The following is a 144,179-nucleotide window of genomic DNA, read 5'->3' on the forward strand; positions in this document are numbered from 1 at the left end:
AGATATAAATTCCAAGGGTATTAAAACTTACATACAAAAAATAAAAGTAGGAAATATTTGTGGCCTTAGGATGGCAAAGAAATAAGAGTTATAAAGGAATAGATGAATTAATTTGTCCAGATCAAAATTTAAATCTCTGTGCACTAAGGATATCACAAACAAAATATAAGGACAAGCCACACACTGGAAGAAGACACTTGAAACACATATCATAAGGAAACTGAAGCAAGAAAATTTTAAAACCTCTTATATGTGATAAAAACACAACACTATAGTAAAATACGGTAAGGATTTGAACAAATACCAGAAAAGGAAACTTGAATTGTCAATTAACACAATCCTATGGAAAGCTATTCACATACATTAATATTTTCAAAATACTATTTCACACCAATCAGACTGGCAAAAAAAATTGTAACACTAAGTGTTGATGAGGATTAGGTAGCTTTGGTTCATTGCTGGTAGGGGTATAAATCATTAGGGCCAATTATGAAAGCATTTTCGAAGTACCTTGTAATATAGAAGATGCACAAAATCTTCAATCCAGCAATTCAATCCCTAGGTATATACTCTAACAAGAACATAAACAACACAACTAAAACCCTCATAAAAAGACATAACTTAGAATATTTTTGCAGCATTATTTGTAATGATGAAAACTTTGAAACAATCCCCCAAAAATAACATGTACAGAAATGGATAAATTTTGGTATAATCTTAAAAAGCAGCAAAAATGAAATACACACAGACAACTAGATCTAATGAAAGAACAATAAGTAGATCAATATGAATAGATCTCAAAATATAATGTTTATTTACTTTTTAAAAGCAAGTTATGGAACAGTATGTATAGGATGATAGCATTACATAATTTTTCAAACACATGGGAAGAAAATATATCTTGTTTATGGATAGTTACATATGTAGTAAAAGTATAAAAAATGCACATAAAATTTGTGAATGTGATTACCTTTGAGGACAACAAAGGGGAAAACTATAATGTTTTATTTCTTTAAAAAATAGCCTGAAGCAAATATGACAAAATGTTATTTATTAATTCCAGGGGTAGGGGCGTTGTTGTCAGACATGGAAATTAAAGCTGCAAAGAAAGGGTATGAAATATTTCTGCTTCTTACGCACTCAAGGAGTTAATGTCAGATCTCATTTCTCACAAGCTTTACCTCCCTGAACTTGAGTTATGGTTATTCTTCACATTAATACTTGAATAAATTTTACTTTAAACAACTTAAAATATCTACCATTTCAGAAGCAACTGACTCCTGAGCTTACACAGACATAAAAACTGGTGTGGAAGATTTAGGTATCCAGGAAGCACTAGCTTTTTTTTTTTTTTTTTTTCTGTGATACGCGGGCCTCTCACTGTTGTGGCCTCTCCCATTGCGGAGCACAGGCTCCAGATGCGCAGGCTCAGCGTCCATGGCTCACGGGCCTAGCTGCTCCGCGGCATGTGGGATCTTCCCGGACCGGGGCACGAACCCGTGTCCCCTGCATTGGCAGGTGGACTCCCAACCACTGTGCCACCAGGGAAGCCCAGCACTAGCATTTTTATTAGAACCCCAGGCAGAAATAAGGAAAAGCCCTCCCTCTGAAGTATCCTCTCGTACTAGTCAGTCTTAGAGCTCTGATGTTCTACCAACAGTTATTTCCTTGGATAATAGTATTGTTACATCTGATCACCCTTGTCTTCTTTCCTACCTACTGTCACTCACTACCTTCTTTCTAACCATCAGTAGCAATTAATATTTTCACATACATGGAATTTTTTAACCCCTTTCTAATCTAATGAAACAGCAAGCTAAGATGAAGAAACTTTTGATAGGAAGAATAAGAGTAGGAAATAACCTGTGTCAGAGCATTTATCAATTAGGTTGGGCTGGGACTGGCTTAGTAGAGAACAACTCCAAAACAACTCCAAAACTCTAATTGGTTTAACATAAAAATGTTTCTTTCTTTGTCATGTTATACGTGCAAAGCAGATTGGTGGAGAGCTCTTTTTCACCAAGGAACTCAGGTGATAGAGTTACTTAAATGCACTTGTGCTAACATTAGTGAAAAAAAATAACTAAATAAAATAAATTGATACCAGGGGAAATGTCAAGCACACTGCACATCTCATAACTTTACCATCTCATAACTTTGGTATCTGGAAGATGTAACCTTCTCAATACTATTTGTGGTTCAAGAGCAAGGGGGAAAGGCACACAAGCTCTTCACCACCACATACTCTTTTGGCCAGAAAAAGTTACAGGGTCCACTCACCGCAGAAATTGGCCTTCCATGTGCCTGAAAGGGAGGAATATGGAATGTTGGTGGCTGCTAGTAACATCTACCAAAATGCAGGCCTGGGTTGGAGGCGGGTAGCTAGAGAGGACATCAGGAGAGGAGAGTCAGTGAAAGGTTGAAAAGAAGGCTAAGAAGGTACACAAGGAGCAGACCTCCCAACCCCTGCCTAAATATAACCCTCAGATTCAAATATTTGATTGACATACAGAAATTGGGGGAAAATAGTTTTAGTCCGCTGCTTTTAACATAGAACTTCAATGTAATGGTTACAAGATCTTCTGAATCAGAAACACAGGACAGGCATTTTCAAGAATTTTTTTTCAGACAGTTCAAGCCAGATCTCTTTTATTTTGCTGAGCACTACAATTGGAAAATAGGTGCTAGGTCTTCCATAATTTAATGTGTTTATGGGAAAACACAAAAATCAAAGAAGCGTCATTCATTCTCATTCTTTCACTTCTGTTTATGAGATCCAGTACAAGAAAATGAAAATTTGTTAAAGTCCCAGAAACACTTTGTGCAGATTGTTTAAAAAATCTTTTAAGGGGATTATATATCTTCATTGATGTTAAGGTTTGTGCAATTATGCCTAAAATTAATCTCATTTGGATGAGTCACTTTACCAAATTCGTTTATTATACGATAGCTTCTGCAATATATTTGATTCTCTTCCGGCTGTAGCTAAATTGTAATCATCTGTGCTGGCAAGTCTCTAGGTGAAGTTGCATACTAGGTATTTTTACATCCAAGGCAATTTAATGCTAAAATGTATCCGTGTTCTGTAACAAGAGATTCTAAACAAATCTAACAGAGTTTGTATGCTTCCTTTATCTTTTGTAAAAACTATTGGTAGTTGCAAAAATAACATAATCTGTTCTCAAGCATAGTATTTAATTATTGGCTCATAATTTTATTAGATTCAGTGCAGCAACTGTAATGAGTTTGTGTTCAATTCTGCCTTCAGAATCAAGATCTAGGGATTAAGTAATCTTCTTATATTCCTATTCATAACTAAACTCCAAAAGCATTATATCAATTTGATAAGATGTAAAACCTCAAGGAAATTGCTGTGGTCAGCTAGATCTGTAGTCTTAATTTTGATAGCAGAGATAATATGATAACTTCCTCAGGAATTTATTTTCTTACAGTTCTTTTAAACCTACTGCATTTCCTTGCAGGCGTGTCTCTGACAGCAAACCGAGAAGATTTTTTCCCCTTCATTTTTCATTTTTTGACAAAGAAAGAAAACAAAGTCAGGGAGTAATCCTTTTCCTAGAATAAGAGCAGCAGAGCCTTTTAAAGGACCTTCATTATTTTATGTGGTAAATGTTCACAGCTCTCATGTTTATTGGCATAGCTGTCAACATGTATATTCAGTTTGATAATAATGTTCCAGCTTAACGAGGCCTCTTGGAATTATTTATTATTAAATTTCATTACTTTCTGCAAATGTTCATGCTGATTAAGCCCACCCTTTCAGGCTCTACCACACTTAGACCAGTCACAGTGTGACGTGACAAGATGGTGAAATTTAAGCTAACGTACTTTCCACCGGAACTGTCTTGTCAAACCTTTAAATATAATTTAATGAAATGTCTGTTGACGTAACTATGGAAAGTGGAAAAACTCATTTATAAAATCAACCAACCATACCTGAAGAACATTTGCACTTTCTGACATGACAAGAATTACTTAAACATTTTGGACTGCCTTTGTGTGGGAAGAATTGCCACATGTGGCATTTGCCAAATATTCTGCCCATTATACTCTGCTATAAATATGGTACATCTTTCCTGACGAGCATTACTCCCAAGGCTCAGACCTCCATAAAAATGCCTTGAAAAGTATGAAGTGATATAGAAATATAACATGCTATTATCTTTACAGATGTTGACAGTCAGGAAAGATCTTGTCTAAATTCTTGATGATTCTGTAATGTAATAAAAGAATAGGAATATATTATATATTATCACTATTGCCATAAGAGGAAATCTAGAGAGTAATTTCATGCATAGCATGGAGAAGGCCTGTGAATGGGATAGATAGATAAATAGATTATAGATAGATAGATAGAATTTCCAACATGGAATATGAAAGTGTTAAGGTTTTATGGAGTCAATTCAATAGGAAAAAGCACTGTGGTAATAAGAGAAAGGGTATGGGCCCACTAAATCAAAATCATCATGGGCAAGCTGTGGGATAAGAATATCCCAAGAATATGCCCAAAGAATGGCAGCCAAAAGCAGCTTAAACTTGTCCATTTCGGGTGCCCGCATTATACTTCAGAGTTCTAGCACTGCACCAACCATATTTTTATACTGGGTTTGTCCTCAGTTTTCATGAGTTCTTTGAGGCCAGGGACCTTGTTTTATTGTTTGTTTTGTTTTCTTTTATGTTTCATTTCTTTAGCACCTAGAACAGTATCTAAGACATAGGAGGTGATCAATAAATGTTAAATAGATTAATTGGAAGTAGAGAAAATAATCATAACCAAAAACCAACTTGGAAAATTTCCTTACATGCAAATGGGCTTAAAATTATTTTCATATTCCTCAAAAGGAGAAACAAAATGAGGTACTGGTGAAGGTGGAGGCAGAAAAAAGTAGCCAAAATTTTTTCTAAAATTCTGAGGAAGGATTATTTTCTACCCTTTCTTTCTGATGTGGTCTGGTTGGAAATGTATCTGTTATTCAAATCAGCAAATATTTGGGTGCCTCCTTTTGAATGCCTAGGCAGCATCGAGAAGATAGACTAATATATGCAGTGCATTTCCTACTCATGAGGACCATATGGTCTGTTTCAAACACATGCTGATTTTACAAAGCCCACATCAACACACCCTCAGAAATGTAAAATTTTGAGAGAACAGCATGCTGTGTTAATCTACTATTTTTCTCTTGGAAGATCTCATCAAAAGGTACATGTCAAGTTGTGCTTTGGAGTACAGCAAGATTGTGAATAAGTGTAGGAGGCCTTGAGTGAGAAAAAAAAGCCGACTTTTAGGGAAGTAGATATGAAAAGAGGGCATGAGAACCTACCAAAAACAAAAGGAGTGGTGAGCAAAAGTAGAACCCAGAAAGATTTTGGAGACAACAGGCTCACATCTAAAACAATTTGGAAGGTAGGGATTGAAAGATTATGATAAAGAATGGAAATAATCAATGGGCTTAAAAGTTATGCATACAGTAGCAGTCATTTATCCTCTTAACCAAAATTTGTTGAATAATTATTATGTTCTCATAGAAAAAGGAGAAAGGAAAGGATTTTTAAGATAGCATTTATTGAGTTATTTTGTGCCAAGCCTGAGGCCTCCTGTTTTACCTACAGTATCTCAATCCTTGTGGTGATTCCTTTTGTAAAAGGAAAGTGAAGTACAGAGAAGTTATTTGTGCCAAAGTCACAGAGCTGTTAAGTGGACTTGAACCCCCGTCTTTCTATAACAAAAACACATGTTTTGTTTTGTTTTTTCCCTGTCCCTTGCCCACCATGTACATACTGCCTCCCGAAGTTGCCTCCAACCAACACATCCAGTGACGGGTCCTCTACACAAAGACCTTTTAAATAACAAAAGAGATATATATAACATCTTACAGAAAAACCCAATACATAGCTACATAGCTAGATAGTGATAGAGATTTGACCATTAAATAGCAATTGAAAAGCACCACGCAAAAGCAACTGTAAAATAGTTTTATCAAAATTTTGGACAAACAAACAAACCCAGAAGTATGAAGAAATCGAAAACAAATTATACCATCAGCATCCTTAAACGTACATACACGCTCCTACAAATCCAGAACCTTCGTTTCTTAATCACTGAACCTATTTTAAATCATTTTACAATTGCTATTTTATTCACCCATAATGTTTGCCCACAGATATATTTGTATCATGCTGAGTTTGGGATAATGTTAGAGCACGTAGTTCATAATAACCTAGTGAGAACTGGAGTTACAAAAGTAATCTTCAGAAAAATATCTCCATACTCAGCCTCAGACAGGTGGTGTCCAGGGTCCAACGTGAGAAGACCTGGCCAATCCCAGAGTTCAATCCAGACTCTTGAGATGGCCTTGAGGCTACTGTTTGTATTCACCATGGTTTTTCCATCTGTAAATTAAGATTGAAAATCTCTTCTTCAGTTTCCTGCCTTTTACAGTAAGGCACCAAACTTAAACAGTAAATTAGTGTTCTACAATGGCTCTGACTACATAGTCTCCAAGGAGTAAGTAACTAGATTCAATCCTATGGAAGGGCACAGACAGAGCCCCCTTCAAAGGACACTGGAAGAGGGTTGGCAGACCTTTCTGTCCAGGAGTATTGTACTTTGACATCATTGGCACTCACACTGCCAGCCCCTTAGTCAACCCATGGAACATATTCAGTGCCATGGCTGGACAATACTGGGGCCTTAGGAAACATAACAACAGCATTATCTACTGAAAAGATCTTTTGAAAAAGATCTTAGGTCTTTGAGTCAGGCACTCATGATTTGAAAACAAACTCGAATACTTTACTTTTCTGTTTTCTCTTCTGTGACACCTGGATAGCACAACTTCCCATCTGGGTTTTTTTCAATGGTTAAAGGAGGTAAACCATGTAAAGAGCCTATGATAGTGTCTGAAACTTAGCAGAGCTCCAAAATAATAGTTACTCCTGGTATTGTTTGATTGGCCCTATAACACAGCTAAGAAAACAGAAGTATAAAGAGTTTAAATGTCTTTTCTTCTATCACACAAGGGAAAGACCTGGACTGACTCCAAATTTGTGTTCATAGCAGAGAAGAATCTGTGATCTGGAGAAAAAAGCATTTTAAAAACATATTTGGAGGTCAGAGTTGCTAGGGCAATTTCATAATTTTATAATTAACTAAAAATAGCTTTATTGTAAGCCAAGGGATCTCAACAGCAGTCCCAGTTTGATCTGGACATCTACACTTCACTGCTTATACTTCACAACAAACCTTCAAACTGGAAAATGCACTGGAGTAATTAAGATTTTTAATTGGAAGAAAAAGTATACAATTTGCAAAATGTATTTAATTAGCCCTCAGACCACTCACTGATCCAATACATAATTTCCAAAGCAGTTGTACAATTCAGTACATAGTCTTTGCTAAAAAGGAAACCATATTATTAAAAAAAAACCCAGCTAGATCTGACTTAGAGGGTAAATGTGTCCAGATCAAATTATATTCTTACTTCTTGACGTTTAGCCCAATCCCCTTTAATGTCTCACTTCTTTTTTAATGCTTTCAAGCTTGTTTTTTTATTAATTATACAAATCATTAGTATTAAAAGGCAATATAATTGTTTCAAGAAGTGGCTTCACAGACTATCTGCATATTTAATCAACTGCCTCTAAATTTTTAATCATTTGAGTCCAGGTTCTTGTCTTGAAGCTTAACGTGATAACAAACCTACCAACCGGTAGAACTAATTGGTACAAAATTAGTCAATAATTTATAAGGTAAGGAAAAAAAATATTGGCTGTTACGAAGGTATAAGACCACCAGCCATAGTTATTTCTGAGAGGTAGCAGCAAAAACAGTACTTGGTTCTACAAATCTATGGCACACTGCTGACATCCACTGGCAGTTCCTTGGCATTGTTCAGATTCTTTGAATTTTTAGTGTAAGACTTGTAAAAAAAAAAAATCATTGGGTCTTACATATTTATGCCTTTCTTTAATGATAACATTAGTTGGATTAACCTGTACATCCATTACATTGAGTGAATCATGTGTCCAATTTTTAAAAGCTTGAAATTCAATAATAGATGGGAATCATTCTGTGTATTCTGAGTTAGAGTGATTCCAGTGAAGCTCCTGACCACTGTAAGTTTGAGAGAAGACAAACGGAAACATAGTGAGAAGAGAAAACATCTTCACTTCAGTAGTGAAAATCAGTATTGTAGTGTTATACTAATGAGAATTTGGTGAAATGCCTTGCCACTGTCATTTTGAAAACAGTGAAGCTTTTGACAAGGACTAGCACTGGGTAGCAATGGTCAAGTGCACTAAGGTAGTGGCTCTCAAAGTTTAGTAAACATTAGAACCATGTGGATTGCTTATTACAGTTGCAGATTTGGGGGCTTCATTGCAGAGCTACATCAGAATCTTTGAGAAAATTTTCTAATTCATTTGGCTCACAAGCCACGCTTTGAGGAATACTGACCTAAGAATAAAATTTCTTATCCTCAGTGCTCCAAACATGGAATTACATGCAGAATGCAGAACATATACTATTTTGGATGCCCTACTGGGGGCAACATGGGGGAGAGGTTCAACTTTACCAGTGGAACAACTTATTTAAATGTTTTCTTTTTGTATTATATCTATCACTTTTGTATTCTATCACTTCCAGTAATTTGATCATCATATCATTCAAAAATTATTTTAAAAATTTTTTTCAAATCTTCCAGGCAGTGCATATAAGACAGAAATAATTTATGATTGTTTATAAATAGAAATCAGATCCCCAGAAAGAAAATGAAATTAAATAGGTCAAGAGTAATGAGTGTGAAACACTCAAAGGCAATATGTAATTTATACTCACTACATATCAATGTACATATCATATACTCACTACATATCAATGTCTTAGCAGTATTGTGTTATCTGTGGGTGGTAAAATCATGGGTGAATTTTTTTTGCTACTTTTGTCTGATTTTGTTGCAATGAAGATGTGCTATTTATGTTATTTTTTAAAGTTTAGCTAAACATATCCTACAGGTTCTGGGGAAACCATGGATGCAGGGAGGACTCAATAGTACATTCAGCAGTCTTGATAATATTTAACCAGTCATCCTCATCATTATTATCATCATTCCCACATCATTCTAAATCCCACAACTGAGCCTTCAATCAACCAGAAGATTCATGGGTGCCTTTAAGAACTGAATCACTACACAGAGAGTTTGGGTATTTACTTGGAAACTACAATTTAATAACTTTAAATTAATAATTGTGACTTGGAGTGAAGAACAATTTTGAGAAGAACCAACAAGGTAGAGGACATAAGGGGAAGAAAGCACAAAGGCTAAGCTATTTTCTATGATAAACCAAGGAAAAGGTGTTCTAGAGATGGGGTTATAAAATGGTAAAGGCAGGAGGGACAGCATCTAGAACTTAGAGGGGGAAAAACTATGTTCAATATTTTGGAGGGACTAAAAATTAAGTAGGTAGATTGCAAGTCCAAGTAGGTTATTTCTTTTTACTGTAATAAAATGTCACAGTATTACAAAGTACAGTAATAAAAAAGCAATGCCCTTTCAGAGAACATGCTCACGCCACCTCCAGGCTCCCAAGAGCCTGTGTAGGGTTTGTGTGTGTCTGGGATAATGTTGCTGGAAGAGGACTGAGGAGTTTGGTGGTGAAGCAACTATTTTTTTTTAATTTTTTTATACAGCAGGTTCTTATTAGTTATCTGTTTTATACATATTATTGTATATATGTCAATCTCAATCTCCCAATTCATCCCACCACCACCAACCCCCCTGCCACTTTGAAGTCACATTGTAATCTTTACTAGTCTATCACTATAAAAGCTGGAAGCTCCCTAGCCTCAGAAAATAAAAACAGGTCTCTTAATGAAAATTCTCTAGTTCCTTTGAGTTACAAAACCACAGCCTGGGGAGAGAGCCTAAATTTAGACTTTTCTTCTTTCCTTAAGGAATTGTCAAGCAGCTGCCAAGATGTCTGTTCATTGTCCATTGAGAATTAATGGGAAATAAGGAATCCACGTGTTTTGGCAGAAGAGTAACATGCTCAGATGGAAACACTAGTTTGGATGGACAAGACACCCAATAATCCACATGGATATTTTACTAGACAAGAATGCCAGTTCACGTTAAGAAATGACAAACAATTGAGATAGGCAAACAGAAAAGTAGAGAGTATAAAATCACTTAAATACTTTTCTCCATTGTTGATTAGTCTTTTTTTTCTCTAAAATGAAAAGAGATTGATTTTTCAGATTATACAAAATATACCCATTCATCAAAAGCAATAAAGAAAAAAATATAAAGCCAAATATAAAGTCAGCCAAAGAATAGCACTAATTTTATATCATAGGCAGAGCCTAGGCAGAGCTAATTCTACTCTCATTTTTGTAAACATCCTTCTACCATGTGCACTCACACATACAATTTTTCTCAAAAATTGTGATTTTTTTCCCATCAATGAATTTAGATATATGAGCATCCATTATGATGATTATGACCAATCCCCTAGGTATTTTCTGGTTTTTACAATTGTAAATGATGCTGCAGTAAACATCTACTCTTGCCCACTTCCAATTCATTATCCACAAAGTTTCAAGAGTGATCTTGTCCAAATATAAATCCTATTTTATCATTTTTCATTTGTTTGTTTAAAAGCCATCAATGGCTTTCCATTACCCTTAATGGATAGAAAGCCCAGAGATAAACCCGTGCACGTATGGTAACCTAATTTATGACAAAGGAGGCAAGAACATACAATGGAAAAAAGATAGCCTCTTCAATAAGTGGTACTGAGAAAACTGGACAGCTACATGTAAAAGAATGAAATTAGAACACTACCTAACACCATATATAGAAATAAACTACAAACGGATTAAAGACCTAAATGTTAAGACCAGACACTATAAAACTCTTAGAGGAAGACATAGGAGAAACACTCTTTGACATAAACCTCAGCAAGATCTCTTTTGACCCACCTCCTAGAGTAATGAAAACAAAAATAAATAAATAAACAAACAGGACCTAATTAAACTTAAAAGCTTTTTGCACAGCAAAGGAAACCATAAACAAGATGAAAAGACAGCCCTCAGAATGAGAGAAAATATTTGCAAATGAAGCAACGGACAGAGGGTTAATCTCCAAAATATACAAACAGCACAAGGAGCTGAATATCGAAAAAACAAACAACCCAATCAAAAAATGGGCAGAAGACCTAAATAGACATTTCACCAAAGAAGACATAAAGATCACAAAGAGGCACATGAAAACCTGCTCAACATCACTAGTTATTAGAGAAATGCAAATCAAAACTACAATGAGGTATCACCTCACACCGGTTAGAAGGGCCATCATCCAAAAATCTACAAACAACAAATGCTGGAGAGGGTGTGGAGAAAAGGGAACCGTCTTGCACCATTGGTGGGAATGTCAATTGATACGGTCACTATGGAGAATAGTATGGAGGTTCCTTAAAAAACTAAAAATAGAATTACCATATGACCCAGCAATCCCACTACTGGGCATATACCCAGAGAAAACCATAATTCAAAAAGACACATGCACCCCAATGTTCATTGCAACACTATTTACAGTAGCCATGTCATGGAAGCAACCTAAATGCTCATCTACAGATGAATGGATAAAGAAGATGTGGTACATATGTATAATGGAACATTACTCAGCCATAAAAAGGAGCGAAACTGCATTGTTTGTAGAGACGCGGATGGACCTAGAGACTGTCATACAGAGTGAAGTAAGTCAGAGAGAGAAAAGCATATCGTATATGAACACGTATATTTGGAATCTAGAAAAATTGTACAGATAAACTGGTTTGCAAGGCAGAAATAGAGACACAGATGTAGAGAACAAACGTATGGACACCAATGGGGGATGTGCCAGGGTGTGGTGGGATGAACTGGGGGACTGGGATTGATATATATACGCTAATATTTATAAAATAGATAACTAGTAAGAACCTGCTGTATAAAAAAATAAATTAAAAAGAAAAACTAAACTAAAAATAGAACTACCATATGACCCAGCAATCCCACTACTGGGCATATACCCTGAGAAAACCATAAATCAAAAGGACACATGTACCCCAGTGTTCATTGCAGCACTATTTACAGTAGCCATGACATGGAAACAATGTAAATGTCCAACAATAGATGAATGGATAAAGAAGATGTGGTACATATATACAATGGAATATTACTCAGCCATAAAAAGGAACGCAGCTGGGTCATTTGTAGAGATATGGATGGACCTAGAGTCTGTCATACAGAGTGAAGTAAGCCAGAAAGAGAAAAACAAATATCATATATTAGCGCATATATGTGGAATCTAGAAAAATGGTACAGATCAGCCTATTTGTCGGGTAGGAATAGAGACAGACATAGGAAACAGACATGTGGACACCGGTGGAAGGGGAGGGTGGGATGAATTGGGAGATTAGGTTTGACATAAATACACTACCATGTGTAAAATAGATAGCTAGTGGGAACCTGCTGTATAGCACATGGAGCTCAGCTCGGTGCTCCGTGACAACCTAGATAGGTGGGAGGAAGGTTCAAGAAGGAGGGGATATAGGTATACATATAGCTGATTCACTTCATTGTACAGCAGAAACTAACACAACATTGTAAAGCAGTTTCACTCCAATTAAAAGAAAAAGCCATCAAAGGCTTGCCATTCCCCTTAGAATAGAATCCAGATTCCTTTCCATGGCCTAAAAGGGCCTGTGTGATCTGAATGTTACCTGTCTTTACTATCATCTGTGCTACTCACTCCTTCCACACCATGCCCAACCGTTCTGTTCCTCAAGTACGTAATGTTTTGTTTTACCTTGGGCTTTTGCATGTGTTCTTGTCACTGCTTGGAAAACTCTTCAACCATAGAACAAAATATATAAACATTGTTTATATATTGTAAATATATTTAATTATTTGTCTCCCCTTAAATGACACTTCCCCAAAGAGGTCTTCTCTGGCCATCTTATCGAATGTACATTACCCATTATTCTCTTATTCTTGTTAGTAGTTCCTTACACGTCATTTGAATCTATTTTTAATTTGTTTTCTCTGTTTTGTCTGTATCTTTAACCAGAAAATAAGCTCCACAAGATCAGTGATTGTGTCTTTTATATACATCAGTTGTTCATAGTCGAGCATACAGTGGGCACCAACAAAATATCTGTTGTGTGAATGAATAAGTAAACAGACGAATTGATGAGTACATTTAGATGCACTATTTGACCAATTTTCTCCTTAGAATAAATTTCTAGAAATAGCGTTTCTCGATAAAGTGGAATTCACGTTTTCTATTTTATGTATATATTGCCAAATATTATTCAGCCACAGAATAAGGAAATCCTGCCATTTTCAACAATATGGATGGTCCTTGAGGACATTATACTAAGCAAAGTCAGTCAGACAGAAAAAGACAAATACTGAATGATGGAATCTAAAAAAAACTGAATTCATAGATACAGAGAACAGATTAGTGGTTGCCAGAGGTGTGGGGTGGTTGGGTGAAAGAGGTGAAGGTGTTCAAAAGGCATAAACTTTCATAGTATGGTGACTATAGTTAACAATACTGTATTATATATTTAAAAGTTGGTAAGAGAGTAGATCTTAAACGTTTTCTTCACGAGAAAAAAATTGTAACTCTGGGTAGTGATGGATGAGTTTATTTTGGTAATCATTTCACAATATATACATATAACAAATTGTGTATCTGAGTAAAACTAATAAAATGTTATATGTCAGTTATATCTCAGTTTTTTAAATCGCAAACACAATATTGCCTAACTATTCTACCAAAAGTATGGAGCACTTGAAATTCCCACCAATAACATGGTGGGGATGTTTAATTTTTCCCTCCACATCCTTGACAATACTTGATGCCAGTCTATTTGAAAAAGAAATAACTGATCAAAATTTAAATTTTAGTTTCTGAATGCTAATAAGGCTGAACTTCTTTTTATATGTAAATTGGCAATCTATTTTTTTTAATTGGCTGTTAGTTATTTCTTTGCCTTTTTTCTCTTAGAATGCATGTCTTGTTTATTGATATGTAAAGGCATTTTGCACAATAGCAATGTTAATCTTATTTTTTGTTAATAATGTTATGAATATTTTATCAAATTTTTCTTTTGTTATTAAGCCTTATTTATGGTGGTGGTATTCGTTTTTTGTATAGACTTTAACTTTGTATGTTTCAGTGCTTCTTTTATTTCTGGCTTTAATGATCAAATACAACCACAGTTTTACAGAAATATTCCTCTATAATTTTTCCAGTTCTTTATGACTTCGTATTTTATGGTTAGGTTTTTGAACTATCTGAAATTTATTATGGCATAAAGAGTAAAGTATGGAGTTGTGAAATATTAGTTGTCCCATCAAACCTAAAAAACTCAACTGTTTCCTCATTGATTCTAATTCCATGCATATTCTTTATTCTTTCTTTGGCTTCTCTTTTCCATTTTAAAGAAATGTGAATTTGCTCAATGACACTTGAGTGAAGCAAACTTTACCTTTATAGAAATCCAAGGCACTGTCCCAGGCACCAAAGGCTGTGCCTTGATCTTCCTCTTTGGCAATTAGCACCATTTGATCCTTTTGCTAAAATATGTTGCTGTCACATGGATCTTCTGCCATCAGGTTACCCTTGGCGCTCTGAGCAGTCTCCTGTCTCCAGGTTCTGCCACAGAAGCCCTTGTCTCTGCTCTCTGAGAAAAAATACTTAGAGTCTCATCTCCCAGGCATTCTCCAATCATCTGCCCATCCACAGAGCTGTGGATAAGAGGGACACAGATTTCTGCTACTCAAAAGTAAAACCCAAACCACCATCTGCTTCTCAATTTCAGCTAGACTATATCTCCCCTTTGGTTAGGCCGTTTCCACTTCTTGCAACATATAAATAAATATCTTTTCTCCTCTTTGGATAATCTAGCTTTTAGTACTCTTCAATACTTCTAAAGGACAAGGTTTTATCACCTCTTTTCAGGTGTGAGGGTAGCTCAGATGTTTACAATCACAATGTTAGTCTCTGCTTTCTGAAATAAGGATAGGAAAAATAGTAGCTTTCTTCTCTTGTGAGTCCTCAGCAACAACAGCCAAAAACAGGTTGCTCAGTTTCAGTTACACAATAATCACATTAGTTGATTTATAAATTATTTTAATCACTCTTACTTTATGTATGTTTTAATATGTTATGGAACCCCCCCCCCCATTTTCTGAGTACTGTTGGCTATTCTTATATGTTTATTTTTCTGGACAAAGTTAGAATCATTACTACACCATGGGAAAAAATCCAGTAGGATCTTGATGAGGGTTGTATTGAATTTATAGGTATGCTGAGTACTGAGACTCCAGCAGTTTGGTTTTTTTTGTTTGTTTGTTTGTTTGTTTGTTTTGCGGTACATGGGCCTCTCACTGTCGTGGTCGCTCCCGTTGCGGAGCACAGGCTCCGGACGCGCAGGCTCAGCGGCCATGGCTCACGGGCCCAGCCGCTCCGCGGCATGTGGGATCTTCCCGGACCAGGGCAGGAACCCGTGTCCCTTGCATCGGCAGGCGGACTCTCAACCACTGCGCCACCAGGGAAGCCCTCCAGCAGTTTTTAAAAGCAGAATAGGAGAGATACCATGCCACCAGCCCAGAAAAACACGATGGGAATTCTGGATGTTTTCAACTGGATTCAATGTGAAAGCAATTTTTAATGAGTATAAATTTTCAATGAAGAAGAATAAGGATGGAGGGAAACTGAAATATCATTATCATGATTAGGTAAATGATCACAGGGTATACCTGAATTCTGACTTTTATCTTATAATATCTGAAATCATTTCCTCATGGATGTTCCATAGGGACTCCAGATTTAGGAGTTGAAAAACTGATCTTATATTCTGTTCTTCCTCATCATTGTATTGATTCATTCAACAAATCTCTATTGAGCACTTAATATCTGCCTTAGATACTCTGCTGAATTCTGAGGCTACCACCATGAACAAACTCCTTTCTTGCCAGGAACTTAGACTTAATAGAGAAAACAAAAATTAATGACTAATTCAATAGAGTGTGACGAGCATTGTAACAAAAAAGTGGGAGGAACATACTGTTGGGTAACCTAACCTAATCTATAGTCAAGAAAATTTTCCTGAAGAAATGGTATGTTACGTAAGCCCCAGAAGGGGGAAAGGGTTACCTGGGTTGGAGAGAACAGTAAAGAAATGTGTTCAAGATAAAGGGACCAGTATGTGCAAGGGCCAAAGCCAAAGAAAACATGTCAGAATAGAGTCTATTCCAGGGAATTGGCTAGCTGGAAAATAGAATGCAAGGATGAGTGGCTAAAGATAATGCTGGAAATACAAAGGCCAAATCATGAAAGCCTCATAGCCCTTTTAAAAAGGCTTTATCCAAAGGCAATAGGAAGCCATTGAAGTTTTTAAGTAGGGGAGTGAGTAGTATGATCAAGTATTTTTGAGAGATCACTCTGTATAGAATGAACTTGAGGAGGGAGGGTGGGTATAGAGAAAGATCAGAAAAAGAAAGACCATCTAAGAATCTCCTATAGTAGTCTAGGAAAGAAAGTGGCCCAGATTTGTGCAATGGCAATGGAAGTGGAGAGAAATACACATATATAATTGACATTTTACAGCACTTGATACTCTCTAGGTTGCTGTTTGGAAAGCTGGTGGTAGCACGGTTACTGAGCTATGAAGCTCTGGAGGAGATCAGGTCTTGAGGGAAGATAAAGAGATCCATAGAAATGTAGAGTTTGATGTAACTATAAGATATACAAATGGAGAGGTTGAACAAGTAGCCGAATAAATGGATCTAAAGTTCAGAAAGGAGGCACAAGTTTTAAAGCCACTTAAGACGGTATGTGAAGCCATGAGAATAAAGGAAAGAGTCTACAGGGTTGGAGTAAAATAAGGAGGGAGGGAAATTAATCCTAGGACATAGCTGAGCATAGCAAGATTTAAGGGATGAGCAAAAAGGGCAACAAGTTTGTAAAGAAGACCAAGAAGAGGCATCCAGCAGGATAGGAAGAATGTAAGGATTTTGTTGACATGGAAAACAAAAGAAGGGAATGGTTCAAGGAGAGAGTGGTTAGCAGCACCAAAGCTGCTGAAAGAGCATGTAAGAAAGGTCTGAATTTTTTCCTTTTATGTGGCCACACAGTTTCAGGGAGGTGGGGGGAATGTCAGTGATTGAGTCACAGCAAGTGAAGAAACGGTGATGCGCAAGAAGGTACATTATAAAGGGGGAGGGCAGGGAATGAGTTAGGGTTGCTGCTAAGGCAAACAAAGGGTGATTTTATTTTTTTTAACGATTACAGAACGTGAAAATTATATCTTAGCTGAGGGCAGACTGCTTTTTGGTTTTTGTAAAACAATCTACATCTACTTGGAAGGCCGAAGCCCAACTCAAAATTTCTGACATTTGTTCCTGTTGTTTGAATTTCCTATTTCTGCTGAAATTTTATTTGCTTGCGTTCCACCTAAACCTTGATGTGGAGCATGGTCCTTTCTCTGGACTTTCTACCACAACTCTCTTCCAAGTCATTTGTATGTGTGGAGACTTCATATCAGGTTTGGGAAAATGAAAGGTTGTTAAATTGTAGAACCACACAGCAAACATTCCAAGAAATATGTCCTCAATATCCATGTTCTTAGGAGTCTTTTTTACCGCCTGGTCTCAGGACTTTGCCAACGGCCATCTTTCTCCTCAGCTTCCAGCCTCCCACCATCTCATTAGGCCCCTTGATTCATTCTGTTGCTGCCTCCCAGTCTACTTCCATGCCCAAATTATCTTCCAACGCAAAATGAAGTTCTCTGTACTTACCTATTTTTTTTAGCATCAAGCCTTCAGGCTCACCTTCCTATATAAAGAGGTTCTAAATAAAGAGAATTCTTTTTCAAAGAATTCCAGTGACATCTGTTAAAATTGGACCTTTGTTACCATCATAATTATCACAATCTTCCTAGTTTCCTTGACCCTAAACCTACTAATAATTTTCAACTCCTCCCTTTGCTTCTCCAATGTCTGATGATAACACTGATGATTCCTGCCTCCATAAAATCATTTTCTCATGCCTATGGGTCTAGAGCAGGCTCTCCTGACTTTTGCCCAGATTATTGCAATGGCTTCTTGATGAGCTCTTTGGTTTAAAAGAGATAAAAAGACTAAGAAAGCCCATTCCTGATTTCAACCAGGTAAAAATGAAATGGGGCGCCTGGCTGTGGCTTTCCTTAACTAAAATGTAAACCACTTTGCCAAGCTTGCCTTTCCAGTCCTGTTAGCCATGGCCTTCCCCTCTGTCACATGCCCTGTATACTTCAGTTACAGTGAAGCTGTCATTTGCTGAAAAACTCTTAAATTCAATCTGTGCACTTTCCATGCTGCCTCCACTCCCCCTTTGACGACACTGTCGGCTCTTTCTCCAAGGTTTTGTAAATGTAAATCCTACAGGCCTTCCAGGACCCATCTCATTCTTCCCATCATTCAGCAAGTGTAACCAATGTCTCTCTCCATTGTATTTATAACACTTATCCAGTTTGGCTTCTAGGACACATATTTGTGTATCCAATACTCTAATATTCAATTCTGCATCTCTAAAAGTGCCTTTCACATAATAGGCACTCAGTACATGCTGAAGTAAACTTAACAAGCACACAAGGTGACAGCATTGTTTTCAGCTCCTAATCAGATTGCCAACATTACAAGAGCTTCTGAGGGGAACAGAATCCACTCTAAGTGTACAACCAGGGACACATTTATTCAGTGAAAGTTTACTAATTTCCCAGAGATGTACCATCACCTAGGAGTCCTTTATTCTTCCTCCACTCAGCCATGTGTTAGCTCAATTCCTGTGTTGTCTAGGTGGGGGTCTCTGGAGCAGGTTTTCAATCTTCTATACTTCCCATCCTATCAATGTTATTTGGGGGGAGGGAGATGGAAAGTATGAGAATCTCGAATCTCACTTTATATTTATTAATCAGCAAGTGGAAGGAAGCCCGGGAGTCTGTAGGATCCGGTGCAGTTAGGGACAGCTGTCCACAGAGTCCCTACTGATGGTCTGGGTACCCCCCACTGTACTATAACTGTGGCTACTTCCACAAAAGCAGTCTTATACAAAGGACTGAAACCAGGGCAGAGGCACGATGTATGACGTATATTATGTCGTTCTTGGCAGGAAGGGCAAACAAGTGGTGGCATAGCAAAGATTCTCAGTGGTGGAATGGGCAGTGTCCCAGGGAGGTGGAGTACCTAAATGTACAATCACTAATATAATAAAAGATACATCAATTAAGATTCTGCACCATGTGCTAAGCACTTTACATCAATGATTTCATTTCACACACACACCCCCGCCTCCCCCACTGAAGAAGTGGTGGTGATGGTGATTGTAATACCCTCTACAGAAAAGAAGAAGCTGTGATTTGACCAAGGCTACATAGCTACTATGTAATGGCCTGGAATCCAAATCCGCAAAGTCTAACCTCAGAGCTAATATCTTAATTCTAGCTTCTAATGCCTTGTGTATCACGTGGGGTCGAATTAGGAACTGGTGAATTTTTTATAATTACAAAGCGAACCAGCATGGTAAAGGACTAGTCACCTGATACCCCACTGTAGAAACAAGTATTTATGCTGGTTAAAAATTCACTCAGATCCCTTTCTCAAATTGGGGGATCTCTGCAATGACGTTTTGGGTCAGTATAGTTATGTGCTCAGTCCAAAGGCTTGCCTTTCTCTTGTTCACGTCTATAATTTGTGGTCTGAGATACATGCAGTTAGAGACATTACAAGCAGTGCCCTGGTTATGAGCATGCCTAAGTGTCACAGATGGTAAAAGTGTAGGAGCCAGCACTGGCAGGAGGTGATAATCCCACAAAAGGCAGGTATGAAGGTTTGGTTGAGTGTTCAGTAAGTGTTACAAGAACCCTGCATCTCAAGCAAACTACTCTGTGCCCCACTGGTGTGGGTTAACACTGACTGAGAATCAGCTCCTGTATTCCCTACAGAACGTGAGACAGAAAACTAGAGGCTTTATATGGGCAACAGTCAACACAGCCAGGAGACACAGCAGGCCACGCTACAGCAGTGTTTCCACCCGGGGTCCACCTACATATACAATTGTACAGTTATGTTTCTGTAATTACTGTGCTTTGAAATTCTATTTATTTTCTGCATTTAAAGACATTCTGTGAAGAGGGTCCATAAATTTCACGAGGCTACTAGATGGATCCAAGGCACAGAAAAGCTTAAGAATGCCTGGCAATAGAGGGAAGAGCTTTCTAAATATGGAGCCAGCTTGAAACACCAAATTGTACCCATAACCAATGATAATCTTTCCTCTTCAGAGAAATCATAATCCAGGTGATAGTCTGGTATCCGTAACACGACTACCATATGTAGAGTTGGCACTGTTGGTGATCAGAAGCTAGAGACCCCATGGGCCTCTGATTAACTGATGCTGACCACCACCCTAAAATAGAGCTAAGATAAAAATTTCCAACTAATATACTCACATCAGTCAGGTCTTTGCACCATTATACATGTGAAACAAGTAATTATTCTGAATTGAAACACTCATAGTTTTTATCTTGTTTGACCTAGTTTTCCTGAATGTTTCAAAATAAATAATTCTTCCATTTAAAAAAACGAAAAAGAACAATGTGGACCAGATCTGCTGGGTTTTTTTTTCTTTCTAGGAGAATAAAGTATACTAACTCCAACATATGAAAAGAATAAAGGAAGAAAACATAGAGCTAATCTGACCTAATCCCACTCTAAAATGGTGCAAGATAGCAAAACTTGGCTAAACCAAAATGAAACATAATCCAAAGGTAATTCACATTTTTCTTGGAAATCCATTTTAATACTGTACTAACTCTTGATGTGTCTGCCACGCTCAGATTTAATTTCATATAAGATTTACATACATACACACGTGTTCAAAACCCTTTATCAGAAGGAATCAGGAAGGGTAATGCCAGCCCTTCCTCAATAATTTTTCTTGGCTCCTGCTTTAAGACCAAAATGAGCAATTACGTACAAAATCTGGGCTCCGCAATAATAAATTTAGATTGTGAGTGAAGTTAGAGGCACAAATAACAAAGACAAGCACAAACTGGCCAATTTATGAGAGTCTAGCATTTAAAATATTACATTTTCTGATACTGTGAATTTGACCCAATTTGTGCAAAATAAGAAAATGCATATCAGTTCAAAACACAAAATATTTTTATAAATCAGAAATGAGTCAGAAATAATCAGAGATACTCTACAAGGTTGAAAGGGTCAAGTGTGTTTACCTCTTGCTCCTCTATTTAGGGTCCTATGTGTCATTCAAGCCTTTGTAGACACCAGATCGATATTGTATAGCATCAGATTTATGTTCTAAGTTTCAGTGTTTTAACAATTAGGTTTGCTTTGGCTAAAAGCAAATTGAGTATTTTTAAAATTCTGCCAGTAATTCTTTTTCAGTAATAATTGATTTTATTAGCATTGTATGAATGTTTTCAGATGCTCTATTACCAAAAATGAATAGCTTTTATTTAAAACTACAGTATGCATTTTTGAAATATTGTTCTTAAAAAATCTTCTTAACTTTCCCAAAATGTTGTTACGAGGATCAAAGGGGATGAGCAATATTTTGTATGATTTTAACATTTAATGTTTTATTTCTCATCTTTTTTTAGAACAATGAATACCCTTCTCACAAAAAGTAGGAAAAACAGAGTTATAAATCTCAACAAAAACTTTCTAGATGGTCTCAGTGAGGTGATAAGGGAGGTGGGTGCCTCATGTTTCCAAAACCTTTTCCATACCAACATTGCCAAGGTAAGATGATGAAAAGGGAGTAGGCAAAGAGAATAGCATGGATTTACCTATTCGGACCTGAATAGATTTTGCATCTTTGATTTTAACATTTTGATCAGGTTAATCATCTAGTTGTATAAGGATCTAAAGAAACTTCTGAAAGTTACAGCATGGGGCAAATGTGAAATATTAATGTGAAAAATGTTACACTGTGACAGATTACATGCCATGAGAAAGCATGTGCAAATTATATAAATCCCCTCTATATTTTAATCATTTCCTTAAAAACAAGTAGATAGTTCCAGTCAATCCTTAAGTGAATGAAAAAAATGCAGTGAATAACGTGTCACTAATAGGTACAGTATCAGTGTAAATATTATAGTATAATTAATAATTTAATATGTAATAAAAGTCATCCTGAAAAAAATCAATATATCAATACTTCAAAATAATTTTAAGCTGCTATTTCAAAATATGATTTGATTTTAAGGTTATAATAAACTCAGAAAATATACAATTCAAAATAGTTTTTAGTTTTATTAACAGGTTGTGAGTAGCTTCTTTTAATTGTTAACTCAGGTTTTTATCATACTTCTTAAGTTACAAAAACAGTAGTTAATTGAAATTCAGTCCACAAATAATTCATTCTGAGCCCCAACTTTTTTTCATACTTTGTGGTTGAGAATTCTAATGTTGCTATAGTAAATAAGGACAGAAAGATGTTTAAAATGTGCATAATTGAAGAAAATATTATAGTAATGGAAAATCACACAAGAACACACCAGATTTTTTTTTTTGGAGGTTTAATTTTAACTAATATTTAAATGATGAAGGTAATGTCAATCCAAATCTTTACTTATTTGTAATGCACAAACTATTTTTTGTAACTTGTAAGAGAAATAGATTCTTTTCACCATGGCAATGCTTTCACCCTTATTTATGGTCTTCCTTTTTCTTGAGTCCTTTTTCTTCAGCAGTTTAACAAGTCACTTCTTGTTTGGCTAAAGTGCAATCCTAGCACAATAATGTTTCAGCTTGCAAGGAAGAACGCCCTTATTGAGTTGATAGAACTCCACCAGCTGGATTAGATCCGTAAATCTTGTGTGCCCATCATCCAGGGTGTGGAACATTTCACCATCATCTTCCACCTGCAACAGGAAAAACAACAAACTGGTAAGAAGGGCAAAATACCCAGAAAGACAATCATATTCTATTGCATACTGCATCTTTAAATGCCAAAATTGATGTGTTTATAATACTAAAGGACAGTGAAAAGAATGTTATGGCATGTCCACTTCTTCTTTGTAACTTCACTTGCATTTAAAAGAAATACCATCTGATCCTAAGGTAAGCAGTGTGGCTCTACTTTCTCTGTCTCTAAATTCTCTTAACGTTCAGTAGTTAGAATAGTAGGATTATTCTGAATCAATACAGTGCACAGTGAGAAACCGGCACTATTCAGTGTAAAAGTAAACAAAAAATTTTAATACTCCCACCTACAGAAATTAATTTCCATTTCTAGTTGTTGTCTACCTAAAGCCTTACTTAATATATTAAAAATGAATATTCACCATAATTTGTATCAGTAAACTGATTCTGGAGCAATCAAATACTGTGTTAGTGGAATGACAGCGTTTTGGGGTTTTTCTGTTTTTGTTTTCTACAGTGAGATCTCAGGCATTAAGCAATTCATACGTGCCAGGGACAGCGCTCACATAATCAATGAAGTAGGGAAGATACTTCACGTGGACTTTGGATAGTTCCAAAAAGAAGTCATTCAAAAAAAAGAAAACACTAGCAACTTAGCAATCTGATGTAATACCTTCTTGAAAGTAGACTGAATCTCTGTTCCACACTATCTGGTTCCAATACACAGACCACGTGCATACATACATGCGCGCGCACACACACACGCGCGCGCGCGCACACACACACACACACACACACACACACACACAAAAGCAGCAGAAGCAACAAAAAAATCCCAAAGCAAGTTGTGCCACATCAAAGCAGAATTACAGAAAATTTTTAAATGTGCTCAGAATAGTTTAAATAATGATCTCCAGTTCCACAGCACCTGTGTACCTATCCATAATGATTAAAAACAAACAAAACTACAAAAAACACCAAAAAAGCATTGTGGGGACAAGAGAGGAGAAGGGGCTTGAAAATAACGATTTTTAAAGAACCACTAGAGGAATTCAGGAGAAGGAATTTTCAGTAACCTTTTAACAGTAGGTGGCATGGGGTCTATACAATATTACCAAATCGTATTTCATGGGAAAAGGGAAATTTAATTTTTGCAATTCCTGTATTTCTTATATTAATTCAGGCTCACAAAACCATTTCTGCCAAACTTAACTCTAGTCAAAGCACAAGTTCCCAAATTATATTTAATAAAAGAACCAAAAAAAAACTAAAGTTTCCAAAAGCTTATGCATTAAGATCATCTCTAATATACGAATATGAAATCACAAATTACTTACTGGTATAATTTGAAAGTGCTTTATTTTTTGTCCATGACTCATTGACAGTACGAAAGTTTTGGGGTTGCTCTGACTATCCCGTACCAAGAAAACTCTAAAGAGAGAGAAGGATTTCAATATTTTTCTACATTTACTCATGGATTTCATAGAAATATAGCCTGTACCAAATCCAGGAAGTATATTCATCAATGTAGCCAGAATTTTCCTTTACTATGTATTCAATGATGGGATTATCCAACATGGTAAACAATATGGTATAACATAAACCTTATACTATAAAACTATCATCAGAGCTAATTTAATTTTAATAGGATAAATACACAGCCGTTTGTCAGAATGCTTACTCACAATAACCAATATAATGCTATGCTGGCATCAATAATTAGTGCTACGTCCTTTTTCCACTGGGAAAGCTGGGTATTCACATGTAACTCTTTGGTACAGGGAATAAGGCATTAGCAATATTGTTATTCTAACTTCTGGGTCATGTTAGGCCCTAAAAAAAGAAAATTATTTAGAGTGAAATAATTTTTAACCCCCTCTTCTACACTGGATCCTTTCTTTTGATTCTGGTTCCTACTATTACATACACAACACAAAGTGAGAAATTAATATATTCTAAAAAATCAATCCTGAAATCATTTATTAAATGTTGGAGCAAAATATTTTAAGTAAAAGAAACACTCAAACAACATATACTTTAACCTTGAAGAATGCGGTAGAAAAGCCTCTATAACAGGCTAGAAAAACAAGACATGGCCTAATGGCCTGAGAAAAATGCTGCCAGGCGTGGATTCTTATTAACTGGCAATTCAGTGCATAACCAGCTTTATATTAATTGTTGGCAAACAGACTGGGCAAACAGTCCCCACTGGTGACTCCAATACTAATCTCACTGTGCCTGGGCGAAGAGACAGCCAAATCTGAGCCATCACAGATGTCTGATGAGATTATCCATTTCATCTGTGCTGTGTGAGATTCCGACATTACATCTCTAGGAGATGGGACAAAAGGGAGTTTCACTGGTCAATCAAGCTTAATTCTCTCCCCATTCCTGAGTAGATCACCACTACCACCTAGTGGATTGCCTGGCATCATCACATCTTTCCAAAAGAATACCCCAAATAACCCATTTTTTAATTAAAAATTTTAAAAAATAAAGATACTGTCATTCTTTATGCAATTATTTCATTCAATTTACAAAAAATGGGCTCAGAAATAAGGGAAATTATAATCCTCCAAAACATTTTGACAATTCTTTGTGATTTATTTCTTTTCCTGGTCTTAGATGGTAATTCTGCTGATTGCTCAGATTTATATCTGAAAAGACCGTGTTCCATGCAGAGAAGTATATTGAAATCTTTTCTTATTTAGATTCTACTGAAATGCCGACTTGCTATTAATAATCTTCCATGTGAAGGTGCATTTTTATCCAAATGTCAGTATTAAATCACCTTGAAATCTTGCCATCATCTTAAGCCAACCCATGAAGATATAAGATCCCATTACCACTTGTTTAAATTGATGCTGGTTTTATTTCTCATCCAAACCTCAATACAAGCTCCTTAACTTGTATTGCATTTGGGAAGAGAATTCAGCTAGTATTATAGGAAGTACTGATATCTGAAATACTGAGTAATCTGAGAAAAAGAAAATTCTTTAGATCATAAACCTTGCATAATAAATTTTCTGTTTCTCCTGTCTCTTCTGTGGTATCCCACTAAAAGATAACATGAGAAGAGTCAGAAAGTACTGGTTTCATAGGTTTATATTCCTTTAAACTGTTAAAATTTAGAGAAAAGAAAATAGGGATTTAAACAGAAAGAAAAAAATAAGATAGTCTAAATATGTAAGAAACAGCTTTTTACTTTAACACACCCTGCATCAAACCTAAAAAAATGTATAATGCGTAAGATAGTGTCATGACACAAACCATACTTTGCAAACATATTACTCGTTCAAATCAAAATGTTGACACGCCAAAACAAGTTCAGTTCCCCCCACCATCAATTAATACCTGAGATGCACAGAATGGGTAATATTAGTGATCACTGGTTAAGAGCAGAGCATCCTGTTCAGCTATCTTCTCCTTATGCGCAAATACTAAGCACACACTATGTAACAGGAACTGTATAGGTATTGCTAGGATTCAATGACAACCATCCTTATAGAATAAAGTCACTTCTGTTTTAATAAGCTGAAGTCAAAACTCTCTGTGTGTGCTGAATAAGTCATTACTGATTATAGGAGAAATCAAAATCAGTGCTACTCAAAATCAAACTTACCCATCCACTAGACCTTGCTGAATGATCAGTCGCTGAGCTTCCTCTCTAGAAATTTTGTGGTGAAACCATGGTTGGGACCGGTGGATAGCTGAAGAAATAAAGTGGAGGAATACAAAGATTTGTTTGAAATGATCACAATTTAATTATGTGTACTTTCTACCCTAACCCCTCAATGACTACATCTAAATGCACATCTTGCCACCCAGTTAGTCACACTGAATATGCAGAGACATACCCATGTTTGTGGCACAGCTCTGTGAAGACGCAGTGGGGCTACCATGAGTGCCCAGGCGTAAACATCCTTTTTTCTGTGCAAGGAAGTGGGAAACAAATTTTAACTTTCGGGGAGAAACAAATTCAAATCATAAATATTTTGAAGAACAGGAAGCTAATTTGTACCCTCCAAGCTAGTCCTTCTTCAACTGCAACTGAAAGGGCTTCAGTGGGATTTTCTATAACTCTGCTTTTCTGGCCTGAGAAGTCCATTGCTACCAGGGAATTCTCTGATATACTTCTCTGGAAAAAAAAGCACATTTTTTACCTTGAAAACATCTTTGAAGTTACCTTTCAGTGCTTTGCTGGCAGTACGTTTCCATTTTAGGATGTGGTTCCAAAGGTGGCTAGCAGGAAATTAAAAAGTTAACAATACATATTCAACAGAAAATGGTGCTATAAAATATTTTGGTTAAATAAGTTATACAGTTATTTGTTAAGGTCATTGAATTAAGTGTTGAATAAAGAGATTAAAAGCTTTCAAGGTAAGCATGTCTTTCTTCTAAAGCAACCCTATCTCTTCATATTTAGAAAAGAATAACCTTTCCTGTGGCTAAGAAGATCCATCACTTCGAAACTCACCTCTCTATTATGCTTTGAGATTCATCAATGATCATTTAACTGTCAAATCTATCTACTTATTAAGATTCAAGATACACTAAAGCTGTAACAGACTGACTTACATCACTTCTTTAGAAACAAATAGTACCCATATTTTATAACCAACAATATGTATTTTAAAAGTTTATCACATCAACTTTTCTCTAACTTAGAAAATGAAATTTAGTGAAATAATTCAGGTAACTCCATAATACTAAAATTTCTATGACTTAATACGTGAATGTTTTTTCATCTTGTGAGCATGAACATGGCAAAATGAGAACTTCAAAAATAAGTCTGAATGACAAAAGAAGAACTGATATAAAAGGAAGACATACTCTGTAAACAAACATGATTTTAAACAAGTAATAAAGTCATCTTTTTTGCGAATTACTTTTTGTATTCATAGTCTCTGAAGGTGAAAATAAAACATCCAAAACCTGGACCTTATTTTTATTTTTTTCTTTGTTTAGGGCTCTACTTTGTAACCATCTTTTAAAATGTGTGCCAACCCAAGTCATGCATCCTAAAAAAAAAACAGTTGTCAGAATCTTCAGTTATGAGTGTCACTCAGCATGGGGAGGGGAAAGGGTAAGCTGGGACGAAGTGAGAGAGTGGAATGGACATATATACACTACCAAATGTAAAATAGATAGCTAGTGGGAAGCAGCCGCATAGCATAGGGAGATCAGCTCGGTGCTTTGTGACCACCTAGAGGGGTGGGATAGGGAGGGAGGGAGATGCAAGAGGGAGGGGATATGGGGATACATGTAAATGTATAGCCGATTCACTTTGTTATAAAGCAGAAACACACCATTGTAAAGCTATTATACTCCAATAAAGATTTTTTTTTTAAAAAAGTGTCACTCAATTTATAAGAATTAAAACTCTTAAAAGACAAAACATCCAAAACCAGCATGAACAATATTTAATAGTTTTTCCCCACTCGTCATTAATAGAAGAGCAACACAAAAACCGGAGTTCTCATTGTAAAGGATCAGCCAAGATACACCTGGAGTCTCCTGGCTTAAGACCATTTTCTCTCTCTCCACATGGATTCAGCCATACCCTGCTTGGTCTAACAGACTCTAGTCAAATGTCTGCTTGAGGGGCTTCCCTGGTGGCGCAGTGGTTGAGAGTCCGCCTGCCGATGCAGGGGACACGGGTTCGTGCCCCGGTCCGGGAGGATACCACATGCCGCGGAGCAGCTAGGCCTGTGAGCCATGGCTGCTGAGCCTGCGCTGTCCGGAGCCTGTGCTCCACGACGGGAGAGGCCACAACAGTGAGAGGCCCGCGTACCGCAAACAAACAAACAAACAAAAGTCTGCTTGAAACAAAACCTGGTTCATACAAAAATGGGAGGGGGGATAATTTATCACTGCATTACACATCCCACTTTATTAGCATTTATTATTTCCTCTTGAAACCTTGCTGTAGTGGTCCACAATCTTATTACGGTTCATCTTTATTTCTGGAGATTCGGCGTGCAATCTTTCATTTGTTATAGGAGGCTTCATAACTGACAGCTGCTCTTTCCAAACAGATGCTGTCTCTGTAATCTCTATTTGCTGTCACACCTTACTTTGCCCTTCTCACCCCGTGATCTTCTGTGCTGGGCTGTGGACCAGATGGATATACTTTTGCTTTGCTGACATTAATGAAAAGCTTCCACCTGCCCAAGCCAGAGAGTAACTAATCTCAATCATAATGATAGCTTTATCCTTATAATATCTCTGCCTTCACATGCCAAGATGGGCTCTGTAATCACAAGGTTCTGATAACATAAAAATACCGTTAGGAAACAAAAACATAACCAGTTCTTATTCTTTTTTTCATTTTTCTCCTATAATATGACAGGCTGAAATGTAAAATAAGATCCCATGTTACATAATTACTTGACCTAAGTAGGGAGTCTACGATACAAATAAGTATTTTCATTTGCTACATTACACTAGGGGAAAACACAGGAATATAGAAAATGTTTTCTACTGAATGGCAGGTGGTGGATGAAAAATTAATAGTTTACCTTTGGTGGACAAAGAAATGGAAGTGAAGCAAAATCTGACTTGAACCAAAAGGTCATTTTCAGCTCAATTTCTTTCACATAGAAAAGTGATGTTGATAACATTCAGAATCAGTGTATTTCTCAAATATTTGTCCCTTTTTCTACTTCTTCCTTCTGGTGGGATAAATAGGGCAAGCCCTAAAAGAGGGTCCATGATTTTAATGGCATGCCTCTCTTTTTAAGAAAGAAGAGGCTTGGGTATATCCTGGATTATCCAGACCACACCTCAAGATCAGATCCAAACACTTTTAGTGAGGTTGGAACATGAAATGTTTTTCAGGCAGCTTAGCTAAGCAGCAACTCGTAGTCACTCACTCCCTGTCACCCCATTTGAAAGAGCTACATAAACGTGTAGCACAGGCCTTAGTAAGAGGGCGCAGAATTTCCTCAGACACTGTTCTCTCATCAGTGTCATACACAGCCACAGGACATCAGAGGTGTAATCGATTCTAGAGATCACGCAACTGTCCCCCTTATTTTATACTGTAGGACGGCAGTGACTCAATCAAGGTCACGCTTACGGTAAAGATAGTAACAGGCCCTATCTAAGGTACTTTTATGTACCACAGAATGGGAGGTACAGGGAAGAAAGTGCAGTTTGGGATGTCTAGCTCAGAGTCAAATGTGAAAAATAATAAGAACTTCAGTTGACTTGTTTTTCCCATCCCCTTGTTCTGGCCAGGACCATATTAACAGATGTTCCTTTAAATGAATCCCTTTTATTATCCTAAAAAGGACCAAATACATTTGGCTTCTTGAAATATCTGCTGATGATTCTCATTTCAAAGGCTGATGGGATGGCTATTATGTGCTATATATAGTTATGATGTTCATTATGGTATGATAATTTTTTTCTCATTTCCCTTCTCAAAATGAATCCCTGGAAAAGAAGACAATATTGTTCCTTTAAAACTATAACTAAGTATGTGAACTTTTCCCTGTTGTTCCTTGAACATGGGGCCTCAATGAAAACCAGCAGAGGCAGGTGAGAGACACTGGCATCCAGGATATAGGTCACTGATTCTTTCATGATAATGTAGAAATTATCCTGGGATTCTGTATAGACACCAAAATAAACGCAAATACCTCCCCAACCTTCTTAGTTTCCTTCATGAAAATTAAGAAGAGTAGAGATAGAATTCTTGATGCTATTCTCTCTGATCATGTCAACTGCCATACAGGACAGGTCATCTTCCTCACCACACAGAGACTTAAACCTCTTGTCCTTCTATCCCTATTTACAGCCAATTCAGTCAAGGAATGTCTTCTCTCATACAAGGTGCTGAACAAGTAAAGCTACATTAACCAAAATGCCATAGACGTACTGATCAACAGTAGGATCACTTGCAACGGAAAGAAGCAAGAATAATACCATACTTGTACACTAATGACAGTGATGAGACTAGAAAGTACTTACTTTATAACATTTTTTTTCTATGATTAAGAGGACACCAAATAATAACTGCCTCCAAATCATGGCTGCTGTTAACATGCTCATCCTAATGACTTTAAAAGAAATTTAGAAGGATTTAGGAAAGGATTGAGATAATAAAATTCATTATTCATATATACATATATGAATTAAAAGATTACAGTATGCTGACAAATTGTAAAAATTCTCACCTTAAAGCTATTGCTTTTATAAAAACTCATTACATTACTTAGTTTCTTATTTTAGGGCTAAAAAGCAATGTGATACAAAGATGAAAAGTTACTCTTCCATAACGTAAAGCAACGTAACTACAGCATTGGAGTTCTTTTTCCATATTAGTCTATCAGACTTCATAATCAACATTATTTCATGCTTCATTCCTAGAGCTGAGCATTTATATGCTACGTTACATGTAGGGAAATGCACCTTCTTTGGTCACAGCCATGAAACGCATGTTTTAACCTAAGTGGAAATGTAGCACGTTAGCTGACTGTAACATGGGCTCATACTTCTGAATTCCTAATACACTCAATATTAAGGAGCACAAGCAAAAATAGCAGAACATAAACTTGGAGTTCAGAAATAAATTTCTTGTGTTAATGCACAGGAAATTAAAATTAGGTCCCAAAGAGGGGAAAAAATGTATCTGCCTGTAAATATCCAAGTGGCATTTAGTATAAATCTGTGAAGCGGTGCTAGTCTTAACGCAATGCACGACCTGTATTTTGGCTTGCATCTTTTGGGTTTCCTGGAGAGCAGTATGCTTTTCAAGGACCTGGAACTTCAAAAATTTAATTGTTAGAAAGTCAGAATGCAAAAGAGCTCACAGGCGATGATAATCCCAGAATGAATATTTAAATAAATAAATAAACCCACCATCAAATCAATAATTAAGAAAGATCTACAATCTCAAGGACAATGTTCTATAAATTATCTTATTAAAATCTAATCCTCAAATGTAATGACAAAGAATCACTCGCATAATTCTTTCAAATATTTAAAGTTTCTCTTTAACATAAAACATGATTGTAACTGAATACTTCATGTGTGCTCGATTATTGTGATTTTATCACATAGGCTGCAATCATATAAAATCCAAAAAAAAAAATAGTTCAATATAACATGATAGTAGGATGGTGCCAAAAAGTTACTTTACTTGACCAAAAGGAAAGAATGGAAATGTACATTTATAATGTAATGTGACTGCAAATTAATGTAAATATAAAATAAAATGTAGGTTCAAAAACTTGGTGCTTACCATGGGTGATATACTCTGAGAACTGCAGCCACTTCTACCTTGATATGGGTGCATGTAATTCTGGTACAGCTGCATGCCATACTGCAGAATAATAAAAACACATTCCCGCCACTTTTACTATACAGAGTTTTACTACAACTTTTGAATATCAACACTTTCATTAATTATACATCATCAATATAAAAACTGAAAATTATAAGCTTTCCTTAAAACAAGTAAAGCAGCCATACTTTTGAATGGTAAACTTTTAGTGTCCTAAATAGTACAGTTTAAAAGACAGTGTCTTTTATTTGGACCCACACGTAAGTTCCAGCTCACAATATAAAGATCTGGAACTGACACTCCTACTCATTATTCTTAGTGTCAATAGCACCAAAACCATTTGGAGCTTAGCACTAAGAAAGCTCACTTGGGAAGGGTGCCCGACTTTATGGTACAAAGACTCTGAGGATCTGACACACATCCTAAGCAAAACTGGGTAAAATTTACCATAATTCTTCAATGACTGATTGATGAATTACATTGTCTTCTGTAATCCATAAACTTGATCCTATTTTGAAGATTCTTGGCACTGTATCACCCTCTGGTAACAGTACTCTTAGGGCATTGTTTAATTTTTGGCTTTAAATTCAGGGAAGTCAAAATGGTGGGGAATCAGGCTAATTTCAGACAAAGAGTCATGGCATACAGTGTAAAGAGCAGTAGATAAGAACTACAGAGGCTTTACTTTCAAGAGGTAGCATCATAAGAACTGGACTGCTAGGCTACAATTGGAAAGTGGGTCTAGAGTATAATTGGATTGTTAGTTTGAGAAACATTAAGAACGCCAACTGCCATGGCCCTCTATAATTCTCTCCATTTCATGGAGCCATTATGAACTTAAAAGTAGGTCTGATATAGAAGAGATTGAAGAGACACCATGGAAACCAATCTTACCCTTAGGACGAATTCCATTTAAACATTCTAACAGAGCTGTTTCTCTACTAAAAACTATTTTCTTAAAAGCAATTGCAGCAAAGTGGATATATTTGGTAATTAGGCAGAAAATCAGAGGGAGGTGAGGGGAGTCACTGTTTTCAAGATTTTGCTTTTAACATGAATACAGTCATTTAAAATTCTCTGTGTTGACTTCTTTATCCAATTATTTCCCAACTTATAAAACTTATTTTTTAATTTAAGGTTTGATTGACATTAATAGGACCTAATGAAATTTATTTTAAATCAACTCTAAGCCTACAGTAACTTTAAAAAGAAGACAGAGGAGCTTAATTCCTAGTCAGGTTCATTTGGAGAATATACAATAGCCTGCAACCACACTTTCACAAGGACATGCTGCTTGGACACCTTTTATTTACCTGCAGTGAAAAGCCTGCTACCTACTAATCAGACTGTTTCCTTCAAAGATGTATTGTCCCTGGTACCTGTGGTGTTAGGAAGTTGCTTCTGTGCTGTTGAAAGTTAACTCTGGCTAAGGGGTAGGGCATGGGTCACCTTAACATTTCCCTGTCCTATGGAGGGGCAGATAAGGGACCAAAATGTGTTAGAGGGAAACTAGCAGCGTTCTAACTGAAGGGAAGGGGAAAAGACAACATGTAACTAGGACACTGTACATCAGCAAATCTCCCCTTTTCTAAGTCTTCTGATTTTTCTGATTCTATATGTAACTGGAATTTCTCCAAAGAGAATGGGAATATCTCTATCTGATGCTACATGAAGAGTTTACATGTGTATATGAAAAAGAAAGGAAAATAAAACAAGGGGCCAAATTCTTGGGGGAGGCTATATCCAATAAATAACACATAATGAAAAGAAGAAGGACACTTCTGGTCCAGCCAACATAACATAGACTAGTCTTTCCCTGCTCCTCGATACTAGGTACAATGATAAACTCTGGAAATAACACGATAGACAACCAAAGGAGATGAGCAAAAGCTACCTCTAACACTAGGTGAGCCCAGCTGCACCAGCCAGGGGTATCAAACCAGTGCCCCACTGACAACAAGCTGCCAGTCCCCTATTAGAGAGCCTCAAATGTGTCTGTGCTGGCAGGCCAAGGCTTCCTGTAACTGATTATTTTAAAGTGTAAAACAGATCATATCACTTTCCTATTTGAAACCGTGGTGGTTTCTCATCGGCTCCATGATAAAGGACCTCACTGATGCTGGCCTCTATTTCCAGCCTCATCTGGAAACACTTTGCCATAACTGAAATAAACAGGGAACACGGATGTGGTAGCAGAATAATGGTCCCCATATATGTCCACACCCTAATCCCTAGAACCTGTGAATATATTAGGCTACCTGGCAAAGGGGAAATAAGGTTGCAGATACAATTAAGGGTGATAATCAGCTGACTTTTTTTTTTTACATTTATTTTCATTTATTTATTTTCTGGCCGCACCGCGTGGCATGAGGGATCTTAGTTCCCCCACCATGGATCAAACCTGTGCCCCCTGCAGTGGAAGTGCATTCTTAGCCACCGGACCACCAGGGAAGTCCCTAATCAGCTGACTTTGAAATGACGTGATTATCTTGGATTATCCTGGTAGATCCAATGTAATCACAAGGGTCCTTATCCAGAACCAGAAGAGAGAACCAGAAAAATGGCAGCATGGAAAGGACTCAGCTGGATATTGCTGGCTTTAAGGGTGGAGGAAGTTGCCATGAGCAGCCTCTAAAGGCTGGAAAGGGCAAGAAAATGGATTTCCCCCTAGAGACTGCAAAAGAGAACGGAGCCCTGTTGACACCTTGCTTTTAGGCCAATAAGACCCATTTCAGACTTCTGAATGACAGAGGTATAGGATAATAAATTTGCGTTTTAAGCCACTAGGTTGGTGGTAATGTGTTACAGCGGCTATAGAAAACTAATACAACAGAGCATCTTTAAGCTGGGCATCTGTGACTTGAAAGAGGCTTTGAGAAGAGTCAAACTAGAGGAAAAAAAAGGTAAGAAGGAGACAGTCTTCCAGAAACTGAGCATTCTGGATATAGAAAGAACAAAGAAAGCTTTTAGTACATTTCTTCATTTCTTAGACACACATTTGTTTTCAAACTAACAATCTGTATTATAATCTATGGCATCTCATATTCACTGTGGATGAAGTGACTTGCCATTGCCTGAAACTGATATGGGATTAAGAAGTCATTAGCATGAAAACCTTGCAGAAGGAATGCCAGTAGCTAGAAAGACAACCCCATGGACCATGGCAGAGCACTCATCTGAGAGGTGATGCCTCCCCAAAGCTCTTGAACCACAGAGCTGGTTAATCTGTGGAAAATATGAGTATCCATGACTCTGAGATGAAAATGATTCAGAAAAGCCAGATTGAGAATATGAAGAAGTTTTAAGAATACCTCAACTAACTTATTTCATATATATGTATATATATATATATACACATACATATATATCTGTGTGTATACACAAAATTGATAACATCAACAAAAATGATGAAAATCAGGACTATAGGCCTAAATAAACCTAAATATTCAAATGAAAATAAAAATTATAAGTGATATGAAATATCATATCACAATTTTATTGGCATAATTCTCATCTAATTACACAAAAAATAATAGAACATCCTAGTAAAATCAATGGCATGTCAGAGTCACTGAAATACTGATTAAAGGAGGTGGGTTTACCACCTGCTTCTGTGTTGGGTGTTTGAATTTGAGGCCCTTAGAAGGGAGAAAGACTTGGCTAACAAGGTTGGAAAGTATCTCTTCCACCAGCATAGCTGGACTTACAGGGTTCCGATGGAAGGGGAGAGAAAACCTGAGACCTCAAGATATTTTCTCTACCATAACTGTGATGGAGTAAAGTCTACCAAAGAGTGCCAGCTTCTTTATCTATAAAAGGGCAGCGCTGGATGAACTCAGCGTTTCTTAATCAGGCCGACACCTGGAGCTCAAGTCACTAACTCGGGATCCCCCAGGATGGGGCTGGGCACATGGAGCTTCAGAAAGCACCTCAGGTGATTCCAATGCATATCCCTAGTTACCTAGTTACTACTGCTTTGACTGGTTGGTTTCCAAGACCCTCTAAAGTACTCTTCTCTTCTTCATTTTGTTTGTTTGTTTTACATTTTACGACAATGAGAGCAAACAAGTGACTACTTAACATGAGGGTTTCAAAGGATCAAGATTTCTAAGATTTGCTGAAACCAAAATCATGACAGCCATTTTGACAGCAGACTATTTGAGAAACAAACAAATCTCTAATAAAAAGGTAACCATAGTGACTTTCTACCATAACAGCAAAAGGAAGAAAATCTCACAGTTAATCCAAAAGCTTCCTTTAAATTACTTTTAAAAACTTTCTTCCTACCACTTCACACCCACTAGGATGAGTATTTTTTTAAAAAGTGGAAAATAACAAGTGTTGGTGAGGATATGGAGAAACTGGAATTCTTATACATTGCTGGTGGGAATGTAAAATGGTTTAGCCTCTGTGGAAAACATTCTGGCAATTCATCAAAAAGTTCAACATAGAATTACCACATGACCAGCAATTCCATTTTTAGGTATATATCAAAAAAACTGAAAGCTGTTACTCAGACAAATACGTGTATAGACATATTCATAGCAGCACTATTCACAATAGTAAAAAGGTAGAAACAATCCAGATACCCATCAGTGGATAAACAAAATTATTTATTTAACATATATATATGTTAAACAACACACATACAATGGAATATTGTTCAGCCATAAAAAGGAATGAAGTACTGATACATGCTGCTACAACATGGATGAACCACAAATCATTATGCTAAGTGAAGAAGCCAGACCCAAAATGTCACATATTGTATGATTCCATTTCTATGAAATATCCAAATTGGTAAATCCATAGAGACAGAACATGGATTAGTGGTTGCCAGGGGCTGGGAGTAACTGCTTAATGGGTATGGAGTCTCCTTTTGAGGTGAAAAAAATGTTTTGGAACTAGACAGAGGTGGCAATTGCACAACATTTTGAATGTACTCAATGCCTCTGAATTGTTCACATTAAAAATAGTTAATTTGGGGCTTCCCTGGTGGCGCAGTGGTTGAGAGTCCGCCTGCCGATGCAGGGGACACGGGTTCGTGTCCCGGTTCAGGAAGATCCCACATGCTGCGGAGCGGCTAGGCCCGTGAGCCATGGCTGCTGAGCCTGCGCGTCCGGAGCCTGTGCTCCACAACGGGAGAGGCCACAACAGTGAGAGGCCCGCGTACCAAAAAAAAAAAAAAAAAAAAGTTAATTTGGTTAATTTTATGTTATGTGAATTTCACCTCAATTAAAAAAAAAGTAAAAGAAAATAAAACTTTCTTGCAAACCCGGTATGACAATGAGTAATTCTGATTCTGATTATTCTGCCCTTCTTAAAAGGAAATGGTCGATAAGTTTTATAATTATAAATTTAAAGTTGTGCTAAATTTGCTAGCATACAAGTTTTAAAAATAAATGTGTTTTCTATACATCCTGGAAGAAATCAGTTCTGTGTCTCTCTCCCCCTACCTACTTTTAGAACATTCTTACTCCTTGTCAAGATGCTTACCAATAAATTTTGCTTATGGAAGCGGTAATTTTTACTTAGCACAAAGGTAAATGTTTGAATAATACAGCTATAGTAAAATTTATAAAATAATTTGCATTAAACTAGAAAGCAATTCACACAACACTTAAATAAAACATAAAACAACTGCACTAAACATATCCAGGTGGGCACATTTTAAAATATACTTCACATCGGATTGATGGCAATGTTTTTAAAATGCAGACTAAGTCATGGACAGGAGAAATTTCAATCAGTTATACTTGCTATATATGTAATATTCTTACAAAAAATTAAAAAGAAGAACATTTTTAAAAATGGAATACTCCACACACACAAGATAAATGTATTAGGTTATTGCACTCTACTCTGGAAATGTTTATCTTTCAGATAAAAAATAAAATACACGCATTTGGTGGTAGTTATTTTTCTTCTTCCTCACATACCCACATGCATTCATAGTGAGTCTTCTGAATTTTGAAATACAGGTATTTTCAAACTTTGATGGTCCTCCCAGTGTTTAATAGAAATTCACACCTGCAGTGAGATTACCTTAAACAATCTAATCGCGGTCACCCAGCACGTCCTACTCTGCTCTTCTTCTGCACAGAGCATTTTCAGGTCTCGAGGCCCTCCTGCTTTGTTAGGCTAGAAGGCCACAGCACATTGTTTATCGTTAATGCATATCTTGAAGGTAACACCTGTTGAAATAAAAGCCACTAAAATTCTCCTATATATAAGAGAAAGCTGTCTCTTTTTAAAAGAAATTAAAAGAAACTCAAGCTTACCTAAAAGGCTGAGGCTTGCTTTATTCATCTAGCAAAATATTAAGCCTGTACCTTAAAGCAGAATCCATAGTTAGTCGGTGCTCCATGTTTTTTTTTGCCTGCCAGTGACACATAAATATCACTATTGCCAAATTCGCTGCAAAACTGCAAATGCCGTGGTTCCTTAAAAAAATATATATGTATGTTGAAATGGATACATATTTTTACACTACCTTTTGTATTTCTATTATGTTACATAACTTATACCTTGGCAAAAATTATTCCAAATAATGTCACAGATACAAAAGGAAAGGAAAACTAAGTCACTATATCCTTAAATAACCAGGAGCTGGATATGAGATTATTTAATTTGAGAAGTAGTGACTTGTTTATAATTTAACTTCCAATATACAAAAAAATATATCTTCCTATTTTAAAATTACTTGCTTTAACCACCACTTCAAGGAATCTGAGGGAGAGAAGAGAGCAAAGCATGGCTTTTGAAAATGTTTTCTGATTTGGGTTTTAAATAATGGTAGTTCCACAAAGGGAAGAAGGTTGGTTTGAGCTTCTATAGCAGCTAAAGGAAAAAAAAAAAAAACAGATGATGATTCCTGCTTCATTGAGAAATGATCGTCCCTCATGCTTGTGTACTGCCTCACGTACCACAGCAAGCAATGAAACAGGCGGCATGACCACCTTCCTTTACAAAAGGAAGGAAGCCTGTACAGATAAAGTCAGGGAAATTACCTGGCAATGGAATGTGTCTGATATTCAAGGCAAAGTGGAATCATGAAGGGCTATTTCTTCTCTGGGAAATCCATAAGATTTAGAGCTGGTCATGGGAAATCACTGGGTCATATTATTCTGTGATAGGTTAATAACTTGGAGAAATGCTTAATTCTGGGGTTGAATGTGTAATCAAAACTGACCACAACGCATTGGTTCTTTAAAACCTTGCTACTAGTCGTGTGGTCCCAGACCAGCAGTATCAGCATCACCTGGGAGCTTATTAGAAATGCAAAATCTCAGGGCCCACCCCAGATCTGCTGATTCAAAATCAAAATCTGCATTTTAGCAAGAACCCAGGTTATGCACATGCACTGAAATTTGAGAAGCAGTGCTCTTAAAACAAAAAGATAAAGCAGAACATTCAGCAATTTGAGCAACCCATTCAAATCCAAATCCAAAAAAATTTCAGTCATTGGCCAGTAGGCTGTCTATTCCATCAGTGATGATTAGCAGAGCAAGAGCTTCTGTGTATGCAACTGTTTCTCTGTGTGTCACTGTTCTTTAGGCATTTTGATCTAATGGATGACTAAAGCTCCCAACTCCATGGGAGAATGAGGCAGAAAAGAAAATTGTTAAGAGACCCAGGGCTTCCCTGGTGGCACAGTGGTTGAGATCCCGCCTGCCAATGCAGGGGACACTGGTTCGTGCCCCAGTCTGGGAGGATCCCACGTGCCGCAGAGCGGCTGGGCCTGTGAGCCATGGCCGTTGGGCCTGCGCGTCCGGAGTCAGCCGCAACAGAGAGAGGCCCGCATACCGCAAAAAAAAAAAAAAAGAGAGACCCAGACTAGGGCCCTTGGAACAAGGGAGGAGAAGGGAGAAAAGTACTCTTGTTGGCAAGGCCTTTAAAACTTTATTCCTTGATAGAAACTGATTTGCTAGTAAAAATGTCTGATTTCTATGAAGATGGAATAAAACCATCCCTGCCCACTGATACTGTAGAAGTCAGTGTAGCTGAGTCATTTGGACGTGAGAAAAAGGCAGCTTAAGAAATACTGGAAGGACATAAGAGACATGATGAGTTTCTTCTCTTGACTAATTTTTGTTCCATTACTGCAGACACGTCAAAGCTTATGACAGTACAAGACTAAGGCTGAGCTGGCATGGTTAGCGAAAGGTAAGCATGCAAACGTGTATATAAGGGGGAAGTTGGAGAGCAGGGTACTTAGATGTTTCTCTGTAAGTCATAGCCACACCTCCAAGGCTTGCGTAAGTGTTTATCTAACTCCCATGCAGCCTACATCTTTAGAAAGTAAAATAAATCAAGACCCTTCTCATAGAAAAAGGGCAGGAAATGGTCACTTTGCCAGGTAGAAATGTCATATTAGACATTAGATAACCTATATATTTTTATAGAGGTCATAATCCTTGAGTTTATCTAATATCTTGAATTTCGTTTTTAAGGGGAAACGTATAATCATTTTCATATATATAGACTATGGAACGCATGCTCATTCAGCACAGGCTAGAGAGAACACTATTATGTACGATGCACAGCAAAGTTAGACACCATGTTGAGGAGAGCTGAGGTATGACCTGAGAACAGAGGTTTGATGCCTATAATGTTGCCCAGCCAAGGGGGGACTACTGCAAGGATAAGAGTATCGCTTCAGTAGATGGAATAGGAGCTGTCTTGTTATGTAATAGGTGGGAAAGGAAAGGAGGTGGAGGGTGAAGTAAAAAGACAATGGGCTGTGGATTTTCATGCGAAACCTGTTAAAGAATTAGGAAATCAGGAATTAAGGAGATATTGTCATATCTTCCAGTGAAGAATCACTGGGAAGACAGTCAAAGAAATGTGATTACTGGATTTAGAAGCCACTTTTCTCTGATGCTAAAAGTATAAAGATGATCCAGCACACATTTGTTTAAAACCACCTTCGTATATTACTTCATACATGAGGAAAACTGGGAAAAGAGAAACTTCATTACAAAGGTTAAGAAAAAGTCTAAAACCTTAATTACAAAAATGGGTAATTATTCATCCTAACATTATCTGTAATATAACAATTTGAAAACTAGGTTTAAATCCTCAAGAAAAATTAAATGCTTCTATATGATAGAACACTAGTAGTCAAACTATATATACTTAAAAATAAAAGATTTCTGTAAAGGAATGGATTACTAAGTAAGTAGAGGCCTTTTCCATGAAGTATTCTACCACTTAAACCTAAAACACACATACACACACACTTGCACATGTGTGTGCACACACGTGTGAATAGCAGCAAAGGAAAACTGTATATCAGGGAAGGGAGGAAACTATGTAAGAACAGTTGGGGAAAATATGGGAAGTATCACTCCTTTGCAACTCCATATCTCCATACCACTGCCCAAATATCTAGTCTCTATCATTAGCTGTGTTCTGGGCATTTCCATTTGGATACTTCACCATCAACACAATATATCTAGAACTAAGATCAGTATCTTTCTTCTAAGATTTGATTTCTTCAAATCTCCTATTCCTGTTTATTCTTTTTTTTTTTTTTTGGCGGTACACGGGCCTCTCACTGTTGTGGCCTCTCCCGTTGCGGAGCACAGGCTCCGGACACGCAGGCTCAGCGGCCATGGCTCATGGGCCCAGCCGCTCCGCGGCATGTGGGATCTTCCCAGACCGGGGCACGAACCCGTGTCCCCTGCATTGACAGGAGGACTCTCAACCACTGTGCCACCAGGGAAGCCCTATTCTATCATTTTCTATTTCTTTATTTTCCTTAAGTCTTTCTCTAAGAACATTAAGTGCTTCCTCTTCTTTCATATCAACCAGTCAACAAAATCTGACCATTTGTCATTTAATCTTACATCCATCCCCTTCTCTCTCCACTGCTCATACTAGGTTAGATCCCATTGCCTCCACCCTTGCTTACTGAAATGATCATCTAGTTAGCACTAATTAGCATCTGTGCCTCAACTCAATCAATCTCTCTCCCTTCCTGCCCACTTATCCCTTCCCTCCTGCCTCCCCTGCTCCCTTCCCCTCTCCGTTTCTCTGTCTCTCTAGTTGGTTTTTTAAGCTCCCTGTGGCCATGTTCATCTTACAACATGATCATTTCACTCTCTCACTCAAAATTAAAAGATCTGTCCATGTCCTAACCTGAAGAAACTGTGAATGTGATCTGTTTTGCAAAGGGGCCTTTGCAGATGTAATTAAGCTAAGGATCTAGAGATGACATCTTCCTAGATTATCTGGGTGGGCTCTAAATCCATGACAAGTGTCCTTATCAGAGACACACAGAGAAAGGAGAAGGCTGTGTGAAGACACAGGCAGAGACTGGAGTTAGGCAGCCACAAGCAAAGGGACACCTAGGGCCATGACTAGCCAAGACAGAAAATCCTACTAAAAATTTAAAGGATCAAATATTGAGAATGAGAGATAAATAATGAACATTTTCAGCATAAAAGAAAAATATGAATTTGAAGATTGAATGTGTATGTTAAGAATCAAGCAAGGTATGTATAGCAGAATATATTTGAACATACCTAGAAATATGGCAGGAAAATGACTAAATACCAATGATGATAGTAAAATTTGAAAAAGAGCCAAAGAAAAATGACAGATTACCCATAAAGAAGCAACAGTGTTGTCACTGACAGAACAGATGCATGAACATAGAATTAAACTCTCATGAACACTCTCAAAAGTAGTTTTACTTGAAGGGAATCAATGCACTGCATAAAATGTCACGACATAAAACACAGGCATATGGCATAGCAGGCAACAACTAGACTACATAGAAACAGATTACATCGTGCTAGTGCTAAGGGAATCACATTCATAAGTGATTATGTATGTGTGTATGAACATCTGCACAGGAATGTCTATGTAACTGTATACATAGGTATACATAAGCAAGCACACACATACATCCACCACTGATCATAACATGATAACTTCCTCTAGGAATTCATCATCTAGGTGAGGAGACAAAACTAACACACACAAAGGAATTAATAAGCAGTTACAGACTCAGCTGAGTGTTACTAACTGCATCAACAGAAGTTCAGAGGTGGGCAAGGTCAGTAGTATGACCTGGGTAAAAAGAAAAGATGTGAACTCTGTTGCGCTTCAAAATCCCAGTCTTGATAAGGAGAATGGGGGTAGATTCAGAGTGGGGGAGAAATGGGCAAGGAATGTGGTACTGAAACAAGAGCATCCAGATGGTATCAAAGGATGTATATTGAAACTAGTGGGAAACAAAGCTGAATAATTAGTTTTTAAATGGATTATGGCAAATGTTTGGAATCTAAAAAAAATTACCAACTATTGACATCATGCAATAAGATAATGAATAAAACAAAGTAAAACCCATTTTAACTTACAACTTCCATATAATTCATAGCACATCACGGATATTCCAATTTACCTTTGATGTCCCTTTAGTAGAAAAATATAAACCGGATCTTCTTAAAAGGAAGTAAATCTTTTTCCAGGACTTCTTTCCCTGTTCTTTTGCATGTAAGAAGCCATGGATTTCAGGATATGTGCTTGAACTCAGAAACATCTGGAAGAAAAATCAGACACTCTCATACAGTTTCTGAATCAATGATATTGTAGTTTTATATTTCAAATAGAAACGTGCAAAATCAAACAGCATTGATACCACTTATACACCATTACAGAAATAGCGATATATATAACAGAAAATAAATCAGTCTTGTGAAAACCTGAGGCAAGTTCCAAATGAAAATATGCTCACGAAATATATATTCTAAGTGATCAGTACTTAGTCAAACACCAAAATTACAAGCTATTTGAATGTCCATTTGAAAAGCTGAACTTGGTCTACAGAGTTAAGTCCTGATACTTTTCATCCCTGTCTATGATTTTCCTTGAGATTATAGATTGACCTATCAACTTCAACTTCATTATGGTATATGGAAGACCATGATCTGGACTTCCATTATTCAATTATTAAAGAAATTGAGCCAAGTTCACCTCCTTGATGAAGGTAAAGTAAACAATGTCTTTGTCCTCTATGGTTCTCAGTTGTGGGTGGGTATGGGCAGGTTGTGTTTTCCAAAGAGAACTGCAACAATTATCTTTCATTCCACATGCTCTTCTGCAAATGTGATCCTGCCACTGAACCAAGAGGTGAAGTTTCTCCAGCCCTTTGAATCTGGGCAAGGCTTGTGACTGCTCTGACCAATAGGATATGGCGGGAGGAACAGGCTGCCGTTCTAACTGTAGTCCCTTAACTAGCCTGATGGCTTCCACTCCTTAACTCTTAGAAGCTAACTTTCATATAAGAAACGTGACTACCCTGAGATGGCTATGTGGTAAGAAGCACAACGCAACTGGAAAAGCCTTGGAAAATGACACACCATGTGGAGAGAGAAAGAGAGGGGCCAAGGAGTACCAGACACATGTAGTGAAAAGCTATCTCAGAAGAAGCGGATCCACAATCCCTTTGGGAGTCAATCTGCCTCAGAGACCCATCCAGCTAAACCCTTCCCAAATACCAACCTACAAAACTGTTGACAAAATATGAGTGGGTACTTAAGCCATTAAGATTTCGAATAGTTTGTTACCCAGTGATAATTAACTGAGACAGCAGGCATGTGTTGGTCAGGAAATTGAGAATGAAAAGGAATAGCTCTGAGTGGCTGTGCTCAGCATCCTTAATAAGACAGTGGAAACGCATTAGTGTCTCACTAAAAGAAGGAAATGGAAAGCCCTATGAATAAACGAATGCAAAATGTTAAAACTGAAACTAAGAGAAAATATTAGCTAAAACAGCGTAACATAGTTTTAAAAGGCTATTCGGGGAAATGCTGAGAGTAGATAATGTTTTTTAAGTAAATTAATAAAAAAACTTTTAATTTAATGAGCCACAGATATTAATTAATTGACATGCAAAGCAGGCAAATAGGTTTTTTAGTTTGAGTGCTTTCCAAGTTATTAAACCAAACCAATTAAATTTTAAAAAGGGAGTCATAGAGGTCACACTAGAAAAAGAAGGAACGTTTTAAAAAGTGGAAACATTGCCTCAGTGGAGAGAAGAGGTCAGGGGCACGTGCAGGACTATCTGATTCCAAAGCTATGACTTTTCTTGTTTTTATAATTTAACATTAAAGTAATATAACTAAATTATAGGAGAATTTGGGAAAGGAGGCAGAAGAAAAACTCCAATCCACCGCCCTGTCATAATCCAAAGGCAAAGTATAAACAGGCGTGAGAGCTAGGGGTGCTAGGGCACTGCCGCTGCTGCCATTCACCCTAACATTCTACAGGGTATCTGTGACAGCCTAGTAGCATATAAGTAGCTTTTAGAGAAATCCTGAGGCTAATCATAGTTCTAAAATATTCTGAAGCAAAAACTGAAATATAACCTATTACAAATAAAAAGCCCATAGAAAACAAATTTGTGATACCCAATATATTTACCAGTATATTCAAATACCAACATATTTAAAGTAATATCTATACTGGAACTATTAAAAGTTTTCTTCATTAAAGATCAGAGACTATTGAGTGGGTTCGGGGAGGCCTGGGGTTTAGATCAAACAGCAACCATTATAAAGACATTGCTCACCATTAACCTGTTAACAAGTATAGTATCAAAAATAAAATAACTGAAAATTTTTATTGTAATGAAAATGTCTTAAGAAAATTACAGCCTACAGCCATTGCCAGTTTGTAAGAAATGAGCTCAACAGATGCAAAACTAAGGAAGTTTTAAATTAAATAACTAGTTTTTTTTGCGGTACGCGGGCCTCTCACTGTTGTGGCCTCTTCCGTTGCAGAGCACAGGCTCCGGACGCGCAGGCTCAGCGGCCATGGCTCACGCGCCCAGCCGCTCCGTGGCATGTGGGATCCTCCCAGACCGGGGCATGAACCCGTGTCCCCTGCATCGGTAGGCGGACTCCCAACCACTGCACCACCAGGGAAGCCCATAACTAGTATTCTTAATTCAGCTATTTCATGTTTCAATCAAGTGTTTCCATCATAGATAATATTTCATTTAATTGCTAAATATTTTATCATAAATAGGATTGAGAGCATTTATTATAAAAGTTAACACTAAATATATGTTGGTAAAATGTCTATAATTTACTGGAAATTTTGATTTTTTCGAAGACTAACAATCTTTAAATACATCACAGAGCAAAATTCTGCCAGTTTCCTTTCATGATACACATTTTTTAAACGCTTAAAATCCTTTGACAGTTGTTCAAAACTGGGAAGAATAATATAGTTAGGGGTCTTTATTGATTTACAGAATTCTTTATCTAGATTGTGCTCTTTTCTTTTCTTTCCTCTTCTTCTCTTTTCCAACCTTATCTCCAGCAAAAATTAACCACTCAAGGCATACCATCCAAAATCTGGACATGTATAAATATGGACCTCACTAAATAGACATTTCTCCAAAGAAGACATACAGATGGCACATGAAAAGATGCTCAATCAACATCACTAATTATTAGAGAAATGAAAATCAAAGCTACAATGAGGTATCACCTCACACTGGTTAGAATGGCCATCATCAAAAAGTCTACAAATAATAAATGCTGGAGAGGGTGCGGAGAAAAAGGAACCCTCCTACACTGTTGGTGGGAATGTAAATTGGTGCAGCCACTATAGAGAACAGTATGGAGGTTCCTCAGAAAACTAAAAACAGAGCTACCATATGATCCTGCAATCCCATTCCTGGGCATATATCCGCAGAAAAACATAACTGGAAAAGACACATGCACCCCAGTGTTCATTGAGGCACTATTTACAATAGCCAAGACATGGAAGCAACCTAAATGTCCATTGACAGATGAATGGATAAAGAAGATGTAGTATATTTATACAATGGAATATTATTTAGCCATAAAAAATGAATGAAATAATGCCATTTTCAGCAACATGGATGGACCTAGAGATTATCCTACTAAGTGAAGTAAGCCAGACAGAGAAAGACAAATATCATATGATATCGCTTATATTAGAATCTAAGGAAAAAAATACAAATGAACTTATATACAAAACAGAAATAGACCCACAGACATAGAAAACAAACTTATAGTTACCAAAGGGGAAGGGGGAGGATAAATTAAGAGTTTGGGATTAATATATACATACTACTGTATATAAAATAGATAACCAACAAGGACCTACTGTATAGCTAAGAGAACTATACTCAATATTTTGTAATAACCTATACGGGAGAAGAATCTGAAAAAAAAATAACTCTATATGTGTGTATAACTTTATCACTTTGCAGTACACCTGAAACTAACACAACATTGTAAATCAACTATACTTCAATTTAAAAAAAGAATATTGTCAACTCTCATGAAGTTAAAAAAAAAAGGCATGGAAATGCAAGATAAGTGAGTATATCTACTTATAAAATTAGAAAAATAAATAAATAAGTAAATAAGGACCTTACAGTTTCCCTTCATTATTTAGTACTTACATATTTTAATGAAAATATATATTTTACCTGCAAAATCTGTGTGGGGGATATTTCACCATTGGTTTCAGTTGCAAAAGACACCATATGCTCTGGAAAAAAATACTGACGAAAAGATACATGTTATATTATCCCAAAGCCATGCCAGAAAAGATTGAACTATGACCAACACAGTCATCTAAAGCAAAAGCTCTTTAAATCAGTGTGTTGAAAATTCACCCAAAGCACTTTTAAAAATGCCAGTCCCTGACTCTACCCGCAGGTATCTTAATGACAAGGTAGGAGCAGGGCCCAAAGACTAGCCAAACACCCTCAGATGGTGCTGATACACAGAGATCCATGTACCTCCAGTTACAAGCACTGCCCTCAGGCTGACAGTGTGCTAGCTCCCATACGTCTTCCCTGAGTCCTGCAACCACTCTAGCAGGTACTGAAGGACTTATCAGCTCCATTTTATAAAGTCAAGGCTCATAGAAGTAAAGGATATATATATACCCAAGGTCACAGCCCATAGAGTAGAGGAACAAGGAGTTAAACTAGAGGGCCAGGGAGCTAAAATGACAGTCTTTTCCACCCACTATCTTTCCAAACCTGTTTAATCATAAAATTCACCCAGGAAAGCTGTTTAAAAATAGGAATTCCGAGGCCTCTTTCCTGGAGTGTCTGATTCAGTAGGTCAGGGTAGGACCTGGATCCTGTATTTTTAACAACCACTATCCCCTTCCCCAGGGAGTTTTTATGATCAGGCAAGTTTAGGAAAACATATGCCACTATACTTCCTTTAGGACAGGGTTTTTGAAGCGTAGTTCTATTAATGTTGGTCTAATAATGCTGTGTTGGGGGGACTGTCCTGTGCATTGCAGGACGTTTAGAGCATTCCTGGCCTCCACCCACTAGCAGCACCCCCATCCCCCCAGTATGACAACCAAAAATGTCTCCAGACATTACCACATCACCCCCCATTTGAGAACCACTACTCTAAGTCTACAAAATGAATCTACAGCCTTGTATAAATTTAAAAAAAAAACAACTAAAAATGAGCACTAAACCCTATGTCTTTAACTATGACTTTTAAATTCTTGCTTTTAATAAAGATTCATAATAAGAAAACAGTTTCCTTTCTAATTCTAATTCTATTTAATTTTTATTAGGACTCGTATTTTCTTTGTCAAAGATCATCCCACTATGTTTCTATTAATAAGTTCAAATAAAAGAGAGCATAAGAGGTCTTTCAGGGTTTGAAAATATTCTATTATGGTGTGTATCAGATATTTTTCATAAAGTATCATTTCAATCCAATTATCCAAAACTTAGTGTAAAAATATGCTACAGCTGCAGAGTCAAAAACAATTTAAAATAATGAGCCCAGAGGCTATTCTGACTTCTCTAGATCACTAGTCTTCATTAGAATGTGACATACATTTACTTTCTTTTAAAAAGAACTATAATGAAAGTAGTATTTACTAGTTACTAGATAATGCACTGGTCTTTATCTCATTTCTACTTAGCTCAATTATTGCACTGAAAACAAAATAGTTTGGAACAGCAAGATGCCTGTCAATCTAAACTTCTGGCTAAGTTTCAACACTCCCAACAAACATCAATCTGTTTTTCCTTTAGAATTTTTCTTATTTAGTTTCCTAAATTCTGTGAAAAGAGTTAAACCATAATATTTTGGAACCTGCTTGGAGATATCTAATAATTCCCCAAATCAAATGTAGTTTTTTTTTCTTAAAAAGCAAGAAAAGAAGCAGTAGTTCCCCAAAACCATGTATATGAACTTCTGTGATGATGTTGGCTAATCATTGTTAGAGTAAGAAGAAGTGTGACTATAATTTTAAAGGGCCAGAATTCTTACCTACAGTTTACCAAATAGGGACTTGTATTTTATTCATAGTGATATTTTTCTTCACATAAAATAAAATAAAATTTAACTAAACTCATTCATTTTCTATAACTATTAATAGGGATTTCACTTACCATTGGGTTTTTAAAGAATTCATATTTGGCATAATTTTTTCTAAAGTATAGCTTATTTTCTTCTTCCATTCCCCAGTTAGATAGCACTTCAATCACCAGCTCGTGGTCTTCTATTGTTCTTTCTGTAAAGAATGTTCCAGTGAGCATGTCAACAGATAGATGGATGGATGGATGGATAGAAAGATAGACAGGTAGGTAGACAAATAAACATAGGGACGTATATATCCATACAAATATATAAAATATATTATGTACATATCTTTATTAAACATAGAAAATTTCAACTCAATTCTGGAATAATCAGATTGATAAAATTTTCATTAATTTTGAATTAGTAATGTTGATTTTTATACCAAAGCAGATTGTAACCCAAAAAGAAAAATGACATAAAATATCACAATGCACTTTTTACTAATTCTCAATCTCCTTTTATTGCTATGTAAATTATAAGTTTGATAACAAAACTGCATTAAGAATATGGGAACGATTCTTTTTCTCCGACTCATCATGGTGCCAAAATTAAAATATTTGCCTCAAGGTTGAACAATATCCCATTAAGAGCTGAAAAAATCTGACAGGTTCACTATGCGTTTAAGACACATAATCTGGATAGTTGAGAAAAACTGAAATAAATGCTTTAAAAAGAAAATTTTAATGCAAGGACATACAATTTTTTAAGAAACCTGATTTCTTGTGGCACTTTTTTACTTTCAAAACTAGCGTTCAGGCAAATGTAGTTTGTATTACCAATGAAGATAATTAGGCAGGGTGGGAAGGCACTTAGGAGGAAAGGCACTTAAATGAAAAAAGCAATGGCAACTTTAAAGAGGTGAACATACCATGCAGATTTCCTATTTTAATAAGAAACTGTGATGTTCATAGCAGTACTATTCATAAGAGCCCCAAACTGGAAACTACCCAAATGCCTATCAACGTGAGAATGAATATATAAACTGTGTAAAGGACACAATGGAATATATACTACAGTAAAACACAACTTCATGGATGAATTCCACAAACATAATACTAAATGAAAGAAGTCAGACACAAAGAGTACATACTACATGATTCCACTTATATAAGTTCAACACAGATACAATAAATCTATGGTGTTAGAAATCAAGATAATAAGGATAGTGGGTGAGTGAGCAGGGGCATGAGGGAACCACTGGGGGTGAGAAATATTCTGTTTTTTAATCTGGGTGTTGGATACTCAGGTAGAAACAATATCTGAGAATTCACCAAGTTGTCCACCTTTGTTCACTTATGTTCAGGTATGTCATACTTCAATAAAAGGTTAAAGAAAAGTGACTGTGAAATTATTAATGCAAAATAAGAAACGGAGAGCAGCCAAACAAGAAATATAGAAATCCCCTGCTTTTTTAGGTGCTTCTAGGACCTTTTTGAAAAGTACCTATGTCTCAGAAATTCAACACTCAGGAGTAATCTGTGACCTGCAGCACCCAAACCCTTGAAAGTAATGTCACACTTAAATAGAAGCTTATTCATCTGAAAGGGAGTTTTTGTAAGAGTGCTGAATGAATATATGAATAAGAATGAGTTGGAGCTAAGTGTGTATCAGCACTCCCGGGTTCTGTTCCTAATTCAGATTGCTCTTTTTCAGTCTCATTGACTAGCTCTGGTAGCTCCTTCTCCCACCTAAGATGCAGTCCTTGGCTGGACTCTTTTTTTTTCTCTTCTCTCAACTAATTAACTCTCCCCTACTCAGCCATTATGTCTGTCAAGTTCCCTGAAGTGAAATCTCCAGCTACAGTTGCTTTCACTAGCACTCCAATCCTAACTGCTAGACTTTCCACCACTTCAAACATAATCTGTCTAAAACCAAAGTTCAGTATGGTGGTCCCTCCAAATATTAAACAATTCCAGCAATTCCACTTCTGAGTTCATAACCAAAAGAAGTGAAAGCAGGGACTGGAACAGATACTTGTACATCAATGTCCATTGTAGCATCACTCACAATAGCCAGAAAGTAAAAACATCCTAATGTCCATCAGCAAATGAATGGATAAACAAAATGTAGTAAAGACATTCAGTGGAATATTTAGCCTTAAAAAGGAATGAAATTCTGACACATGTTACAACATGGATGAACCTTAAAGATATTACACTATGTAAAATAAGACAGACACAAAAGAAAAAACATTATATGATTCCATTTACATGAGGTACCTAGAGCAGACAAATTCATAGAGACACAAAGTAGAATGGTGGTTGTCAAGGACCAGGGTGTGGGAAGAATGAGGAGTTATTGTTTAATGGGTTCAGGGTTTCAGTATGAGAAGATAAAAATGTTCTAGAGGTGGATGGGGGTGATGGTTGTACAACAATATAAATATAAATAAATATACATAATGCCAGTGAGCTTTACCCTTAAAATGAATGAAATGGTAAATTTTATGTTACATGCATTCTACCAAAATTTGTAAAAAATGTAAAAAAATGAAACAAAGTATCTTCCTTTTTCTCTCTCAAACTGCTTTTTCCTAAATTTTCCAATGTCCATTACAACTTTCTCTATGTCCACTCCAATATCCTCCAGTTGTTACCCTAGATATCAGACTCTTTGTCTGAGTGTCTCTCACACACCCAACAACCCCCAACCCATTCCCACTATCACCATTCCCATTTAGACCTTCACTTTTTCCTAACTAATCTCCAAACCTCTGTTTTTCTCATTCTTCCAATCCAACCTGGATCCTGATATCACAGGAAACCTCATAAAACATTTGTATCAATGTGACCCCCACTCAAAAACTTGTCCACTTCCTACTTGTTATGAGATAAATCCATACAGTCTGGCAGTTTTAACTTATTCATTCATCTGTCCATTCGACAAATATTTATTGAAGGCCTACCATGTGTCAGACAGTCATTGTGGGGCTTGGAATTTTGTAGTGAACAAGACAGAAGTCATTGCCTCATGGAGCTTCAATTCTAATGGGAAGACAGGGACAATAAATCATGTAAATCTTAAAAGGTGGCAATAAACACTACAGAGAAAAATGGATCAGGGAGGAGGGAAAAAGGAGGGCACAAGGGAAAGGAATCCATTTTGAACATAAGACTACTATGAGCTGACTTACGTTTTCATTGGATCACACTGGATACTGAGTGGATAACTGATTTCAAAAGGCTTAAGGGTAGAAACAGGAAGACCATCTAGCAGAATATTGCAATTAACAAGGGGAGATGATGTGGCCTGGATGAGAGTGGCAGCATGTAAGAAGTAGACAGAATCTGTGTGTATGTATTCTGAAGGCAGAGCCAACAGGATTTGTTGACAAATTGGATGTGGAGTGAAAGAGAGGGGGCAGTGAAGGAAGACACCAAGATTCTTGGCTTAAGCATTTGGAAGGACTACTGCCATTAATGAGCTAAGAAGACTGTAAGAGAAGCAGTTTGCAGGGAGATCCAGCAGTCACCGAGATATCGAGTGGGAAGTTGCATCCCTAACAATCTTTATTATCCTTACTTTTGTTTACTTCTCACACAACCCCAACTGATATTTTCAACCTTATGAAGCATAGGTTCACATTATTAAATACACTATGTGCTACGCACTGTATCTGTATTTATTGCAACCACAGTGGGAGAAAATTGCAAGGTATTAAGCAATATGTCTGCTTATTTGTTTTACCAACCTGTGTTTCACCGTACCCATCACCTATCTCTACCACTAAGGAAGCAGCACATGTTCTGCCCTGAAGATAAACTATACAGAGAGGAAAAAATGACAGAGATGCACTTTCTTTACTTTTGAGCTTCAAATTAGACTTTATCAATCTTTGACAAATATGATCACTTGGGGAGAATAATGGCCAGCCAATCCTCCACTGACTCATACAGGGATGCACCCTCTGTCCTCTGGGAAAGGATCTGGAATTAAGGGGTTAGTGGAGGAAAGGGTGGAGTGGAGCCTGAGAGGAGGCTAGATAGTAACTGGATGGCTTAGGTCACAGTGACCCTATATCCTGCCCCTTCTGGAACTAGGACCCTTTCAGGATGAGCAGTTGTTGCTAATAAAATCCCAGGTAAGTTTAATGGTGGCGTGTGGTTCACACCAAAGAGTAGCCTTAGGAGGCTTCTACCCTCAAGTAGAAGCCCTGCATCTAACATGGCGGAAAAGCAATAGCTAAGTGCAATGCTGAGGAAGATGAGTCCGTAGCATCCAAGTATGAGGAAAGAGCACTGCAGAACCAAGTTCTCCAGAAGAAGTGTGGAAGGGCTAAAATAAGACCATGAATTTAGGGGGCTTTATGATACAGGCAATAAGCTTGAGAGAAATAAGAGTTTCTAGAACACGAAGAGAAGAGTTGGATAGAAGTTAGACAATACCCTTCCTGGGACTTAAATGCCCCACCAGAGTGTTGGAAGAGTGAAACTAGGTCTTAACCTTCAACTGAGTGTATCTTAAACCTGTATGTAACTCATTTATATAACCTGAATTGATTATTTACCCCAACAAGACTATAACGATCCATAAAGCAAACCAGTAACAGAAGATTAAACTGTCTGCCATTAAAAGGTCAAGGAGACTCAGAGTTAGAAATGAATTCAAGTTATAAAAATAAAGGAAGTTACATCTCTGCATATCTCAATCTGAGACCTTTTTCATTACTGTATTTAATTCTTATAGTATCTGAAGTAAGCTGAATATGGCCCCAAAGACATCAGGTCCTAATCTCTGGAATCTAAATGTTACCTTATATGGCAAAGCATTTGCAGATGTCATTAACTGAAAGATATTAAGATGAGGAGATTATCCAGGATTACAAAGGTTGGCCCTAAATCCAAACACAAGTATGCTTTTAGGAGACAGAAGGAGATCTGACAGAGAAATAAGAGGAAAGGGCAATGTGACCACAGAGGCAGAGACTCAAGTGATGTGACCACAAGCGAAGGAATAATGGCAGCCACCAGAAGCTGAAAGAGGAAAGGAACAGCCTCCCCATAAAGCCCCTGGAAGGAGTGTGGCCCTGCCAACACCTTGATTTCAGCCCAGTGAAATTAATTTTGTACTTCTCACCTCCAGAACTGTTAAAAGACGACATTTCTATTGGTTTAAGCTAGCAGTAATTTGTTACAGCAGCCTTAGGAAACTAAGAGGATAACCTAAAGAGCAAATTCTATTTCCATTTTACAGATAGCAAACGTCTCAGGGTTTGAATGCCTGCCACATGTCTGACCCCAAGTCTCTGCTCCTTCCTCTGCACAGCACTGCCTCTGCCTTCACTACAGTTCCCACTGGAAGGGGAACTTCCAGTGAAGTATATCCTACTCATTCTTTCTGTATCAGCTCAAATCTCTTTCACATTCCTCAGTTCTCAAAATTTGATTCCCTCAAATTCTTTTATCTTGAAATGTGTTCGATAACTATTTGCTAATTAATTGAAAACAAACCACCACATTTTGAGTGTAAGGGGAAAGAATTTAACAGGCAATATTTCAAATTATTATCAATCTTAACCTCACATGAAAGTAACATAAATCATTTGAATTTGGATTACATCAAAAAAGAAAATAAAACAAAGAATGGAAAAACCAAGCTGCATTTGCACAGCTATGACAAATGTGTCACAAAAAAACTAGTGTAATATGTGTAGTCACAAAAAAAGCAGCAGTCTAGTTGGGGTTTTGTTGGCTACACACAAATAAAGCCCAGCATACCAATCTACAATGAAAAAATAAGGGATACAATATTTGCAGAAAATTTCATAGAACTATAACACCAAATATTTCAATAATGCAATTACTAGCATCAGGAAAATAGCCTGGTAATCTTAAGCAGAAAAATGTCTTCAAATAAAGCTGGCTAAAACTAGAGTAAGTGGGAAAGCAAAAGACATATTTCCCATTCCTTCAAAGAAGATTTCTGGCACTATTCTATTGAAAATTCAGAAAACATGTAAAAATCAAAATCCAGAGGATCAAATGCAGCTACAGGTTTTCACCTCTTATACTCATCTCGTAATGGAGATACAACTTACTTATTATAGAATCTGGCTTTTGAAAATATTAAATAATTTTTTTACATTTATATATCACCATCCCCATTTAGATGTTCTGTCATAAATACCATCCCCCAACCAAGTCTCATTATGTTAAAGGATTAATGCTACAATAACCCAAAGAGAGACTGGTTCAAGATGGCAGAGTACAAGGATGTGCTCTCACTCCCTCTTGAGAGAGCACCGGAATCACAACTAACTGCTGAACAATCATCAACAGGAAGACACTGGAACTCACCAAAAAAGATACCCCCCATCCAAAGACAAAGGAGAAGCCACAATAAGATGGGAGGAGGGGCGCAATCACAATAAAATAAAAATCCCATAACTGCTGGTGGTGACTCACAAACTGGAGAGCACTTATACCACAGAAGTCCACCCACTGGAGTGAAAGTTCTGAGCCCCATGTCAGGCTTCCCAACCTGGGGATCCGGCAACAGGAGGAGGAATTCCTAGAGAATCAGACTCTGAAGGCTAGCGGGATTTGATTGCAGAACTTCGACAGGACTGGGGGAAACAGAGACTGCACTCTTGGAGGGCACACACAAAGTAGTGTGCACATCGGGACCCAGGGGAAAGAGTAGTGACCCAACAGGAGAGTGAACCAGACCTACCTGCTAGTGTTGGAGGGTCTCCTGTAGAAGTGGGGGTGGCTGTGTCTCACCGTGGGGACAAGGACACTCGCAGCAGAAGTTCTGGGAAGTACTCCTTGGCGTGAGTCCTCCTGGAGTCCGCCATTAGCCCCACCAAAGATCCCAGGTAGGATCCAGTGTTGGGTCGCCTCAGGCCAAACAAACCAAAGGGAGGGAACCCAGCCCCACCCATCAGCAGACAAGCGGATTAAAATTTTAGTGAGCTCTGCCCACCACAGCAACAGCCAGCTCTACCCACCACCATCAGGAAACCGGCACAAGCCCCTTACATATAGCCTCATCCACCAGAGGGCAGACAGCAGAAGGAAGAAGAACTACAATCCTGCAGCCTGTGGAACAAAAACCACATTCACAGAAAGATAGACAAGATGAAAAGGCAGAGGGCTATGTACCAGATGAAGGAACAAGATACAACACCAGAAAAACAACTAAATGAAGTGGAGATAGGCAACTTTCCAGAAAAAGAATTAAGAATAATGATAGTGAAGATGATCCAGGACCTCAGAAAAAGAATGGAGGCAAAGATCAAGAAGATGCAACATATGTTTAACAAAGACCTAGAAGAACTAAAGAACAAACAAACAGAGATGAACAATACAATAACTGAAATGAAAAATACAGTAGAAGGAATCAACGCAGAATAACTGAGGCAGAAGAATGGATAAGTGACCTGGAAGACAGAATGGTGGAATTCACTGCTGCGGAACAGAATAAAGAAAAAAGAATGAAAAGAAATGAAGACAGCCTAAGAGACCTCTGGGGCAACATTAAACACACCAATATTCGTATAACAGGGGTCCCAGAAGGAGAAGAGAGAGAGAAAGGACCAGAGAAAATATTTGAAGAGATTATAGTCGAAAACTTCCCTAACATGGGAAAGGAAATAGCCACCCAAGTCCAGGAAGCGCAGAGAGTCCCATACAGGATAAACCCAAGGAGAAACATGCCAAGACACATAGTAATCAAATTGCCAAAAATTAAAGACAAAGAAAAATTATCAAAAGCAGCAAGGAAAAAATGACAAATAACATACAAGGGAACTCCCATAAGATTACCAGCTGATTTCTCAGCAGAAACTCTGCAACCCAGAAGGGAGTGGCATGACATATTTAAAGTGATGAAAGGGAAGAACCTACAACCAAGATTACTCTACCCAGCAATGATCTCATTCAGACTCGATGGAGAAATCAAAAGCTTTACAGACAAGCAAAAGCTAAGAGAATTCAGCACCACCAAACCAGCTCTACAACAAATGCTACAGGAACTTCTCTATGTGGGAAACACAAGAGAAAAAAAGGACCTACAAAAACAAACCCCAAACAATTAAGAGAATGGTCATAGGAACATACATATTGATAATTACCTTAAACATGAATGAATTAAATGCTCCAACCAAAAGACACAGGCTTGCTGAATGGATACAAAAACAAGACCCATATATATGCTGTCTACAAGAAACCCACTTCAGATCGAGGGACACATACAGACTGAAAGTGAGGGGATGGAAAAAGATATTCTATGCAAATGGAAATCAAAAGAAAGCTGGAGTAGTAATACTCATATCAGATAAAATAGACTTTTAATGTTACAAGAGACAAGGAAGGACACTACATAATGATCAAGGGAGCCATCCAAGAAGAAGATGTAATAATTATAAATATATATGCACCCAACATAGGAGCACCTCAATATATAAGGCAACTGCTAACAGCTATAAAAGAGGAAATCGACAGTAACACAATAATAGTGGAGGATTTTAACACCTCATTTACACCAATGGACAGATCATCCAAACAGAAAATTATTAAGGAAACACAAGTTTTAAATGACACAATAGACCAGATAGATTTAATTGATATTTTTAGGACATTCCATGCAAAAACTGCAGATTACACTTTCTTCTCAACTGTGCATGGAACATTCTCCAGTATAGATCACATCTTGGGTCACAAATCAAGCTCAGTAAATTTAAGAAAACTGAAATCATATCAAGCATCTTTTCTGACCACAACGCTATGAGATTAGAAATCAATTACAGAGAAAAAACGTAAAAAACACAAACACACAGAGGCTAAACAGTACTTTACTAAATAACCAAGAGATCACTGAACAAATCAAAGAGGAAATCAAAAAATACCTAGAGACAAATGACAATGAAAACACGATGATCCAAAACCTATGTGGTGCAACAAAAGCAGTTCTAAGAGGAAAGTTTATGGCAATACAAGCCTACCTCAAGAAACAAGAAAAAATCTCAAACGATCTAACCTTACACCTAAAGGAACTAGAGAAAGAAGAACAAACAAAACCCAAAGGTAGTAGAAGGAAAGAAATCATAAAGATCAGAGAGGAAATAAATGAAATAGAAACAAAGAAAACAATAGCAAAGATCAATAAAACTAAAAGCTGGTTCTTTGAGAAGATAATCAAAATCGATAAACCATTAGGCAGACTCATCAAGAAAAAGAGGGAGAGGACTCAAATCAATAAAATTAGAAATGAAAAAGAAGTTAAAACAGACACAGCAAAAATACAAAGCATTCTAAGAGACTACTACAAGAAAGTCTATGCCAATAAAATGGACAACCTGGAAGAAATAGACAAATTCTTAGAAAGGTATAACCTTCCAAGACTGAACCAGGAATAGAAAATATGAACAGACCAATCACGTTTAATGAAACTGAAACTGTGATTAAAGATCTTCCAACAAACAAAAGTCCAGGACAGATGACTTCACAGGTGAATTCTATGAAACATTTAGAGAAGAACAAACACCCATCCTTCTCAAACTCTTCCAAAATATTGCAGAGGAAGGACATTCCCAAACTCATTCTATAGGCCACCATCACCCTGATACCAAAACCAGACAAAGATACAACAAAAAAATAAAATAACAGACCAATATCACTGATGAATATAGATGCAAAAATCCTCAACAAAATACTAGCAAACAGAATCCAACAACGCATTAAAAGGATCATTGGGCTTCCCTGGTGGCGCAGTGGTTGAGAGTCCGCCTGCCAATGAAGTGGACACAGGTTCGTGCCCTGGTCCGGGAAGATCCCACATGCTGCGGAGCGGCTGGGCCCGTGAGCCATGGCTGCTGAGCCTGCGCGTCCAGAGCCTGTGCTCCGCAATGGGAGAGGCCACAACAGTGAGAGGCCCGTGTACCGAAAAAAAAAAAAAAAAGTCATCCACCATGATCAAGTGGGATTTATCCCAGGGACACAAGGATTCTTCAGTATATGCAAATCAATCAATGTGATACACCATATTAACAAACTGAAGAATAAAAACCGTATGATCGTCTCAATAGATGCAGAAAAAGCTTTTGACAAAATTCAACACCCATTTATGATAAAAACTCTCCAGAAAGTGGGCATAGAGGGAGCCTACCTCAACATAATAAAGGCCATATATGACAAATCCACAGCAAACAGCATTCTCAATGGTGAAAAACTGAAAGCATTTCCTCTAAGATCAGGAACGAGACAAGGATGTCCACTCTCACCACTATTATTCAACATAGTTTTGGAAGTCCTAGCCATGGCAATCAGAGAATAAAAAGAAATAAAAGGAATACAAATGGAAAAGAAGAAGTAAAACTGTCACTGTTTGCAGATGACATGATACTATACATAGAGAATCCTAAAGATGCCACCAGAAAACTTACTAGAACTAATCAATGAATTTGGTAAAGTTGCAGGCTACAAAATTAATGCACAGAAATCTCTTTCATTCCTACACACTAGTGATGAAAAACCTGAAAGAGAAATTAAGGAAACACGCCCATTTACCACTGCAACAAAAAGAAAAAAATACCTAGGAATAAACCTACCTAAGGAGACAAAAGACATGTATGCAGAAAACTATAAGACACTGTTGAAAGAGGTTAAAGATGATACAATAGATGGAGAGATATACCATGTTCTTGGATTGAAAGAATCAATATTGTGAAAATGACTATACTACCCAAAGCAATCTACAGATTCAATGCAATCCCTATCAAATTACCAATGGCATTTTTTACAGAACTAGAACAAAAAATTTTTAAATTTGTATGGAGACACAAAAGACCCCAAATAGCCAAAGCAGTCTTGAGGAAAAAAAATGGAGCTGGAGGAATCAGACTCCCTGACTTCAGACTATACTACAAAGCTACAGTAATCAAGACACTATGGTACTGGCACAAAAACAGAAATATAGATCAAAGGAACAGGATAGAAAGGCCAGAGATAAACCCACGCACCTATGGTCAACTAATCTATGACAAAGGAGGCAAGGATATACAATGGACAAAAGACAGTCTCTTCAATAAGTGGTGCTGGGAAAACTGGACAGCTACATGTAAAAGAATGAAATTAGAACACTCCCTAACACCATACACAAAAATAAACTCAAAATGGATTAGAGACCTAAATGTAAGACCAGACACTATAAACCTCTGAGAGGAAAACATAGGAAGAACACTCTTTGACATAAATCACAGCAAGATCTGTTTTGATCCACCTCCTAGAGTAACGGAAATAAAAACAAAAATAAACAAATGGGACCTAATGAAACTTCAAAGCTTTTGCAAAGCAAAGGAAACTACAAACAAGATGAAAAGACAACTCTCAGAATGGGAGAAAATATTTGCAAGTGAATCGACTGACAAAGGATTAATCTCCAAAATACATAAACAGCTCATGCAGCTCAATATCAAAAAAACAAACAACCCAATCCAAAAATAGGCAGAAGACCTAAATAGACATTTCTCCAAAAAAGACATACAGGTGGCCAAGAAGCACATGAAAAGCTGCACAACATCACTAGTTATTAGAGAAATGCAAATCAAAACTGCAATGAGGTATCAGCTCACACCAGTTAGAGTGGGCATCATCAGAAAATCTACAAACAAAAAATGCTGGAGAGGGTGGGGAGAAAAGGGAACCCTCTTGCACTGTTGATGGGAATGTAAATTGATACAGCCACTACAGAGAACAGTATGGAGGTTCCTTAAAAAACTAAAAACAGAATTACCATATGACCCAACAATCCCACTAATGGGCATATACCCAGAGAAAACCATAATTCAAAAAGACACATGCACCCCAATGTTCACTGCAGCACTATTTACAACAGCCAGGTTGTGGAAGCAACCTAAATGCCTATCGACAGATGAATGGATAAAGGAGATGTGGTACATATATACAATGGAATATTACTCAGCCATAAAAAGGAACAAAATTGGGTGATTTGTAGAGACGTGGATGAATCTAGAGACTGTCATACAGAGTGAAGTAAGTCAGAAAGAGAAAAACAAATATCGTATATTAACGCATATATGTGGAACCTAGAAAAATGGTACAGATGAATTGGTTTGCAGGGCAGAAATTGAGACACAGATGTAGAAAACAAATATATGGACACCAAGGTGGGGAAAGTGGCAGGGGGTGGTGGTGGTTTGATGAATTGGGAGATTGGGATTGACATGTATACTCTAATATGTATAAAATGGATAACTAATAAGAACCTGCTGTATAAAAAGATAAATAAAATAAAATTTAAAAATAAATAAATAACCGAAAGAACCCTAAGAGGCCTGATTATCAGCTATTCACATCTTACAGAAAATTTGTGGTTTTTTAAAATTTAGCTTATTTATTTATTTATTTTTGGCGGCATTGGGTCTTCGTTGCTGCACACAGGCTTTCTCTAGTTGCAGTGAGTGGGGGCTACTCCTCATTGCGGTGCGTGGGCTCCTCATTGTGGTGGCTTCTCTTTGTTGCGGAGCACGGGCTCTAGGCGCACGGGCTTCAGTAGTTGTGGCTCACGGGCTCTAGAGCACAGGCTCTGTAGTTGTGGCGCATGGGCTTAGTTGTTCCGTGGCATGTGGGATCTTCCCAGACTAGGGCTCGAACCCGTGTCCCCTGCATTGGCAGGCAGATTCCTAACCACTGCGCCACCAGGGAAGTCCCAAAATTTGTGTTTTTTTAAAGTGCAGATATTGAACTAAATACAGACCTTAACAGGGAGAAAGTTCAGCAAGAGGATATAAGATGCCTCGATGGATTACTTTGAGAGGAAAAGAAAAATGCTTAAAAGGGAGGTGAACAGGGGCTGAAGACCAGCTTTGTTTTGCCAAGGACTAAGCGTAGTATAAGACATCATCACCAACACCCAAGAAAGGAAAACCAAAACAAAACCCTTGTCTAGATGGCCTCCCATAACTTTCTCTTGACTCTTCCTCTATAGCCCCATTCCACAACCAAGCAGACTTTAACCAACTCAGTAATTCTACTAAGTAACATATTTTTTAATTATCAAAAAAATTATTAATTCTATATTTAGGGGCTTTTTGCTGTAATGTTTGAAAAAACAATATTAGGAGCTGTCACCCAGAATGAACTCAGAGCCTTTTTGAGCTACCATTTGAGAAATGACCCCTGGTAAAATTGAAATAAATTCAACGTGATTTTTCTTTAAAAAACCTTACTTTTAAAACTTCATAAATTCATCTAAAATACTACATTAAGATGTATTATTAAAATTTAACCGATACAAGTCTATTTAAAAAGCTTTCTGAAGAATTTTTCAGGGATTGTAAAGTGAATTATTACAATGATCAAACATCACTCTTCCGTAGGTAGAAAAGTAGGAGAGAAGCTGTCTTAAGTCACTTCAAGACAGCAACCAAAACGGAGGAAAAAAAGAAAAAAAGCCTTCAAAAAGAGTGGAAAAAAAGCTTTCTTAAAACAACAACAAAAGCTTCATATCACTTTAAGTTTTATTTTTGTTTCTGATAGATCAGTGAAGTCTTACATTAATAGAATGAAATACTACCGAACAGTGATAACTACACATAATTCTGTTTTCTATTTAATTTTCACAAAACTTTTTCTTTTAAAAAAAAAAAATAGAAGAGAGAAGTTTCTTCTGAAACTGTTGATTTAACTTCAAAGTCTTTTAAAAAACCTCAATCCTCCCAGAATGGAAAGTGTTCACCTGTGACCTTCTACCTGGATTTCTTCACTGAATCTACTGAAAGTACAGCATGAGGATCAAATAGAAACTGGAGTCCCTACTCTTCCCATCACTTGATAAGAGAAGAAACAAAAGTGGCTTTTAGCTCTAATTCACCCAGAAAACAATTCTTTGTATACCTTTGTTACAGGAAACTCCAGGAGACAAATGGTCCTTGTACTTCTCTGTGCTAGGTAGAAACTACATACATTTTGTCAATCTTATTTTCAGATAAAAATGAACAGCTTCTGACCAAGCAAAACAAAAACTGGAGAAGCAAAGAATAAAGCAAGGCTCAATTTCTAAAAGTTTCCTTAACCTAAGAAAACTACTTAATACCAGCAAGATTCCCTGGAAAATTGCCACTGCCAGATTCAGCTTCCCAAGTGCAATAATAGGAAAATCTTGACATGAAAGCTGATGGGTATAAAGGCCTTGTGGATCATTCTTCAACAGAGTGAAACAGTCCTCATGTTAACTCAGACTCAATGATCACAACTTGTATTCATAGAAAGCCTTATTTTTCCACAAAATGTTTGCATATATATTATCTCAAGCTGACTGTTAATACCTGAAGAGCTTAGAAACAGCTTCCATGAATTCTAAGTTATCCAATGAACCCTTTAAGGACTCAGAGTAAATTTCCATCTGGGCATGGCATGTGATTTCTTTGGCTTCTTTTTCAAGTCTCTTCCTTCTATGTACTTTGTAATCCATCCTTTGAACTACTTGATATAACAACTTACAGTTTAGTATACCTTAGTTCAAAAGCCATTTATTTGTCCTAGACCCTGGGTTACAAAGATGTACATATACAGAGAGTTCCACTGCTTATGGAATTATGGACTAGTTTTAATAATATGATCACTATTAAGACAGTTGCAGAAAATGTTATAGCAGTGTAGAAGATGGGTACTTGATCCAACTTGGGGCTTCAAGAAGTTGTCTGAACTAAGTCTTTAAAAATCTCTTAATAAGTTTTAAAAATTGTGTTTATTTCTTTTTTTCCCTGATTACTAAAATAATACATTTCCATTACAGAAAATTTGAAAAACACAGCCGACAATCGCAATCCATCTTTAAAACTGTCAGTCAGGAATAAGCACTTAACATTACATTATTGTCTTTTTCTTTGGGACTATGTGAGTTTATGTGTATATATTTTTCACAGCATTTAGAAAACACTGTACACATATAAACATATATACAATGTTTCCTAAATGCTGTGAAAAATATATACTTTATTCAATCACTGTTACAATCTTACATTTGTCCACATCAGTTTTCAAAGGAAAAGCTCCAAAAACATGATTCAAAGCAGCATAACTTACATCCTATTAATATACTGTAATTTACAACATTCCCCTATTATAATAGCATTAGGTTTTATTTTTCTCATTAATTGATACTGTAAATAATCCTGCTTGAACAGCCTTAAATCTGCTTCTTATCCACATTTGCTTGTTCTCCACACCCACCTATAGTGTGTACTTGTGGGAACATCACCTCCCAGGACACAATTTACCTCTATCACTCCTGGTGCTTCCTGCACCACTCTTTTTTTGGGGGAGGGGTGTTGGGGGGAGGTTGTAATTTCCTAATGGATGTATGAGAAAAGGTAGTGCCAGCAAGTATGCCAATTGTCTCAAAAAACAAGTAGCTTCCGAGCAGCCAAAGTCTGTACCCAGGCATATGAGAGGGGCAGGTGTGTCTCCCTACCTGCTCTCAAATGGAAAGGGTGACTCTACTTCATAAGACTGAGCGTGGGATGCCTCCAACTGCTCTTCTGTCTCTCCTCTCCCCAGACCGTGGCACTAGGTTAGCTGTCAGTCAGCTTGGACAGCTGAGGGGTTCCATCTTTGTTTTCATAGGAATTTTTAGGGAATGGCTAGCAGTTATTATACAGTTATACTTTATTGCTATTTTTAACTAACATTCCAAGTAAGCCTTGGAAGATGCATAGCAGTTAGCCAGGTAAAGATGGGTGAGAAAGGGCTTCCTGAGAATCTTAACAGCATGAGCAAGGAAACCAAGGAGTAGAAATGCAGGCGACTACAGGCAGTTCTCTAATGTATAAACTTAGAGGAGGGAGGTGTAAGACACAAGGCTTGAGGTAGGAAGGGTAGTCAGGTCACAGGTACTACAAGGCCTGCAAAGGACCTTGGACCCTAAGGCAAGGTGAATCAAGGTCTGCACTCAGATGAATAACTTTGGTATGACCAGAGGCAAGAGGAAGGACCAACTGTAAGGCTAAAGGAATTCCTGAGAAGAGAGATGATGAGAGGTGAACTCAGGCTATGAGAATACTGAAAAGGAAAAATCAGCTGGACCACAAGGCAGATTTAGTTATGAGCACTCTTTGCTGGCTTCACATTTCCCATCTCCAGCCTTAGTGTGCTACCAGAGCACATGTCACCTTAACCCTCAGATCACGGCTACATAAGTCTCGATAGAGAAGGAAGCACACATGTCCTAAGGGTTTCACAATTATTTCCACTGGTGATGAGGGTGGTCACAACTCTGATGGCTGGTAGGTTCCAAATAGCACAGAAAGTACAACTACATATCAGTATCAGTGCCAGACAACAGAAAAAACACTTCTGTTTCTTTTGCAAAGAAGAAAAAAGTGAAGGAGCAGCTTCAAAGCAGGAGGCTGTGAAGTGTTCCCTCACCGCTGCTGTGCATTGCTTCAGTCTTAAAGAGATCATGTGGGTATAGCTGCACATATAAAAATGGTTTCATTAAAAGCCTGCAGTCATTCATTTTGCTTATTAAAGCCACTCCACAATGATACTCACAATAGAAATCTCAGCGGTCCCTAGCAATGACACTAAAATACAATTAATTCCACTTCCCGAGGAATCTATAGGTATGCGCTTGAGGTATTGTGTTAATTGCCGCTGCTTCATACCATGGCTTCAATTAGGAATCAAAATGGGAGCAAAGCAAACATGGATCCCATTAAGTTCCAGAAGACTTAAAACTGAAGTTCCCCCCCACCCACCCACCATCCTCTTACAATTAATTGTAAAGGCAGGGGACTCCATCTGGGGAACTATAGTGACATCCAGTGGCTGTGAAGGAAAACACACCAGTTACAAAACGGGTTGTTATATCATCAGAGAAGGGGAAATATTTGGTGATATACTGGTATTTTAAATCCAATGTCTATAAAGCTGTATGTAGTACTAGAAACTCATAATAACACGACCCAAAATCAGGCAAATCAGCAATTTGTAACAAAATCAGGATATTTAGCTGCCTTCCATGATTTACTCTACCTATGAAAATTCTTGGTAGCGTATATTAATAACTATGGACAGAGGATATGAAATATTGATATCATATTCAAAGCTCCAACTGTCCTATTACCATTCACAATGTATATAAATTCAACAACAGCCCATTTCCAAAGTGATCCTCTTCTCCGCCAAGATAAATAGCTGGCTCTGCTCTAAAGTGGACCAGGCTGGCTCAGTTTGATTCCAATAATTTCAGTACTACCTAGGTTTGTCTGAAAATGTTCTTGAGGTTTCAGAATTTAAATTTGTATTTATAGCCTGCATGAGAGATGCAGACGGAAAGTGAGACAGACAAACCGACCACAGAATCCCGAAAACACTGGCCTGACCTAGGGAAGTGAGGAAATAACAAACTTGCTTCCACAGAAAATGCATACACTTGAGAATCTGACAGGTACCTAGATTTGTGCAAGGTTGACTCTGGGCCAGGTACTTTTTATCACCGATTCTTTGTATTCTTATGTGTAAAATGGAAATGAAATAAATGTACATTGCGGGGTTGCTATGAGGCTAAATATTAAGAGTGTCTATCAAGATGAATGTGAAACCTCTAAGTAGGGGCCCTGCACACGTAAGATGCACGTTAATAGTAGCTATCACACATATGCATTCATATTAAAAATACCAATAAAATTGGAGGGTTTTTTGCCACACAAAGTGTCATCCTGAAAACAGACTTTGAATTCCATAACCATATTTTGAATGTCATGTGCTCCCCCTTCTGACTTTAGTAATTTGTGGTGTGTTTTAGTGGTTCACACACAACAGTAGCACATCTATTAACCACGTAACATGTCTCTGAAACTTTCCTAAGCTTATCTGGGATATTAAAGTGAACTAGAGGCAGAAAACTCCCCACTCTCATCTATCTCCTAAGTCACAATATTCTTGCCTACAAGGCTTCAGGATCTCACAAACACTAAGCCTTGTACATGTGCAGACCGTGACATGAAGATGGTACAATGTGGCATGCGCGACTGGCAGAAATGAGAGATGGGCAAGGATCAATTCGGAAGCCACAGACAGTTTGATGTAAAAGCAAAACGAAGTTGCTTAGCCTCCAAATGGTCAAAACTTGCGTTCGGGTCTTCTTAGTAGTAGACTTTAAAACTAAGTCAGACCATACTGCTCTCTGACGAAGAGACCTACAGTTACTTTTTCCCTCACTCAGTGTAAAAGTCCAGTCCCCTCCATGGCCTGGGAGACCCTGCATGAGCTGGCTCTGCGGTAGCTCTGTGCAGTCCCTTTCCATTACTTTCCACCTTACTGACTCCTTAAGTCCTGTTTCCTGAACACAAGCACATTGCCATGTCCAGGCCTTCCTGCTTGCTGTTCCCTCCTTCTAGAACAATCTTCCATTTAAGTGCAAGACCTGCTCCTGTCTGCTTCAGACCTCTACTCAAACATCACACTGTCAGGGACACCTTCCCTGATCTACTTAAAGTGCATCTCCCAACCAGCCCTGGACTCCCTATCCCTTTCCCGGCCTTCCTTTTCTCCCCAGTGCTAATCACCACCTAAAAGATTGCACATTTTAGTCATGTATCTCTTGTCTTTCTCTTCCCACTAGAATGCAAACTCATGAGGGCATTGCTTTTTGTCTATTGTGTTCATACTGTACCCCCGGGATCCACACACAAAACAGGCTTGGTGCAAAACAGTCAACAGATATTTGTTAAACTATTGGAGGAAAGCAACAGGGAAAGGCAGGGGGAGTTAGTTCCTAGCTTTTGTGGAATCTGTAAGGTGGAAAGGGAAAAAAAAACAAAACTAAAAACAATCAGTATTTTTTAAAGATGCACACATATATAAAAGTAGGTAATCTACACAAGTGAACTCATAGGCTAGAGATTATGTTAAAATAGAGAAACTAAAGAAAGTTATCTCAGCATTGTGAAATAATGGATAGTATTGTTTAATTCCTGACATCTTTATTTCTGTTATTTACAGTGAGCTGAATTATTTTTGTATTAAAAATATTTTTTTAAAATAATAGACCACCTCTTCACTTTTAGAATTCTATTCATTGAAAACTAATCATTTTAATCAAAGAGAGGTCAAGAATGTCTCCTGAACAACATGCAGAGCTCACTAGCTGGTCACCAAAGTTTTGGCAAATGAGTTGTCCTTTGGTTCTTTACGTCATCACCACTAAAAGGAGATTTGTAGTTGAATATGTCAGTGCTGCATTCTGTCGACAAAGGGCTTCGGCAGCTGCACAGCATATTTAAGGGGCAGAAACACCCCACTCTAGTTCTTTTAGTTCATTTTAATATACAAATAGCAAAAACGTTCCTGAATACTACTCTTAGGTTGAATAGCTCCTACAAGAGTATTTATAAGCTACACACACACAAATAAAATTCAGAGACACACTGGTTTTACATTTGATGCTGAGGAAGACCACAGCAACTTAAGAGTTGTTATTCTCTTGTTATATTGTTAAAGAAGCAGGAGAAAGAAAAAGAATAAAAACTGTTTCTCAAGAGTTTAGTTGGATATTCATTAACTCTTATCATCTAACATCTCAGTGTATCCTTACAGAAATAAAGCAGCAGATTTTTTTAAAAAAGGAATGGAAGGTGGCAAATCTAATATACATTAGTATTTGGGTAGCATTAGTGTCTGCAATTTTTCTACTGTGTAAAGTTTTTATCTGAGTAAAAACAAAGAGAAAAAAAAGAACACACAAAAAGCTCTGGAACTAAATTTCTTTCTCATAAGCTTTGGTCTAATGCATGGTTAATGAAGCCATGAGACAATATTCTCACATCTTTGATTTTATTTCAGCAGTTTCCAGAAAATACAGTAATGGAGAAATATATTTCTATTCAATGCCTAAAAGTTTAAATTTAGCATGTAGCTCAAATTAATTCTCAATGTTCCATTTTAAGCTTCTACATTAAAAGACATGCACAAATCTTTTTATTCCTCACATGACTTGCCGCGGTCTCTTGTGAAAACTGCTTCTTGATTTATAAAGTAGATTTTATTACTGAACTTCAAGCTCTTTGTTAGGGATAAATTGTAGTGACTATAACTGCAAAAGATGTTTAATGACTTTTAAAGTCTCTCTAAAAGAAAAATTTAAGAGTATAGAATACTGTAATTATATATTATACTAATTGAGAGCTATATTTCTAGAAGCATAAGCAAACAAAATAGTTTGGAATTACGGCAGGTATCTGTTGAGAGTTAACACCATATTTCTGAGAGTAATGATCATGAATAGAAGTTAAATTAGTCACAAATGGCAATGAAGAAAATATATGTTGAACTTTCTCTGCCCTACGAGGGTGAGACAGCAAGTCACACGGACCAGTATAGCATACCTTCAGAATTCAAGTTTTCTTGGAAGGTACATGCTCAGCTGTGGAGATCAGCTGACATGTTGTCGCTCATCAACTATCAAACAGGGGGTGGGAGGGTGGGTTAAGGTTCAGAATCCCTGTGGAGACTGTCGAACTATCCAAACTTCTTTTCCACAGGCTTCCCTCTGTCCTCTTCCTCAGGTCCTGACATATTCTTGGACAGCAGTCTTCAAATTGGAAGTACTATAGACACTTCCTGAATGGTTCAGGGAATGCAAGGGACTTTAAATGAACCATTTTCCAGAATCTTTTAAAAACGGATCCTCCTAAGAACATACCTTTTCTGCCAACATCATCTTTATTGCATTTCATAAGACAAAGGCAAACTTCTCATCCGAACTGAACCTTACTTTGGTACGCTGCTCTGAGGTGTAAACCCTCTATGTATCAAACGAAGGAAAATTTTTATATATTGGTAGCTAGCTATGCAAGAAAGTGAATGACTCATGCCTAGGTATAAAATTCTCAATTCTTTAAACAAATTGAAGGGACAAATTGTCCTGTCATTGACAACTTATTTAAAATAATTTTGAATAAGTTGTTTATTACTAAAAGTTGTTTGACTTACAATGCAAAGGAGTTGATTGTAGGCTAAATAATAGCCCCCTAAAGATAGCTACGTCTTAATCCCTGAAACCTGTGACTGTTACCTTACATGGTAAAAAAATAAAAACAAAACAAAACTTTGCAGGTGTCATTGATTTAGGGATCTTGAAATGAAGTGATTATCCTGGATTATTCTGGATAAAACCTAAATGCTACTATCTTATAAGAGAGAGGTAGAGGGAGACTGCACACAGACAGAAGAGAACACAGTGTGACCATGGAGGCAGAGATTAGAGTGATGTAGCCATAGCCACGGCATGCCAGCAGCCACAAGAAGCTAGAAGAGGCAGGAAATGGATTCTCTCCTTGAACCTCCAGAGGAAGCTCATCCCTGAAGATACCTTGATTTTAATCCATTGATACTGATTTCAGACTTCTGGCCTCCAGAAATGTAACGGAATAAACTTTGGTTGGTTTAAGCCACTGAGATTATGCTAATTTGTTACAGCAGCCAAGGGAAACTAATACAAAATTCAAAGAATCAAATGGCACTGCCATAACAAACTCCTTCCTTTCTCATCTACCTATTATGGGGACATGTTTTTTAACAGCAGTATTTGTAAAAATAAGAAAGGGGAGACAAAATTTTCGCCCAATTCTGTCCCACACTAGCAGAAGAATGAAAATTCTGTATAACTTATTAAAAGATATGAGGGGAAAAGCCTCTACAGTTCACAATACAGAGATATATTTCCAACTGCAAATAAATACGATTATTTTTTATGTTTATGACTTTAAAATGTGAAGGATTACTCATTCTTCAAGAAAAATTTAGAGTATACAGTCCCATAAAGAGACTACCACTGTGGATATTTCCCATGTCTGCACTACAGTCAATTCAAAAAGTAGTCCAGGGCTTCCCTGGTGGCGCAGTGGTTGAAAATCTGCCTGCCGATGCAGGGGACACGGGTTCGAGCCCTGGTCCGGGAAGATTCCACATGCCGCAGAGCGGCTAGGCCCATGAGCTACAATTACTGAGCCTGCGCGCCTGGAGTCTGTGCTCCGCAACGAGAGACGCCGCGACAGTGAGAGGCCCGCGCACCGCGATGAAGAGTGGCCCCCACTTGCCACAACTAGAGAAAGCCCTCGCACAGAAACGAAGACCCAACACAGCCAAATATAAATAAATAAATAAGTTTATAAAAAAAAAAAAGTAGTCCAAATAACAGCATATTTTACTGACCTCTCAAAAAATGTTAATTGTGCTACTAAAGTTTATTATGAGATGTATCTTTCCATCACTTTAGACTCTATGGTTTAGCTCCCAAATTTCCACACATCATTATTTAAACCATGAAGGGTGGTAAATTTTTAATATTTCTATTCTTATTTCCATTTTGTGCTACTTTATTTTTCTCTCAACTACCAACCCAAAAATAAAAAACAAAGAAAAGGACTATTCATAATTGTCCTCTATTTTTCTACAAGTGAAGAAAATCTTTGCCATATGATCAAACTATAAGGGACAGAAAAGCAATGATATGACTATGATTTTGTATCCTTACCTAGACCTATGTGAGGCAGGTGCTCAAAAAGGGTCCAGCTGTGGTCATCAATGTAATGATTCTTCAGGATCAACAGCTGGCAAACATCTCGGGCAGTTATGTCACTGGGTACCTCTAAAGCCCTGCTGGTTTCATCTTCACTGTATACTTTAATTACCTGTGTAGGTAGAAATTAAAAAATGAGCTAAAATAGTCTATTAAAAATATCATTCTAGTAAGTCATCAAACTTATCAGTTGAGCTAATTACAAATTCCTTATACAGTTTGTTTTACATCTAATTTTCTTATACATGGAGTAAATGTTGCCCATCCAAGACTTGTTTATAATATGTGTCAAAGTCACTCTGTCTGACAACTTCCAATCTCTTCTCTTCAGTGTCTAAACTGGAGGCCATTCAATGACCATTCAATGTCATTTCCCACCACTCTGATCTACTAAAAAGCTACATATCTCTTATCAATATTTTAAATTTTCCACTCCATATTTAAATCTTTAAACAATCCAAGTAACATGGGTGATTTATTCCCAGATATACATGTTGTAACAGCAGTAAATAGAATATAAAGATTTCTCTATTTCAGGTTATAGAAATTTTGGCAAAGACTGGCTAGATGTTCACCAAATCCTTTTTCTTTTCTCCCTTGCAATTAGTTGTGTCCATGGGATTGAGTTTTAGTCAATGAGATGTAAGCACATGCAGTGTTGCACCTCCAGACCTAATCCATAAAAATTTCCCATATACTGTCATCCATTCTCTTACGCCAGCCTCTCACTGAATGGAAATGATGACAAAGACCTAAAGAGGAGAGCAGAGCCATGGGACAGAAGGAGGCTTTGTCTCTGAATGACCACATGGAAGGTGCCCAACTAGGAATGCCCACATGTAACTTTGACATGAGCAAGAAATAAACTTTTAGTCTGTTAACTCACTGTGATTCTTTATCTATTACAGCAGCTAATGTCACCCCAAATCATACAGAAGTAGAGAGTTTCATATACAACACTCCCCTCAACATTTACCAAGTTATGCTATGTGCTAGAATTTCCACTACTAACTGTGATATGTCATATATAAATTAAATTAATTATAATAAGTTAAATACCTATGAAAATAGTATAGTAAGATCAACACACCCAGAAGTAGGAAATTGTAAGAAAATTCAATATAAGAAATATACCTTATAAAAATATAGACATTTAAACATTTTCAGTAATTCAAACAAATGAAAATTAAAATGATGTGTCAATTCTCTATCGATTATTTTTCTAATTATGTGTAATGACAGTGGAATAAAATAGTTGCTCTCTTACAATGACAGGAGTGATATAAATTGGTAAAACTATTTTGTACACCTGTTAGAAAGTATTTATCGAAAGCATTAAAAGGTCCATTCCTTTGACTCAGTAATTTCCCTTAGGCAAACTATCTCAATAAATCTGTCATAAATGTGGAAAATAGCTTTAGGTGTAGACTTATCCAGCAAAGCATTATGTATAATTCTATCAACCTAAATATACAACAACAAAAGAATGGTAAACTATAGTACTTTCACAAAATGGAATATTATAAGGTACTTAAAAATGTTACTCAAGGAAATAATATAAGAACTTTTAAAAAAATTCCTAAGTAAAATGAGATCACGACACCAAAGTATAAGTTACGCAGGAGAGTGCAGGCTTATTTGTTGGACTGGCAACCAGGCACCTATCCCTCTTCTAAGAGCATTGTGATTGTCTTTTAGAGACCCACTCCCTCCCTCACCATTAGTCTTTGTGATTCTGGCAGCTCTACTTTCAGCTCAGTGATGGTATAGTGGAGCTGCTGGAACTGGCTTGCAAGAGGTGATTGTTAAACATTCAGGAACTCTGCAAGCCAGGCATCTTGAAATCAGCCATGGTGGGAGTACACCAAAGAAACTGGCAAATGTTACAAATAAGGCCTTTTTAAAAATATATATATTTTTATAGCCAGTTTACCAGTGCATGACTGCCTCAGCTTCACATAGTTGTTATCCAGATTGATCAATCAACACTCAGAATCCCTTTGGCGACAGTGACTATTTCAGAGATGGGCACATGACCTAATCAGAGTCAGTCAGGGCCAATCTAGACATCTGTTCACATAACCATAAAGTGAGCCCTGTTTTCCACTGGGCAGGTGTAGGGTGAGGCTGCTACTGTTCATGAAGAGAAAGACTGTGGGAAAATGGGGCCCACATGGAGTAAACCATGCCAAGAGATGGAAAGGGTGCTGAGAATATCATTGGGCCCCTGGACCAGGGAATACCTGAATTGTGTTTTTTAATCATATGTGTGCCATGAAGCTGTAAGTTTCTAGTGGTAATATCCACCTACTTATATCTCTTGTTCTAGCCAAAGACCTTCTCCAACTCTTTCTTCACACTGCTAGGGGAATAAACTTTCTAATAGCCAATCACATCAGGTCATTCTTCTAAAATTCTTCAATGGCTCCTTGTTGTCCTAACTCAAGCAGCTCATTGTGTTTATTAAGACCCCATGCAAAGCATACATCCTTTGCTAAGTGTTTTAGTATAACGCTGTCACTGGGCTTCCCTGGCAGCACGGTGGTTAAGAACCCGCCTGCCAATGCAGGGGACACGGGTTCGAGCCCTAGTCTGGGAAGATCCCACATGCCGTGGAGCAACTAAGCCTGTGCGCCACAACTACAGAGCCTATGCTCTAGAGCCCGCGAGCCACAACTACTGAGCCCGCGTGCCGCAACTACTGAAGCCCGCGTGCCTAGAGCCCCTGCTCTGCAACAAGAGAAGCCGCCACAATGAGAAGCCCGCGCACCGCAACGAAGAGTGGCCCCCACTCGCCTCAACTAAAGAAAGCCCGCTCGCAGCAACGAAGACCCAATGCAGCCAAAAATAAATAAATAATAAATAAAAATAAAGTTCCCTTTTAAAAAAAAAAAACATATATATATATATATAAGGCTGTCATAGAGTTGGCTGTTGCCCTCAGAGAGCTAAAGCATAGTGGGGAAAGCAGTATTAAAAACAACCGTCACAAAGTAGGACATAAAAATTCAGTATGTTACTAAATCATATAATGGGGGTTAGGAGATACCTGAAAGATATCCATGAAAAAGTGATATTCAGGCCAAGACCTGAAGAAGGAGTGGGCAGTAGCTAGGCAAAGAGAGGGTAAGAGCATTTCAAGCTAAGGGAACCGAAGCCATGCAAAGTCCGTGGGGCAAGAAGAAACTTGGTAGATTCTAAGGATTAAGAGGAGTCAGGGGGCTTCCCTGGTGGCGCAGTGGTTGAGAGTCTGCCTGCCGATGCAGGGAACATGGGTTCGTGCCCCATGCCAGGAGGATCCCACATGCCACGGAGCAGCTGGGCCCGTGAGCCATGGCCGCTGAGCATGAGCGTCCAGAGCCTGTGCTCTGCTAAGGGAGAGGCCACAACAGTGACAGGCCCGCTTACTGCAAAAAAAACAAAACAAAACAAAACAAAAAAAGGCGTCAGGAACGGCAAGTGCAGCAAGCAGGAAGCATGGCCCTGAGGGAGATGAGGTGGTAAGCATGACCGTAGTAACAGGGATGCAAGATCCTCAGCTCAGAATTGACTTAAGAATCATTGAGCTTATAGGTGGTAAACTTGTGGATATGGATATATCTGACAAGGGATAAAAGGAAGAAGCATGAGAAAAAAAAGAATCTAGGGCTGAACCCTGAGAAATTGCAATATTTAATGGTGAGTTAGAGGCAAGAAAGTCTGAAAGATAAAGAGAGATAGAGAACCAGGGAAGTGGGACCCCATGGAATAAAGTCCAAACTCTTCAGCACGCACACAGCATGCACACTCCCCAGCAAATCAGCCTATGGAACAGGTCACTCTGACCTTAGCCAAATACGATAAACATTTGCAACCTCTTCTTTCTATTTGCTCATGAGGTATCCTCTACCTGAAATCTTTGCCCCAGCCACCAACAATATGCTTTATTTGGGAAATTCCTACTTATCATTTGGCCCCAGTTCCCACAGCACTTCCTCTAGAAAGTCTCCCCTGACTGCCCATGGCTTTATAATGTGCCCCTCTTAGAGCTCTTACTTTGTAATTTTCTACTTGAATATCTTTCTCCTCAACTGCACTAGCACACTCCTTTAAGGAAAATCTACATTTACTCACCATTTGACATGATATCCCAGGGACCTAGTCCAAGCCAATGTATGGCTTAATAAAGATCTTTGGAACAAATGAACTTTGTACCCCTGCAAAGCCTACCAAAATGTTTTGCACATAACAGGTACTCAATACATATTTGTAAATTTTAATTTAAAAATCTTTTCTGTCACGAAGTATATGATTGAGTAAATTTTAATCCTCAGGAAATTAAAATTCTTCTCAAAGAGCAACAGATATACAATTTTTCTTATAAATAACCCTAGGTAAGAACTGGCTTAATATTGCCATTAGCAGGCAGTTCTGAGTTTTGAAGTCATTGAGGCAGCTGTGAAGTCATATGAAAAAGGCTATGAAAATACACTGCCAAAATCAGGTGCAAGTGTCTGAGCTCTCACTTCAATTCCTCCATTTTTCGGTTAACACATGTGGTTCATGAAGATCCCAAGATCTCTTTGGAATCTCAGTGTTTCCCATGATTGCATCTGGGTAGGCTATTGTTTTTAAGTTTGTGCCTTCAGACAAATCTCAGTGCCAGACAATTGCTGAGATGCTAAGAAATGCCGTCCACCAGGCGGCTGTGGTTAACACTGACTGGGTCAAACACTGGTGGGTGCTCTTGCCAAAAGCAACATGAAGACAACCAGTCCTGAGAGGAAAAGAAGATCCGACCCTGGGGCTGCTCCTTCATGTGGAGCAATGATGAGCGGCCATTTCAGTGCCCTCAGAGGCCACTGCTCATTCCACGCCAGGAAACGGGGTTGGGAATGACCTGGTGGCCACGGGACAGGTTCCTGAGACTTCCCGACTACCCCATGCTTTCTTACAATAAATGCCCATCCCCTGGGGTAACAGAAGCATGCCTCTTATTTTTCATGCTCTAGTTTTTATATCAGAGGAATTAACAAATGAAAATCTGGAGACATTCTGAAGTCTAAGCCAAATTCAAGAAGAGGGCAAGAATAGAGTAAGAGGTAAAGTTGGGGAAAATGAAAAAGATACCTAACCAATTAGAAATGCCATTAATCTCTTCAGTTGATTTTGCTGCAAATTGGAAAGAAATAAGTTGCCAAGAACTGAGACACATAAATTCAGAAGGACGAGGCAAACTTAAATTTCTGGAATAAGTGCATGTACTCATTTTTTAAATTAATAACACCTGTTAGGAAAACACAATACTTTTGTTTGAGCTCCATTTCTAACTCTTCTTCTTAAAAAAATAATCCCATTTAATGCTGACATTTGTCCAAAATACACATTCATCTACGAACGATAAAAATTTATTTTGGTTGATCTTCCACAGCAGTAAGTCCCTGTCATCTCTCAGATTTATTCAGTACTTATGAAAAATTCCTTACACTACTGATGGGGAGCCTTTGTTAAAAAATCTCATTTTTATTTCTATTTATTTCTCCTTGAAATATAGGAAAAAGGGAAAGATAATCTAAGCCTTAACTCTCTAGTAGAGTTGAATATGCCAAAAATATTAGTATACTAAACCTTCCTGTTTAAGAAAAAAAGTCAAGTCAGAAGTAAAGATATTGATATAAGACTAGTACGGATTAAAACTAAGGTACAAACTTTTTTTTTTTTTTTTTTTTTGCGGTACGCAGGCCCTCTCACTGTTGTGGCCTCTCCCGTTGTGGAGCACAGGCTCCGGACGCGCAGGCTCAGCAGCCCTGGCTCACGGGCCCAGCCGCTCCGCGGCATGTGGGATCTTCCCAGACCGGGGCACGAACCCGTGTCCCCTGCATCGGCAGGCGGACTCTCAACCACTGCGCCACCAGGGAAGCTCAGGTACAAACTTTTGTGATCATGTAAAAACCAAATGGCAGGGCTGCTCTTAAGAATCATTGGAGTAAAATAGTGGTATCCTGTTTCCTCTACATACTGAAAGGTAAAAAGACATCTGAAGGCCATATAATCATGCTATTTAATAAAGGGATATTATACATTCCCAGTTCAGTGGCCCAAATCCCCACCTTGCTATATAAAATAAAAAATAGGGTAAGAAGAATTCATAACAATTGATCCACGAGATCATTTGCAATTGCATGCCAGCAGGAAGAAATCCTGCCTGGACCCTAAAGAAGAACAGGAACTTTCTTTGTCTCATCAATGAGCAGACACCCTTGATTAGCAAGAAAAACATGCATTGATAAGATCTGTCTATAACATCCCACCAGCAGGAACAGAGAGAGCTCCCAAGGACAGCCAACAGTGTACACACAGGCTGTGTTGAGGAAGCCCTCAGTGTCACTGTAATCCTGACAATCAGAGCAACCTTGGCCTTCAGAGTGGTTTACAGCTTCAAAAACTGTGCCGGGAGCATATGGCATCTAGCAATGAAAATGTAATATAAAGACACAGTAGCCCCTGCAGAGAATATGCTGGAATGTGGGTGGAGCAGATCTCTGTTTTGGCTGACATCCTTATCAAGGCAGTTTATATACTTTATACCTCAAGTCCCCTAGGCTGCCCTCCATGAAAAGTAAGTGTAGGCGAGAGATTAAAAAATTAACGTAACTCATTTTGAAAGCAGTAGACACAACAATGTTGAAATACACAGAGCAAGAAATGGTTAACTTTTCAGAAAAGAAGTTTGAGGCCCCTAAAGCCAAGGGACTAAAAGAGATGAACTATTTAAAATATAAGACAAAGGCAATTTCTGAAAACACAGAGCTTGAATTTGAAAATCAATTCAATATGTATTGCTTTCTCCCCAAAGCACACATAGTATTCATCTGCTATAATCCCCGGAAATTCTGATTCTCAGAACAGATTATGTGGAAAGCTTCAGGAAAGCACTGGGCAGAGGCTAAGCGGTCAGCCTTTCTCCTCCTTCCTGCAGACCCAAGAAAGTGATGGAATGGGATGCCTCATTCCTTTCCAAACTGGATTCATCCTAGAATATGTGTAAAAAAACTCAGGGTTCTCATCTGGTCATTTGGCAATGCCACAGAGCAGAAAGGGGCATTGGACCCATCGGTAAGTAACTAGCTACTTAATCGCTTATCCTTTGTTTCTTCAGAGAAGAAAGGAGGCAAAATGGGATAATTATTCAGCAGGTAAAAAACGAGCACAGATTAAACATAACTATATGAGCAAGAATCCACAGGATGAAGTGAGAGACTTTTTTTTAGAAAAAGAAGAAAGAGCAAAAGGGAAGGAAAAAGACGGTTGGGCATGGTTATCTTGGGTGTCAAAGTTTCTATTTGGGGAGAATTTAAATTTGATTTTTAGATTAACTACATTTAAATACCACATTTAATATTTAATTAAATATTAATTCTTATTAATTAATATTTAATTTAAAATAATTTAAACACCATTATTTAAATACCAAGATCTTACCACAATGAAAAGTATACAACTTTTCAACAGAAAAATAAATGCATTTATTGTATCTCTTAATTATATATATTGTTTATATATAATTAATAGAAAATAAGAAACAAGGCCCATAGAAATTTGATTTCAACTAGGTCCCAAAGTAAAGCTTATTTCTCCCACTCTTTAAAATTTTATCATCCAAGTACAGTAAGATTATAAAGCTATCTTTTAATGGTTTAGATTTTTTTCTCCATTATTTTTAACAGATAGGCAATGTACCTAAATCAGTGAAATATTTTTATATAGAGGTCAGAGCAGCCCTGGATTTTTATGTTCTTCTAAATAAGGAATGTAGTGTCCTAAGATAAGAGGAGACAGTCTTAGATGTTTTGAATTAAGCAACTCAATATGTTCCCCTGAAGGGAAACGGCAAATAATACATTCATTATTACTTATTCGAAACCTCTAACAAAATGTTATATTTAAAAACAAAGACTGTTCCCAAAGATCCCAACAGCTCAAGAAAAGCTGTCGCTTCCATATTGCTATCCTTCATTATTTTGCTAGCTGTCAAATATTTATTAAGAGCAAAACAGTACATAGCTTAGAGAAATCAGGTCATAGGGAATCAAATTATCTCCATTGAAAGAGATATTCAACTACATATTTGAGCATGAGCAGTACATGTTCATTAACTCAAAATAGATATTGTCACCAATATCAGAATTACAGGAATTGATTGACATAAACAGGTCCATTTCATATCCATGTGGCCCCTTTCAACTTTATTCCCTATAATCCTTTCCTTATTCTCTAACTCTGACCATATATTTTCTCAGTTTCTTGGAATAGCTATGCTCCTTCCTGACACACGGCCTTTGCACCTACTACTGCTGCCTAGAATACTGTCCACCCACCTCCTGTTTCTCATCCTTCAGATAAACCATCCATTCTGTGGGGAAGTTTTCAATGCTACTCCCAGTTTAGGTCCAGGCCCTTTGTTTCACGTATGCATATGTGCAACTACATAATTATTATCCATAAGCTTCTACTACTCAGCACGCTGCATGACACCAGGAATAATGTCAATATGTGCTTCCCATTGTGTCCCCAGCAGTCAGCATGGGGCCTGGCACAGTGTAAATATCCCTTTAGGGACGACTGACACCGTCATGAATGGCCTTATAGGAGACAATATTAGGGATTCCAAAACAGTAGCTTGGAAACCTCACAGAGTTTAAAAACCTCTAGGGAAGAAAGGACACACATGGGACCAAAGAGAAAACATAGGCAAGTTTTCAAGAAATCTGCGGACTGAACAAAGGTAGATAAGGTGACTTCTCTGGCCCATTTTAAGTCTGGAACTCTGAGAATTTAAAAAAAAAAAAAAAAAAAAAAAGAACATCTGTGTGGAACAAGTATCATGAGCAAAGATACCAAGGACTGAAGAGGCAAAAACTACACATGGAACAGCACACAGACCACTGTCCTGAGATCAGAGGGACTGAGTTATGAGGAAGAGGTGAGGAAGCACAGGTGCACAGGTGCTGGAAGGTCTGTGGAGAAGCATCTTTGCCCAGCACTGCTAGACACTGGTTTCTATCAGTGCAAACTAGCAAGGAGGCCACCTCAAGAGGGGATCCTTTTTAAGATACACAAATGATAAAGTAGCTTTTTTCAATGGTTGGAAATAAAGAATTCAATTTTAAAAAGACAGTTTTACCAGAATAAGATTACAAAGTGATAAGAAAATAATGATAAGTAACTACATGGTGAGCTAATCATTTAGGAACAAATTCGGCTCTAAGTAATAGAAAAATCTACCCAACAATGGCTTCTTAATCAAATTAAAGGTTTGGTTTTTTTTTCTCACATTTGAAACCAGAGGAGGATAGCTCAGGGTCTGGTGAGGCAAGTTCCATCAAATGACCACGGATCCAGGCTCTTTCCACAATCCTCAAGGTCACAAGAATGAATCATCCCCACACCACCTCTGTAAAAACTCTGGACTTGTACACATTTGTAGGTCATTACATTTCAGCAGTAACATTAGAGGGCATGCGGGGATAAAGAGATTAACTAATTCAGAGTTAAAGGACCTGTGTGGCTGGGGATCCATATAGAGCTTCTGCAAGTTCTGTATGAATTCAAAATGCAAAGGTGAAGCTTTATGCTGTATGAATTCACTTCCCATCCAGCATCAGGCCCACGAGGCCCAGTGTGGCCTTGCTACTGGAAATGCCCCAAACCTGGCACGGCAGGGGATTTAGCACTGTCCCACCTGACTGTCTAGATCAATGACACTGCCAAATCATGCCACGTCTAGGCTTCCAACCAAGAAAAGAAAGCCGGTGTGCAGGCAAAGGGGGGCCCAGAAAGTCTCCTTGAAGCCCCTGTGCTCTACTCTGTTCTTGACCCTCTCTGCTCTCCGTCTCAGGCCAAGAGCCAGGCAGCCTGCGCCTTCCTTGGGCTTTCTTTCTCCCTAGAGGATAGCAAGAAAGACCCTAACTCAAGCGGGTGTTCAATTTTATAAAGCAAGAAATCAGAAGCCCTTTCAGTGTGCTCTTACATGGTAAAAAAAAAAAAAAGGCAAAAGAAACAGCTCTAACTTCATTATAAAAGAAAGCAAACGTTAAAAACTAAGCCTAAAAATATCCCAAACCATGGACGCACACATATACATATGTATATATTCATGTTATTTTAGGACCTAAATCCAATACGAATAATAAAGAGGGTCAGATCACAAATCCCACTCTAACATTTCCAGTGACTTCATCAAAGGAGCGTTCTCTGAAGCCTCAGTGTTTTTAAAACTCATGTAATTCCTGTGAAGATGCCAGTGCTGACTAATTCACCTTTGAAGTTTAAAAAACCCTTCACAAGTGCTAATGCTTATTCATATTCAAAGCAGAAAACCACTGGTCATGCTTATGTTGGACACAATGTTATTCCAGTATCTCATTTCAGTTTTTCAGCAGTCGTTTGTTCCCAGAATAACCATAAGACATGCCTAAGTGAAAAAGTTAATAACTGTTTCACACAGTGAGAAAGAAGGACAAGTTGGGGAGGGGTGAAGGGAGAAGTGTTTAGAAGAGAGGGGAAAACACGAGGAGAGGAAAGAGAATATTTATCAGAGTCCGGGACACATCAGACTTTTTATTGTTAATTCTTGAGCTGTCTGGCATCAACTGAAGCACTTTTAGGAACTACCTTGTTTCACTGATTTTTAAAAGCACACCTTCTCACATTTAACTTCTCTGTAACTTAGATGTAACTTACCATCAATGGTATGTCATAATTTAATTGGAAGCATATAAGATAATGATGCTTCTTGTAATTTAAGGTGCCGTAGAATCAATGAAATATGCTATATTCAGTCTTTCTGGTACATCTGGGGGGTATTATTTTATGAACTTACCATGCAAACTATCACTTTCTAGATCTAACATTCCCATACTGTGACAGCACTAGGAATAACTGATTTATATCCATTTTTGTCATTTTACCTTTCCCTCACGTTTCTAAATATTTATTTTATATCAGTGCAAAGCATGTGCATCAGTGTAAAACATGTATATTCCTGTAAAAAAAATGGAATCAATACTGTTCGAATCATAAAATCCTAAAGGTTAGGACTCTTAGAAAACATCTCCTGAAACCTTCTCATTCTACAAGTGAAGAAGCTGAGACTGAAGAGGATCTGACTTGCCGGGGGATCTCCAGCTGGTCCCTGGCAGAACCAGCCTGGGAACCCCAATCTCTGGGCTCCCACTTCATCCTGTTCTTTCCACTCTGCTTACCTAATTTTCATGCAGCTTTAAGCTGCTGCTTCGACACAACATCTTGCATAAAAGCATTAGATAACTAAAAACCCAAATATAAAGTTGCATGTATGTCCCAAAGCACCCAGCTTTTTGAATGTCAAAAAAGGTTATTCTTTGTGTTTCACTTTTTTTAGCACTTGCCAGAAAAATTGCATATATAGAAATAGCCAGCAGAGGGAGTCTTTATTTCTTGGTGCAAATAGAGAAAGAAAACAATGGTTTGAAAATGACAACTTTAACGTACATAGAGGTACTGCTTAAAATAGTTGCAAGCGTCTAAAAAAATTAAATATATTTTTAAACATTCTTAACTATTTGAATTTTTAAGATAAATTATGTCTACATCTTTAATAAGAAGGGTTGGGGATGGGTTGGAGTGGCATATATGTAGTCACTTCAGGTGGTATATAATATAAAGTCCCCTTTCCTGCAACTCAAGCTGGAGAGCCTCCTTGGCATTTAGAATGGTGATGTCAAAATCTTCTTCAAATCCTGACAGAACCACCCAAACTCATTTGACTTCTGAAACTATAAAATAATATTCCTGGTATTTCACAAATACAACTGAATGTATACGCCCAAATACGCAGGCTCAATTAGGAGGCTGTCAAGAATATAGGACAATGCTGTTTAGCCAAAATGGTTTTTTAATTGCTCTTTTGAAACTGTCTTAAGAGAAAGCATTTGTAATATCATACAGGGGTAGAAAATCTTTATCTTTCAGAGGGCTTAATACCCGAAATATCTGAAATAACCAAAAGACTTACTTCTTTTTTCTGCCAAAAGAGATTCTTATTCTCTAGATTTGGCTTCGGGCGCTGGGGTACCGCCAAGGCGAGCCAGCCCTAAGACTGCTCCCCCCAAGCAAGAGTCTTAGACTGTTAATCAGCCCAGCTATTTTTAATCTGCCTTCATTGCCAAACGTGGACCAGACACTGTAGTTTGCAAACTAATACGAGACGTGGCCCTCATTCTCATGGAGGTTCAGTCCAGGTGCTTGTGGCGATGGTGCACTCCGGAATCTGCTCTGGGATCAGATCCTACACCATGAGTGTACCAATGATGAGTCTCAGATTCCTCATCCTGTAAAATGGGCAAAATGCTGGCAAACTGATAGCACTCAATTCATAATAGTGACTATTATTATAAATCTTTTAAAGCAAAATTACTAAGTCCCAAGAGATTCCTATTGAGCTCCAAGGAGCTCTGACGTATGGTTTACTCACTATATCTTTGAGGTGAGGTAAGACTGGAGTGTACAACGAGGAAAACATAGCTAGGAGGGCAACAGACAGACAGGTAAAAAAAAAAAAGGTGAGATTCGTCTGATGAGTAGACTATAGGTGAAAGGCAAGGGCACTGCAGCCGCGCAATGGAGCGCAGCTCTGCATCACATGTGTGCCCATCAATTCTGACAGGCAGTCCCTGTGCGGGGCGGGGCCCACCTGGGCTCAGTCCTGACTTGTCATTCATTAGCACTGTGCTTTGGGTAAGACACTTAACTTCTCCAGGGCTCACTTTTCTCATCCCAGCCTGGATTTGTCCACCAATCTTGTAGGGTTCTTATGAGGATTAAAGAGAGTGTAATCAGCGCTGAACATAGTATAGCTGTTTTTATTTCTACTGGTGTGGAGGGCAGGGAGTGCTCAAAATTACTCACAGGAACGAGCTGGGAGGGAGGGAGGGGGTGGAGACAGAGCTCATGAAAAAGCAAGGTGGACCAGCTGAGGGGGGCCCTGAGTGCACAGCTTCTTACCACAAGGTATGCAATCCAGGAAAAAGGAAATGAACGCCACAGAGACACAAATGCAGAGATGGAAATGCCAATGACAGGTCGGTATCAAAAAAGCCCAATTTTGTTTTTTCAAAAATTGTGTTTATTCAATGAATAGTAATTATATCCCAACTTTATACATTCCCTGTGCTGGGCACTTGAGTCTAATGATGATCAAAGATGACACAGCCCCTACCATCATATAGCTCACATTCCAGTAATGTCACCTCTGTCTACTGAAACAATGTCTTAACACTAGGTACAACTGTACCTCTTGCAAATATGTAAGCCAGAAGTCCCTGCCTGATATTCCCTAGGAGAGTGAAAGAAGTAATCTAACCACCTATCTTATTCTATTTAAATCTACATTCCCAAATTTTTTAAAAAAATATTTATCAGCATATAGTAGTTGGATTAATTTTTTTTTAATTCAAATTAGAGTCTGTATACAGAAAGTAAGCAGAGGGAACAAGAATTTGAGAGGCATACTGTCTTTCGTTCCCTGGCTGCATTGTATCAAGGACAACTACTTTTTGTTTGATTCATTTGCTAAAAGAAAACTTTTGAATAGCTATCAATACTTAATAGGATAGAGCCCCCACCCCCCCAAAAAATTTAAATCACAGTAATAGGGAGATTTTAAACCATTTATGAAACTAGTAACACACGCCATTCCCCAGATGAGGGGGAAAAAAAGAAATTCACATTTGTTGAGCTTCTACTACGTGTCAAGTCTTCTAAACATTTATCCTATTTAATCCTCGCAACTGTTCTGTGAGGAAGCATCATTATCCGCAAAACAGAGAAACTGAATTTTTGAAAGGTTTAAAAGAAGACACCTAAAGTCACAACACTGATCAGTGACAGAGCTGAGCTCAAACTCAGGGTTTCCTGGCTAAAACACACAAACAATCTCCACTATAGCACACTTCGTAAAAACTCACTTTTAGGGAAAGGAAACATTTTGTGAAAACACAAAATCCATTCATCTATGTGGTACCCTTCCTGGGTGAATATGCAACTATGTTACCCTGTATAAAAATTGAAAGGGCAGAAGAAAGATCAAGGTTTAGGGAGAATGAGAGCTCCAGGTAAACAGCAATAATAGTACTCACTCCCACTTCACAACCACTTTCCAAGCAAGCCAGCCATCTAAACTCAGGTCACCATCTATGCATTCCATTACCCTCCCCTACACAGGAAATCTGCTCTCTCCCCACTTACTACACCTTCTACTATCTCCAATCAAGCGATAGAATACATTTGTTCAAAAAGCATAACTATATTCTATACCTGGCAAGACAATAATAAAAATCCAAGGGACAAATATTTTCTGCATGCCTAATACACAGGAGTCACTGGCAGTGGAGACAGCTAGTTCCCCACCAAAAGCCATCGTCCCCATTTCCTAATTCTGGTGAGAAGGGCAGTGCGTGCAGGTCAAGGCCTACATTTCCTGGCTTCCCTTGGATCCAGACCACGTGACACAATCCTAGCCAGTAAGATATGATCAGAAGCTCCCAGTTATTCCCCAGTGGCACGTTAATAACTGGCAGAACTAGCCTGTATGCCCTTGGTTCTTCCCATTTTGTATGCCAGGAATGTGAGCCGGATGGCTAGCGATCTGCATTTATCTTTCCATAAAAGGAAAAGGGACCCACACTAAGGAAGATACAATAGAAAGCAGGAAGGAGCTTGGTTGCCTGAGGACATTGCTGGACGGCTACATTAGCCTGGGACCAATTCTTCTTGTAAAGTGAAAGAAAAATAAATCTCTCCCCTGTTTAATATGCTGTCATTTGAGTTTTCCGGTTACATGAAATTAAATTCAGCCTGTAACTGACAAAGCACTTTATTTAAAGGGTCTTTCCCTTAAAAATGTAAAAACAAATTTTGAAAACCAAAAAATGCAAGATATATAAAACATACACAACGTCCATAGAAAAAACTAAAAGTCAAATATGAAAAGCCAGAAAGCTTAAGATACACACCTAAGGAGAGCTAGTAAGACTTAAATATCATAAAAGGTAATAACAAAATTGATGTCACATGGCAGTAGTTACTGCATTGAGAAATGAGTCATAAAGGTGGATCCATGGACACTCGAGTCAAGACACCATTAAGACAGATGTAGTAAGAAACAGTCTTAGAAGGTTTCAGGATGGTACCACAGCCTGAGCTGGGACACAGACAATAACAGGATCCTGGAGTTGTCTACAGGTCATGGAGCACAAAACTGGGTGCAGAAGTACAGTGGGACAAACACCAAACCCTGTTTGGAGCACAAGGAGAAAAACGATGTGCTGGAGTGGAGGCTTCATATGAAGCTGAGGAAACCCCCATGCATCCAGGCCGCAAAGCACAGTGAATGCTACATTCGCTTGGACTGATTTTGTATGTATTTAAAAGCTTCTGGGCAAAATAGTGATATAATGATGATCTATATTCTTTCATTCTTTACAAAATTGTTTTTAGAAATTCACAGCAATAATTCTAATTGTATGAGGAGGGAAATGAATATAACAAACTATTCTCTTGTATAGATGGGGAATTGGATCTTTTGATAAATGGCATTGCTCCATATTATACTCATGAATTTTGGATTTTCAAATGATTTGAATCTTATAAAAAATATATTCTAAAAAGTATTCCTTTTTTCTCTGAGATTCTGGAAGACACGTTAGAATTCTGTGTGCCTATGAAAGTCTCTCATAATTGTAGTATGGCTAAAGAATGTAGAAATGCTTGGAAACAATTTGCAGAACAATTTTAATCTGACAGAGGTAGAAATCTTCCTACCCACAGAATCAGAATATGGGCACCTGGCCTTCAGACCTTCCAACCTTTATATAAAAAGAATGTGAATTTTATATTGCACTTAGTATAAGCCTTACAATGCTTGAGTTTTTGTTAACTCTCTGGGACCTTAAAATTGTTTCTTGATGTAATGAACGCTGGGTAAAACTGTCTTTCCACCTCTCTCTCTCTCATACTCTCTCTCTCTCTCATACTCTCTCTCTCTCTCATACTCTCTCTCTCTCTCTCTCTCTCTCTCTCACACACACACACACACACACACACACACACACACACACTTTGTTGCTTACAATTGCTGTCTGAATAAAATGTTTTCTACACTAGAGCATATGGGAGTTGGTGGAGGTGCAGAGGAAGATGAAAAGATTTGCCTAAGCTAATTCCAGACTAGAAGTTGAATGGCAGTTATACACACCATAAGGCAATTTCATTAACATATTAATTTCAGGAGGTAACACATATCTAATAAGAGAAACACAGTGGAAGTCACAAGACCTAGATTCTATTTCTAGCTTTGCCATTGACCTTCTGGGTGATCTTGCATAAGTCACTCAACATCCAAGAGACTCAGTCTTCTCATTTGAAAAAAAAAAGGCATAACCTAGTTATCTGAGAAAAATGCTATGAGGTGAAGAGCTCATTCAGAACACTTGATGAGGATGCGATCATTTCTGAGAGAGATGATGAAACTTTATTCACTGGAACCTTGATTAACTAGAATCAAGGAAATCGGATCCTGATAGAATTAGAAAAAGTCAAAAATTTATTTCCAATTTACTTGACAGAGAGTCCACTGAACTAGTCTGTTCCTCAAAGATCAAAGTATATTTGATGTGCTACGAAAAAGACCCATACCATGTTAAGAGCCGTGTTTAAAGTTCAAGTTCCCAACCAATCTCAGGAGATCTTATGCCCACTTAGATCAGATATGCTTGCTGATAAGAAAATTACTCCCTAAAACTATTAAGCATTTTCAGAAATACCCTCAGCCTTTCAAATGATTAGGATTCCAGTTGACAAATTATTTTGCAAGAACCACTCGTTCAGGATGAGCCAACTCTATGCCAAACCTGTGGAAAAGGCACCTAGGTTCTTTGGAAAATGAGAAGCTGCCCCAAAATACTGAGAAATGCTTGTATTAATTTGTATCATCTTAAACTATGGTGCATATAGAAAACAAGTTAATTACAAGTGTGGAATAATTTCCTATCTTAGAAAACAAAGGCATGGTGTGACCAGAGCAGATGGATATTTTTTAGTCAGAAAAACACCCAGTTTCTAAAATAAGAGATACTAAGATTTTCAGAACAGTCTTATCAACAATGGGTCCTCTGGGGATTAAACTGCTGGGAGAACGAAATAGCATTAAGTATTTTCAGCAAATGATGCGCTAAATTATAGGAACATTTAATATGTGTACCAACTGGAAAGGAATAACATGGACTTGGGCTTAGGGAATTTTGACTTATGTTAATTATTATAATAGAAACCTGACTAGAAGCTTATTATAAAAGAACCAAGAGAAATCACAACGATGTATCCATTGGCAGCTCAGACCTAACATCACTTATAATCACAGCTTTCCAGAGCAATCCTGTTTTGCTACTTACCAACCAGTGCTGGGTGTTATTTTCTAGCTAAGTTTTACTCATACAAATTTACTCATACAAATTTCCCCTAGACTAACTGCTCCAAATCCTTGAAAATGATAGCATCTTCTTCTAATGTTTTATATTCTAATAAGAAATGGTTTAAATATTTTATTATACTTATGAAAATTCAAAATATATTATTTGAGTCACAGAATTATAGACACAAATAAGACTGAAGAGAACATTTAATGAAAATCTCTCCACTATTATATTATAGGTGAGAAAGTAGTGACTCAGAGAGTTTAAATGACTTGCCCAAGATCACACAGCTAGGAAATGGAGAATCCAGGTGGCATGCTTTCCACCACACCAATATGTTGTGCAAAAAAACCACATGATGAAAATTTCTTGGTTAATCCAAAGAAATTATTATTAGTTAACTGGATAAAGAAGAATTATTAACTGGATAAAGTATTAACTGGATAAAGAAGAATCCAAACATAAGGATATAGATTTGATATACGCTATTATACCTTTTCACATTGCCAGTGACTCAGGTAATCTATATGGTCATTATTAATGTACTACTAAGCCTACATCAAAATAAAGACTCCAGCTCAATGCAAAATATTTTTAATTAAATTTGCTTAAGTTGAAAGAAAGACATCAAGAAAGATAAGAACAAATGTTGGGAAAATTATCATATACTGTTTTACTGCCAAGTAAAATGTCCCTGGTGAATAAGTAGTCAACTGGATAAAAAAATAAATTAAAAACCTAAAACTTAAAAACAATGAAAAGAGACACTTCTTTTAAAAGACACCCTAATTGTAAGATTTGTCATTTTCAAATAAATTAAACCATGACCTTTGACTTAATGAAATACACTAATAGTTAACCATTAAAAGTCAGGTACGGAAATAAACATTACAGTTTCTAGTGTCACCAAAACCATTCAGAAAGCACAGTGTCAAAATGTGTTTTGGTGCTTTTTCTTTGCTATACAACAGATTTGATTCTTTAAGGATTTCAATACACGGTTCTTATTTGGTATATTTACAAGAGAAGTTTAGTATATTCAGCTTTACTTAAATGCTACATCACATGGTGTATTTATTATCTTATAAAACACGATGTGGCAAGTAAGACATAGAAATAAACTTTACAAAAAACTAACAGACAAAATATTTCACACACAGGATTGACTGCATTAATAATTAACAGAAAGCCTTTTCACAAGGGAACTTAATGGAAAGTTTTTCTTAAGCAAGTAAGCAGAAACTCAATAGAAATGGGTAGAAAACCAGAGGAAAAGAAACTGGTGCCATATGTTTTAAACAGTAAAACAATTATATCGTCCATTCAACAATGAAGATGGATGTATCATGAATTATAGTGAAACAAAGAATCTGCTCCTTAGTAAACAAATATAAAACATAATAGCTAGCAGATTGCCTATTGAACTAAAGGCAAAGAGGCCTGAAGTTACAGTAGAAGGGGAAAAAAAAAAGAAAGAAAAATCTTCAATACAGTCTCTATCACAACGCCCTGAAATCGAGACCAAACTACTTTCACATGGAGCTTTTCGTACTACAGAGATGTTCTGGCCCAGCTTTTGTTTTAATAGTCTAATTTCAATAATCTATCCTTTAATCACCTATAGCCTCAATGAATTATAGCCTCTCTCAGGATATGTAACGAAAGTTTCCAACACATTAATAAACACAGTAACAGGAAATTAAAAAACAGCAAGAAAAAGAAAAGAAAAACAGCAGAAGTCACATACCCTTTTCTGTAGAACTATGGGCGTTATTGAAGGCAGAGTGACTCTTCTTGCACTCAAACTCATGCCTGCTCTTCTTAGAGTGATCCCCTCCCGTAGATCATGGACGAAATGAAAGAAATCTTTTACAGTTACTCCTTGGGAATCTCGGGGCTCAGTGCAAAGAAACAACTAGGAAAGTAATAAATGTCACTCTGCTTATGTGATTCCAATCTACCAAAGCCAATTAAGGATGGCTGTGGGACAGGACAAGGCAGCAACCAATCAAAGCCCAGAAAACTCCGCCTTTGTCCTTGGAAACACATTCTGATACTTTTGTTTATGATATTTAAAGAACCAGATTAACAGCCATCTAGTTCACTTAACTTTTTTTTCCAAAACAGTGCAATTCAATGCCATTCTTTGTTGACTAGGCAGTTATGTCTTTACTTTACTGAAACATTTCAACATATGGCAGATAAGAAACTGTTTACATTGGTCTATTTAAAGTGTATAAATATGCAGATGCACTAAATTTACTTATGCTACTCATAAAAGTGATAAATGGGTAGATTGAAACATATTATATGAGGCACAAAAAATAATCCTGAAGTTAGAATTGGTCCAAAGGTGTTAAACTTCACAAGTCATAATAAAAGGATTTTAATATATATTTATGTACTTCGTCTCCTAAACAGCTAAAATTTCTGTATTATGGACCTTTTAGCTGTCCTTGAAGCTATACACTTAACTATTCCTGTTAAATATTACCTTAACAATCAACCTAAATAATACTGTTAAATATAAATGGGGCATTAAACTACAACGTATGAATTGCAAATGCTAATGTTTTTTAAAAGCACAGATCTGTGTAATTGAGCACATTTCATTCAATTCAAAGCATTTAAATAAGCATGCTCAAAGCATTCTCAAAAGTTTAACAACCATTTTGCCTTTTTTCTTACAATAACTAAAAATTGTATTCCAGTATTTTTGAGGGTTGGAGAAGGGTCCATTTCTGGTTAATGAGAAAATTTTCAATAATGTCTAAATAAAGAGTAAGAGAAACACAAAAATGACAAAAAGTATTGCAATATTAAAACTAATCTGAGTTTTTATATTATAAACTCCCTTTGGACCGATTCCTTAACAAGCACCTACTCAGTGCTCTTCAACCAGGACACAGAGAATGACATGCTGCGTTCAGCTTGAGGGGAGCTCCCTGTCACTTCTAGATCACAAAGTGGTTGTCGTAGTAACAGGGCAAAACGGGAGATTCTCGGCAACTCAGATACAAACTTTCCATTTCATTATCTAGACTGCTACTGGGCAGAGTTCATTTGGGTGTGTTTTATATGCACGGTGATCTCATATTCCTCAAAAGAAAAAAAGAGACACTACAAACTCTAGGGTTCCCTACTTTGAATTTCAAAACCTACACAGCTCGCTCACAATGGCAGCTGGGGGGGAATTCACTTAGTAAAAAGTCACAGGCAGATCTAATTTGTGGGCATTCATTTTATTCTTATCCTACTAGGTTTATCATGGTCTTTTAAAATAAAACTACCAACAAAAATCTACTAATACTGGGAGAGGAGTCACCATTTGTGAAGGAAAAGATTTTGGTTTAACCTTGAGTCACTTTTTTGGCAGGCACACAATAACAAAGCCCATGGTTACTACATAATTTCAAGTTTATTATCTACAATTTTTCTTTCTTCTTTTCTCAATTTAGGCTTTGAATATTACAAAGAAGTGTTATCTCTGGTCTCAGAAAGGGTTCCACCATAATCAAAGCAATTCATTCCACTAAATCATGAGGCAAAGAACCCACTATGTGCCAGGCAGTGTGTTAGGTGATAAGTACATGCTAATGAGTAAGATATGGTCACAGCTTCATAGTGGAATAGAGATACTCATTTTTAAATTAAAAATCACATTCAGTAAAGGGCTGAGTCTCACTGTGATTAAATGCCAAGTACCAGGGGTGCACCAAGTTAGAAGAAACTACACATCAGAGGTGAGATCACGGCAGGCTTCAAGGAGGAAACGACATTTGCTTTGAAAAGTGAGTAAGAGAAAAGAATATGCAGAACTTGGTAACTGATGGAGATACAGAGTGAGGTTCTCAAAGCCGACTGCAAGTTTTGAAGTCTAGGTGAATGGGGAGTCAGAGATGCTGTTTTACATCACATGATAGAGCTTTTTAAACACTAAAATGCATCCTTCAAGTCAAAACAATGTCCAGGCTCTATATTCATTACAATGCAACATACCTGTCCTTAAAAACTATTCTACAGACAATGAACTGCTGAAGTATGATAGGTCATCTCTTTGGAACTCTTGAAAGGTGAAGTTTATAAATTTTCAGTGAAAACCATGAAGAGCGAAATGTGGCATTTTGTGACTCTATGTTGCCAAAAAGGTCTTTGAAAAAAACTCAAATACACTTTTCACAGTCAGCAGGCTGAAAGACTAATGAGACAACACTCACACTTAATAACAGGCAGAGTCTCATTTTTCAGCGATCTTTTCCACGTGTTCCTAGTGACTGCTTTATCTCACTTCCTAGTTATTGTAGACACTGATTCAAAATTTAACTTGAGCCCATGCGTTTTTTTTTTTTTTACCATTATTATAAATGGCTTGCACCACTCACTAACCTTGTCACCTGAGCCTTAATTTCTTCAGCTGCTGCTAAATGGGGATAAAAAGCTATGGCCAACAATTTGGGGATTGCTATGAGGATCAAGGATATCAGTTTTGTGTATGGTCTGGAAGAGCCCAAGGCAGGTGATGAAAAATACTCCGTGAACTGCTCCTGCAGAGGACTGGGCCTAAGATGCATTCTCCTTAGACTGTGTCACAGATCATTATTTACAAATTAATTTTTTTTTTTTTTTTTTTTTTGCAGTATGCAGGCCTCTCACTGTTGTGGCCTCTCCCGTTGCGGAGCACAGGCTCCGGACGCGCAGGCTCAGCGGCCATGGCTCACGGGCCCAGCCGCTCCGCAGCATGTGGGATCTTCCCGGACCAGGGCACGAACCCGCGTCCCCTGCACCGGCAGATGGACCCCCAACCATTGCGCCACCAGGAAAGCCCTACAAATTAAATTTTGATATAACAGGGTTGCAAACAATATAGCAAGGTCAACAATGAAATACTATAGAATAGCACTGTACATTATTTTGTTCTTTGCTCAACACTGATAGAACAAGAGTGAATTTTGTCACTCAAAATATGCATATCAAAGTTTCAATGTGAATTAAGAATAACACAAAAATAATAAATAATAAGTATTATGATGATAATTAATAAGATTTAAGTGAGCACCCAGTATGGGCCAGGCATTGAGCTAGTTTTCATTGAATCCTCATGACAACTCTATGAAGCAGGTACTAGCTATTCAATAGATGAGGAAACTGAGGCCAGAAGAGCAGAGGACTAAAAATGGTCTCAGATACAAGAATATATTGCAAAAACTTATCCAAATCCACGAAGTACATAAGTCAATCAGCCAAGGTGAAAACCACATCTGGCCCTCTCCAAGATACTCTACTATTCTACTCTACAATATTCTCTCCCACCTTGTACTATATAATTTGATGTAGTATTAGCATAAAATGTCATCCTCATACCACCCTTGTTTCTGATGTTCCTAAGCATTTGTTTTACTAACTCACCTAATGAATATGCGTAGAGGGCCTTACTATGTGTAAAGTACTATGCTATTTGCTATGGGGAATTCCAGGTTGATAACTCCTGCATATCAGAGGAGCTGAAACATGGCAACATGTCAACACTTGGTCAAAGCAGTGTACAAGGTGGAATCTGGGCAGAAGAATGCAACCTAAGCACCAGCCAACGTCTAGGTTCCAAGCCTGCCTTTCAGACCTCTTCTCCCACTCAACATGAACAGAAGCTCCTTGGAGCTCCCTGAAGCACGTTCGAGTTCCACCTCTCTTTTTGTAACGTTCACTCTCTAAAACCCACAAATCTTTTAAGGCCCAAGACCAGTCCCACCTCTTCTGAAAGTTTCACTGATCTCTCATCCTTCAAGCATCTCTCCTTTTTTTTCTTTGCACATACTACCTTAGAACTGAGAGGTAGAAAAGGAGGGAGCGACAACAAACACCGAGTGCCTGTCAAGTGTTAGGCACTTTACATGTGGTATTTCATTTTATTCTAACAAACCTGTATAGCAGGCATCATTTGTTCCCATTTTACAGATTCAAACCATATCTATTTTTTCCAGACTATCTCTTTACCCTTCATCATATACCAGTTTAGCCAAGCTTCAGCTACTGTTTTCTATGTGTGAGCACCTTATATCATTTAGAATGTAGGCTCCCTGAAAGTAGGGACATGTGTAATTTCCCTTTAACCATCACTCTGTCACCCCAAGTGGCTTTATACATAGGGGGGGAAATGCTATAAGGCACAAGAATGCTTCTTGATTACTAATTCCTACAAATACTTCTTCAGCCAACCAATCAACCAGTCTCCTGCTTTACACAAAACACAACTTGGTTTGCCCCTCCATTTTCCTCCTGTATATTGTGCTATTGTGCTACCCATTTGGGGTAGCTCATTGCCCCCATATTCATTAAATCCCCCAAAGATACAGATCAAAATTGACCCCTCCAAGAAGTCATTCCTCCATCTAAATTATATCATTCCTTGTTTTGTACTTTTGTTTTAGGACTTAAACTTTTCCATTCCTCATACCTTTCTCTGCACACACTAATACACTGCTTTGATAACTAATAAATCCTTTCATAGGCCCCAGTTGTTTGTCTAAGGAGACTATAATCCTTAAGTGTGGGACCCAGGATTTCATCTCCTGTGCTGCTCCCAGAAAACCTAGCAGGATGCTCTCTGTACACAGTAGGCATCACGTTCACTCACAATCAATGTGGAAAGACTAGTCACTCCGGTTACATGGTGGACAAGCCCCCTTTCTCGTCTTAACAGTTGCTAGCCTTATGATTTACTCTGAACAAAAGCACACAGTCTTCTTCACAGGATCATTTGGATATTCTTTTGCTATCTGACATAGTTCTGTTAGTGGTCAGTAGTGTCGACACTAAATTTAACTGTTGTCCTAAGAACACCCGTTTTAGAAAAATCTTAAAATATTTGGTTATAGCATTTAATAGCAATAAACAGTCTAGATCTTTAGACACAAACTCAGTACCTCTAGTTCTATCAGCTCATATTACTCAAAGACCTTTTGCTTCTCTAGGTATACGACAGGGCATCATTCTTTGCACTTGATGGGCCTGATCTGATCTTCCTCTATCCTATTTCTCCCCCTCTACTCTGACAGTTCCTTCCTTCCATCAAAAATGTCTAGGATTTCTTTTTTTTCATATTTATTTATTTTATTTATTTATTTGGTTGCACTAGGTCTTAGTTGCGGCAGGTGAGCTCCTTAGCTGTGGCTCGAGGGCTCCTTAGTTGCGGCATGCAAACTTTTAGTTGGGGCATGCATGTGGGATCTAGTTCCCTGACCAGGGATTGAACCCGGGCCCTCTGCATTGGGAGTGTGGAGTCTTAACCACTGTGCCACCAGGGAAGTCCCCTAGGATTTCTTACTGATTTAAACTCTGATAGAAAGTTTCTTCTTTTAAAGAAATTACTGAATGACTTATAAGCCTTAGTCATGATAAATATAACCAATCTACAGTTCAGTCAGGTATTTTAAAAGTGCCTATGTATTCTTCACCTGACATAGTTTTCTAGGAGCATTATGGCTGCCTATCAAGGAGGCATAATGTATTGTACTGTCTACAGGAGGGCAGATGGACACTTAAAAATAACTACAACTATATGTTAAGTTCTTTAACTGAGTATAAATAAAGTTCTGGAACCATAAAAAAGAAAGAGCTTAATTTCACCATGAAATAGCAGACAAGTTCCCTAAGTGGACAAAAGATCCAAGAATGAAGGTAATTCCAAGTAATGGAAATATATACAAAGATGAAAAACATGGAAGGAGCTTCCAGACAAGAATGGTCCTTCTATGTCATACTCAGAAATTTGACTCTCATCCTCAAGGGTAGTGATATTTGATAAGATGTGAATTTTACCTCAGTGTGAAAGACAAACTATGGAATAGTGACTAGAAGGAAGGAAAACAGAAACAGAGAAATGAGTCTTAGAGAGAAATGGAAATTACCAGATTAGAAGGAAGTCAAGATTTCAAAGATGACAAGGAAGTAGAAACACAGGTTCAAGTGGTCAAATACATTAACAAATATAAATAAAATTATAACTTTTCCCTGTATTTGAGCTTCCAACATAAATTATAATTAACAAAAGTATAGGCTATAAAAAGATAAATGTCTTATCTACACTCTTCAAATTTCATATACTTTAAGGTTCTCTTAAGAAAAATAGTTAGATCAAGAAAGCAGACAAAAAACAAGCACCTAACTTTCTTCATGCCCTCAAAACCTTAAAATGACAAGAAGGAGAAGAAGGAGGAAGAGAAAGAAAATAAAGAGATAATTTCCTTGCTAAGAAAGAAGAAATAATTTTTTTTTTTTTTTTTGCCATGCTGGGATATAAGAAAGGTACCTTCAGTATACCATAAATTAAAAGAATTTCTAGAAGCTAGAAATCACTGGCATTAGACTGATAAGAGCACAAGAAATTATAGCCAGAATTTGTGTATAACAGAAAAGATGGTGAAGACAGATCCAGAGAACTTAGGTTTAGAGTATATTTAGAGAAAATATAAGGTCATCTTAAATACTATATAAATACTTAAGAGAAAAGGAATGTAGAGGATGAGGCAACCCAGAACTTCCAAACATTACTGTAATAAACAAAGCTAACAACTAATAAACAGTATAGAAGATAAAGTTGAGAAAATGTCTCTCACAATGTGAAGGGAAAAGTCAAAGAAATGAAAAGAAAAAGAAACCATGGAGGAACAATCTAAAAAGATCAACACACATAAAATATGAGTTACAGAAAGACTAAAAAAAGAAAGCACAAGGAAAAAGAAAGAAAAGACAGAAGTTCCCTGAGCTGAATAAAGTTACAAATTTTAAACTAAAAATGCCCCCCGATAGCTAATTTGAACAAAAAAGTAGTCATGTTAGACAAATAGTGGGAAATGTGACAAATTCAAAGAGAAAAGATAAAATTCCTAACACTTCCTGAGAGAAGAATTATCGTTTACCTGCAAGGTATGAGAATCAGACTGGCAACAAAATATTATCCAGTTTCTCAATATCCCCATGAACATAGGCACAAAAATCCTTTAAAAATAATGGAAACAAAAGGAGGTCAGAAATCCATTTTTGCAGGAACACCATACCTCTGTAGCAGTGGGAAGTCATTATATTAAGAAAAATTTCACACCTTCCCATATCCCTTAGCTTAGAAGAATTAAAGGCTGAAAACAAAATTCAAACACAAAAAAGGAAAAGTCTTTTTAACTTAGTACTTAAACTGTGACTGTCTTCCTCATGAATCTCCCATAAATATGTTCCAAGAAAAACCCACTGCTTTGAAGATGAATAACAAAACAGAACCATCATCGAAATCTGTACAAACATACTATGAATGGAAAGAAAGGAGAAAAGACACAGGAAAAACAAATGGCAGATGAGGACTACTTGCAAGAAAAGTAATGCCAAAGAACAGAAAAAATTTAAGACCATACATTAAACCAAGAACAAAAAATAATTAATGAAGCAAAATCGTATCTGTTCACACACAAAGCAGACAATTAAAAGGATAGAGAAGCAACACCAAGACAGTAAGAGGAGATGAAACATTAGCTAGCAGAGCTCCAGAGATTTAAATGCTATGTATTGAAATCTATCAAAGTTGAGGTAATAGATGACAGATACAAAAAAGGCAAGCAAAGAGAGAAGAAAACTGTTTTAAATTTAAGAAGTATTAGAAACAGAGAACTAAAGACAAGTAAAGGAGATCTATACATGTGTAACTGGAATCTCCCCAGAAGAAAATCAAAATAATGGAAAGGAATAAATATATAAAAATAAAATATAAAAAAACTTTTTATAATAAAATACCTACTGAAATCTGAAATAGATATATAGATATATATGTATAACTGAAATCACTTTGCTGTACACCTGAAACTTACACAACATTGTGAATCAACTATACCTCAATTAAAAAAAAAAAAGATTAGAGGGGCACATCAGAAACTCATTCCATACAAAGTTTACTTCTAAAAGAATTTAAGTATTTTCCTCTTAATAGACTCTGATAGCCATATATTATTTTGCTCTGAAATGAGGGTTCAGCATTCCACTAAAGGCGTGTTTCATACTCTGTTGAGAGAAGGACATCTTCATACTTTCTGTGTAGATATGATTACGACTAAGATAAAACACGTCAGTATACTTTAGGGAAAAGAAATATAAGAGTTCCACTGTCTGAAAATAAGATAGAGTTGTGCAGTAGGTTGGTCTATATTCCCAACATGGAGAATTAAGCTACTTGTGTAATGTTCATTGATAATTTGTCCATAGTTTAATAGGTATTTAGCAATACACTAGGAACAATAGTAAGCATATGTGATATTTCGTAAAAATTTATTAGTGTATTTCTAGCTATAAAATACAGAATGTAGAAGTCCGTACAGAGTGGTGTGAAAGCTTCAGTTGTAGTGTAACAGTAGGGAAATTTCAAACAAGATTTTAGGAAAAGGGTGACAATTATCATTCCATTCCTTATATTTCTATTGAGGGATGCATATTTTACTATACTCAGTTAATCTCTTCATACTCTTCTATAGTCTTTCTTTCCCCTACAGAAGAATGAGTAAGTTACAAAATAGGTAACAATGAGTTAAAAAAAAAAAAACTGTATTAATTTAGCTCAAACAGTTGGCTCCATCTTGCATATCTTTTCTGCCACACTGACCAATAAATGGACATTGAGCTCTTTACACTCACATGGCAAACGTAGTCGTAACTGAACCTAGGTTATGTCTCTCAAGACAAGACTGAAATGTTATTTCCTTCTTGTAATCTTATTTTCAGACCTGACAAGGTTTGAGGCTGACCACTGGTACCCTATCATTCCCCGAAAGATTCTGCAGACCCATTTCACTCAGATGTGGGAGTCAAGGTCTGTTTTGTATGAAAAGTGAGTGGGTAGCTGGGAAACGAATAGAAAGTTCAAGTTTTCCTTATGGTCTATATTGATTTCCCTATTCCAAATTTACTACTAATAAATCTGAAACACTATTTTAATGTTTAAAAAATAAAATAAAATACATATTGAAGGGCACACATCCCCAGAGAAACTCATTTTAATAGTCAACAGTAAAATGCCCAACTTTACTGGACTTGAAATTTACAGAATGCGTTGGACATCAAGGCAAAAAATCCCCAGTAGCTCATAAGGGAGAAATCAATCTGTTGCAGTATTTCTCCACAATAACATTCAACAAGTTTCAGTGGACCCCACTGTCTTTTAGTTACTCCACTGGATGGAGTAATGCTCATGAAATCCTTGGGGAAAGAAAATAGAAATGAGATTTTTAAATCTAGCAAAACTCATTGACTGTAAAGGTAACAGACAATATTCAAAAGTTTTGAACATATGAAAGCACATAAAATCTTGTTCCCATGGAACCTTCTTGAGGAATTTACTAGGAGATAAATTGCAATCATCCGAGAGCCAGCTGGAAAATTCAAAGTAAAAGGACTATAATAAATACCAAAACTAATTATGGGACTAAATCCCTATGTAATTATGCTGCTATAATAAAATATAAGTAATATAAGCCTTAACATGCAGAAATGATAAAAGAAACACGGAAAGATAAAAGCTGAAGGAGGAAAAACATGGAATGTTACTGAGATCAAAAGATATTATTTTAAAACTGATAAATCACAGGAGAATTTAACTAAATTATTTTGTAATGCTAAAATCAGCTGGTAGAAAATGGAGGAGGAAGAAGAAAAATATTAATTTTATTATTGCTCCTTAGAGAGGATTAACAGATAATGTTTAAAGAAATAAGAGGTTTAAGGGTTTCCATGTAGTTATAGCCATAATGGTAACAGAAATACAAACCTTTCTAATTAAAAGAACACAATGCTAAGAAGGCAGAACACCTTGTAAATTTTCTTCAAAACCTATAAATTTTAAAACATAATATAAAATAGTATAACAGTATTAACACCAAACTTTTATGTTATCTCAATAAATGTTAGAGAGCCAAACTTACCTACTGAAAGAAAACAAACTTTCCGTATGAATCATAAAGCAGATTCCACTCTATTCGGTGGGAAAGAGACTCCTATAACCCAGTGACTGAGAAAGTTTGAAAACAAAGAATGTGGTGGGGGCAAGGTGGGGGGGGGCGAGAAAGAATAAAAAGAAAGGAGGGAAGGAGGGATGGAGAAAGAACAGAGGGAAGGAGGGAAGGAAAGAATACAGTGGTCAATATCATGCAAGACTGAACTCAGGACAGAAAAGCACTAAACAAGCAATGAAGAAAACTTTAATGCTAAAAGATGTGATTCACAATAAAAAATAGATTGGTTATGAATGTCTAGGTGTCATACAATACACATAGGTATAGGAAATATAAGGAAAATCGGATATAGACACACTATTAATAGACTACTATCCAACCCTCTCAAACCATGATGAACAGGTGTATTAAAAAGTAGATATAAATATGAAAAATATAAATAGGCTAATATAAACAACAAAATAGATTTAACTGTTACATTTCGAATTCTAATGTTAAGTCAGAGAATATAACTTCTCTTTAAGAAAATGCTTAGGGCTTCCCTGGTGGCGCAGTGGTTAAGAATCCGCCTGCCAATGCAGCGGACATGGGTTCGAGCCCTGGTCTGGGAAGATCCCACATGCCGCGGAGCAACTAAGCCCGTGCACCACAACTACTGAGCCTGCGCTCTAGAGCCCGCAAGCCACAGCTACTGAGCCCGCGTGCTACAAACTACTGAAGCCCACGTGCCTAGAGCCTGTGCTCCGCACAAGAGAAGTCACTGCAATGAGAAGCCCGCACACCACAATGAAGAGTAGCCCCTGCTCACTGCAACTAGAGAAAAGTCCGTGAGCAGCAACGAAGACCCGATGCAGCCAAAAATAAAATAAATAAATTTTTTTTTTAATTAAAAGGTTAAAAAAAAAACTTGGTCACATTTTAAGTCACAGATAAAATCCCAATAAATTCTAATAGTGGAAAGAATGCAGACAACAGTTTCTGATCACAGTACAATAAAATGAAAACTTACTAATAAAATCTGGGGTTAGGAAAAATTTTAAGACTCTTTATATAACTCTCCAAAGAAAAAAATAAAAGTTGAAATTGCAGAATATCTACATAATAATACTACTACAAATAAGAATAATGAATTTAATGAAAACACTACACATCACATCTTTTACAGCTAACAGTTCTCATGCTATAATTCATAGCCTTAAACACATATCTATTAATAAACAAGAATGAAAATAAATTCATTAGTATCCAAAATTTAGAAAATATCATTAAGTAAAATCTGAGGAAAGCAGAAAGAAGAAATTTAGTAAAAATAAAAGTAGAAATTAAAACTTGGAAGAAAAGCAAAATGTAGAACTAATAAATAAATCCAAGATCTGATGTTTGGGGGAAAAAAATAAGATAGATAAATTGTGAAACAAATCAAGGGCGAAAAAAGGGAAAATAACAATATATAATATAAGAAATAATACTAGAGAAATGAAGAAGCAATTAAAAGAATATTAAGAAAATACTTCCCACAATTTTATGTAAATAAAATCTGGATGAAATTGATAATTCTGTAGGACAATATAATTTATACATATTGAATCCAGCAAACAGAAAATTCAAAGACGTTAATTACAATAGAAAAAGAGAGCAAGTTGTCAAAGAGCTATTCCCCAAAAAGGTGGGCCAGTACAGATAGTTTGTTTTACAGAGAAATTCTACATACTCTTTAAGGAACAGATGATGTCTCTGCTTTTCAAACTGTTTCAGAGTAAAGAAAATGTGTAATTATAGCCAAGAAAGTTAGAAGAACAAGATCAATGAGAAGTGTCTTTCTATAGCTGACATACCTAACATAATATAAAAAGGCAGCCATCCAATTTTTAAAAAGTTACCTACAGATCCATGCATATATGCAACAGTTGGTACTGAAAATCAAGGGAGAAAGGATGAGATACTCAAAAAAGACTGACTCTACCCGTTTGAGAACACAAAGGATATTCTTTAACCTGATACTAAAATGGACTCCAAAATTAGAAAACTGAAAAGAAATTCCCAAAATTTAACTAATTTACATACGTTAGAAAAAATAACCAAAGAATTTTAATAATCTAGACCTAGAAGCCATAAAAAAATTCAACAAATTAAACTTATAAATATTTTAATGTTTATAGTATGATAGATTCCATACATAAAATTCGAACACCAGGCACAGATTGAGAGAATATGTGTACAACATATTTAAGAGAGGACTAATACTTAGAATATATAAAGAGTTCCTAAAAATTAACAGAAAAAATAAATATCTCTCAAAATAAAAATGAACCAAAAGGCAGATATGAACACACAATTCACATACATATGAACAAACATATTATACCACTGAATATAAAAACTTGAAAAAAATATTCAGTCTCACTAGTAACAAAAGAAACATACATTAAAATAAGGCACTTTCACTACTGGAAAAATTTTTAAATACTGATAATGTCAAATGCTGGCACAAGTGTTAGGAAGAAAGTGGTACTGTCAGACATAAAAGAAAGTAGAATAAATGGGAATAGACTTTAAGGAACGAAATCTGGCAGCATCTATAAAAACCTTGAGAAGCCATGCCTTTTGATATAACTACTCCTTTCCTGATTCTCTAGACTAACTAGCATAAACATTAGAAAGGCATCTGGAAGAATGTTCACTGTATCATTGCTTACAAGAGAAAAATTTGGAAACAATTGATGTATTGAAAATGCTTACATATTAATAAAATATAATGCCTTCAGTCTATGGACTAGTAGGTAGCAACTGACAGAACTAACATACAGATTAACAAAAAAAGATTGCAAAAACATAATGTTGAATTTTTTTAACTATAGAGCAATAATTTAGTATGACCCCATTTGTGTAAAAATCAAAGAAAATACCTATAGTTTCATATATACATGTGTGTCAGTAAACCCATAAGAAAAAAAAAACCCTAAAAGAATCCATGCCGAATTTTTAACATTCTTGATCTTTAGGGAAGAAAGTGAGATTGAGGAGACCTGTGATCACGAAGTGGTTATTTTTAATGTATTTATTTTTTTATAATATTTATAGTTCATGTACTATTCATGTAAAACTTAAAATGCAAAGAACTATAAGATTATTCAAGTTAAAGTTCAAGTACTCAGCAAAAGTAGAGTGTCATGAGCTCTGACTGCTCAAATATTGACAAGGACTCCTTAATACTTACTACACTCCTTACTTCTGAGCAATCATCTCTGGTATTAGCATTTAATGCATTCTGTGATATGTTACCCATTTCTTTAAAATATATTGTATTTAGGAAGTACACATTACTGATAACAATCAGCAAATATTAGAATTATCTGTGAGGTCATCTGTAATTTAGTACCCAGGAATCCTTTTTAAACGCCTCTGGTCAAATGGTCATTTAGCACACCTTGAAAACCTCTAACTGTGTATAGAAAGATAATAACTGCTGTGTGTTTATGACTTTGTACCCCTGTACCCATCAGGTTCCCAGCAGGTTCTTGTTAACTATTGGCTAAATGAAGGAGTGCTCTAGTTGTTAAGTTAGAACTTTCTTCCCTGAATTTCCTGTCTGCCTCTCCCCTCAAGCAAGTGCAACAACTCCATTTTAAAGAGAAAATATGTAATATGAGCCCCAAAATATATTTTTACAGACATACCCATGTCTTGCACATGTTCTACCTTCCTCGTTTCCAATTAAATTAGAAAATACTCCTTTCTATCCTTGGCAGGCTGAATAACGCTACCCTCCATGAAAAAAAAAAAAAGTCCACATCCTAATCCCCGGAATCTGTGGTTCTGTATATATTAGCTTACATGATAAAAAGGGCTTTGCAGATGTGATTAAGTTAAAGATCTTGATAACCGAAGATTATCCTGAATTACACAGGTGGTCTCAAGATATTCACAAGGGTTCTTACAAGGCGAAGGCAGGGAGGGTCAGCATCAGAAAAAGTGAGGTGCCAACGGAAACAGAAATAAAGAGATGTAAAAACAGAAGCAGGGGTCAGTGATGTGGGACCAAGAGCCAGATGCTAGAAAAGGCAAGTAGATGGAGTCTCCAGAAGGAAAAAGGCTGACACCTTGATTTTAGCCCAATGACCTGGTTTCAGATTTCCAAAACTGTAAGTTAATAAATGTGTCTTGTTTTGATCTACTAATTTTTGTTGTAGTTTGTTACAGCAACAATAGGAAACTAATACATCCCCCTTTCTCTCCAGTTTCCTAGGAGCTCTTTTCTTTCTTCTGTATATTTAATCTTTTTTCAACCAGATTTCTCTCACTGGCTTTTAAACATACTGAAGCCCCTAGATTTAAAAATAAAAGATACTAAAATTTCTCTCCAGCTAAAATATCATTTTTTCTTTTAACAACAAACTTCTCCAACTATAATCTAAGGCTTCTACTCTGAAGGACTTAATCCAACCCTCTTACCAATGATCTCCTTGAAGCTAAGTAAAATGAACATTTTCATCCTCCCTTCTATTTGCCCTTCAGCATATGTGAACATTCTTGGCTAGCTTCTCTCTGTTGACTCTCATTTGGCCAGCTCACTCTGTCCAAAAACTTCAATTACCACCGTATAAGCAGATGCCGACAAACTCACATCTCCTGGTCAGATATCTCTGTGAAACAACAGACACATGTATTTAATTGGATATTGATATCCCCATTTGGATGACTCACATGCACCTTAAACTCAAAAAGTCCAAATCAAACTCACAATGTCACCATCTGACACCAGAATCTGGTCTTCTTCTAGTGTTTCTAGCTCAGTGAATGGCACTACCATCCATCTATTCAGCTGCAACAGCCAGAAATTTGGGCGTAATTTTGGACATGCCTCATTGTTCACACCTCATATCCATTCTATCACCAAGTCTTGCTAATATTACTTTGCAAATATCTCCAAAATCAATCCACTTATTTTCTTCTCTTATAGTTCATTCTAGGAATTAAGCGGAAGCTTCAGATCTTCACACACCTCCTCTTCCACACTGTTAGCAGAATAGCTAATAGGAGAATACAGAAATTTGTGTCCTGGTAGAAAGATTCTCCCTCCTTACAGTTTCACCATGAGTATCTGTCTGAGAGTCCCTCAAAATAATCTCTTTATGCACTTTTCCCTGTTTACGTCAACTACTCCAAGCCCAGAACTCCCAGGTCATCCATCCTCAGGCCCCATATTCTCTGGATCAGTACATCACCTCCTTGTCACCCCACACTTTCCCAACTGCTGAAATCATTTTACTATGCCTCTGGATCTCACAATTAATCATGAACAAAATCCCACAAAATTTAATCTCTTCTCTCAACTTTGCCTTCATTCTAACTGAACTCTCACTATCACTGAAGATCACTGTTCCACACTTCTCATGGCCCAGAGGTGGGCAGAGGTTCTTCTTGACCCTCATTGCTATTTTTAGATATATCTTCCTTCCTCTTTTCTAAATTTTCCTAGCTTTAAATCTTCTACCATTAAACTATACCACCCATTATTCCTCCTTGTGGCAGTTGTCTTTGGTCATCTCAGATACTCTCATGAACGGATTGAGGTTATCCATCCAATCAGAGACTAGAATGAACAGCCTCAGGAAGAAGGTGACTTCTTTAAAACTTCTTCAATTTTTGTATGCAATGTCCAACATTTGATTTAAAAAATCAACTGGCATACAAAAAAAAAACAGGGCAGAGGGAGAGGGGAGGAAAGACCATACAAAAAGATCTAGATATTGGATCAGATATGGACTTCAAAATAATTGTAACTAATGTGTTCAAGAAAATAAATGACAAAATGGAGAATTCACAAAAGAACTCAGATCTATAAAAATAAATAAAATAGATATTCTAGAAGTGAAAAGTACAATAATAAAACAAAAACCTCAAAATATGGCTTTAATAGCAGGTTGGATATAGCCAAAGAGAAGATTAGTGAACTGGAATATCACAGTAAAAACATTCAGATTGATATAAGAAGAGCAAAGAGAAAGGAAAAAAGAGCAAAAGGTATATATGAGGCAAAGAAAAAAGATCATGAGGTCAGCAGAGAAAGAACTGGGAAAAAACAATATTTAAATACCTTTCTTCATATGGTCAAGATACTCCAAAACTGAGGAACGCCATTAAGTCAAAGAATTAAGAAGCACTACGCATGCCAAGCAGATAAATATTTTAAAATAATAACTAGGCTCACCTAAAGACAAAGGAAAATCTTAGAAGCAGCCTGAGAGAGCAAACTATCTTTGAAAAATCAGTAATAAGATTGACAGATAATGGTTTAACAGAAATGATAGAAGTCAGAATACAATGAAAAGACAACTGTAAAATGTTAATAGAAAGTAAAGCCAACCTAGCATGTTACACCCAGTGAACATACCCTTCAAAACAGAGACACAGGAAGAAAACCACAGATAATCTCTCACTAGCAGAACAGCTTTAAAATAAGTACAAGAGGGAATTCTTCAGGCAAAAGAAAATTGATTCCAGATTTTTTTTAAATGCAGAATGCAAGGAAGAGCAATGAAAAAGGTAAATATACTGGTAATTCAAAATGAATTTTGAATAAACATATTAATGCCTTATGAAGTTTAAAATATGTGTAGAATTAAAATATATGACAACATTAACACAAAGGATGGAAGGGCAATAATAGAGTCAACTGGTCTGAGTAGTGATAGCAGTACCACTTCAAGGAGTCAAGGATGCGTGTTACAAAGTGTAGGATAATCACAAAAGGAATACTAAAATAGTGTAAACCTACAAGCTAATAGTGAAATAGTTAAATAATTTAAAAATACTTCATTAGTCCAAAAGAAGGCAGGAAACAAAAAATAAGGAACATAAAATAGGTGGGACAAATAGTAAAATGTAAATGTAAAAAACATTAAAATTGACAATTTCTTAATAGATTTTCTGACTGTAAACATTCTAGATAAATTCAATAAAGTGGAGCTTTTCTTATTTGAGGGAGTTTCCTTCTTTACTGGTGCTAAAAATCATACTTGTTTTGCCTCCCTGTGAATATACATGATTAGGTGACCTCATATGTACTTATGCATTATAATCAATTCCATATTAGTACCCAGAGTTTGAAATGAATTACATTGAATTCAATTTATAAACTATGAAAGGTTTAACTCAATTTCCATCATATTTTTATTTTAAATAAGAAATTTTTATTCAGCCCAATAATAGAATTTTTTTCTATCTATGAATTGTAACTTAGGTATGCTCTGCAATGAGATGAACTGACATTTACAAAACTATTACTAATACTCATGTTGTGATATTAGGTTTAAAGTTAATCCTAATTTTCTTAGGGCACTTAAATGCACTCAAAACCTTCCTTTAAATTTTCTTAGGGCACTTAAATGCACTCAAAAGCTTCCTTTAAAAAGTGAAACCACATATTACCACATCTCTGGGTTATACTGAGAGACTCAAAGGAAGACAACCTATTTTTGAACCCCAACTCTACCACTTGATAGTGACCTTTTTTTTTCTTCAAGTCACAGGTTATAATTTTTTTTTTTTTTTTTTAGTAAATTTATTTATTTATTTATTTTTGGCTGCGTTGGGTCTTCGTTGCTGTGCGCAGGTTTTCTCTAGTCACAGTGAACAGGGGCTACTCTTTGTTGTGGTGCACGGGCTTCTCATTGTGGTGGCTTCTCTTGTCGTGGAGCACCGTCTCTAGGTGCGTGGGCTTCAGTAGTTGTGGCTCGTGGCTCTAAAACGCAGGTTCAATAGTTGTGGTGCTCGGGCTTAGTTGCTCCGCAGCACATGGGATCTTCCGACCAAGGCTTGAACCCGTGTCCCCTGCATTGGCAGGCAGATTCTCAACCACTGCGCCACCAGGGAAGCCCTGATGGTGTGATCTCGAGCAAGCTATTTCTCGGTGCCTCAGTTTCCTTATAATAAGAGTATATGAAAATATTATACATATTAGCTGCTATTATGTGTTGTTGTTAATACTGTTAGCATTAAGTTGGAAGACTTGAGTTTTGGTCCCAGGTCCTCTACCAACTCTCAGAGCATCTATCCTTCTCTGCAAAGTGAGGTAGTTGTACAAAATGGTCTTTAAGTATTTTTCCATTTACAAGGGGGAAAAAACTAACATAAACTTGAAAACACACTCATTTCCTGAAAGAAACAAAAATATTTGTATGATATCAGAGGGATGATTAGATGTAAGTCCCTACAATTTAAAAGTTCTTTCCAGAAGACTTAAGTGTTTTCCTCTTAAATACTGTCATCATCGCAAAAATTCAGAGGAATATGTTGACTTGCCACAAATCAAGGCCACCCTGCTGACCAAAGACACAAAATTATAGCTGCTCTTTCCCCAAATATATAAGTCACACATAACAAATTACCATGTAATGTCTTGCTGTACTCCGCTTCTTCACGGCCATCAAGAAACTGCTAGTGCATTTATAAAAGTTACATACTTAGTTACAGGGAATGCTACAACTTAAAGAATAAGATATTTCATATCTTCAATTTCATCAGTGGAAAAGAAGTTAGAAGAGAGGATGCATTTTGAAATAGAACTCAACTCTCAGCAGATTTATTATGGTCAATCCCAAGCAACAAGTCAGTTTAGTTCCAAACTATGTCCACAGGCAAAACAAGTTAGATGGTATAAGAAATTTCATTAAAATGCACAATATTTTCAGTCACAAGCAGTATTATATCTGATTTTCATTTTTCTTCATAAAGACTCTTAAAAGGAGAAGGATTAAAAGCTGAGTAAATATTTCCCAAATATCTGACCATATTCCTGTCTCATTAGCAAGTGCATATAGCTATTTATAAAAATCAAGAAGTGATCATATAAACGATTTTTTTAAAAATCTCTAATCAAAATAGTCAACAAGGCACAATTTTGGTCACCAGTCAGCTCCATCAAAAAACAAAACAAAACAAAACAATCTCCAAATCTATTTTCCTCCATGTAAAACATTACAACATAGCATTACTATAATGCATCCATTCTTTTAATCATTCAACCATATTTACCAAACACAGGTTACAAAAGAGGCATCGTTAGACCTTAGTAAATCACAGATGAATATGACGTAGTTTCTACCTAAAGTCACTTCACTGCAGTATGTTAGGTGCTATAAGAGATGTACAAATTCTGTGCAGAGACTGCCAGAGGCTTTGCAAAGGAAGAAGCTCTGGAGTTGGACCGTAAAAGAGAAGGATTTCACTAGAATAAATAGGAGGCAGGGAGAATTCTAGGCAAAGGGAACAGCATGGGATAGATTTGGGAAACAGAGTAATGTATTTTAATTAGAATGAGTATGTAGAGAATAGTAGGATATAAGATTGGAAAGTTTCACTGGAGCCAGTGTTTTGGACAACTTGAAAATTAAGTTTAAGAACTTGATGTTAACTTTGTAGGCAATGGGGATCCAATGAAGATTTTTAAGAAGCGGTGACATGACCAGAGCTCTTCTACTGGGAAGATTAATCTGGCAGGCAGTCATCAGCTGAATCCATACAGAAATACTATAGATCCCACAGCTTTCTTGTATAGACTTCTACCTTGTAACAAATGGGGTTGCCTTGTTATTTAACATTCTATCTCCCATTTCAACAGATACTTTGACTCTTTTCTCTGTATTTGCCTTATAACACAGCTACGGTATCCAAAGAAGCCTTCAGAAATGAGCCAGTGCTACCTTGAGGAAGACCAGAGTCATGTCCAATAACCTTCATGCTAAAAACAGCCCAGACATCACTTTAAGAGCCAGAAGTCTATATTTAGATTCAAGTGCCTTGATCAAAACGATAAGCTCAGAGGAACAAGGTATCTGCAGGAGAAAAAATAATTACCATTTTGGGTACTAGCCTCCTGGGGATTATAATTTCCACTTTATAATAATGCAATTGATGATCAAAGATGTTAGAGGTTAACTAGCCCAAAACCACAAGGCTGACATAATGCTTAGCAAAATTTGGGCCCAGAAGGGAAAAACAGAAGAGAGAAAATAATGAAACACGTAATGTTCTCTTAGCTGAAGAAAAGACGGTGAACTTGAGATTAAATGAACCTACCAAGTACAGAGCAGGAATAGTGGGGTTTTTAAGACAATTTTTAAACATATTTTAGTGAAATATCATAACCCCAACAATAAGAGAAATAGTCCATGCTTTGAATATACCACTAGCCTACCACAATAGATTAATATATTCAAAGTTCTGAGAGTAAAATTATTTTGAACTTAGAATTCTATACCTAGCCAAATTGTTAAACAAGAGTGAGGATCAAATGAAGACATCCTTAAAAATAAGGCCCCTTTCGCTATTAATTATAGATGAATACCCTTTCTGTTTCAGGTGTGGCGCCAGGCATTCATTATTTCAGGTGAACTACTCTGTCCAAGACAGTTTTTCTACATGAAAGAGTTTTCTTACAGTTAATAAAAAATTTCAGTTTATTAGAATACCGTATTCTCCAAACAGGCTTAACTCCAATATTTCTATAAATGAGGTATTTTTTAATACTGGGATTGACACAATAATGTAATATTGTTTATATGTACCAACTCTCATACCACAGACAGACAAATAACAAATAACTAATGACAATAAAGAAAAGGAAGGAGACCCAGGGAGTCAGTAAGTTGAAATTCCAACAAATAATTCAAGGCAAATATCTTTACTCATTTTTATTTTCTCCAATTCAGAGTCTGCTAACCTTACCGAAGAGAAACTCTATTTAGGATTATCTTCCAAGTTTCATTCTAGGTATCAGGACTGACTGTGAAGAAAACTGTACCTGACATAAAAGTTTTCTCATACAAAATGGGGGTACCATGGAATTGCTGCAGGCAACACCAGAAGGAGGTGAGGTCACGAAGGAGCTCTTCAGAGATGGTGTTTGTCACGGCAACTTCTGATATCAACATCCAGTTCCAAAGACAGTCCATGCATTTGTTTAGGACTTTGCTCCTACTGATTCCAACCCTTCCACATTAGATCCACAGGGGTCACCAAAATATTTCAGAAGCCAAATGAAATGGTCAACTTCTCATCAGTTGTTAACAGATAAATCTGTTGCCGATCTTCACAAACTTTCTGTAGGTAACAGGATTTAATCATAGAGCCATCTTTTAAAATATTATGCCACATGGATAAACGATTTTATTATTTAAATGATTCATTTAACGGTTTACAAAGATAAGAGAACTAACCACAATGCCCAGCCAAGGGTAGGAAAGAAATGCAGAAACGTTGCCAACGTACCTCATCTTAACAGCAGCATCCTTATGTTCTCTCAGTCAACTCTCCTGAGCAGATTGAATAGAACTACTGAATTAAATAAGGGCCAAAGAATTTCTCGACTCAAATCAACAGACCATCTGGTCTGCTATGCTGTTTCTGCCAGTGGTCACAGCAGAAACTTTGAGAAAGCAAATGTGGACATCATTATAGAGTTGTATGTAGGTGGAGAGAGAAAAGGATTCTTAACTTTTAAATAATTGTGAGAGAATATGCATTCTCTTGACTGCAAGTTCAAATATTTATGAGGTGTGACTATGTGATAATGATCCTGATTTAAAAAATACACCAGAACATAGAGATGCGGCAAATGAGTGAAATCCTCACAAGTTATTCAGGTAGATCTCATCACGTGGAGTTTCATTCTAAATTGTCTAAAATAAACCTATATTTTTATTTTCAGCCACCTTTATCCACGAAACAGTTTATTGAGAAGGGACCATTATTTTCTGGCATAAATGGGGAGGAGTTGTAAGCTATTTTAAGTAACATGGTTCTAAAGTCAATGCGGTAGTTTTGAATGTTCAGTTTGCTGCTGGGAAAGCTATTTTGAGAAGAAGATGGTTTCTGTTTAAACCTCCCAGACATGTTTATTAAAATTCCCAATTCAGATAAATCATTCCAAAAATTTTCTCTGAATAGCATGCATTTAATGGTACATACTAGTTCCATGACAAAATTGATGAGGTAGAATTGCCCTTTTGGTAGGTTGAATGTATACATCACAGCACATAGAGGGTCTTTGCTGGATTCAGTGTGTACATTTTATAGTCACTGTATTCCACTGTTATTTATAGTGATTTATGGTTATTGTGTTTTTACTTTCACAATACTGTCCTACTAGGATGTATTTAGTTCAAATTACAACTATAATAATACCCTGCCCTTGGAAAAAAAAATGCTATCCTAGTTAAAATATTCTACTTTGCAATTCCAAAGAAAATGTCACAGAAGAAGTTTTAGACATCCTATACCCTTATTCTAACAATGTTTTTTTTCACAAGCAATTTTTACATTCTTCCTAAGAAATACCAAGGTGTTCAGGTCAAGCAAGAAACTCAGAGCCTCATTAACTTCTTTATGTATTTCCTAGTTTGAGTGTTCACATCATTCTCCAGAATTGATTCAAAACAACTTTTTACTAGTTCTCAAAATCAAACAGTCTAGAGGAATTAAGATCAGTCACCAGTGGGAATGGTTAAAAGATTGTTATAAAGCTCTAAAAGCAAGTCAGTTGTTACAAACTTTTGAGCAGTAACACCATCACGAGAATCAATGTCATCTCATTCAAGACACGTCAGTGTTTATCTTGAATGAGACTACACTCATTCGGATGTATCAATTCCAGAATAAAATAAATAAATTGCATGACCTTAAGCCACACTCAATTGGAGATAAATCCAATAGTTTGGAGGGGGACAAAACAACAAAACTATTATTTAGATTATAATCTAATGCAAATTGACACTTAATCTAGGCTCTATATGTAGTACCTAGCACCCAGGCATTGGATGAATCCTACAAGACTATACATGTCTTTTCTAGAGTATTATTTCATCTGAACCTATGGCTGAAACTACTTTTATAGTGCTTTGTAGAAGTCGTTTCACTTTTTTTAAACAAACAAGACATAATCATATTCTGCAATATATGAAAAGAAAATATCCAATCCATTATTTTGGCATTACAAGTGCTCTAAATGTACAGCCGCACTGGTTCTATTCTAATCCATATTTGTAAAACTGCCACTTGATTTATTCTGTAAACAGCTACAACACGTATGTAATAACACGACAATACTTGGCTATAATCCTATATCAATTATGCAGTTTGTTAACGCAGTACAATTATTTGGCCTAATGAATTTCTATCAGCCCTAGAAAATTGCTTTCAGTTCTAATATTAAGCTGATGAGAAATAATACATAGAAATTTCTACGTATTTAATTGAGAGTTCCTCTAAAACCCAGCAGTTGCTGGGATAAACTGGCACTTAAAAATACTCTTCCACATCAGTCTTCTGTGTAGAATGTAGACTTTCCAAGACTAGAGATGGAAAAAGAGTACAGGGGAAGATTATACTAGCATTCACTTCTATTGTCAGTATCTCACTAAGGTGCCTTCCACCCCAGACCATAAAGTAAGCAGTTTTGACCAAAACATTGCATTGGAAGTGTCTACTGAGTGGCAAAAGTCTTAGAATGTTTCAAAAGTTAAAAAAAAACCAACAACCACCTTTTCCTCCTTCCCTTCCTTTTCCTTTCCCCACCTACCCATCCCCCCACCCCAAATCGCTAATACCTTCAGTAGTGGCTTAGGTCCTGAATGCCTTAATTGTACTTACATTCTTCAATAAAAAAGGGAAAAAGAAAAGGCTATTCTGCCCAAGTCCAAATGAGTCCTGAAATACCATGCTGTTATTTTGCTAATTTTCAGAGAATTAGAGGACAGACACAGGAAGGCCTGGTTTCCTCCAGCCCTCTGGGCTGTTGGTCTGGAAACCAGAGGTTTCCAAAGGCCTTAGGGCAGGTTACTCCCTATCATTCCCCACTAATCCTCAGAAACTATTTCCTGATCCCACTGCCTTCTCCAAAGCACTATCCATTGTTCTGGGTGGCTGAGCGGACACGCTTGGTAAAAAGCTTGGCTCAGGGCCTCTGCTCTTCATAGGCCACTTCATAGCCTTCGTAGGCTACTGATCTCAGTGAGGCCTTTGGGACCCAACCCTGAACAGGCCAGCTCTGACCTGGAGGCCCTGCCTTTTGGCACCACCAGGCTGGGAGGCAGGTGGCTGGCATCGGCACACTGTGTTCAAGCAGCCTGACTCTTCACTGTCTGGCATTCGTGTGCATGGCAACCTGCTAACAATCTGAAAAATTAAAGGAATAGTGTGACTCGCAGTTTAGTGACACTGCAGAAAGATCATCAGAAAACTTGAGGTCTCCTCTTGCCTCCACTTCACTTGATAAAGGATCAGAGCCCAGTACTGGAGAGTAATTTAATTCACTTGGGTCTCAGTCGGTACATTTGTAAAATAAGAAAAAAAATTATTAATAGGACCCTTCCTGCTAAAAGCTTATGACTCTAGATCAATATATAGTATTTGACTGAAAAACTTTAAAGTATGTTTAGATGCATTAATGAGGTAGAAAGAGATAAGGTACCCAAGATTTTAGCACGAGTTATTTCTAAGCAATGGGATTGTACTTTTATTTTTGTTCAGTGGTTTTAATTTTATCTTTTGTTTGTATAGAGGTTATAGTCTTCTACAATATTTAATAATTTAAATAAATTACTTAAATTTAAATACTTCTTTTAACTTTAAAATATAAAATAAAGTTATATTACTTCCCAACTAAAGACTGATGTTTAAGATCAGTCAGGCAGGATTTTTCCAAATCACCAAATATTTTTTGCGTTGTTTTTTCTGTTGTGTAGACCAGGAAGCTGTTTTAGTAGAGCTTTCTCATTTACACATACATGAAGCATGATGGAACTATTTACTCAGCATTACTAACTGAATTACAACCAGCAAAGTCTTTGAGTAATTGTTTTTGTATAATGTTGATATAGATGTTCAGAAAATAAATTCCTTGAAGGCATCATCCTCATTTTGAATCACTGAATGAATATTTATTGCTGAATATACATGTATTACATAAAAGCCACAGAAATCCTTTAATGGTCTTGAGGCTATCAAAACTTTTCAAGACGTGTACAGATGTGTGTTCTCTTTTAGAAGTGCTAAGACTTTCTGCTGCAAACTTTGCTATTTACTAGATATTTCGGGAAGCATATGGTAAAACTCAGCATATACTTACTTTGCTTACTTTGTATGTGTTTTGTATGTAGTTGAACACTATACTACCTAGACTAATTTTTCCATGTGTGGAAATACTCCTCAGTTTATGAAAGTCGGCCTAAACACCCACCTCTATTTTCCTCATTTCAACACTGTGCTGCTTCTCTCGTCACATCTCAACTCTGCCTCCATGCCCCTGCCTCTTTGATCTTTTATACCCCGATCTTCTGCACAATCCCCAGGATAATCCTTGAATTTCATAAAAATGCGATTGCAAGTGTTTAAGAACTAATTCTAAACTCTAAATTAATACAAATCACTTTATGATATATAGTGGTTTGTAGCTTTTAAAGTGTTTTCAGGTAAAGATATCCAGAGAAACTGTTAAGCCAAAAGGCAAAGTAAATAGGGTATGCCTACAAATAAATATATATTTATAGTTATTAATATTTACATAAATAAATACAGGGGACATATAAAAGATATTAATAAAAGTGAATCCCGGTAGGGCTTGGGGGAGATGTCCTAAACCAATGGATTCAAGAACGAGAGCAAGACTTCTTGATGAATAATTTTAATATATTTTTATATCGTGAATTATATGTATGTTATAGCTACTCAAGAGAATAAAATTAAAAATTAAATGAATAAATGCATGAATGCATTTTCAATGGATTTAAAGTTTCAAGACTGTAGTGTAATGCATTTTCTCCTCCTTTGCAAATTCCCCCAAACAAGCACAATAAACAAAAATACTCTGGCTACAAAGAGATCAAGGATAAGATTTAACTACAAACTTTAAAATATGAAAACACAAAATGGCTGAAAGAATAGTACATGACTTAGGAGAACGGAGGGAGGTCAAACCTGAGAGCAGAAGCAACGAAAAGCAATCTATTACATCCTGCAAACCCCTGATATGTTCAGAAACTAAAAATATAAGGCATGTACAGAAGAGGTGCTGTTATTAGACATTTAAAAAAAGGTCATGGCCTGAAATTTTGTATAAAGCGCCTTTACACTCCTACATCCTCCCTCTGCACGCTGCAGAGTCAGGCCACTACTTCTACCAAGCCCCAAGGGAGATATAGTCTTAAGAGAAATGGAATTGGCTCCAGGGTCAGAGGAGGCTGGGGGTGAAAATCTATATCCCAAGTAGTAGGACATCCACTCTCCAAGCACTCTATCCTCACCTATCTCCTACACTGCCTGCCACGCTTATATCCCCAAGCAAAAATATTGGAGAATCCCTGTCTGGATGAACTAAATGGCCTCAGATATAAGACGTACACAGTCATGTGTATTTCCCAGTAAGTTTGATTAATACTGTTCTACCATGAAAACTACTAGCCAACAAACAGAGTTTTCAATAATCATTTTATAACCTCATTTTTAAATATGAATGGGCAGCCAAAAGTCAACAGACATTTGATAAGTATCTCCAGCACAGAAGAAAGGAGCACAACAAGTAAACAAAGAAAAAAATCAGACACAATGACTGAGACAGATGATAACTTCAAGGAAGCTAAGAATAATATCCAGAGATGGCAGAAATTGCATCAAGATACTACAAAAATTAAAAAGGAATACTTAGAAAAGGGTTCTTAGACATTAAAGATATAATTACTAAAAAAATGGGTATTTCAAAATGGAAACATAAATTGAGAAAATCACCCAGAAAGTAGAACAAAAAAGACCAAAAGAAGGATGAGAGGGAAGAAATGATTTAAAAATTAGATCACTTAAATAGGCTTTTTTTTTTAGAATATGAAGTCATTTTATGGGACATTTAAGATACAGATACACAAAAATAATATGTTGGTAGAATTTTTTTTTTTTTTACTTGAGAGATGATATTTCTAAATGCATTCCCACTTTTAAAGGAAAAATATATATTATTTCAGAAAATAGAAAATATACATGAACAAAATAAAGTGAACAAACTCAAGACTTGTTTAATTCTAAAATAGAGAAAACAGGGAGTAGGAATATAACACAGTACTATTACAGAAAAAAAATGCAGAACAGAAGGCTGAATCTCCAGATTACAAAGTGCCCCACACAATGATTTTTTTTTAATAAATCCCACATCATGACATTTCATCATGAAATTCTAGAACATCTGTGATAAAGAGACTATCCTAAAAGCCTCCCAAGAGGAACAAACAGGTCACAAAGGACAAATTTTGAATGAACTGGAACTCTCAACAACAATCTCCACCAATGGAGATTCATTCAAGGATGAACGTAGAAGAATGTCATGTTCAGATTTAGGTTCTTAGAAAGAGTACTCTAGCATTAGCAACAAAAGAGAGAAAGGTATGGTCTGGGAGACTACTAGACATCATTTAGGGACTATTGCCATAGTGCAGAATAAGGTCACGAGTCTAATTAAAATATGCTCAGGGAAAAGGCAGGCAAAAGCTGCATTCTATATTTGGCACCTACATATAAACTTCCAACTTGGGCACTAGTATTTGGGAATTAGTACCTGGGAACCTGTACTATAGGTATTCCACTCCAAGCACAATTACAAATAAATTTTTCCCAAACATAACTGATTCAACAGTGATAGAAGGGACACAAGAATTTTTATAAAATCTATGACAAAAATGAGTCGAGTTTTAATAAAGCAAATAGAGCTAAGTTCCTCTTTTGAAATACTGAGTGTCTAAATAATTTGTGCCCTAATGGATGTTTAAAGAATCCTGAACCGTAACATAAGAAGTAGATAATTAATACCACTCAAGTCATTAAAATGCCAGCTTTCTTTAAAAAAAAAGAAAAAGGACTAAGAATTAACCAAGATCTTTAATAAAATGTTTCCTTACATATTATTCTAACTTTCTCTCAAAATTACTATTTAGGATTCTCTCACAGTTGTGTTTTCAATAACTTGAAGAATTATTTAAAGACATTTGGTCTAAGAAGATAAAAAAATAGCAAATAGTTTAGAATGGCTAGGGCCAAAAACTGATAAATACCTGAAGATAAAATTTTGTAGAATAATATGTTCTTCAATTTGGGGCTTCCTGGCATCTTATTTTTACACTTCAAACCAGGCTCAAGGAAACATAAAACAAAAAAATTACCTTGAACTTTTCTGCACAATTTCTGTCTTATCCTTGAGGAAAGCTAGAACTGACATAGTGCAAATTATTCTGTTCTGAGTAAAGAACTATAGTTCACTTGTCAAAAAACCAGCTGAAAAAAATATACACAATTCCTAGTTGTAGTCTATAATCCTTGAACTAATGTATAAAACCTTCATTTATTTAATCTTACTCTAAGGAATAGAAGGATTTAATGTCAGATATTGCCCTTATTATTACTAAATTAACCACACCTCACTTATGGCTTTACATGGTTCCACTGTTTGATGATATCGTAACAAGAAAGTCAAGCAGTAATAAAGGTAAAAGAGAAAACCAAAGGCAAAATTTGACTTTAAATCTTCACATACACTTGCATTAAATACGCAGGCTAGGAATGTGGGCAATATACAAGCATTCATGGGATTTTTAAAATAAGTTTCAGGGCATTTCACCCTCTTTGACTGCACAGATATATAACCATAGAGAGGTCAGAACTGTGATCTTTAATCTTTATTCATTTACATAGTAAATATTGATGAGTATTTCAATATTGTGTGAAAAGGGATTACTGAGAAAAATCAGATGTAGTCCCTCCTATCAAGGGCTTATAACTTAGTAGAAGCACCTATAATTTGTCTTAGTTATATAAGCAGTAAAGGTGCCACTCGCCTTCCCTAAATCTAAAAATAAACTGAAGTATTTAATTAACTATATCAGATAACAATTCCCAGGGCATAAAAGAAATTAGGTTGATTTTAAGAGAAATAAGACAATAAGTGGAGAGGAAGGAAGGAAGGAAGGGAGGGAGGCAGGAGGGAGTGGAGGGAAAGAAGAGAGCGAGGAGAGAGAAGAGAAGAGGGGGGAAGGGGAGGGGAAAGGAGAAGGGAAGGGAAGGGAAAGGAAGGGAAGAGAAGGGAAGGGAAGAATAGAAAAATCACTGTCCTACCTTTAGAAATAGAAAAGTATAGAAAAATAGAAAGACTTCATCCCGTCTCTAGTGAGTTTAAGAATTGATACCTTGTTTTTTTAAATTAATTTTTATTGCAGTATAGTTGCTTTACAATGTTGTGTTAGTTTCTGCTGTACAGCAAAGTGAATTGGTTATACATATACATATATCCACTCTTTTTTAGATTCCCTTCCCATTTACGTCACCACAGAGCACTGAGTAGAGTTCCCTGTGCTATACAGTAGGTTCTCATCAGTTATCTATTTTATACATGGTATCAGTAGTGTATATATGTCAATCCCAATCTCCCAATTCGTCCCACCCCCCCTTGGTAACCAAAAGTTTGTTTTCTACATCTGTGACTCTATTTCTGCTTTGCAAATAAGTTTATCTGTACCATTTTTCTAGATTCCACATATAAATGATATTATACTATATTTGTCTTTCTCTTTCTGACTTACTTCACTCTGTATGACAATCTCTAGGTCCATCCATGTTGCTTGCAAATGGCATTATTTTGTTTCTTTTTATGGCTGAGTAATATTCTATTGTGTGTAGTATGTACCACATCTGCTGTACTCATTCCTCTGTTGACGGACATTTAGGTTGCTTCCCTGTCCTGGCTATTGTAAGCAGTGTTACAATGAACATTGGGGTGCATGCATCCTTTCAAATTATGGTTTTCTCCAGATACATGACCCGGAGTGGGATAGCTGGATCATATCCTTTTTAGTTTTTTAAGGAACTTCCACACTGTTCTCGATAGTAGCTGTACCAATTTACATTCCGACCAATAGCGTAGGAGGGTTCCCTTTTCTCCACATCCTCTCCAGCACTGGAAGCTATCGGGAATGATGGAATAGAAAGCAAGTAAATCAGTCTCTAGGATTCTTAGAAGAAAGAGGGGAGGAAAAGCACTAGGAGCTGATCTGAACTAAGAAATTTAAACAGCAAGAAGTCCTGAGCTATGCTGTTGCTCCCGTTCTTCTCCTTATCACCAAGTAGAGCACACTCCCCACCTGCATAGAGCCCCCAGAACTCTTCCTCCTTAAGCATAAGAAGACATCTGCCACCCGCTGATGCTAAGAGCAAGGTAAGGTGCTCACTCCCACTGCTAATGGGAAGAGTGGAGCCCAGTTCCTCTGTCAAAGTCAAATAAAGGGGAGGTTGGACTTACGGGTTCACAGATACCAAGCTGGAATTTGAAAAGCATCTTCCCATAGAAAATTAATAAATACGGTGATTATTTAAAGTACTATACATTAGGCATACTATATGTTAAATTGAAATTTGATTATCATTGTTTCCAAGGAAAAATGCATTCAAAGTTTCCAAATTTACCAAGGAGTTTCTGGAATACAAATTGCATAAATGTTGAGATTGCTTATATAGGAAATCAGTAGCCATTATTTGTGTGCATGCTTATTTTTCTAACATTACTTACTATCTTTTTTTTTTTTTTTTTTTGCGGTATGCGGGCCTCTCACTGTTGCGGCCTCTCCCATTGCGGAGCACAAGCTCCGGACGCGCAGGCCCAGCGGCCATGGCTCACGGGCTTAGTTGCTCCGCGGCATGTGGGATCTTCCCGGACCGGGGCACGAACCCGTGTCCCCTGCATCGGCAGGCGGACTCTCAACCACTGCGCCACTAGGGAAGCCCTACTTACTATCTTTGAATAGTAAGTGAAACATCCATTTACACTGGAATGTAACTTTTTTTAATAGTACTTAAGTCATACAAAATGGCTGGCCTGGGTATTCCTGGAACAGAGACTGTTTTGGGATCCTTTTCAAGGTTGCAAAAGTTCTTTCTCTCATGTTACTATTTTTTTAGGTGTCTCTAGGCTATATCCATGTGTCTTCGCTTACCAGTTGTAAAGTGAAAAATTAATGATCTAGGGTCTTCCAGCAGCAAATGAAACAAAGTCAGATTTGAGTTTGACCGTGACCATGACTGTCTGCATGACTTGAAAGGAACGTGTCACTTCATGTCTCTGGAATGCAGTTTTTCCCTACAAAAGGGAATGGTTAGATAAGATGTTCTCCAAAGTTCCTTCCACTTACCACCATCTATTCCTCTCTCAGGAACTTTGCTTGTGTTCTGGTCATCCTCTTGCTGCATAACAAGCTGTCCCAAGACACGGTGACTTAAAACAAGAATACTTTTATCGTATCTCATGATTTTGTGGATCAGGACAGGACTTGGCTAAGCAATTCTTCAGTTCTATATGATGTCAACAGAGGTCACAGGTAATCAGCTGGAGGATGGGTGGTTCTGGAGGATTCAAGATTGCTTCACTCTCGTGTCTAGCACCTTGGCAGGGATGCCTGAAAAGCTGGGCTTAGCTGAGACTATCAATCAGAGAAGCATGTTGGAGCCTCTCCAACATGGTGATCTCAATATAGTCAGACTGGTCTCAGATAAGAATGCTGGGGGCTCCCAAAGAGAGTATTCCAAGAAACAGTAAATGGAAGCTACCAGTCTCTCAAAGCCTTGGACCCAAAACTGTCACAGTATCACTTCCACTGTATTACACTGGCCAAATAATCAGATCCCTCAAAGATTCTAGAGGACAAAATACAGATACCACCTCTCAATGGGGGCTGTAGCAAAGAATCGATAGGCATTTTTAATCCAGCATAGCCTGTATCTAGGAATTAACACCAACAGTGACACTCATTACTCTGTCCAATGTTTCATAGTAGAAACTAAAAAGATAAAAAGTAACAAACAGTCCGGCAAAGGAAGTATTCCTTTTCTGCTTAGTAACCTAACTCAAGTTGATTTATTCTATTGTTAATAATAGAACATTAATTAATAACTGATAAAAGCATGTATTGGAAAATGCCACATTAAAAAAAACACACCAAGTTATGAACAAAGAGTCTACATATGCACTAAGTCTGGAAGGAAAGAAAAAAGTTTTAGGATATGGGATTCACTTCCAATTTTTTAATGATATAATATAGTCTGAAGGATATGTATCTTCAATTCCTAGGCAAACCCTACAAAACTTTATTCAACAAATAATCTGTAGGAGGTATCCGTCAATTCTAATTTTATAATCAACTAACCACTTAACAGACTCTTAATTCTTACAACTAAAAAAAAAAAAAAAACCCTAGCTGTAAGAGATGCTAGCAAGAACCAGTGTTCACAACATAAGTGAAAAGAAACCAGAATTACTTAAATATACATATAAAATATATTTCCTCAAATAAGTAACTGATAAAAATGTCTGATCACATGGTCTTTCTTTAAATAGACCATTTGTTTCAAAAATGATACTTTTCTAATGGTCGAAATGAAATGAATTAATGATGCAATCTAGAATAATTCATATTAAAATAATCCAGTCACAGGTTCTCTGGGTCATTTAAAGCATGCCCCCTCTGCTGTCTGTTTTCGGAACTAATTACAGACAAAACCATATCTCAACAGCACCCTCCTGTGTGATCTATTTCAGCAACCTCTTCACCAGTCACAGAGCTGTGCCAATTCCCATGGCCATAGAAGTTCTTTATTAAACCACAAACACACCTTACTTTTAAAGGTAATGTGATTTCAAATCAGCTTGGAGAGGAAGTAAAAATATTTAGACAAGTGTCATCCTCTAGAAATTATATTACAGAACCACAAATGCATCTAAAGCATGTGGATGTACACATGGAGTAACACTTCCATACTAATGGCGGATTGCCTAATTCTTCCTCTGTAAGGAAAACGCCATTCTTTCAACACTTGATTCAATCAGATGATCCCAAGGTTTCCTCAAAAGTGGTCTACAGACAACCTGCATCACAATCATAAGAATCTCCTAATAGGTGTTTCTTAAAATTTCTAATTGGGCTTCCCTGGTGGCGCAGTGGTTGAGAGTCCACCTGCCGATGCAGGGGACACGGGTTCATGCCCCGGTCTGGGAAGATCCCACATGCCGCGGAGCGGCTGGGCCCGTGAGCCATGGCCGCTGAGCCTGAGCGTCCGGAGCCTGTGCTCCGCAACGGGAGAGGCCACAACAGTCAGAGAGGCCCACGTACCACAAAAAAAAAAAAAAAAGAAGTTCTAATACCTCAGCCCCACTCCAGACCTATGGAAATAAGACTCCCCAGGGATATGACCCAGGAATCTTCACTTATATCAAACACTCTAGGTATGTGACATGCCTGATGAGCTTTGAGAATAGCCACCCTAATGCATTACACATATAAAACAACTTTTCTGGGATTGGAGGGTAATCATATTAATAAATGAAGGATACTAACTTCTCTTTTTTTTTTTTGCGGTACGTGGGCCTCTCACTGCTGTGGCCTCTCCCGTTGCGGAGCACAGGCTCCGGACGCGCAGGCTCAGCGGCCATGGCTCACGGGCCCAGGCTCCGTGGCATGTGGGATCTTCCCGGACCAGGGCACGAACCCGCGTCCCCTGCATCGGCAGGCGGACTCTCAACCACTGCGCCACCAGAAAAGCCCTAACTTCTCTTTTTAATGGAATTTAATTCGATCTCTGAACACTTATATCATTTTTGATCCCATGCTTTAAAGACCAGTATTCTCTGCACTGATATTTACAGCCCTACATTTAGTCTAATAATGGGTATTTGACTTGCTAAAGGTGACGTAGTGGCAGGACAGGTCCGTACCAAATCTCTACTATCTCTGCAGATGACCTGGGTTCTGTCCAATACAACAAAAAGAGTGAGAAAATACACTGTTGTCCACTTCATCTACTTCATCCAATTGTTCTCTAGGTCACAGGGCAGGATTTTTACTAACTTAAACCTCAATTAAATCCCAGGCAAAGGTTGTCAATGAAAAATTAATTTAACACCCCAGAGCACAGCTAAGCTCTCTCAGTCAGAATACATCCTGATTTGAGAATGATCCAATTTCCCTGGTAGTTTCCAAAAAATCATCCAAAATCCTACTTTAAAAAATAATAAGGACTTCTAACACTTCCTGAAACCACAATAAAAAGGATTTTTTTTATATTTACTGAAAGCAATATACCAATACCATAAAAATTAAAAGCACTGGAGGTAGAAGGAGATCAGAATATAGTAAGGTTGGGTTTCATGTGAAATTTAAAGGACAACTCTTTATGACTGTCACAATCTATGTCCCACTACATAAACACTGGTGATATTGAAAGCACAAAGGAGGAATTTTATATGTAGTTTTTAAGTAGAATGCCACCTATCAATTTTGTGTTAGGCACTCGGGGCTGGCATTGAAATCTGAAAATATGGGTTCAAGTCCTTGCTATGCAATATTATAGGATTTAACCCTTGATCTTTGACCCTGCTTCTTTCCATCTGTAAAACAGAGATAACACTAACTCTCCTACTGACAACATTCAGATGTTAAAAGGATAAAAATGATAACATATTTGAAAGTACCTTGGAAACTGTATTGTCACTAACACAGAAGCAGGAGGCTCTATGTACCCTTAGGAACCAGCAGAAGAGAAGTCACGCTGCTCTAAACTGCTTGGACCTCCACAATCTAGGAGTCAATCTTAATAGTTTTGAAAAGTCATTCTTCTCAAAGAAGCAAAAAGCATTTTAATATTTAAACTCTGTACAATTACTAAATTTCATATATCTAGAGATAAACTAATCAAGTTCAAGCTAATGTTGAGTGAAAGGAACCTCTGGGTAAATCTAAAACTGGCTCTGTTCCATCGGGCACACTGGTTACACCATGTATGAGAGATGTCTCAGCAATGCCCACCTCTAGAATTCTACCTTGCAAAACTATTCATAGTAGGGGGTTGGTCTATTTAAAACATTCCTTTTTGTTTTTAAAAAAATTTTAAGGGGAAAAAAAAAAAGAATGGAGGAAGGGAGGAAGAAAGGAAGGGTCATCAGGAGTCTGCAAATATCACTAATACAGGGGAGTCTGAGTTCAGATCCTGCCCCTGTCGCTTCCCGTCTGTGTAAAATTGTGATCAAACAATACAATCTTTTTTAAACATCCTTTCCTATACGATGGATATGATGACAGCATCTACTTCACTGAGGTATTGGGAAAAGTAGATGTTATAAAACTTATCTTCTTAGCACAACACCTGGTGCATTGTAAGGACTGAATAAATATTACTGATAACAGTAATAACTGCTAAGTTATTATCTTTAAATAAGCCTCTAGACTGATAGGTCAAAGAACTATCCAGGACTAAAGTATCTTAATTTCTAAAGAATAATTGAGGAATATCTCATGACACTCCTTCCTGATAGACCAAACAGGAATAAGACCAGAGTGATGACACAATTATACATATACCAAACACAATGACTAGTACAAAGCAGACACAATAAATATTGGTTGAATGGATTAGCAACATGTTGAGAAAAAAAGTGTTGGCTACTCCATTAGCATCACCTTTGAAGCAGGCTAGAGTAGCAAGCTTTGTTTTTCACTCTTTTTTTTTTTTTTTTTTTTTTGCGGTACGCAGGCCTCTCACTGTTGTGGCCTCTCCCGTTGCAGAGCACAGGCTCCGGACGCGCAGGCTCAGCAGCCATGGCTCACGGGCCCAGCTGCTCCGCGGCATGTGGGATCTTCCCGGACCGGGGCACGAACCCGTGCCCCCTGCATCGGCAGGCAGACTCTCAACCACTGCGCCACCAGGGAAGCCCTGTTTTTCACTCTTGAATGAAGACACTAATGTCATCTATACCTATATGCATATGAAGCAAAACTGAGAGGGCCAATTACTGTAAAGAAAGAATGCAACTCAATAATATCCTGGAAGAATAGATCAAAATTCAAATTTAAATAGGGAAAGGTAAAATCCTACAAAACATTGTAATTAAATTATTTTCTAAAAATTATACACAATCTTGGTTTACATGCAGTTCATAAGAAAGCATTTTTATTAGGGTTCTACTGGTCACAAGAAAATTAAGTTCATCACTGAAAATGTTTAAGGAGACTATATAGATCATCTATCAGATATTTCAAAGACAAATGCTACTTTAGGTAAAAAATGTTATCTGCACCATCTGTTCAATTCAGTAAGTATTTATAGAGGGCCTACAATGTGCCAGGCACAATGCTAGGGTCTGGAAATGCATTGATGTCTAAGGCAAACTTGGTTCCTGCTGTCCCCAGAGAGCTTCCTGGATAGTGGAACACCCTTATGTCAACAGACGGATGATGCAACATAACTGACCTAGTAGCAGGGCACCTACCACAGATCTGGGAGAGGAAGAGAAGACTCACTCAGCTAAGTGTTCGAAGAGAGGTATTGGAAGTTAGCTTTTTAAAGATTAAGGAGAAAAGAGATGCAGGAAGATCGAACATCTTTCAATAAAGACCTGATCCTCACTGGGTCAGATAAGCAAAAGAATGATGTACTAGAAAACTAAAAGGAGTTCACTGTGGCTAAAGCACAGAGTATAAGGAGGAAAGGGCTGGTGACAGGATTAGAAAGGTGGTCCAGCTATGTAGTACCCCAAGAGCCCTATTAAAATCAGTATGCGAAGAATGATGGAGATCTGAGGCATGGTTTAAGAGAAGAATGAAATTATCTGATTTGCCCTTTAAAACCATCACTTCACTATAAAAAAGAGAACTTGATACATGATCAAAGAAATGCTAAAATGCTTTGGGAAGTAAGAGGTGGTTAATAAATGGTATTTGTATGAGTAGATACCCATTTGGAAAAAAATTAGAATCCTATCATTCATTAAAAACAAGCCATGCTGGGTTAAAGACTCAAGTATGAGAAGTAAAATGTTAAAATGACTAGATGAAAATATGTTCATGACACAGAAGGAGGAAAAAATTTATTAAGTAAGATGAACACAAGTACAAAACTAGATTTAACTAAATTAAGACAAAAATATTTTATTTCACAAGACAGTGTAAACAAAGTTAAGACAAGCCACAATTACTGAGAAAAGATTACTGTAGTGTTTCTAATTACAAAAAGATTAGTATCCATACTATGTAAAGGATTCTTACAAATTAATAAGAAAGACAAACACAATAGAAAAATATAGATAATTCACAAAGAAGAAATATGAATGGCCAGAAGCAAGCGAAAAGATGCTCAACCTTACGAGTAGTCAAGCTAAAGCAAATTAATGTCATAATTAAATTTCATTACACTCATCACATTGGCAAAAACTTTAAAATCTGAAAGTGCTGTTGATGAGAAAGTGTGGAAATGGAGACACATATAGTGCTGGTGGGTACAACCACTTGGAGAACAATTTGGCAATATCTAGTAAAACTGGTCGTGTACCTGCTCTAAAGGCAAATAATCCCACTTATAAATACATACAGTAGAGAAGCCCTTACACTTTGGTGTGTTTTTTAATGATAGAAATTAAGAAGATTCTCGATTTTCTTCCATGGGGAAAGGATAAATAAATTGTAATATATACTTACAATGAAATAAAATAAACTAGATCTACATTTACTGACATGGATTAATCAAAATTGTTGAATGAAACAGCAAGTTGCAGAGATATACATTCAATATACATTTTTACATAAATCGCTAAAACACAGTACGGTGCTATATATTGCAAAAGTATAAAAACATGGAAGGAAAGGATACTCACCAACCTCAGAACAGTGGTTCCCTCATAGCAGGGGGAAAGGAGAGACAAAACAAGCTTGAGAACAAAGGAACAAAGAGGGGCGCTACCATGTATGAGCAACCTCCTGTTTCTTCAAAAGAAAAAATATGAAATTCTCTACATGTTTGGAATTATTTCACAGTTGAAAGCATATTATTACATGCTACAACATGGATGAACTTCGAAAACATGCTAAGTGAAAGAAACCAGACACAAAAGGTTATGTATTATATGATTCCATTTATATGAAATATCTAGAATTAGCTAAATGCATAGAGACAGGAAGCAAATTAATGGTTGCCAGGGGCTGGGGGAAGGCAGGGGTAGGGAGTGACTAATGGATACAGGCTTTCTATTTGGGGTGATGGAATTAAATAAAGGTAACCGTTGCACAACACTGTAAAAGTAACTGTAAAAGTACTAAGTGCCACTGAATTGTATGCTTTAAAATGATTAATTTTATGTTACATGAATGTTAGCTCCTCAATTTAAAAAAAATTGTTTTAAGCACGTTACACTTCTAGGAGTAGAACAAGACTAAAAACAGAGTAATCAGTGAGGAACTCTCAAAGTAATTATGAGATGATTCAGTCTGAACTCTGACAATGGCAGAGAGGTTGTAAAAAATGGATACATTCAACAGTTGTTTTTCCAAGAGGACTTTGTAACCAATTGAATGAGGAGACAGAGGAATAGAGAGCAGCCAAAAGAGAACCAAGGTTTCTGGTTTTCTAGTGTAATTAGAGAGCATGCCGTTCCCAATGAAGGGCAACACAGGAGAAGAAGTAAGTTTTAGAGGAAAAGTATTAATTCGGTTTGGAATATGCTGAGCGTGCAATGTCTATGGACTGTACAAATGAAGATATTTTGCAAGCAGCCCAGGATAACCTAGTCTAGACTTATATGTAGACTGTAATTGAGGCCATGGGAGTAGATGAGATCATTCTGGCAGTAAAATGAAAATAAAATGAAAACAAAAAGCTGTAGCATAAAACCCTAAGGAACACCAACACTAAGATCCTCCAACAGAGACCTGTAAGAAGTAGAAGCCAAGGGAATGTTTCAAGAAGGAAAGAGTAGTTAAAAATGCCCCAAACTGCTGAGATATCAAAATAAGCACTGAAGTAGGTCTTCAGGAATATGGTGGTCTTTAGAGATTTTAGTGAGAGCAATTTCCGGCCAAGCTGCAGGAAAGCCGAGTAGGAAAAACTCTTCAACTGTTTAATAACCCAATATCCTCGATATTAATGATATAGGTACCAATAAAATCAGAGAAGCTTTAGCAAGAAAGAAGAACTGAGACGGAAATGAGAGATGATAACCTATCCTCCTGAGGATTACAAAAAGCCACTTCCCACAGACCTGAAAACCACACTAGTGTTTCTCAAATTTTTCCATCAGAACTACCAAAAATGCAAAAGAAAGTCATTACACAGCCCTTGCCATCTCAGGGTAGGCAATAACTCTAAGGTATATAATTTGTCCTTAAAAATCCATGTAAATTATGCATTCTATTCATAAAAACAGGAATGCTTATTTTAATATAAAACTGTTTTCTCCTATTTTCAATTAAAATGATTGTTCTAGAAAAGTGTTCCGTGTTTATTGTGCAACTTCCCATATGGCCCTCCCACAATCCTCACACACCCCATATGCATATATATGCCATATACTCCCACTTTGAGAAACATGGAGGAGGTGCTTCATTCCACAAGAGTGATGTCCTCTGGAAATCTCTGCAGAAAGCATCTGCCAGAGCATAAGGCCCATGAACTGCAACATGACCTGTAAACATTTCTTCCTTTCATTTTTCTTAAAACTATCTTCTTTAACCTTCAAAGTATCTTTCAGATTTCATGGAATTGGATGGCTACATCCATGTTGAGGGGACTTTAATTATACCACCTCCTCATCTTTCTTGACTAAAAAGTCCTAATTTATCAAGTACTCTTTACATGGAGGTTGACCCAATACTTTCAAATCACTTTTCTCTAAACCTTTCCCATACATTTCCCAAGGTACAGACATGGCTTGGTAAAGGGGCCCTTATGCCTTTGAGACAAAGACAGGTTCAGCCTAAATGAGGTCATGAAAACAAAACATCAAGTTCCCAGTGCCCTAAGAGTCTAAGCCAATGACCTACAGAGTGTTCCAGCTGATCTTAATTTCCCTGGCACAGCACAGTAAGAGTACTGTAATATAATGCAAAATGTCTCTAAAGAGAAACTAGATACTGGCCCGAGTCTTGCCAATACACAGTTAAATAATATGAAAGTACCCCTTTCATCTGAATACTGGCTTCACACGCATGTGTCATCCTTCCCAAGAATGAAAGTAATCTTCCACTGTGAATGTGGGTTGATTGAAAAGCTTTTACTGGGCTTAGTCCCATAAAGCATACATGCTTTTTAACTGGCACTCCTGGGCTGGTAAGACTGAAAACGCTTATAAGGAGACCAAAGAGGCAAAGAACAGTATTTATTCTAAGCAGGGGTTATCCAAATTCAGAATGTGCTAAGAGTGGTAAATCAATACTCAAATGTTTATCCTGATGAGGATCTCTTTTAACATCTAGCAATGTCAGACTTCTCCCAGTAACTAAACTAAATTCACATTCCTAAGTTTCCTTCCAAACTCTTTATCATTTATATTAAACTATCAGTACATTCTCAAATATTCCCTCATTCCTTCCCTTAATAATAACTACTTCCTCTGCTCCTTCCCCATGCATTAATTCATTCATTTATTCTTTCATTCAGTAAAATTTACTGAGGGCCTATTAAATGCCAGGCATTGCTCTATCTGCTGGAGATTGAGTAGTATATAAAACAAAGTCCCTGCCCTCACAGGGCTCATGTTCTCGTGGGAAAAGGCAATGGAAGAATAAACAGATACATGTGTGAACATGTAATAGGCCAGATTACAGTAAGTGCTAGAGAGAAAAACTAAGCTGAGTCAGGGAGAAAAGAGTGCAGAGGTAGCAGAAGGCAATGACAATCTTTGAACTCCATCTGAGCTAAAAATAGTTTCTAATGACCCATCATCCAGTAAATCAACTAAGGTTTCTTATAATGTAACTGAAAACAATGAATATAAACCACCTGACTTGGAAAAGATTTGTTACCCAATCGTATTCATTCATTTTCTCAATTTCTGGATAATTTATCAACAAGGCTTTACCATTAACAATATGGTACTCTTTCACTTAAATATACTTTGTTCAAAGTAAAACACTCAGAAAAATATGAGGGAAAAGTGTTAATTTTAACACACTTTGGCTAAACCAACATACTGATGAGGGTTTTGCATTATTTCCAATTTTCTTAATAAAATGCTTTTGTCTTATAATGTGCTTTAAATGTATTTTCATCAAAAGTTTAGGGATGTATACTATCTACAGTACCCAAGACATGGAAGCAACCAACAGATGAATGGATAAAGAAGATGTGATATGTATACAGAAATGGAATATTACTCAGCCATAAAAAGAATGAAATAATGCCATTTGCAGCAACATGGGCGGACCTAGAGATTATCATACTAAGTGAAGTACACCAGATACAGAAAGACAAATATCATATGATATCACTTATATGTGGAATCTAAAATACGATACAAATGAACTTATCCACAAAACAGAAACAGACTCACAGACATAGAAACAAACTTATAGTTACCAAAGGGAAAAGGAAATAGGGGAGGGATAAATTAGGAGTTTGGGATTAGCAGAAACAAACTACTATATACTCAGTAACCTGTAATAAGCCATAGTGGAAAAGGATATGAAAAAATATATACATATATATAAAACTGAATCACTCTGCTGTACACCAGAAACTAACACAACACTGTAAATCAACTATACTTCAATAAAAATATTTTTGTAATCCTTCTAAGTTAAACATTAAAAAAAAAGTTTAGGACTGTAAATTTAGTTCATTCAGTTTAAGAAAAATGTCAACCATATAATTGGAAAAGTTAGTCCTCACTCTCAAATCAATCAGCCAAATCAGATTAATGTTCTATCAAATAGAGTCCAACTTTACTTTTCAATTCAAACAGAGTTATCAATAAGCATTCTGAGAAAAAATATTTTGAAGACCACTAAAAATTCATTATGGAATATATCTTTTAAAAGAAAGAGCTGAAAGCTCTCAAAATTAAAATAATACAGAATTAAGAGTTCTGAGGAGTATGACAAAGTGCTAGGAAGGCCATGGAGTTCCTTTGGCAATTGTATAAGTGCACATTTCTACCTTGATTTTCAGCTTTTGGATATAATTTTTAACAATTAAGTATAAAATTAGAAACAGCTTCATTAATTGTAGTATTCATCATGATAAAATTTTCTTATGGTTTTAATGAAAGCAAATGGTATATACTTTTAAAAATTAGTCTAGCAGCTAGTATATTTTATTAATAGAAAGTGGAAAATATTAATATATTTTATGATAAAATAGGATGGGAACTGACTGGAATTCATATTTCATTATATGATTTGATAAAACAGGACAATATTAAGACACAAGATCTGAAAGAAATTATGTACAAATTATATCCTTGAGTTTTATCCAATTTATCTTCAAAAATTTGGTAGTCTCAAACAGGATTTCTGTTACATTTAAAATAATCCAAACTACTAACTATTGTAGATGCTGCAGCACACCGTCCAAGCCTGCCCCCTTCAGGAGTGAAGCACTAATTCTCCCAGCTTTTAGTGTGTCAGTCACTAAGACCCAGCTAAGTCCTCCCTGCCGCCATTGCTCTCAGCTGAAGAGAGCCACCATGCCCAAGATCAGGTCCTTGCAGGGCAGCCCAGCCTCTGTGCCCTAATTCTGAACAATTCTGTAAGGCCATCCCAGCTTGAGCTCCTAGGGGATCAGCTGATGGCTCTTGTGGCTGCACTGCAGCCCAACTTGTCCCTGTGTCCATCCCATAGGCATTGTTTGCAAGGGCTCTGAGCCCCAGTAAACTTCCTGCAGGCAAACCTAGGCTCCAAGTCAGCTTCCCAGAGAACTTCCCTCACCCACAGCACTAACCTATATATAACATCAGATGTTTGTAGGCACATTTTTTTTTCAGCTGTGGATGTGTCTCAAGTGGTGAGAATAGTGGAAAATACATCACAAAAGGCCATTTTCAGCATTCAGTGTTTCCCACAGGTGCGCTACTTGCTTTGTTCTTAGGAAACTCTCCCTCAAAGGCTACATATGTCTGACAACAGTCAGTAGAGGGAAGAACTGAAGTCAGTAAATGAAAATTGAAAAATGAAAAATGAAAATTGTCATTATTCCCATCACATCATCATATATCTGAATTCAGAATGTTTCAGCACTAGCCAAAATCCTTATTTCCAACTATGTCTTCCCTTAACAGAAATATAAGGCATAAAAAGAGGAACCCCTTCTGATTCATGGTACTTTGATTAATCATTAAAGGAAGCCTTCCCTGTGTGTGGTGCCCTAGAGGTTTACATGCCCCGGGGTAACGCACCAAGTGAGAAGGTTACTGTGAACACAGGTGGGTTTTAGGACAAAGTACAAATGGAAGATGAGGATCTGAAAACTGGTTATCTTAAATCTTTGAGTTTGTAAATCTCTTGGAAAGTCTTCATGTATATCCATGGTGTATATGTCTCCCCATTTCTACAGCATGAGCACTGGCCTAAATCATTTACCAATGACGTTAACAGGTAACAATTAAAACATTTGCTAACATCTACTCCTTGCTCTAAGAGACCTGAATTATAAACACAATTGATATTCCACTTAATTTTTTCTAAATGTGTGGATTTTTAACACTATACGCTGGAAGTATAACAATTCACCATGCTCTTTTCACTTACAATTCCATTAGATAAGAATAATGATTAAAATCAGAAATATATCTGTTAATGTCATTGTACATGATCAAAATTTCCTATGCGTGTAACGGAAGCAAAAGACATATACTGCTAAAATCTCACTGGTCCAGGAGCCTAGTATATAACTTTGTTTTTGTTAATAGAATCTTTTCACAAAATTAGAAATATGTTTTAAAATTTGATGAAGAGGAGGAAGATGATTAATCATGATTAGAATAAATATGTCAAAGTATAATTTGTTAAACTGGTTTTAACTACTTATCTTCATTAATCCATTTACTCATTAATTCTTTTAAGGAAAGAACCCAAGAACAACAAAACCAAAGTATTTTATTTGGAAAGAAAAACAGTAATTAGAGCAAATAAATAAATGAGACAATTCAGATTATGGTAAGTACAACCAAGGAAATATACTAGGAAATGTGATAGGATGGAAAAAAAAAAAAACTGTGTAGAGGGATACTTTAGTCAAAAAAGGCCTCCCTGATGAGATGATCTTATGCTGATATCTAAAGAATAAAGAAGAGTCAGCTTGGAAAGAACCAGGAAAAAAGGTTCCAGATGGAGGAAACAGCCAAGCTCAAGGCTCTGAGGTAGAAAAAAGCTTGCCAAGTTCACATTCAGGTAGGACTGTCCCTCTACTGTGGCTGGAGTATAACGAATAAAGAGTAGAATGCAAGTACAGTTTAAGACACAGACAGAAGCCAAACCACATAGAATCCTGTAGGCCAAAGTAGAATTTTGAATTTTATCCTAAGCTATCAAAAAGTTTTCAACTAGGGAGTGAGATAATGTGATCTACATTTCTAAAAGTACATTTCTAGCAAGTGTATGGAAAATGGACCAAAATAAGCTAAAGTATCAATAGAAGCAAAGAGGCCATTTATAAGGTGCCTAAATGTCAGAAGACAGTAGCTCAAGTTGGGATGGTAGCAGTGGAGACAGAGAGAAGTTTATGGATTCAAGTATATTGTGATGAAAGATGTAGCAGTACTTGACAGAAGGCCAGAAAGAGGACTCCTTGGTTTTTGGCTTGAGTGATCAAGTGGGTGACTTGAGCCATCAAGAGTTTTTTAGAGAAGGACTTAGAAGCTATAACTACCTCAAACCCTGTAAGCCAAGCACAACCAGGTGCATACTGAACTTATGCCAGCCTCCGATGTTCATATCTAATCTCATACCCTTATTTCTAAGTTTAAATACAGTTTCACCACCCAACCTGGCCCCTCCCAGATACAATACTTTTTCTGACTCTCTATTATTTGGACCTAGACTTTGATGCACAATTTCGAGTTTAACTAGCCCCTTCCTGCCCACATCATCTCCATAAAGGTGGCTCCTGTGCACCTTGCCCCATGGCACCCAAATGTTCTCTTCATCAATGGAGGTGTGGTAACCACGTGAGAAGATCTGAACAAAGACTGAGAGGGAACTGCTGGGGCCAATGGGACCAAAAAAGCCTCCTGTCTACTACGGAATTAGTACTTCAAGAGCCATTAGAATCACTTGCTTTAGGAATAGAATAAAATTGTAGCACTCTCAGGCCCAGAAAGTGTGGTTAATAGGCTCATATCACATCACTCAGCAGCGGCAGGACCATATTAAAAACTAAGTTTGTGGATTCCTAGTCCAATATCTTTCAATTACATCATACGGCCCCACATCTTTCCATAGAAACTGTATTAAAAAACTGGCACACAGGATGTTGTAAATCTACCATCTGGGGGAGCTATCGTGGGTTAAAAAAACTTTTACTGCCTGCCCTAACAACCTAACCACCACATCTAACATTACATCCATGGAAAAATACATGTGAATCAACAACCAACTTAAAAAGGATCTTTTGGAATAGACAGAAGCGTTTGTAAACTAGTTAAGAATGTTAATCCTCCTGTTTGTGTTTATTTTCTCTGTGGCTTTGAAAACTACTCAATGAGTGGAAGCAAAGGGGAGGACAAGAAGTAAAAGATGCTCTCCCTATGTCAGCTCACCCATTTGTCTTCTAAACTGATTCTGGAAGCCTCCCTTCCGCTCCCTTTCATTGGCAAAGACTTGTGGCCATTTCCTAGGTTCTCCATTGAGCCATCCCTTACCTAGAGTACCAAAAGGACAATTCCCAAGTCTGCTTATCCTTACTCAAATCAGTGTATACTTATACAATGGAGTTTATTACTGTGCCATATAAGCTGACATGATTCAAAGCAACAACCATAAAACTGCAGAAAGCTTTTTTATATTAAGATCCACATTTATATCGAACCATGAATGACTCCAATTTTCCTTCTCCTGATAGAACATAATATATGCCCCTAGGGAAAAACCAACCAGAAGCTGAGCTTTCAAAGAAGTAAAAAATAAAAGTTATGTTGCAGATAAAGGTTGGACTGCAAGTGTATCCTGCAAATTAACTAAAAATTAGAGGCAACCTTCAAACTGGAAATAAAACCTTGATGAGCAGAAGATCTGCTAGGCGATTTAAGTTTTAAAATAGGAAGAGACAGCTGTCTCTGTTACAGACAAAGGTAACTAGCACGAAGTCGGGAGGATCCTGAGTTGATAGCTCCTGTCATCAGAGGCTAAGGGACCTCAATAAGATGCAGACTCAGGACAAGGACCAAGGAAGATGACCATCACTGTAGAGTGGCATCAACTGAAACCACTGTCAAACAAATGCCCTTCACGTGAATTAAATGCTTTGAGGCAAAGGAGTTGGATACTGTGAACTGTGGAGGCTAAGTCAGCCAAATTAATCAGTGGGTTACCATGTATCATTCATATATTATAAGAATTTGTTTATATGCCAACTGTTTTTTGCTTCAGCTTTTTTTCCCTAGGGTACTAGTTGTCCATTGTTTCCTCCCCACCTCCATACATCATACCTACTGAACTCGCACTTCCTACTCACAGAATTTGTTCCATAACGCTTGCTGAGTGAGCATCAGTCCAGGTCCCTGTGTCCCCTTGGCCAAAGCTGACTGAGTAAGAGCGGAACACACTGAGCTAACAGCTCTCTCCAAAGATAGATTCCAGTCAGTTACCACATGCTAAACCAGTAATAGGAGGAGATATTTATTCCAATCGGGGTGGCCACTGGGGGCACCAGGCAGGGATATGCACTCAAGACAAGCAAGACTGTAGAGAAATGTCAGAGGATGAAATGGATTTAGAAAAAGAAGCAGAGACTATGTGCTGTTTTTATGGGAAAACAAAAGAGAGAGAGTGGAGAAAGTGTCTTATATTTTCTGCAAATATATGAAATTTACATTTCATTTTACATTATATAGGATTTTGTAAAATGGCCAAGGGGACCTAAATACAATTGATATGCTGTTTACATAAATTTAAATTGCCAAAGACCTAATTTAAAAAGATTTTGAAACATAACCAGCTTGTAATTTGAGGATTTCATGTATCATTCCAACTAAGACAATTTGATTATGAATGATTTTAAATGATACCAAGGAATTTTTATTTTTGTTAGGGACTAATGGCATGTTGGTTAAATGAAAAAATGTACTTTTCAGCAATGCATACAAAACTAGGTAGGGATTCAGTGACAGGATGTCCAGGTTTTACTTTTTTTTAAGTAATTTATTTATTGTACTTCAACAAATACAATAAAAATTTCAAAAAGGAATAGATGAAGTAAATGAGACAAAATCTTGATAAATGCTGAATCTGGAAAACGAGAATATGAGGGCCTAGTTCATTGCTTTCTACTTCTGTGTATATTGGAGAAATGAGTATTTGAGTTTGGATAATGCAGCAGCCACACAAGAACCACACATACAAGTTTCGCACGGTACTTATTAAGATCGTTACTGACATCATGAAGGAATGACATCAGAGGCCGTTTAATTTGGGGACAGAGATGAACTTATTTTTTGATAGTACCTGACATGTGAGATGAAAATGAAATCAAAGGCAGAGCATGTGGAAAATAATTTCTTAATTATTTGGAAGATAGTTTTTACTTTCCTGAGATATACAAAAAGGTTTAACTCAATACAGAATAAACCAAAACCAGTGTGGTGAGGGGCAAACACATTTGGAAATGACATTCATTTTTATCTCCCTTTGTCTAAACTGTGGAAGCATGGGCAAATCACTTCCTGTTTATGTACTTAAAAAAAATAATCTTAAAATGTGGATGACAGACCCACTTCCTGGCTTTAGTGTGACTGTGGACTGTAAACTACACACAAAATCTGGTTATTAATAAAACTAATAAACCTTACTTGTTGATAGATCAATTATTTGATAGATTTTTCATATCAATTTTAGGGAGAAGAAGGAAGAAAGCTAGAGGAAAAAAAACACAAAGAGACAGTTATATTTGAGGAAAGAAAGAAAAAAAAACAGGAATCCAGGTCCTTAGGTGGAAATTATCAAATGGCATTTGTTGCCTCTGCTTTTGTATTATGGGCAGAGTTGTAACTAACAACAATTGATATAGGTTTATTACTGTGCTACTCTTATGGTTCTCAATTTCTGTGGAAATTGTACCTTCCTAAGAAAGGGTCATCAAAGCCTCAAGAAATCCAATTTTCATACCTCAACAAAATAAAGGCCATATATGACAAACCCAGAACCAACATCATTCTCAATGGTGAAAAACTGAAACCGTTTCTTCTAAGATCAGGAACATGACAAGGCTGTGCACTCTCACCACTATTACTCAACATAGTTTTAGAAGTTTTAGCCACAGCAATCAAAGAAGAAAAAGGAATAAAAGGAATCCAAATTGGAAAAGAAGTAAAGCTGTCACTGTTTGCAGATGACATGATACTATACATAGAGAATCCTAAAGATGCTACCAGAAAACTACTAGAGCTAATCTATGAATTTGGTAAAGTAGCAGGATACAAAATTAACGCACAGAAATCTCTTGCATTCCTATACACTAATGATGAAAACACTGAAAGAGAAATTAAGGAAACACTACCACTTACCACTGCAACAAAAAGAATAAAATACCTAGGAATAAACCTACCTAAGGAGACAAAAGACCTGTATGCAGAAAACTATAAGACACTGATGAAAGAAATTAAAGATGATAAAACAGATGGAGAGATACACCATGTTCTTGGATTGGAAGAATCAACATTGTGAAAGTGACTATACTACCCAAAGCAATCTACAGATTCAATGCAATCCCTATCAAACTACCAATGGCATTTTTCACAGAACTAGAGCAAAAAATTTCACAATTTGTATGGAAACACAAAAGACCCCAAATAGCCAAAGAAATCTTGAGAAAGAAAAATGGCGCTGCAGGAATCAGGCTCCTGGACTTCAGACTATACTACAAAGCTACAGTAATCAAGACAGTATGGTACTGGCCCAAAAACAGAAATATTGATCAATGGAACAGGAGAGAAAGCCCAGAGATAAACCCACACACATATGGTCACCTTATTTTTGATAAAGGAGGCAAGATTACACAATGGAGAAAAGAGAGCCTTTTCAATAAGTGATGCTGGGAAAACTGGACAGCTACATGTAAAAGAATGAAATTAGAACACTCCCTAAAACCATACACAAAAATAAACTCAAAATGGATTAAAGACCTAAATGTAAGACCAGACACTATCAAACTCTGAGAGGAAAACATAGGCATAAGACATAAGTCACAGCAAGATCCTTTTTGACCCACCTCCTAGAGAAATGGAAATAAAACAAAAATAAACAAATGGGACGTAATGAAACTTAAAAGCTTTTGCACAGCAAAGGAAACCATAAACAAGACGAAAAGACAACCCTCAGAATGGGAGAAAATATTTGCAAATGAAGCAACTGACAAAGGATTAATCTCCAAAATGTACAAGCAGCTCATGCAGCTTGTAATCAAAACAACAAACAACCCAATCCAAAAATGGGCAGAGGACCTAAACAGACATTTCTCCAAAGAAGATACACAGATTGCCAACAAACACATGAAAGGATGCTCAACATCACTAATCATTAGAGAAATGCAAATCAAAACTATAATGAGGGGGCTTCCCTGGTGGCTCAGTGGTTGAGAGTCTGCCCGCCGATGCAGGGGACGCAGGTTCGTGCCCCAGTCCGGGAGGATCCCACATGCCGCGGAGCAGCTGGGCCCGTGAGCCATGGCCACTAAGCCTGCGCGTCCGGACCCTGTGCTCCGCAGTGGGAGAGGCCACAGCAGTGAGAGGCTCGCGTACAGCAAAAAAAAAAAAAAAACTACAATGAGGTATCACCTCACACTAGCCAGAATGGCCATCATCGAAAAATCTACAAACAATAAATGCTGGAGAGGGTGTGGAGAAAAGGGAACCCTGTTGCACTTTGGTGGGAATGTAAATTGATACAGCCACTATGGAGAACAGTATGGAGGTTCCTTAACAAGCTAATAATAGAAATACCATACAACCCAGCAATCCCACTACTGGGCATATACCCTAAGAAAACCATAATTCAAAAAGAGTCAAGTACCACAATGTTCATTGAAGCTCTATTTACAATAGCCAGGACATGGAAGCAACCTAAGTGTCCATCGACAGATGAATGGATAAAGAAGATGTGGCATATATATACAATGGAATATTACTCAGCCATAAAAAGAAACGAAACTGAGTTATTTGTAGTGAGGTGGATGGACCTAGAGACTGTCATACAGAGTGAAGTAAGTCAGAAAGAGAAAAACAAATACCGTATGCTAACACATATATATGTAATCAAAAAAAAAATGGTTCTGAAGAAACTAGGGGCAGGACAGGAATAAAGACGCAGATGTAGAGAATGGACTTGAGGACATGGGGAGGGGGAAGGGTAAGCTGGGACAAAGTGAGAGAGTGGCATGGACATATATACACTAACAAATGTAAAACAGATAGCTAGTGGGAAGCAGCCGCATAGCATAGGGAGATCAGCTCGGTGCTTTGTGACCACCTAGAGGGGTGGGATAGGGAGGGTAGGAGGGAGACGCAAGAGGGAGGAGATATGGGGATATATGTATACATATAGCTGATTCACTTTGTTATACAGCAGAAACTAACACAACATTGTAAAGCAATTATACTCCAGTAAAGATGTTAAAAATAAATAAGTCATGGGGATGTAATGCACAGCATGGTGACTATAGTTAATAATACTATATTGTATATTTGAAAGTTGCTAAAAGAGTAGATCTTAAAAGTTCTCATCGGGCTTCCCTGGTGGCACAGTGGTTGAGAGTCCGCCTGCCGATGCAGGGGACACGGGTTCGTGCCCCGGTCTGGGAAGATCCCACATGCCGCGGAGCGGCTGGGCCCGTGAGCCATGGCCGGTGAGCCTGCGTGTCCGGAGCCTGTGCTCCGCAAAGGGAGAGGCCACAGCAGTGAGAGGCCCGCGTACCGCAAAAAAAAAAAAAGTTCTCATCACCAGAAAAAAAAATTTGTAACTATGTATGGATAGATGTTAACTAGACTTATTGTGATCATTTCAGAATATATATAAATATCAAATCATTATCTTGTACACCTGAAATTAATATAATGTTATATCTCACTTTATATATCTCAATTTAAAAATAATTTTAATAGAAATTTTAAAAATTAAAAAAAAAAAGAAATCTGATTTTCAGGTCCTAGCTGTGACACCATCAGCCACATGGCATTTCTTAGCCTCAACTTACTCATCTGTAAAAGAAGAGTGCTTCACCTAGATCATCTCAAAGATCTCTTCCAGCTTGAACATTCCATGACACACTGTTTTTCACAGGTGATTTTTTATCTTTAAAATCTTCAGTAGCTTTATTTTGAATTAGTTATCCTACATAAATCCTGGAAAGCAATTAAGCAGAGCTACTACACAAACTGAGTCCAAGCACAAAAATAACCTGGGGGGAGACAAACTCGAGAAAAGAACTAATTCTTTTGCAAGGGGTAAATATATCTTATTCTTTCCCCTTCTTCAAATAATAAGTGCTAAAGCATGATTTCCTGGTAAATTTCAATCAGAAATAGAAAAAAAAGTAAGACACCTAAATTCATAGGTTAAGTCACTTTTCATATAAAGTTTAAATTGCAGGTAACTTTTCTGAACCATGTATATGGAGCATACACTTTAAATCTGCTTCATTGATAAACACAAAGAAATATGCTTTAAAAATATATCTGGCCAGTACTATTAAAAAGAAGTGGGGAGAGGGAATAAAGAATCCAGATTTTAGCTCAATCTAGTTCTTATTTTAAAATAAAAATACTGCAAGCATACAGTATTGTATACTTTGAGACATTTTATTTGCAAAAAGAGATAAAGCATATCCTATTTGCAGCTTCAATGCATTTTACCACTCATGCATTATGGAGACATCTCAAATTGTAAAAAATAAAAAAATATTTATGGCCTGTAAAATGATTTTTGACTGTGGTTTTGAAAGGCCACATGAAATTTAACGTTTCCAGTCTGGATTCTTTCAAACTTTCTGGTCATTGATTTATAAGTAACAAGTGCAATTCTTCACTTTTTCTATGGGGAGAAAAGAATTGCTAAAATGACTGGAATGGTTAAACAAAACAAATGAAAGAGAGACTATAAAGAAATGAGACATCATCTCCTACAATGTTTCAGTCATAAATAATAGTCAATAAAAACCTAGCACATATAGTCATTTACCTCATCTCAACCAAAGGTCAGAGATAATTGGGCCTGAAATATCATCTTGTAAAAGGGTAATCTGTGTCACAAAGACACTGAGCTTGGGAGAATTACTGACAGAGTCATCTGTTCCCAAAACCTCCCTCATTCCAAAGAACTGAGCATATACAAAGGAATAAAAATAAAGGATCAGTTCTAAATGCAAAGTCCAGGTGGGGAAAAGGGAACATAAAAGAATGCAAAAAGGAACCTTCCTCTTCCCCAA

The 144,179-nt window shown here is 37.1% G+C and overlaps 1 protein-coding gene across 4 annotated transcripts; it reads right to left on the bottom strand.

Annotated features, from left to right (window-relative positions):
- Positions 1 to 22,656: 22,656 nt before the first annotated feature.
- GRB14 (growth factor receptor bound protein 14) lies at positions 22,657 to 91,676 on the bottom strand. Of its 4 annotated transcripts, XM_082840972.1 has the most exons (13): positions 91,478 to 91,676; positions 72,197 to 72,353; positions 49,726 to 49,847; positions 47,776 to 47,850; positions 43,708 to 43,845; positions 38,627 to 38,737; positions 38,340 to 38,435; positions 32,253 to 32,333; positions 27,024 to 27,140; positions 26,860 to 26,932; positions 26,625 to 26,712; positions 24,340 to 24,433; positions 22,657 to 23,001 (listed from the first exon to the last, which is right to left on the bottom strand). In XM_082840972.1, exons 1-13 carry the CDS (start codon positions 91,538 to 91,540, stop codon positions 22,855 to 22,857), a joined length of 1,362 nt encoding a protein of 453 aa, XP_082697098.1. In that variant the 5' UTR covers positions 91,541 to 91,676; the 3' UTR covers positions 22,657 to 22,854. The 4 variants fall into 4 exon arrangements, with proteins under 4 accessions (XP_082697098.1, XP_082697099.1, XP_082697100.1 ...); XM_082840973.1 differs by lacking the exon at positions 47,776 to 47,850; XM_082840974.1 differs by lacking the exon at positions 32,253 to 32,333.
- Between the last annotated feature and the right edge of the window lie 52,503 nt (positions 91,677 to 144,179).

Source organism: Leucopleurus acutus (assembly GCF_964270905.1).
Source record: "Leucopleurus acutus genome assembly, chromosome: 6".
NCBI classification, from domain to species: Eukaryota; Metazoa; Chordata; class Mammalia; order Artiodactyla; family Delphinidae; genus Leucopleurus; species Leucopleurus acutus.

Excerpts from the sequence above, each read along its gene's own strand:
- GRB14 (XM_082840972.1), bottom strand. The coding sequence starts at position 91,540 with ATGAGTTTGAGTGCAAGAAGAGTCACTCTGCCTTCAATAACGCCCATA. Across the intron at positions 49,848-72,196 it reads CCTGCCTCACATAGGTCTAG|AAAGAACAATAGAAGACCAC; the intron begins GTAAGGATACAA and ends CATTCTTTACAG. Across the intron at positions 32,334-38,339 it reads CCGCGATTAGATTGTTTAAG|TATGGCATGCAGCTGTACCA; the intron begins GTAATCTCACTG and ends ATTATTCTGCAG.